Genomic DNA, 144,179 nt, shown 5'->3' with positions numbered 1-144,179 from the left:
GACCTTTCCAGGGGGCAGATTATTTCCACCCCAGATGGCAGCCTCAACTCTCAATAAAAGCTAAACGACCTCACAGGGCATGATTGCTAAGTGGCTGATCCCTTCCTTCTCATTCCAGGAATGGAGACTTCCATTTGTTTAGGTCGAGTTTCCTCTCATATGTGATTCGGGCCAGACATTTTCATAGTTCCAAAGAAAAAAAACTGAACATTTTCATCTCTGTCCTCTTTTATATTAGATTAATAGAATAACTAGACCAAAAGGCTTCCAAGTTCTGGGCCCAAAATAGGGAGGAATTCTGGAAAAGATCCAACTGCCCATTGGACATGGTCACTAGGACATCTCCCAAGGATGTCAATCTCAGTTTGCCTGCAGGTAGATGATTGATTTTATCTCCATGCATATGGCACTGCCACCTTGTTTCACCTCGTGGAGTGGCAACACTATTCTTTTAGTTGCATGAACATTTCCAGTCTCATCGAAGTGTTTCATCAAGTCTTGTTGATTCTAAACGACAAACCTTAAGTTCTTTCCATTCTTCTCTGGGCCAGAGCTACCAACCCTTCTCATGTCTTGGTTGACTCAAATGACTTCATGTTGTATCCCTGGCTTCCAATGTTTCTCCCAATCTGTTTTCCACAGTGAATCCGGAAAGGCATTGTCAAACTGTAAACCCACGGGTGCCACCATCTTATTGACAACCTTTTCCTGGTGTCCGTTTTCCTCAAATAAGGAACAACATTTTGACAGAGCCTGCAGCTCTTCTGTGAACTCACTCACCTCTCTGACTGACGCCATCTTGTTGGGCTCCTTCATCCTCTAGTCGTAAGCAAATTCTTTTCTTTCCTGTCATTTTTCTCTGTCATACCATTGACTCCAGCACTCTCTACCCCTCTCCCCTTCTCCAAATGCTTAGCTAATTTCTGTGCATTCTTTTAGACACAGAGGTTACCTCCCCCAGAAAGGCTTCCTGGACCTCTGAAGTATATAGTGGAGAGGGACATGTGCTGTGTAAACTCTGTCCTTGTCCCATTTTTACCTCTTATTTCTGTGCATTGAGCTATGGACTTGTCCAAATTGAGGGTTTCTACAGGCCACAATCTACCCTAAGGCCTCTTGGAAGCAGCCACCTTTGCTTCTGGGGGATAGTCCCTACTCTACCCCAGCACCTTGTGAGGATACTCACCATTCAGATCTTTCCAGGTGCAATGACTAGCACAAAGGTAAGCTAGATTTGTACAATGAATAAAACCCCCAAATTTGCAATTTATTATTATTATTTTTTAAATTCAAAACCTTCATTCTTATTATCCCATTTTCTCCCCTGAATAATCCTGGGAGGTTGGTTGGGTGTGTATCATAGTGGTTCTCTGCAACACAGGTGTGAAGTTTCTCAGTAATCCCATGGAGAAGCTCTCTGTAGTTAGGGATTTAGAATTCATAGAAATTCCCTTTTCTTGGGGCCAGGTTTTGGAAGTATAACAAAAAATATCGGGAGGGCATCAAGACAACATAGTAAATAAATAGCATCAACATAAATGGCATTTAATAACAATATGTATGATGTGATTTCTCTTTGGATCTGCTTCCTAGAATCTAATGCTGGCCTCTCCTGGCACAACAAACTTGCTATAAATTTTGTTTGCAGCTAGCATCTGTTATAAAGCATTAAAACGAAATCACTCTGATCCTATGACTCAGGGCTTTAAGAGTTCCTTGAATCTCAGAGACTGTTGAGAAATAGACTTTTGAGACACATGAGTGATCGGGAAGTGTTGCTGAAACCACCCTTCCATTACCCAGGGCTTCAAATTCTCATGTCCACTAAGAAGGATTTCTGGCCAAAGTACTTGTAATGGGATGGTGTCTCACATCAAAGCCTCCTCCAGGAAACCCAGGGATCCTCATTCACCTGTTTTAGATGTTCCTCATCTATTATTTCTCATATGCTATCTTTATTTCAAACCCTATAGTTCCCTCTTTTCTTAGAAATGAACAGATATTCGCATATTCCAGACCTGAAATTGCCTACGTCAACTAGACGATCTGCAGAAGTAAATTTGTTTATATAGGATTTTCATGTATGATGAAATTGTGGCTTAGAGAATGGCTGGGTAAACTGGAATTTTTCCATATGATGAATCTAAGTGCTTTTTTGATATAATATTTAAAATGATGTATAATTAATATTTTAATATAACTTCTATAACATTTAACTATATAAATGTGTATATATATTAAACATACTTATGTGTGTATATATATGCACATATATATAAGTGGTGATAATAAACAACAAAAATGAATTGATGTTAGGTGGCTATTTTTTGGTACCAGGGATTGAACTCGGGGACACTCAACGACTGAACCACATCTCCAGCCCAATTTTATATTTTATTAGAGACAGTCGAGTTGCTTAGTGCCTCACTGTTGATGAGGCTGGCTTTGAACACATGTTCCTCCTGTCTCAGCCTCCTGAGCTGATGGGATTACAGGTGTGCGTCACCACTCCTGGTTGAAGTGGCTTTCTTAAGTCACAAAGATAGTGAGTAACAGAGTTCAAGTCAGTTCCTTTATTTACAGCCTGAAAGCCATGACCTTTGGTTTTTCTACCTCCACGTGATGCAGAATTCCACTTGTGCTCCCCTGTAGCCTGACACATCCGATATCGCCCTGAGGGATTTGTTTAAAAAAACCTTCAGGGTCGGGCTCCAAATTCCTCAATAGGACACCCATAGCACAAGAGTTAAAATCAAGAATCAACAAATGGGACTTACTCAAACTAAAAAGATTTTTTCTCACCAAGAGAAACAATAAGAGAGGTAAATAGGGAGCCTACATCCTGGGAACAAATATTTACCCCTCACACTTCAGATAGAGCCCTAATATCCAGAGTATACAAAGAACTCAAAAAATTAAACAAGAAAACAAATAACCCAATCAACAAATGAGCCAAGGACCTGAGCAGACACTTCTCAGAGGAGGACATACAATCAATCAACAAGAACATGAAAAAATGCTCACCATCTCTAGAAGTCAGAGAAATGCAAATCAAAACCACCCTAAGATACCATCTCACTCCAGTAAGATTGGCAGCCATTAGGAAGTCAAACAACAACAAGTGCTGGCGAGGATGTGGGGAAAAGGCTACACTTGTACATTGCTGGTGGGACTGCAAATTGGTGTGGCCAATTTGGAAAGCAGTATGGAGATTCCTTGGAAAGCTGGGAATGGAACCACCGTTTGACCCAGGTATTCCCCTTCTCAGGCTCTACCCAAAAAACTTAAAATAGCATACTGCAGGGACACAGCTACATCAATGTTCATAGCAGCACAATTCACAATAGCTAGACTATGGAACCAACCCAAATGCCCTTCAATAGATGAATGGATTAAAAAAAATGTGGCATTTATACATAATGGAATATTACTCGGCACTATAAAATAACAAAATCATGGCATTTGCAGGGAAATGGATGGCATTAGAGCAGATTATGCTAAGTGAAGCTAGCCAATCCCTAGAAAACAAATGCCAAATGTCTTCTTTGATATAAGGGGGGGGGGACTCAAAACAGAGCAGGGAGGAAGAGCATGAGAAGAAGATTACCATTAAATAGGGATTAGAGGTGCGTGGGAATGAGAGAGAGAAGGGGAATTGCATGTAAGATGGAAGGAGACTCTTATTGTTATGCAAAATTACATATAAGATGGTGTGAGGGGGAAGAAAAAGAAAAGAGAGAAATGTGTCACAATAGATTGGGTAGAGAGAGGTGATGGGAGGGGAGGGGGAATAGGGACGGCAGAAGAATACAACAGACACCAGTATGGCTGTATGTATAAACGTGGCTGTATAACCAATGTGATCCTGCAATCTGTACATGTGGAAAAATAAGAATTCACACCCCATTTGAATCAAATGTATGATATGTCAAGATCATTATAATGTTTTGAGCAACTAATAAAAAAATTAAAAAAAAAATAACCTTCATATTTGAGAATACTTTTGGTTACTAGAAAAATTGCAAAGATAATACAGATTTCTTCACCTGAAATTCTCCCAGTCCCACGAAACCTGTAGAAAGGCTCTATAAGGAGACCATGTCCTAGAATCTCTTATGAGACCACAAAACCACAAGCCCAGGGACAGGCAAGGAAAGGAAAGATGAAAAGGGAAATGGGAAGAAAGTCGAGAAACAAGTTTCAACATTCCATTACTCCTCTGGCTTACGGGGTCAGGGCTCTTGGAGACACAGGGAATTAAAATAGTGATCAAGCAAACGGCACCCAGGAGCTTGAAGGAGGAGACAGCTTGGGGAAGGTCAGGCACCACATTGCCTCTAGAAACATCTGCCTGCTGAAGACAGCATCCCAGGCTTAATTCTCCCCCTTCATTAAACCTCAAGGGTTGACTAGAGACCCTGGCTATTGAGAAAACCCACTGGCACTGTTTTCCTGTTCCCTTCTGATTGTGTTTTGATTGAGGCTGCTGAGGCCGACCCGCTGACATCTCCTGAGGCCCAGGGGGTTGGCAACCATTAAAACATTTTTAGGATTTTGTGGGAGTTTTGTTGTCCAATTTATAGAACAAAATTAGCATTATCTCTAGGGTACTTTGACTTCTTTTTCTGTGATAGGAAATTGAGATAAAAGTAAATTAGCACATGTAGGTAGCTATACTCAAACCCCCGCTCCTACCCCCTAATAATATCATTCTATCCTTTCATCAAAGGGCCAAGGAGATAACACCCCATTTGGCGAGTGGATAATTTATTTCCACTTTTCTCAATCTTTTCTGAGTTTTGCATATGGGGATTTGGTGACGTTTTACATCTCCATTATAATGGTTTCTGTCACATTGCTTCACAGTTACGCAGCCTGCACATACTTCATCGAGGCAACTTTTATTTTCTTTGGAGCATTAGTAAAACAAATGATTGTGCTGTCTAGCCATGCGGATGGGACACTGCTGAGCAGAGTCAGGGAGGGTGCCTTTGAAGGAGGCAGCAGACTTGTGGGTTTTGGAGTCTGAAACGTCGCAGGGTGCACATTGAGAAGAGAAGTAAAGGCAAGTTTGAGCTAAATCTCCCTTCTGCTGTGCTCCTGGGGCACTGAGACTTGTACTGTGATGAAAATATTTACTCTTAACTACGATTTGATGTATCTACAAGATGCCAACCAAACAAATTTCTTGAATTATGGCATGGATTAAATGCCCCCAAGAGACTAAAACCCAGACGGTGTGTATTGTGTATTGGCACCAGGATAGCAAACAGGCAAACGATATACTCCACAGAGGGGGGCAACTGATCTGCATGCACATGGGAACTTGAGACATGACAGATACAGGCTTGCAAGTCAGTGCAGACAGATGGACCACTCAATAAAGTGTTGTGCTCACTGGTAACCCATGTAACAATGGCAACAACAATAGTAAATAGTTTCCACTTCACATCACACACATTCAGTTCCAGGTGCACTAAGGACCTCCCTCCTGGGGAAGGGGAATTTAAAACCAATACAAGAGAATGGTCCTTATGCTTCCAAGACAGGAAGGAACTCTAGAGGTACAGGCATCAAGGATTTAACTAAAGACTAATAGATCTGACTGCATTAAAATTTCTATGCCTTAAACAAGGAAAGACCAGTCACAGATTGGGAGGAGATGCTAGTAACATTATTACATAGATGAATTACCAAAAAAAAAAAAAGTAACAACCCAGGAGAAAAATAGGAAATGATAGGAACAGGTTGCTTATTCAAAATTATTCCCAGCTGTGCTAGTAAACAGGGACATAAAAATTAAAATAATGATGAGATGGTGCCTTGTTACACCATCAGATTGGCCTTCGAAGTCTAATGAAGTTGAGATTCGGCAAAGTGGAGATGCAACAGGAAAATTGTCATGGCGAGTTCTGGAAACCAAGTTAGATTCAAAGGGCACATATCCTGGAGCCAGCTTGTCCACTCCTAGTAGTCACAATGGAGAAACTTGCACATGTGCGCACAAGAAGATCTATTTTGCAGTGTTTATTACAGTATCATTCAGTCAAAGTTAAAAATGGAAATAATGCCTATCCAATGGCAGAATGAAAAATATAAATTTAGCCTATTCATAAAGTGGTAATGTTATATGACCGTTAAGGTTTGAATGGTATTATGAAAAGAGCAAAATAAGAAGTCTCATTAAGGTCTAATTATTATTTTGCTTTGGGTACTACAATAAGCACTTCGCATGTGGTTGTCAACTCATGTGGTTCCCATGAAAATCCTTGATAGCAGTATTATGAGATTCTGCATTTTATAAATGAACACAATAAGGTACAGAAAAGTTTAAATAATTACTCAAAGGTCTCATAGGTGTCAGAGGTAGAGCTAGGCTATGAACTAGGCATTCTAACCACAGGCCTGGTCTTTAAACACCACACTTGCCTCATCAAACAGAATGCTGAGCGACACAGGATAATGTTGGACAAAACATTCAGTTTGGAAGATGATCTGTATAGCATGATTCCACATTATAAGGTTAGGTTTAGCTACAGTTAGTGGCTTACCAGAGATATTTACTTACGAACATAAAACATGTGTAGAAGTAGGTAGTCTAAGGCTGATAGGGAGGTTCCAAGGCCATGAGAGACCCAGATCTGTCTGTTCTGTTATCTTTAGTATTGATTTCCAACATCAAGGCCATGTCATGAATGAAAGGGCTATTGGTACGTTATCCACTGTAGTCATGTTTTAAGCAAGACGAGGAAAAAAGGGAGGAAATGCAAAGGTACACCTGCCGACTGATTTAAGTTTTTCTTTTCTTTTTTCTTTCTTTTTTTTTTTTTAAAGACTGAAGCAAAGGTTTAGTCTCACTTACTTGCTTCAATCTCATTGGCTGCCCCAACAGTTTTAAGAAATTTACAGAATAAACTGTGTACTCTGTAAGAAAAGTACCAAAGGAGCAGGCAACCAGGAGTTTCTGTCAAAAATACCATTTACTTAAGGTTTCCAACAATACTACATTTTGAGTATGCAAAATGATTGTTTTTATACTGCAATAACTATATATAAAGTCTAAAAACTCTCATGGGAATCATTAATACCAAATTTAGGACAGCAGTTATATTTCGAGATGCAGGAAGGAAAGGGAGACACAATAAATTGTGTCCCTCATTTTTAATGTACTTATTGTGTTTAATGTAATGCAAAAATGACAAGATTACATTTGGTAACTTGAATGAAGGGTAAGGGGGGTGGTGGTATATATGTGTCTCTGATTCTCTAGATCCCCAAGAACTTCCCTCATTGAACTCGGGGCAGTTTGTTCTAAAGTGAAGTTTTTTGAAGAATATCTGCTTTACCAGCAATGAACCAGTTGAGAGTTTATCAAATGCCACATAATAAGCCCTTTTACAAGTATTAACTTACGTAATTATTGAGCTAAGGACTTGTTATTTACATAGCACAGAAGAAGAAACTGGGGCTCAGAGAGGTTAAACATCTTCCCCCTGACCCTCCAGCTCACAGGGGGCTATATAATCCACACTGGTCTGACTCCAGAACCCGGCTCAAAACCATATGCTGCACTGAGACACTGGGATAGCTCTTGGTGTTGAGTCACATGCCCACTTTCTAGGAAGGACTCTGGTGTGTCCCTAACACAAGACCCAGGGATAAGGTGGATGTAGGGTCAGGAATGTTGAAACAGGCTGGATTTCCCTTGTGCTCAGTGTGGTCTTAGTTTGAGAGGGGTGCCTAGGGCCAGGGATAAAGGAGAAAGCAAGACAGGGGATGACGGTACCTTTCTAGAAACTGAAGAAATAAAGAAGGATTTGCAACCTTCTGTCATTCACAGTCTTGCCCCTGCAGGGCAGGAAGCAGTGAGGTGCTGGAGGAAGAAAGTGTGGCCAGAGTCTCCATATGCTGATGCTCCTAGTATCCTTTTTCTAAAATCTAAGACAGGGCCTGACACCTGTCACTCTGCCTGCTCCCTTTGTGGCCCCTCTGGAGTACTCCTTGAGGACAGGAACCTTGTCTAGCTCATGATCTCCCCCAGCAGTGACACAGGGTAGGAACTTGAATGTTTATTGAATAAACAGATGGAGAAACAAATGAATAAAAGTAAACTCATAGGACTGAGGATCAGTGGAGTTCTGTGGTCTACGGTTAGTGCTCAGTGCAATAGATAGAAAATTATTCCTGGAGGGCAGAGGCCAATGCATGATGTGTACTTCTATACTTTGCCCCAGCCCTGTACCCACCGTAGTGCTTGCTTAAAACTGCCGAGTTGAACTGAGATGGATTATCAAATAAAAACAAGGATTTCTAATAATAGACTGGAATAGTGTTGGGGCATTCCAGAGAACTGTATGTAAAGAGCTTCCCTTGATTTCTGATTCAAAACTCATCTATAGCAGGGCGCGGTGGTGCATGCCTATAATCCCAGTGGCTCAGGAGGCTGAGGCAGGAGGATCGAGAGTTCAAAGTCAGCCTCAGTAATTTAGTAATTACTAAATTGAGCAACTCAGTGAGAACCTGTCTCTAAATAGAAACAAAAACAGGGCTGGGGATGTGGCTCCGTGGTGAAATGCCCTCAAGTACAATTCCCAGTACCCAAGAAAAAAATAAAAAAAAAAACATGATTATTCTCATTATCAGAAATAAAATAATGATGGTCACCATTTATTTAGCCTATTCTGTGTGCCCGGCACTATTGAGAAGATTCCCCCTAAAACCATTGCACAGTAAGTTTTATTATTGCCACCTTATAGGGAAGTGACTCAGTCCTCAAAGGTTAAATGATTTTCCAAAGATCAAATCCTAAAGGGCCCAGTTAGGACTTAAATGAATTTCTTCTGGGTTCCGAAGACTGATTCTGCCATCCTAAGCAAAACTGACAGAGCTGTTCTGCTGTCTAGACCCTTTTCTTTCCATATCCTGGGTTGCAAACGTCAACAAAGGGCAATAAAGAGATGCATTTATCCAGGAGGAAAGATTGTATAATGCTCTGTGACTCTTCCCAAGACACCGGGAACTCGAACTACTCTGAGCATATCGGAACTCCTAACCTAATTGCTTTCTGCAGGCAAATCTAGTAGTTGTAATATAAGCCGTTATTTCCCATTGGTATGTTATAAGTTCATATCATGCTAATGGAAATTCTTTGTAGGCCACAAAAACACCAACACTAATCATGAAAGTAAATAAAGAAAAAATACCACCTCCCCCAAATGCCTGCTTTTGCAAATATTTTTTAAGGAGAAAAAATTCAAACCCTGCATAGAAAAGCTGCATTGTAATTTTTTTTTTCTTTATAAGAGGCTTTTCTAAAAATCTGTGTGCAACGAAGTTTGAAACGAAAACACTGGCTTCATTTTGTGGAAAAGATCCCTGTAACAAGCTTCTTAAGCACTCTTCCTCACTCCAGGGCCCTCTGAACTGAATTTAAAGTCAATTCTCTTAGAACTTTTCTTATGAGTCCATATGCCTGAAAGCCTTTGCAATCAGGTGTTGACCAAGAAACCTTGGTTCTTGTTTTGTGCTATAAAATGCTCTTTGCAATTACCAGCCTCTTACTCCACCAATTTCAGCTCAGTTCTCTGGATGATCCTTCCCTGACTTTACAGGTCTCTCATTCCGAAGAGTTCAAACCATCCTTTTGCTCATGCTGAACATGCCTTCTTTCAAGTTGCCCATCTGTGATTAGCTTTTCGAAGAAAACTGGTGCTCTGGTCAACATCACAGCTTTGGTGGAAAAGTATGATTTCATGTCTACATGCAAAGCCATGCCATCAAAAATGTGCCATCTCATGACTAGGTCTGTTGCTCCCTTTTTATTATTGGTTATACTGGATTGTTGCCTCTTCACTCAGCGGAGAACTGACATGAGAACAGGTTGCAGGAAGTAGGTCAGTTGCAAATACAAGTTGGGGTTACTGAGATGTGTGTCTGTAATATTTATGATAAAAAAGCTGTTTGAATGTGGAGTTGCCAGGTGGGCCTTTACAGATTAAAGACAGTACACACATGTTACACTGCTTGATTCATGAGTCAGGGTGTCTCAGAACACCCAGAGCAGGGCAGGGCTGGGGATATAGCTTAATGGTGGACCACTTGCCCAACATTCACAAGGCCCTGGGTTTCATTCCCAGCACCACAAACAAAACACAAAGCACACCCAGAGTCATGGGCAGTGATGCTCTGAACTTATGGGATGTTAACAGTTCCTGAATAGTGGACATCCATAGGAAGTCATGGTGACATTGACCTATTTAAAATGCTGATCTTTATCAAAGAGGAAAATAAGGTTTCAAGGTACACAATGGGTTCTTTTAGACTCCACTGTGCCTGGGATACAGCACCCACGCTATAGCCCAGGTTCACTGCCATGGGCTCCACAGTGTCAAGGAAGGAGTGTGGAATGGGGAGTTCTAAACGGGCTGCTGCAGCCCAACTCAAGATTTTCTCCAAAGCTTCTAAAACTAACCCTCTAAATCTCTGCCCATTTACCTTAGTCTTTATTATCTTTAAAGCTGCATTTGACTGGGAGACAGATGAGAGGTGGATGTGAGAGCCAGGTGGTAAAGGCCAAGAGGCTGGGGCTGCTCTGCTCATCAGCACGATGGGCCTCACTCCAGCTGGTGAGCGGGTCCGTGGCTAGTCTTGTGAACTCGAGGGGCTGAGAGACGAGATCGATGGTTTCCAAGACTCCAGAGACTTTCCCTCTCTGAGTGCAGCGCCTTACACAACAGACTGCTGCCTTTCCTCTTGAATTCTGTGAATGCTCCTTTCAGCATACACTCTTTATGAGACGAAAACAAAACAAGTCTCTAATCCAGACCTTTTTTGGAGACCCATCATGCCTTTTTTCATGCAGTTGGATACAGGCCATCTGGCTGCAAATCCTAGCACTGCCGCTTACTAGCTGTGAATTCGGGATCTCAGAGTAGGAATAACACTAATGACATTTCTAAAACATTGGAACAGGGACTGCCCCATGGAGAGTAAGCACTTTTTTTTTTTTTTTAGTAAGTAGTTGTTATCTAAATACACATATTTCAGACAGTCAATTGAGTCTTTTGAGTTTATTATTCTGGGTTAACAATACCCTAATTTGGATTAAAATTTTGTACTCAGAATATCGTTTCCTTGAAAATCGCATTCCATGGAACATTGTGTATAGAGCAACTAACATCAAGGACATGCAGGTGAAATAATAGAATTTTGTTTTCTCCCCCTTCCCTCAGCTAGGATCACGGGAAACGGTCCCTAAGGCTTGACTCTCGCATTCATACATTTATTCTACCATTTGTTTGTGCATTCCCCCATCCCATTGGGTGGATTCGGCACCATGTGTTCTGATCGTCAGTGCCCTTAGGAACCTGTTAGTTGCTACTTCAGCTGCTCCAAAGGATTTGAAATATTCATTCCAGACCAAATGGCCTTTCTGCTGGCAGTAAGCATGTCAAAACGCAGGGAAAAAGACTCAGGGATTTAAAAAAAATAAAATAAAATAACAATAAGGCACAGAGAACAGGACTTGCCATACCAAATGGAGCAAATCTTATTTACAAATGAACTTTAACCCCCGAGATCAGCTCAAATAAAGAAGCATCTGTCATCTTTGAGAACATCCAATACTCCTCACCCTGACAAGCGCCTCCACAGACTAGATTCCATTTCAATTTAATTGGCTCCTTGCCCTTTCCCTTCCTCCTCCAGCCATGCACAGCGAACTAAGTCATCTTGGGACGGAAAGCCAGCCTGGAGATGGGCAACACCCTGACAGCAGGACCAGGGGATAGGCAGGGCAGCAGTTCTGCTAATTAGAGAACAACCAGGTGTGCTGATTTCAGCATCAGAAGGAGCAGGCTACGCTGTTGTACTGCAGTCTCAGAGCCGCTAATGCCTGTGAGTGCCTGGAACTCTCCTTTATCAAAACAGAGCAGAGATTTTTTTTTTTTTTTTTTTTTTTTTGAGTGAACTAGTGGCACTGACAGAATTTTCAAGCCAAAGAAGAGTACATATGTCAAGACAGCTATCGTGGGAAATCCATATTGCCCAAGTGTCAGACTGTTCATGCTTCTACTCCTGAATATGCACCATGCACGTGCTGAGGCTAAAACACTCGTAGAAGTTGATGATGTAGCATGGACTAGATGGGTGAGGTCCTCGCCCTTATAATGCCTAGGCTGATAGAGAAAATGAAGAAAAATAAACCACATTATCCCAGACACTGTTTACCTCTCTGAAGGATTCAAGCAAAAAAAAAAAAAAAAAAAAAAAAAAAAAAGGAGAAAGATGATAGTGATAGCTAACCCAAGGTTTTTATGCACAGGAACAATTCTAAGCATTTTGTTTGGTTCACTTTCATAGCAACTTATCATTTTGTTTATTTTCCCTAGTTGTTAGCCAAAAACTTCTACATCATTCTTTCCCTCTGTATCTCTCTTGTATCTTAAACCCAACTACATATGATGATTCAAGAAATACCACATTCTCAACACACACATTCAGAGTGTGACCGTTTCTCATCTCCTCTGGGGGTAATATCTTGGTCCAAGCCACCATCATTTCTCAACTGGCTTCTTGCAATAACTCCTAGCTGGTTGTTGCATGTCTTGCCTCCTTAGATTCTAAATAGAGATACTATAATTATTCTTAAAAAAAAAAAAAAAAAAAAAGTCAAGTGATTTCTTGACTTTGCTCAAAACCCTCCAATGACTTCCTCTATGTTCAGAATAAAAGCAACTCCATTTTTTTTTTTTTTTTGCATGCCTATCCTTTTGTTACTCTGCAGTTACTACTGAGGGACTGACACATTCTGACCCCTCCTGTCTTCTCTGTTCCTAAGTCCTTCCTCCTGTTCACTCTGCTCCAGGTGATTTCCTTTCCAGTCCGTCTGAGGCCACATTATATATGTGTCACTCAAAGCCCTCCAACCTGTGTTTACTACTATCTCGATGCTCACAAGGCTCCAATCCCTTCCTCTAGTTCTTGCTTTTTTCAACGAGGACTTCCTTTATTACCCTCTTTAAAACTACAAACTTCCTCTGCCCAGTCTTATTGAATGTCCTTCTTTACATTTTTGTCTTCAGCACATTTATCAGTGCCTAATGCATGCTTTTACTCTTTTGTTTCCTATTGCTTGCTTCCTACTACTACTACTAAAAAAAAAAAAAAAAAACTAAATGAGGGCAGGAATTTTTGTCTGTTGTTCATTTCTTTTTCCAAAATGCTCAGACTAACTCCTTAGAAGACACTAAATGAATATCCATTAAATGAATGAATTAAGGAAGAAAATCTATTCCTCTGGCTTGATAATAAAAAAAAAAAAAAGTTTAAGATTGAAAAAGAGGGCATAATTTGGTCCAGAGGAGAAAAAGAAGGAAGAATGATAATAGATGAAGGAAGGGAGGGGATATTTTCAGGGGAAGTGTAATTTGAAAGTGCTTTTGTTCACTCTTGAAAATGCATCATGCACGCGCTGAGGCTAAAACACTGGTAGAAGCTGATGATGTAGCATGGACTGAATGGGTGAGGTCCTAGGCTGTGATGCTGGCACATTTTGACCTTGGAGAAGTACCTCTCTCTCTGTTGACCTTGAAAGTAAAACAGTGCATGAACCTTGAGCTCTCTTTCCCAGTGCGACCACCTGGAGTCCACAGGCTTACTACAGGGTTCTCAGGTAGAAAACATCCAGGCCTGTTGCTAGCATTCTCAATGCCCCATTTGTGAGAGAAGGTGAAGGGAAGAAATGGCAAAATCTGTGATTTGGATTTTTGATTTTAATAATCTGAAAACAGGCTCTGAGCCTGAGATTTTGCTTTTGTTTTTCTTTGTAATTAGGGTTCTGTAAAAGAGAAGGATGCATAGTCAGGGGACGAGCATGGGAGTGGAAGGTAATTTTGGAAAAAGCACACATCAAGCCTCATCTCCATCAAAGACATGGGTCTGGGAAGGTCTACCTTTCCTCAAACTGCAGAGCAATTCCAAGAAAACATCAGGAGAGCCCCTGAGAGATGCATGACCCTAACTTGGGTTGGCGCCTGTCCTGTGGTCTCACCAAGACTGCTTCATAATCCGGCCAATGTTTCTCTAGGGTACTTTAGACTCTTTCTGTGTAGTGAGTTTGCTCCTACCAGGGAGAAGTACTGGGCTTTCTTTTTTTTTTTTTCTGAAAGTTTCCCAACATGCAAGCCCAGTCACTTGAGCCCAGAAGAAGAGCTGACAAGACCATTGCATAACCGAAGGTGAGACAGGACCAGACATCCGCAGCAGCCTGTGTATTTTTGGAAAACACATTTTCATCTTCAATTTACACCAAACCTGGAGTGGAGCTAAGTCATTACAAAGTGTTAGTTCCATTCATCTCAGCCCTGGACAGCTAGCTCTTTTAAACAGATACCGTCAGGGACTGTCTCTAGCCAGTGGCAGATCTCAAGAGTGCAGCGAAAATGTGGATCCCTTGTGTTTGGTATTTCCTTAGTCACAGCAAGTGACTAAGTGAGAATATGGAAGGATATGAGAATATGGAAGGATATGGAAGGAAAAGGAAACAGTAAGACAGTGAGAGCGAGCAAGGAGGAAGAGGAACTTAAGAATACGAAAAGGCTATTAATGTGAGCTCTGGTGTTTTGGGTAACTGTATACCTTAGCATTATATTCAGAACATCAAAAGCATGAACTCCAATCCTTACAAAAATGCAAGGCACAGGCATCTCCATTTCCATTTTCCAAAGGAAAAAACTCAAGAGTCCCGACTGACGGGTTGAATTCACACAGGTGATTAGTGGAGATCCTGCTCCTAAGTACAGCATTCTCCGTATGCTTTGCTCAAATGGGGCCCAAGAAGGTCAAGAAATATATCTGCAATGGGCTGTGTGTAGTAAAGAATTTAATCTTTTCCCCCAGAGGTCTGGCCTTTGTCCTGTGCTTCTGGGAAGTAATTTCTAAGCCTTCAGAATACCACACCTGGGAGTGTCAGGTTATGCTAGAGAGGCTAACAATGTGATTTAGGGTTCAGTCTTTGGGTCAGAGGGACTGGAGTCTGAGATCAGCTATGTGGCATAACCACACTTACGGGATGGACTCTTCTCCCCCCTGAAGAAAAGAACAAAAAACACAACTCAGGACAACAAGGCTCAGGTGCTTCCCTGGTTGGTAATACTCTGTGCCATCTCCTTACACACCTGATGCCAGGAAAGCAATGCTCTCCATGACTCCAGAGAGAGAGGACAGTGAATCTGCATTGAGAATATTTTTGAACTCTGACCCATGCATCTTCTCCCTTGGCTGGTTTTAATCGATCACCTTTTCACATAAAAAAAAAAAAAAAAAAACAAACAAGCAAACTGAACCTAACCATAACAGCTTTCAGTGAATCAGCTAATGAATCACCAAACCCGAGGGACCCCCAGACTTGCACTTGCTGTCAGGAGTGAGACTGGTCTCATGGAACATGCCCTTCTAACTCTGCTGTCTGGCTCTCCTGCTGGCAGCTTTTTTTTTTTTTTTTTTTGGAACATGTTATTCTTTTCTCTCCTTGTCTAAATGACAGGCCTCTGGGATCAGCCACACTCGGCTGGTCCAGCAGAGAACTGGGACATGAGGCTAGGGGTCAAGCTCAAGCAAGGAAAATCAGGCGAAGCCAAGGGCGGTGAATAGGAGCTGAGGGATGCTGTTGGCCGCAGCAGGCATAGAGGTCCCTGATCCTAGTCTCATTTCTGCTGCTTATTTACCGAATGCCTTTTGGGGACAGAGGTTAAATCTGTCGTGGCCTCAGTTTTTATGTCTGTAATATGGATATGCAAAATTAAATGATCACTAGGTCCCTAAGGCTTCAAAGTTTCTGGGATTTCCTGATCTGATAGCATAGAAAGATGAAAACCCCTCTGGAAGCTTAGAATCAAGGAAATAAGTTTATTTTTCCATTTCCGTCTATTCTTGCTGGGCTGGCAGCTTGGTTGGTTAGAACACAGAGTTCACAGTCACAGATCGGGACTCCATGGAGAGCAGTTTATGGTACAAATCCTCCCGCCCTCCTGCCATCCTTCCTTCTTGTTTCCAACGACTATTGCAAAGATGATGAGGGCACAGTCCTATCCTTCAGCTCTATGTGGGTTTTCAAAGGAGCTAGAGGGAAGTGATGCTAGTAAGTAAACAGAATATTGAAATAAAATAAGGGCTGAGTAGGAGTAGAGGCACAGGTAAGGCTTGAAGGAGTGAATGTGTTATTGAGGCAGTGACAATGGCAGCCGTAGTATTAAGGGTCTAGGGGGAGTTTGTTCTGGAATATGAAGGTCTTTCCAAGAACAGACACAGGAACAAAGAAAGACAGAGGTGGGGGATGCCCAGGGATGGTGGGTCTGGGGTATAGTGTGGAGCAGAGGAAGGGCAGAGAAATGAGGCTGGAAAGATAGTGACCTGAGCTCAGGCAGCCTCTGCTGTCCATCAGGGCATTTTAACCACACGAGAAAGAATTAGGGGTCACTTAAAGGAGGAAGAATGAGACCGTGATCTGAGGCTATGGTCTCTTCATTTTTCTTCCTTGCCTGTGGTTCCTTGAATCAGTTGCAACACTAGTTAACAGTCATGGGGACAAGATTCACACAAAAATCCTCGGTGAGCATGCCGCATGCACTTATGGAAAGGTTATTGCCAAATCTCTCCTTTTGTAAAATTCACATGCACTAATTTTAAAAAGTTCAAAGAGGAAAAAGAAACCCCACGGTGTGCATCTGTAGCTATTTTGCATTTTTCAAAACACTGTCTCCTAAAAAATAGTTTTTTAAACTATTTTTTTTTAACAATTGTAAGTCAGGTAACTGTTACTTACTATGCATGGAGATTTATATATAAATGATTCAATGTGGACAAAGCCCATCCTTGTTTACCCTTGTTTTATAGAAATGGAAAGTAGAAGTGAGAGACACCAAGGGTTCCAGAGTTCCAGACCCCAGGACCAGGCTCCATCTCTAAGACTCATCTGCGCTCTTGACTTCTGCCCTCTGCTACCTGCTACCTGTCATACTGCATTGGAAAAATATTAGCCTTCTCATTTTATAGCTGAGGAACCCAACACAAATAGAGATTAATTAATTAGCCCAAGGCTACACGGCCAGGATGGAAATGAATTCTTTGGCATCCTAATGTGCCCCCACCTCTCGCCCTCACTGCAGTTGTTTGTGCACGCCTGAATTCACGTGCTTAAGCCTGAATGAGATGCTGGAATGCTGGGGAGGAAAAAAATCTGGTTTTTTTTTTTTGGTTTTGGACTGGATGACTGAGAATGAAAGGCTTTTTCCTTTTGCAGTTTTACATTGGCCACACAGCTGCTCCTCTGAAATTGCTCTGGTCCCCTAAGGCCCCTCATGCCTCGCACATGTTCTAGGCACTTTTCGGGGTGTAGTCCAGTTGATTCCTCTCTTTTGAAAGGGATTCCCCCACTCCAGAAACTGTCTTTCTGCTCTAGGACCTCCCCTCTTGTGATGGGTTGAACTTCGATGCATCCTCTCATTGAATGGGCCAACTGGATTCTCTCCACACTCAGAGTTAATGGGGAGTCTTTCCAATGGCAGAACACTGGTGTGAGTGTCTTCAATCCCTGCTGCTGAGGCTCTGGGGCACCCTGGCCCCTGATCTCCCTGAATCCTGTGTTTGGCCATGTGTTGGGTTCTAGTTGAGACCCTGCTAACCTTCACATGCATGCCTTTTCCCCAAGTTTGAAGTAAGCAAACCAAAGAAATTGAAAAAAAATAATTTTGATTACACTATATATAGGGGAAATATAGAAGCTGCTTTTTTAAACAACAGACTCTCATTATTTTTGGTTCACATTCAACATCAAAGTCTTAAGCCCCAGGATACCTACCAATCTGAGAAAAGATGGAGAATCAAAATGTTCATAATGTGCTTAAGTTCAGAGCAGCCGCGTGGTCCCAAACCAAACTTCTGTTGTACCTGGGCTAATCTGTGGGAGTTTGCAAAGAGGACACTGTCTGGCAGGTGAGCAGATACCTCCTAACACCTTTGCACGTGTCTGAGTCAGAGGAAGGTTACACTACTGGGGTCTTTCGTGCACAAGATGCAGTGACTTTCTGAACTCTCGATACTTAGTGTTTGAATGAAGAACCTGGTGTCAGTCAGGAGATGAGTTGCGTGGAGGATGGAAGTTGTGTGGACTGTGTTCTCCCTTCTTGCTACTTTGGGCTTGAATTAAATATGGTTGATAGGGATGCTTGTGGAAAAAAAATCTCTGTCTTTGAGGTGTAGATAACAAGAGCCTAATTCTGGGGCAGGCAAACTCTATAGAAAAAAAAGGGGGAATAAGTCTAGAAATGATTCAGCAAGGAGATCCCAAAGTTCTGGCAAATTGAGTGCAAAAACATATCAAAAAGATCATGCACCATGATCAAGTGGGATTCATCCCAGGGATGCAAGTTTGGTTCAACAAAAGGAAATCAATAAATGTAATTCGTCACATCAATAGACTTAAACATAAGAATCATATGATCATCTCAATAGATGCAGAAAAAGCATTTGACAAAATACAGCAACCCTTTATGTTCAAAACACTAGAAAAACTAGGGATAACATGAACATATCTCAACATCATAAAGGCCATCTATGCCAAGCCCCAGGCCAACATCATTCTAAAATGGAGAAAAATTGAAGGCATTCCCTTTAAGAACTGGAACAAGACAGGTTTGCCCTCTTTCCCACTTCTATTTAACATAGTTCTTGAAACACTGGCCAGATAAATTAGATGAAAGAAATTAAAGGGATACAGACAGGAAAAGAAGAATTCAAATTAGCACTACATGACAATGATGATTCTATACCTGGAAGACCCTAAAAGTTCCACCAGAAAACTTCTAGAACTAGTAAATGAATTCAGCAAAGTAGCAGGATATAAAATCAACACCCATAAATCAAAGGCATTTCTGTATGTCAGTGACAAATCCTCAGAAAGGAAAATGAGGAAAACTACCCCATTTTCAGTAGCCTCAAGAAAAACAAACAAACAAACAAAAAAAAAATGTGGGAATCAACTTAACGAAAGAGATGAAAGCTCTATATAATGAAAATTACAGAACCCTAAAGAAAGAAATCAAAGAAGACTTTAGAAGATGGAACGACCTACCTTGCTCTTGGATAGGCAGAATTAATATTATCAAAATGACCATACTTCCAAAAGCACTATACAGATTTAATGCAATTCTGACCAAAATTCCAATGACATTCCTCATAGAAATAGAAAAAGCAATCATGAAATTCATCTGGATAAATGAGACCCAGAAGAGCTAAAGCAATCCTTAGCAGGAAGAGTGAAGCAGGTGGCATCACTATACCAGACCACAGAGCACTAGGAACAAAAATAGCATGGTATTGGCACCAGAACAGACCAGTAGACCAATGGTACAGAATAGAGGACACAGAGACTAACCCACAAAATTACAATTATCTTATATTAGACAAAGGTGCCAAGAACATGCATTGGAGAAAAGATAACCTCTTCAACAAATGGTTCTGGGAAAACTGGAAATCCATATGCAACAAAATGAAGTTAAACCCCTCTCTCTCACCATGCACAAAGCTCAACTCAAAATGGATCAAGGACTTGGGGATACAACCAGAGACCCTGCGTCTCAAAGAAAAAGTAGGCCCTAATCTCCATCATGTGTGATTAGGCCCCAACTTCCTTAATAAGACTCCTGTGGCGCAAGAATTAAAATCAAGAATCAATAAATGGGATGGACTCAAACTAAAAAGTTTCTTCTCAGCAAAAGAAACAATCTGTGAGGTGAATATACAGCCTACATCTTGGGAGCAAATCTCTACCCCATCACCCATCAGACAGAGCACTAATCTCTAGGATATATAAAGAACTCAAAAAGCTAAGCACCAAAATAAAAACAACAACAACAAAAAAACAAGTAACCCAATCAATAAATGGGCCAAGGATCTGAACAGACACTTTTCAGAAGAGGATGCATACAACAAATACATGAAAAAATGTTCCTCATCACCAGCAATTAAAGAAAACTACTCTAAGATTTCATCTCACTCCAGTCAGAATGGCAGCTATTATGGGGACAAATAACAATAAGTGTTGGCGAGGATGTGGGGGAAAAGGCACACTCATACATTGCTGGTGAGACTGCAAATTGGTGTAACCCATATGGAAAGCAGTATGGAGATTTCTTGGAAAATTGGGAATGGAACCACCATTTGATCCAGCTATCCCTTTCCTCCGTCTATACCTAAAGGACCTAAAAATAGCATACTACAGGGACACAGCCACATCAATGTTTATAGCAGCATAATTCATAATACCTCAACTGTGGAACCAACCTAGATGCCCTTCAATAGATGAATGGATAAATAAACTGTGGCATATATACACAATGGAATATTACTCAGCAATAAAAGGGAATAAAATCATGGCATTTGCAGGTAAATGGATGGAGTTAGATAATACTAAGTAGGTTAGCCAATCCAAAAAAACCCCAAATGCCAAATGTTTTCTCTGATATAAGGAGGCTGATTCATAGTGGTAGGGAGCAGGAACATGGGAGGAATAGACGAACTCTAGATAGGACAGAGGGGTTGGAGGGGAAGGGAGGGGGCATGGGGTTATTAATAATGGTGGAATGTGATGATCATTATTATTCCAAAGTACAGGTATGAAGACACGAATTGGTGTGAATATACTGTGAATATACTATGTATACAACCAGAGATATGAAAAATTCTTCTCTGAATGTGTAATAAGAATTATAATATATTCCACTGTCATATATAAATAAAAAATCAAATAAAAATATCAACACAGAATTATATAAAGCAGCAAAAGTAATTCTTCAAGAGTGAAGGTAAAGTAACCATTTTCAGATAAAAGAAAATTGAGAATTTGCTGCCACCAGATTGCACTACAGAAAATATTGAAGGTTCTTCCTCAGGCTAGAGAAAAATGATACCAGATGAAAACTCAAACTCCCAGAAAGAAGAAAAGAGCACAAAAGTGATAAATTTCTGTTTAAATATAAAAAAGAACGTTTATTATTGTTTTCAATACATGTCCCTCTTTTAAAAAAAAATCCCTGGCCTCCTGAAAAGCTTTGTGTAGTCAATGTTCATATAACAATAGCATAAAGGTTGCAAGTAGAATAAATGGGTTTACATGATTGCAAAACTGTGGTGTGTACTCCATACATAGGGCTAGGTATGAACTCTAAGTAGATCACTAAAAGTTAAGGAATTATATTAACTTATAAGATGAACAAACATCTAAAATTTAACATGACATATAGCTAAAAAGGCAAGAGAAAAATTAAATTATAAAAAATATTAACATAAGCCAAAAATTTCAGGAAAAAGAGGAACAATCACCAAACCAAACCCCAAACAAAACAAACACCAAAACAGAGGCTGAAAATTGAAAATAACACAAGAGCAGACTAAACATAACCATATAAAATTACATTATGATTAAACTCTTCTATTAAGAGTCAGAAATTGTCAGAATGGAAAAAAGTCAATGAATTAATAAGTAAATTTTAAAATAAAAAAGTTAGGATGAAATCAAATGAACTGATTAAGAGTATCAAACACTAAGCATAAGAATCCTCAAGTGTCTATATTAATAACAGGAGAAAAGAGTGTAAGAGATTTCATAGTGTTATATATCAATTTAATAATCATGTACATGTATATATCTAATAATAGACCTTCAAAATACTCGAAGCCAGGGCTGGAGTTGTGACTCGGTGGTAGAGCTCTTTTCTAACACGTGTGAGGCACTGGGTTTGATCCTTACTACCACATAAAAATAAATAAAGGTATTGTGTTCATCTACAACTAAAAAAATATATTAAAAAAAAAATACTTGAAGCCAACCATTACAGAATTATAGGGGAAAACAGACAACTCCACAATTATAGTTGGAAATATAATACTTTTCTTTCATCTATTGGTAAAACCAGACAAAATATTGGTAAAGACACAGAAGATCTGAACATTATTACCAACTTTTCCTTGATCGATAGTCACAGAGCTAGAACCTAATAGCTGCAGCAAACACATTCTAAGGACACGTGATAACCAGGATTCAGTAGCCCCCATACTAAACATCAATAAGTCATACAAAGTATGTTTTCTGACCACATGGAATTATGTCAAAGATCAATAATAGGGTATCCATTAAGGTCCCAAGTTTGAAAATTAAACAATGCTCTCATAAATAATTTGTGGGCTAAATAAAAAGTAGAAAAATAAAGTGTTTTGAACTCAATGAAACATTTGTGGGAAACAGCTAAATGAGTTCTTAGAGAAATAGTTGCAGCTTTCAGGGCTTATATTAGAAACAGAAGAAAGTTAAAAATCAAGCATATAGGTTTCTAAGAATTAGAAAAATATTAAATTCAAATTAATAAAGAGAATGTAATAGAGATAAGTATAGAAATTGATAACATAATAGACAAGTAATAATCAATGAAGCCAAAACTGTTTCTTTCAAGGGATTAATGAAATTGATACACTTCTCCTTGATTGCTCAAGAAGACACAAGAAATAAAATTCCAAAATCACCAAGAACTATACATATTATAGTAGTTAATGGGTAATAATGGAAGATTGCAAACAACTTTGCAGGAATAAATGTGGCAACTGGAAATGAACAAATCCTTCAAAAACAAAGGAAAACAAAAATGAAAAATTGTTTCATTAAAAATTTTAAATTAATATTTTATTTATGTATATAATAATCTTAAAAAATAACTAGGTACAGATAGGTTCATTGGTGGGTTCTAATGTGACATTTAAGGTAAAAATAGACTGATCTTATTCAAACTTCTTTAGGTTCTAGAAGAGAAAGGAACCTTCTCAAGCAATTTTATAATTAGAAGCACAGTATTAGACAAAGACATCAAAAGAAAGGAAACGATATATCAATATCCATCTGCTAAAAGTCCTTAATAAGATATTTGCAAATAAAATCTAATAAGAGCATATTATGAACAATTAGGAGGTACTCCAGGAATCAAGGTTGGATTTAACGTTTAAAATATAGACAGATCAATGGAGTAGACTAGAGAATCCTAAAGTGGATCTTTATATGGTGAATTGTTTTTATCAAAGGTGCCAAGGTAATTCAATGGGAAAGCATAGACTTTTCAACAAATGGTAGTGGAACAGCTGGATACCTGTGCGGGGGGAAAAACATGAACCTTAACTCTTACATCATGATATGGAAACAATTTGAAATGAATCATAGAGCAACATGTAAGAGCTAAAACAATAACAAAATTCCACAAGAGAGCATAGGAGACAATCTGTGATTATGGGTTAGTACAGGTTTCGTAGATAAGGACACCAAAAGTACTAACCATTACAGAAAAATAATGCATGAGCTGGATTCTAGCAAAATCAAAATCTTTTGTGTTTAAAGAAAACAAAAAGGTGAGCCATACTATTAAAGGAATTACTGCAAAGCATACAACTGAGAAGAGACAAAGAACTTTAAAACTCAATTACAGTAAGATAATTCACTAATTTAGAAAGTGAACAAACTTTTTTGAATGGCCACTTTGCTAAAAAAGATAAAACATTCAATAATCACATGAAAACCTGGTTGACACCATTCATTAGGTATCAGAAAATTCAAATCAAAGCCACTTTTTGCACAAATTAAGTTGGCTAAGATGAAAAAGAGTGACAAATCCAGTGTGGAGAAGAATTTGGAATAACTGGTACATTCAAATAGTGTGATAATGCTAATGCAAAATAGGACAACTGGGCTGAAAGACAGCTTAGCTTCTCACAAAGTTAAATATACACTTAACACAATCTCACAATCCCACCTCTAGAATGTATCAAAGAGGAAAGAAAACATATGTTCACACAAAGATTTGAATGTACATATTTATAGTAACATTCATCATAGTAAAAAAAAATGGAGACAATTGAAATGTCCATCGAATAGATGAACATTTGAATAGAAAAAAAAATGGTCATATTTTTATGCTGCAGACTATTACTCAGCAATGAAAAGGAATGCACTTGATAAACTCAGCAAGGTGAATCCATCTGACAAACATCATGCAGAGTAACAGAAGTCAAATGTAGAAAGCTTATAAACTCTGTTTAGAGGTAGTTCTAAAAAGGCAGATCTCTAGTGACAGAAAGCAGATCAGTGGTTTCCGGGATCCAAGAGTTAGAGGAGAATATTACCGGCACAGGGATCCAGACACAAGGGACTTTTAGTGGTGAGGGAAATGTTCTGTGTCTTGCTTGTGTTGATGGTCACAGAACCATACACAGTTCCCAAAACTCAGATGGGATTTTAGGAACCATGGATGGTAAGTTTTAGGAATTTATTATTATGGGTTAGTACAGGTTTCTTAGATAAGGACACCAAAAGTACTAACTATAAAAGGAAATAATCCATTAGCTGGATTATAGAAAAATCAAAATCTTCTGTGTTTAAAAGAAAATCTAAAGGTGAGTCATATTATTAAGGAGTTACTGCAAAGCATACATCTCAGAAAATTTTATAAGAGAAAGGAACCCTTCTCAGGTAATTTTGTAACTGTAAGCACAGTATTAGCAAGAAAATGGCAACAAAGGAAAGGAAACTATATATCAATATCTCTCATGAACATAAGCTAAAAGTCCTTAATAAGATACTAGCAAATCAAATATAATAATTTATGGTAATGGAATATATATTAATATAATAATTTATAGTAATTATAAAATTATTTGAGAAGGGTTCCTAAAAAATACAGTTCCTAAAACTTAGATGTAAAATGGCAATTTTTATTATATAATTATATCCTCAATAAACCTTAACCCTAATGTGTGAGAAAAAGGAATCTGAAATTTTAGCAAAGATGGAAGAGTTGAGGTTTTTATCCCTGCTCTCAACCCACAAACCAGATGTGCATCTATTTTAAATTAGTACATATTATAGTTTAGATGTGAGATGTCCCCCTGAAGCTCATGTGTGAGACAATGCAAAATTTTTCAGAGATGAAATGACTGTATCATAAGCGGTGTAAGCGAATCATTGGGTTAAGCCACTTATATGGATTAACTAGCTGGTAACTGCAGGCAGGTAGAGTGTAACTGGAAGAAGTAGATCAATGGGACCTGTCTTTGGGGCTTATGTTTTGCATCTGGTGAGCAGAGCTCTCTCTGCTTCCTGACTGTCATGTGGAACTGCTTTCTTCTGTCACACCCATCTCTTAGGAGGATCTGCATTACTTTGGGTCCCGACCAATGGAGTTGACCATCTATGGAGTGAGACCGCTGAAACCATGAGTCTCCAAATAAGCTTTTCCTCCTCTAAGATTTTCTTGTTGTGTATTTTGGTCACAGTGACATAAAACTGACTAAAATACTACATTTAAACTTATATACTACACACGCACATACCTCTAAATGCATACCTATTTAAATCATATGTTGGCTCATCCTGTCATTCCATTCCCTAGCAGATCCTGTGTCCTGGAGAGATCATGGGTGAAAGACACAAACAGCCAGATTCATTCCTACAATACTGAAGTATCTAACCCCACTGAAAGTAATTCTGGGGTTTGTAGATGGCTATTTTGACAACAGTGTTCCCAGAGGCAATCTAGGCTTAACTGTTCACAGAGTCGTGAAAAAATAGAATCATGCACATATTCTAACATATGGACCACTTAAAGAATCTTCAAAGGTAATTTTAACCAAAAATAATTTTTGATTTTAGGGCTAACTGCCAAAGCTAGTTCCCATCTTGTGACTATATTGAACCTCAGGAGAAGCGGCTTAAGTCTACCCAGAACACAACTGGTGAACTGTTCTGCATCTTGGGCACCTGTAGTAGGAAACTGGTTACTTCACAAAGCATTTCATTCCATTTTAAGCTGCTAGACCATCAATTTTCCAAATGTGAGTTCATCTTGTTATGACCTCTGCTCATTGGCTCTGATTCTGCCCTATGGGGACATGTTGAAAAATTGTCAACTTTTCTCTTTAAAAACCTGAAGGGTTATTAGGTTCACATCTGGTCTTTTATCGTAAAAACAAACAATCCTAGTATGACAGGGATTTTTCTCTTCCCTTCTGTACTCAGCCCAATCAAATGGCCTGTGACCTCCACCCAATCAAATGCTGAGTTAGGCAAGAGTACACTGGTACCACCTGTCCTCGGGTCACTTCACTCCAGCTAGCAAGGTACAGGAAACCTTGGAATACCAGGAGTTCTTATGCTGGTTATATTTTCACTTTTGGGCTCTGTGAGAAGGAATAGCAGTGATGAGAGTCTGTGGACCTTTGATTGATATCTGTTCCCAACCTGTTGTCCATCTGCTTTGGGAGAAACATCTTCCCTTGACAGCTCTGACCGACTAGGCTTCCAGCTCAATGAGACTTTATAAGCTCAAGGAGTAAGCAATTTAGGGAGACCCTTTCTCCAAACAAACAAACAAAAAACAAAAGGCTGGGAGATGCAGCTCAGTTGAGTGCACCTGGGTTCAATCTCTGGTTAAAAAAAAAAAAAAAATAGTCCCCAGTCCTTACTCCAGCTACCTTTAAGGAACTATTCAGTATATGGGAATGATTTTTAAGAATCCACATATTTATTCTGCAGGCAATCTCCGCTGCCTCCAATAGTGGACTGAGCCCTCTCCCAGGCTTGTGCAAACAGCTCTCCTGGAAGCAGTCATGCTTTATGAACTGTTCACAGAGTCAGCACATCACCAGCTGTCAGCCCCAGAACACTCTCTGAAGAACTGGAGAAGGAGAGAGAGCTCCGAAGAAACACTTCTGTACATTTAGCAAACAGAATGGCCACAAGGAAGGGTCTGATGCCTCTCATCTTGTTAATGCCACTGTGGTTATATCTAGTCTCCCCAGGAAGGTGAGCCTGAGGGTGGGTCGCTGTGGGAGCCCTCTCGTTCCCTGAGGGAGAAATAAGCCACTGAGATCAGGGACTTATTTCCTAATCATAACTCTGCCTTGAGTTGCCTTGAGTGACGGGTTTTAGAAGCCCCTCCTTGTTGAGGAATAGTGTTACAAGAGGTTATTGGTAAACCAGTTCATCAACTACCATCTCCAGGAACAAATATAACAACATCAGAGGCAAGGAAAGATGAGAAAACCATTCATTAGTCGAATCTATTTTGCACTTTATTCTATTCAGGGGTCCCTATGACTCAGTTGTACTTTTCACTCTCTTTATCAGCATGTACAGGCAAGGGTTTTGATTTGATTTGATCTTGATAAGATGTTACGCTATGGAAGGTGAGACAGCAGCTCAAGAGAACAATTAAAGACAGAGCTGGTGTCTTAGACCTATTTGGCTCTTCTAATTGCCATCCCAGGGGTCTGTTTTATAGTAGGACGTCATCATGATCTACCACATCATTATCATCCAAATAATTGTTCTTTTCAAAACTACTTATTAAGCACTTATTAAGTGCCAGGCTTTAATTAAATACTTTATAAACACTGCTAGGTACCAAATCATTACAACAATGAAATGCAGAAGAAACACAGAGGCTCCAACAGGTCAGATGACTTTCTGGGTTGTCCTTCTCAATTGATGATGAAGTAATGTGTGATTCTGAGCAAATGACAACCTCTCTGACTCTTGGTTTAATGGGGTTAATGATATTTGCCAGTATCTTAAGAGCTGGTATGGGGGGACCATCTGTGCTAACTGGCAGTAAAATATCTTGAAATGTGTGCAGGGATAATCCCTTTCTCATAGCTCATCAATGGCAGAGCTGGGATTAAAATCCAAGCCTGTGCATTTCCAGAATGAAGATGTAAGCACGATGCTTCCGTGTAGAGTAATGACATCCCCCCAAAGCCATTACCCAGACCTCTCACGACTAGTCGCTTACTTGCAAAAAAGAAACTATTCCATAGTAAAAAAATAATAATAAAAAAAAAAATAGCTGGGGGGACTGGCAGGTCTCAACTCTCATTAAGTCTCACGGGGTTGTTTTCCTCAAATGGGACACAGGAGTTTCATTCGTTGGTGATACTTTAGATTCACCCTTTTCTTGTGGAGTTTTCTTTTACCTGTTGAGCAAATAAATGCCACCAAGAAAATGAGATCTTTTCTCCCTTGTCATTCTGAGTTCAAGTGCAGCCACTTCAAATGGTGGCAGTGCTACTCTTGGAAAGTAAAGAGGAAAGGAGCAGGAGGCGACCCTGTGCAGTGCCTAGGGAAATGCAGCAGTAAGATCTCTGGGGACTCCCTGGCTCTCATGCTGACTGCTTTCCTTGTACCCATTGTGGACATTCTATGGATATCTTGGCTGGTGACCTCAGAGTGGTTGAAGGGTATGGAAGGGTATAGCGAAAAAAGTTTCAATAGCTTTTAACAATATTTATTTCTACAAAAATTCCTAAAGCAATCCTGTGGCTACCCAAAGTCCTCACTTTTAGGTATTTCCAGCTGAAGCAGGAGGAAAGGGAATGAAGTGACAATTAAGAAACAATTGGGAGGGTGATGGTGATTGCATGTACCAGATTACCTACTGGATGAGCAGTTCTTTGCTACAAACTTAAAGTGTTTTATTAAATCTTCATCACATCCTTCCCAGGCTGGCAGGATATTGCCCCTGTTTTCTAGACAGTAAAACTGAAGCTGAGTTCTAGGAACTTTCCAGGATTCAAAGCCAGGCTCTGGTCTGGTTGTGGAATTCCTACTCTTACCCCTGCGCAGACCTAATTCTCTATTACCTTCACGGAGGCAGTAATCACTGGAGAAAGTCAGTGGGAAAAAGACAATCTAAAAGTATAAAGTGAAAACTAAGTAATTCCCCTTGGTAAGAGAAAAGCGGTCTGGGTAAGCTATACCAATTTAACCGAGACACTTGAGATTTCATTTTTCTTCCAGTTTCACAGTTGTGGGAAGAGGAGGGCTGTCAAGAGAAGGAAGCTAGAAGCAGAAAATGTTGTGCAAGAGGTTAATCTCAGGATGATTAAGGTAATGTTTTTAGCAACTGACTTGGGGTCAGGTAGCCAAGAGTGAGTGAACTGACAGCACACCACTATGATCCTGGCCTCAACTTATGAACCAGGCTTCCCAACAAAGGACATGTTTAGCAGAACAAAATAAATAAATAAATAAATAAATAAAGTTGAAATTTTTATTTAAAAGTCACCTAAAATTATCTGAGAAATCATAGGACTATAGCTAACAAACACCTCTGAAATACTCTGAATTAGAGTTCTCAACTGAGATCTATTTGGAGATATGTTTGAATGTCACAGATGAGGAAGTGGGATATGCTAGGGACTTGTATTGAGTAGAGGCCAGGGACATTTTGAATCATCCTACAATGCGCAGAGCAGCCTCCGCTACAAAAAATTATCTAGTTCAAAATGCCAAGGTTGAGAAACCTGTTTTAGTTCAACTCTGGAGCTTAATTTAAGGTCCATATTTTATTTAAAAGTTATATTAGTAAAGCAGAAAAAAATAAACCTCATGCTTAGCATCAAGGGCCCCTGCCTAATCACGCAACTGAAATCTCTTATGCTCAGTCCCAGACAAGCAAGATGCAAGTAGTGCATTCGTAGACCTGAACTGTGCCTTTACCAAATATCTCAGAAGGTTCTGGAAACACCCTCTTGCTGGAGGGTCAGATTTCCAGGGTTGCCGTCTTTCCATTCCCAATCTCTCTTATGCTGACCCCACTTCTCTCATTTTTCCCCAGCCCCAGGACAGAACAATGATCTCCCTTCCTGTCTGTAGACAAGCCCATCTCTACCTGGGTAGACCACAGCTTTGCAAATTCCCAGGGACTAGGTTCCCTGAACACACCTCTTCAGTAGCCAGTAGGTATTGGGCTCTGGATCCTGGCTCCCCTTCTCCTGCTTCTGTCTTAATAAATACACTAGAGTTTGGACCTGTGTTTTCCTTACTTCACTAAAGATCACACAGATTTTCAACAAGTTTGGAGAGTAACAGCTAGAATATCCTAACATAATTCTGGCTTTGATGCAAACATGAATTTCTCTTTACAAGACACTATGAAGCACTTCAATGACCAATTGTTAAAACTGAGATTCAATGACAGGCCTGTGTGACTGTCATCTGGGACAGACATTCTACATGTGTTAAGTCCCTGTAGATTTATATATATAAAAGGGTATTTCAAATATGAGCCCAAATCACAAGCCACACAGTTACTGTTACTGGTTGTCCTTGGTGACCAGCTGCTTCTCCTGCAGGCACTGCACAGGCATCACACTATACTATGGCCAACAGCAGAGCAGTGGGATGGGAAAGCATGGAATAGACCCCCAGGCACCTGCCTGACTCCCACCTGAGCTCTATGACCTTGAGCTCATTCATTAACCCACTGTGCCTCAGTTTCTCTCTAGGCTTATTGCAAGGCTCAGATGAGTGACTCTGGGAAGGTCTTAGAATAAATGGTGCCTGGCATCTGGCAAGTTCTTAGCATGGATTAATGACTTCTGTTGTTGCCATCATCATCATTATTATGGCTTAGCAGCACATAATGGACACCAGCTGATTCTATTTTATATGCTTGCATTCTATGTAAGATTTCTTTTTTTTTTTTAAAGGTTTTCTGCTAAAAATAAATGAGAAACCACTGGGCAGCTTCATTTTCACATCAAGAGTTCTTAAGACTAAATGACACCAATATTAAAGCCTGATTTCTCTTCTTTTGAGGCATGAATTGAAATTGTCACATGAATGTATATTGTCAAGGGAGCTGCATTATGTAATCTTAAGCCAACTGATCCAGGGCTGAGCAGGGACCTTCCTGTCTCTGTTTCACCTTTTTCCTTTGCAGAAGTCCATGCAACTCTTGAAACACTCATTTTCATTTTCACCGACTCATTGGAGTTTATTAAAAATGTAAACTAACACAAGAGAGTCAGTGTTCTGTGTCTCATCTAAATCTGGGTAGCTTAGTTGAAGGATTTTTAGAAAATTATCAGACATACTAAAGACTGCATAATGATTCAACTTAGTGGTGCTGAACAGCCTAGGTTCAAATTCTGGACTTTGCCACATACAAGCTCTGTAACCTTGAGCCTGTTATTGAATATGCCACTCGTGGCCTGGGTATACTTCCTTTTTTTTTTTTTTTTTTTTTTTCAAATGGAGCACAACTGTTTTCATTTCTCTGATTGTATATGATGTCACAACATTTGTGCAGTACCTAGGATAATGATGTCCATTTCATTTCACCATTTTCCTACCCCTATGCCCCCTACCCTTCCTCCCCTTTGCTCAATCCAAAGTTCCTCTATTCTTTCCATGCCCCGCCCCCTGCCATTATGAATCAGCATCTACTTATCAGAGAGAACATTTGGTCTTTAGTTTTTGGGGATTGGCTTACTTCACTAACAAGATATTCTCCAAATCCATCCTGCAAATGGCATAATTTTATTCTTTCAATGCTGAGTAAATTCCATTATATATACACACACACACACATAAAAATACACATACACACATACATACACATACACACACAGCTGTTTTGGGGTATAGACCGAGGAGTGGGATAGCTGGGTCAAATGGGTGGTTCCATTCCAAGTTTTATAAAGAATCTCCATACTGCTTTCCAGAGTGGTTGCACCAGTTTGCAGTCCCACCACCAGGTGTGATTTCATCTAAGGTCACTCAGACAATGGCAAATCTAGGTCTGGAACCCAAGACTCATGATCAAAGGTGCAAGGTGATTGCTTATGGCTAGACCCAATTTGCAGATGGACTTAAATTTAGACTGTGTAATGTTTTGAAAAAAATACTTGATTGAGCTTCCAGAACTTAAAGAAATTAGATTTTACTTGAAACTTTAAAATCCAGCTTCTGTTTCCTCATCAATGCAGTAGGGGCAGTTATAATATCTGCCTTCTATCTATGGGGATTACAGGAGGACCAATTGTGAGTAATCATGCAAGCTCTCAGTATCATGCCTTATGTATAGAACATGCACAGGCACACATTAGTGGCTAGCTGTCACCATTGGTAGTGTTAAAACCAGGACCCAAGTTTTTCTTTCTCTACTCTATTGCATCTTTTTATCCATGAGATTATCACTCCCTTACATCTCTGCATTCAGAATTCATGCTTTTAACTCCCTGTGCTAAACAGCCTTACCCAGAGAGGAGCCCCTGCAAAGGGTTAAACACATGGTGGGGAATTACTGAGCCTGAGGCTGGGGTAGGCATTTTCCAGCAACTTTAAATTGATCCACTTATGTAACACTCAGAACCACCAGGTGATGCTGCTCAATTTCCTAGCACATAAGTCTTATTTCTTCCACTGATTTGCAAGCACCTCCAGAGGGCCTGGCATCCTATACATCTGAACATTCACCACCATACTCTATGGGATGAATAAGTCTGTCTCATCCCCTACTAGGAAACAGTGGCCCAGAGATAGGAGGTGAAGTGCCTAAGGTCACACTGTAAATGACAAGCCTTGGGTTTTTAATCCAAGGCTCTGGGTCATTAGTGGCACTGGTTACCCATAGATCCACATTACTTGCCGATGGGCTTGGTGCGGCTTCCACCATATTTTGAGGGGGGAAGCAAAAGGTTGCCTAAGTTTTAAACAAAACTGAGAATTTCACATTAATCTGGATTCTTGATCCCGCATTAGAACTGGTATCCCTGGGCCTCTGTCCCAGAAGGCAACAATGACTAGTGTTAATTAGCTTTTGCCTCCATTAAGGGCAGGCAGTCCAGCTCACTGCTATTCCCCAGCTACGGGTTAAAGAAAAAACATTTTCTTATTTCAGAGCCTATGATGATACCTGCCTGGACCTCAGCAGACTTTTCAATTTGCGACCTTGGATTCTGGACTAGTACTTTCCCAACCTTCCCAGCACCTTCTATTCTGCCAGGTGGAATGAACCAGGCATCAGTCCCCTAAAGAGCCTGCTTGGGCTGAACAGTGTCCCTGTCCTCCCACTTCCTCACTAAAGAGATGCTGAAATGCTCACCCCTGGTACCTATGAATGTGACCTTATTTGGAAGTTGGACCTTCGCAGATGTAATCAAGATAAAATGAGGTCACTGGATTAGAGTCGACTTTTATACAGAATAGTGTGACCTTATTAACAAAATAAAGACACAGTGGAAAGATGGTCCTGTGAAGACAGGCAGAGACTGGAGTGATAGGACCACAAGCTCCTTGGCAACCCAAAGCCGGAAGCATGGAGGAAGGAGTTGGTACTAGAGGCTTTGGAGGGAAACTGCTCCTGCCCACACCAGATTCCTGGCTTCTGGACTGTAAGGGAATAATACATTTCTATTATTTTAAGGCTTCTAGTTTTGGGTACTTTGTTATAGAAACCCCAGGAAACTAATACACAGCCCACCACAGGTCTCTTTCATTTCCTGCTCTCAGAGCTGTCTATCTCTGTCCTCTCTTCTTCCCCCTTTTTATCCGTCTTCCAGCACATTTCTAAGACCTTTCTTACAGTCCTCTCCAGCCTACTATGGACCTTCAGCCCGATTGATGGCTCCCAGGATGAAAGGGTGACCCAACCCAGTCTCGAGTTCAGCCAATAGGGAGGGAGCAAAGGGGAACACCTATTTGCAGGTGTTGATGTGTCTTACAGCTGGGTGGCGGGGACCAGGCTGCTAGGAGCAGCTATAAGAACCTGACATATGCAGTGTAGATCTCAGCAATTTCATTTCTGGAAGCTGCGAGAACAACAAGCTCACCCAGGATTTCATGTTGAATTGGCCCAGACACCTCCTCTCCCTCCCCAGCATCTTGAAATCGACTTTAGCAGCTTCTTAGCATTCAGCTCAGCCCTGGCTGGTGAAGCTTAGACAGACCGCGCGCTCCCTACAAAGCAGGACGCTGACAGCTTTTTTCTTTTTCCTTCCTCATTGCTTAATCTGTCCACTTCCTGATACTAATGGATTTTTAAATGAGCCTAGGACAATTGATAGCATTTCCCAATTAAAACCAAATACCCTTCATCCACCCTTCACACAGACACTGGGTACAAACAGTGCAGGGAGCCCAGGCCCAGCCAGGCACCCTGTAGCTCTCCCGCCCTCTCTGTCTGCAGAGCAGGCCGCCCACTCTCCCTGGACCTGGCCCCTGCAGAGCTGCTTTGAGAAGCAGGAGCAACTTCTAGATGGCAGCCCAAGCAATGCGGGCTGAGATTTCTGAACAGACTGGAGTCAGAGATGGGATTTTTTCCTCAACCTTCTCTGATGTTGGTTTTATAATCACCGAACTCAGAGGCTTCCCTCAGGACTGTGGAAGATTATTATGCAGACATAGAAATTCACAGCAAATTTGAGAGAGGGCAGGCTAAGGGTCTGGGGAAAAATGTCCTCTCATTGTTTATTGTTATAAAGTATTAGAAATAAAATTATGTAGCTATTGTTGATGAATGCCTACTTTATGCTAGGCCCCACATGTGGCCCCTTGCATAAATTATTTCCAATCATTATAACAACATTGGTGAAAGATTATCTCTGGTTTACAGAGGAGAGAACACATACTCTCAAAAGTCCAATGATCTATCCAAGATGACACATCTAGAAAATCCATGTTCTTCCTGGAGTGACTCATTACTTTCCTGGAGGGAACATAATTTGAGTAACCATATTTGGGGACTGTGTTCTAGGCTAACTTAGAGGGCTGACCAACGGTGAAGATATAAAGGAGCTTTTGTTCTTAATTGTCTGATCCAGATGGGAGAAGAAACACATGGAAGTAGCCCCATTACAAACATAGAATTCTATCTTCTCGGACCTCAATGCCCACTTACAGAAAGTTCAAGGTCACTCAGAGGGCATGCTTCCCAGACAGGTCTAGATATTCGAGGCTGAGCAGTAGCAATAAGAGGTGGGGGTCCTATTCTCTTTCTGCAATCCTGTTGCCATTTCCATACTATGAAAGTAAGCCCCCAACATCTGTTCCAGTTTCCACACCTCCATCCCAGGTCTTGTCTTATTCCTCATTGTCACCTTCTGGGGTGGGACTCAGTATTGGCACCCTTGTCCCTCCACTACAGAGAAAAAAACTGAGAATTTAAGTCACTCGCTTAGGATCAACATGTCAGCTAGTTGTGGTGCTGGGTCTCAAATGCTCTCACTTTAGGTGCATGCCTGGCATTTGAAATGGCATAAACCCAGATCTCACCTGGCTGTGTATATGGGTGAGTTCAGCCTTTGGAACAAGCCTGTGGACCACTAGAGGATGAGGATGATGAGTTCAGCATTGGAGTTCTGGACGAGAATGGAAGGCAAATGAGCACCAGTGAGGATCCCAGGTGAATTCCCTCACCAGGCAGCTTGTTGGCCAGTGTCAGAGGAAGTCATAGAATCCAGTGAGGGTGGGATGTGGCCTATCAGGTGCCACTTGGGAATTCTCACTATCAATTTCTTCAAACCTGAATGAGGCTGTTGAACTTCGCAAGAGTTAAGTTCCCAAACAACAGTGCAAATAGCCAACAGGGGAATTAACTTTCTTTCTTCCAAGGTTAAGGACCACCAACTACCTCCCATCTTTCACGTGCAGGGAATAGTCACAAAAGCTTTGGAAAGTGTGCAGTTTTGATTAAGGACAGATGCTCTGAGTCATTTTGTTGTGGTTGCTGACAGGTTTCCACATGATCTCCTTCTAGAATCCCCTTTGTCACATCCTAAGCTAAACATGTCACTTTGTCATAGCATCCCATGAGACCTGTTAAACTCTGAACACACTCAAGCACAATCTCACACAAAAGCTTCACTGGGGCCATTGCAAAGGCTTCACATGACCCAGACAACTTGGGGTCTTTGTAAACACTGAAAGGGCTTCTGATTCCTCCCTCAATCCTGATACCCATCTAGAGAATGGCGTGCGAACTTGGGCTTCATTTTTTACTTCTTCTCTTTCCTCCCAATAAGGACTGTTGGTTCTAAATTCATAACATTTCTAGAATTCATTCCCATTGCTCCATCCCCCACCATTACTCTTGTCTAATCTGTCATCCACACTCTTGACACTAGAGTAACTCCTTCATTTCCTGCACCATTAATGCTTGGTTCAGAGCCATCCTTCATTCTGTGGTTGGTATGACTCTGTCACAAGTCTGCTTCGAACACTTGCGTGGTTCCTCATTATCTTCTAGACAGATTTCAAACCCCTAAGGACTTCTTACAAGTGACATCACAATTAGCTTCTGCTAACTTTCTCAGCTGAGCTCCTCCTCAGCCTTTCACACTCCCCTCCACTCACAAGGAGCTCAAAACTCCTCCAAATCCCAGGTCTGTCTGTCTCTCTCCCCTACCCCAAAGAATATGCATTTCTATATACCAGGAAAGTCTGGTCTCCCCTATAAATTCTTCAGATACCAGCACAGACATTTCTAGTGGGAAATCTCCCTCCCCACCCCAACACCTGTCAGCATCACCTGCCACCTGCTCCCATTCTGCCCTGTGCTTTTGCCCTGAGGGATCCAGGGATGGGCCCCTTGTATTTTAATTGCTTGTTTACCAGTCTTTCTCTTGCAGACACAGAGCTCATGAGAGACCAAGGGATGTGCATTATTAAAGATTGCGACGGGCATGTGGTAGACACTCAATAAATATTTATTGTTTTCTCTTCTTCCCTTCTCAGTTTTCTTGGTACTGACCACATCAGCCACAGTTAGGTCCTCTTAAACACATCCTCGATGTCCGAAGGCTCATGATTCCCCCTTTATCTCGCTCTCATGCCACCTTCTCTGTTTCACTCTTATAAAGGTGTTTCAGGCTCATGCCATGAAATGTCACTTTGAAATATTTGACAAAAAACAGAAGCTCAGTGATTCCGCCCCCTCTACTCTTCCATAGTGACAGGATGAACTAGGCACGTAGTGGATCTCAGTTGCCATGGTAACTGATATAGCCTACTCCTTTCACTTTCTCTTGTAGAGGGAAAATACGTCTCTTTTTCCATAACTAGCAAAACATGAGAATTTATCCTACTATCTGCAAGATACCTAAGAGCCCAAAAGGACTCGTTCTCCATTACCTAGTGCTTCTGTGCCATTCTGGACACTTTTTTGCTGCTGGTCAAAATGGTCCATCTGAATGGGCGTGTGTCACTGGCACTATCCCCTTGGTTACTCTGGAGCTGCATAAAGTCTTGACAGGAGGAATTGTAAAATTTTTGACACGGGGTCTGGAGGGGTGTGTTGGGTGGGGGGGGGAGGAGGGGGAGGAGGGGGGGAGGAGGAGAGGGGGGAGACGGAGGGGGAGAGGGGGAGAGAATATGCATGCCATGCACGTGTCCACTTGTGAAGAACAGGAAAATAGGGAGACAGGTCTCCCATCTTTGTCTTGGCCGAGCCAGGTCATGAGCTACACTGACTCAGAAGGTCTCTAAACATGAGGTCCTTACTGTAAGAATGAGGAGGGTCTTGGAGGCCCAGGATTAGTCCTCTAACTAGCTGTATATGTGGGAGTTAAAAACAGCTGCTCACAGACATTCTTGACTTGGAGCAGGGAAGACACATATCCAATTATTAAAGGAAAAAAAAGTACTGACACATAGTAAGCCATCTGTGCATGCAAGAAAATAAAGATGAGCTGCAGCTGAACCTCACGCCAGGGTGCATATCTCCCATTACTTATCCAGGAAAAAGGGAAACAAAATATGCTGCCCTTCATCTGTACAGCCATGGATTTCAATGGATAGCACCTCATTGGTGTTTCCAATGCCATGATGCACGTGTGGTGGGTAACCCTAAAGTTCAGAGAGGTTAAATGATCTGCCAAGGGTCACAGGCTCAAGGAATATCCAGGTCTTCAAATTCGCAATCTAGTGACTATTTGCTCTGTCTAAATATGGTTTGTTCCCACAAAAACATGTGCTGAGGTTTAATTCTTCAATGCAGCAGTGTTGGGAGATGGAGCCCAGTGGAAGGTGTTTGGGATACAGAGGCAAAGCCCTCATGAATAGATTAATGCCTTCTTTCAGAAGTGGGTGAGTTCTCACTCTTCTAGGACAGGATTGGTTACAAAAGCAGGTTGTTTAGAGCAAAATAAACCAGGTACAGTAGTTCCCACCTGTACCCAGGAGCTGAGGCAGGAGGATCACAAGTTCAAAACTCAGCAAACAAAAAACCAATAAAATTCTCTCTCTCGCTTCCTCTCATCATGATCTCTCCTCCACATGTCCCTGCTTCCGTTCTATTTTCTACTAGGAGGCTTCTATTTTTGTAAATTACCTGGTCTCAGGTGGTTTGTTAGAGCAATGGACTAAGACACTAATCCACTCATTGTACAAGCACTTCTCAAGAAATAGCTGGGCCTGCTCATCTCACAGTAGCTACCCTTTGCATTCTTCCTTCCCTGCCTATAACAAATACTTCTGACAAAAGTCTCTACCAATAGAAATTTGAGCACAGGATACTAGATAGTGTTCTGGAAGATTCTATATAAACTGTACCCATAGTATGAGTTTGCTGTTATCACTGCTGATGCAACCCCTTTCTCTCCTCACAGAACTGTGTGGTCAGTGCTAATGTAATCCCTGTTTTAAAAACAAAGAAAGAGGCACAGAAAGGCTAACTCCCTTGCCTAAAGTTGAGGAGTTAACAACTTGTGATACAAACAGGAAGAGAGAAGGAAGGGGAGAAAGGAAAAACTCTGACAGTTAAATATTCTATCAACCACGTTTTGGACGTTGCACTAGACATTTTCAAATGCAGTGCTTGATTTAATCTTAAGCTTCTCTGTAAGGGGGCTGTGGAATCCATCCATAAGGAAACAGAGGTTCAGTTGCCTTCAGTAGATTTAAAAAAAAAAATCAAGCAGTAAGGTAGTAATCACAGCCTGATTATGCCTGGTCAGGCAAATCCTGTGTCCTTAACTTTCACAGGCTACCACCTCCTGTCACTCTACCATCAGTGATTTTGAAGGGGAATGGAAACCCTTCAACAGCTTTTGCACTAGAAGAAGGCTTTTGCAAAGATCTTTCCTCCCTGCAGAGAGGATGGGAGTGAGAACACAGGAATTCTCACACAGGGTCTCAGGATTTTTCTAACGTTTTCAGTGTTAAGGGACCTAGAGATGTGTTGGTGAAAGAACATGGTCACTGGCTATCACTTAGATGTGCAATACTGGGGACACTTGCCACCCTGTGGGCCTTTTTTCCCCCATGTGTGAAATATGGTGGCTGGACAATTGGCAGAAAGGCTTCGGTGGCTGATTCATTAATTGGTGGTGTCACCTGGAATGTGATGTGTAGGGCTGACGGGTCACCTGTGCCTTTGTCATGGGCCCTGGAAGCGGGGATGGGAGGACCAGTGTCAGACTCGCCAACCCAGGACTGAATGAGTAAGCCTTGGTAGTTTGATAATCTCTGCTCAGTCTCCTGCAAAATCATCTCTATTTCGATCTCTATTGGGTACAATAATAATAAATTCCCCTACTTTGCATGGATCTTTATTTTCAAGCCATATGGAGGAACATTCCTTTCTAGATCCACTACAAAGAATGGCTGAACAAACTTACCTTCCTTCTCCCCAGCCCCACCAGGAGTTTACGGACTTTTATCATTTCAGTTTTTCTTATATTTTTCCATATAAAAATATCTTGAAAATTTAAGTCTCCCTCCCCAACCCCCTGCACCCCCCACCCCAGTCATTAAAGTGTTCATAGCCGTGGATGGGAGGATGGGAATGGTTTCTTGATTTACACAGAGTCCCCCACTTACAAAGCTTCAACTTATAATTTTGGGACTTTATGACAGTATAAAAGCAATACCCCTTTGCTAGAGACTGTAATTGTGACTTTGATCTTTTTCTGGACTAGTGATGGGGTGTGATGCTGGTCAGAGGCAGCATCAATTGGCCACATGATCTTAAGGGTAAAGAACCAGTACTCTACGGGGTGTTGTCCTGGTAAGGTAAGATAGAGAGTAGATTAGGGGTATCCAATGCACTTCTGGTTTATGATATCTTCAACGTATGGATGGGTTTAATCAGGATGCAAACCAAGCTTAAGTTAAGTTGAAAACTTTGTGATTTTGTTTGGGGCGGGGAGTGGTGATGATATGGAAACCAGAGATTCAGTGTGCTAACCAGATGTTCCTCCACTGAGTTACACTCCACATCCCTGGATTTTTCATTTTGAAAAGTAAGCAGCTTAAAGTCAATAGGGTCAAAATGTATAAAAGCACAACCAGTAAGGCCAAGAGGGATCTAGTCTTTTCATAAAATATGCAAATACAACAATCAAGAGGCTGCTTTGAAAAACTGAAGAGTGTTACTTTAAGGCAAAAGTTTTCCACTTGTGATCTGAAGAGCACTTTGCATTTCTCAGGAGTACTTTAGGCCCAGCTGCAGGGACCAAAAGTGTGTGCCTGTGTGTGGTTGGTGCTTACTGTACTTTTCAACCTGCACCTCTCGGCTTTTGTTTTTCTGCTTTATGAATTACATTTCCCTGCAAGATTTAGTATGAAAAAACACATATGAATATCAGGCATTTAGATAAATAAAACTTTTGCTTTACAAACAGCCAATTAGATTGCTGAACCTATTTTATTAAAGAGCGCTCCCCAGGACTGTTAGGACAAAACTGTCAGTTCAAAAGTCCAGACCATTTTGTGAAGGATGAGTCAAAGGATAAATGACAGAGAAAGTTGCATTCTACCCAAGAGGACAGCGAGGAACACTTTGCCCCTCTGGGATGTGTCTAACCTGGAACTCAGTGTGACCAGTCTGAATTCCTGCCCTTGAATTGCCTTTATAAAGATGGCACTGGGCTGTTTCAAAACACCCCTTTCTAGAAGCACACTTCGTGTTTACACAGAAAATAGCATGCTTGCTCCTGAGCTGGTGGGAAGATTGAAGAAGTGGCAGTACTCAGAATCAATTAGCGTTGATTTACAAAACAGCCTCACTCACATACATGATAATTAAAATCTCACATTAGTTATTATTCTATTTGCTTTGCTGAGTGACACATGCAAACACACACACGTTCATTCACAGAAAAATGTATCATTCTTACTGGGATTCAAAGAACATTTGAAATTTCTTGGAAATACTTACGGGTGACTGTTTGGGACAGAAGTGGTTTTCAAAACCAAACAAGTTTAAATGTAAAATGCCAATCATTTATCCAACATCTATCAAATGAGATAAAAAAAAAACTATAATGATGATGATATCGGTTAACACTGAGTCCCTATCTTGTGCCAGGAACATGTAAATGTTTTACATTTATTGACTAACTTAACCCATATGTTAACCTTAGTGGGTAGATGAGCTTACTATCTCCATCTTATAAGTGAGGAAACTGAGGCACAGGGCTATAAACTCATTGGTAAGGTCTGGATTGAATTAGACTGTCTGGTTGTATATCTTATTGTACAAGGATCTTGAAAGAGAATAGCTAACCAAACCCTTACAACAATTATTCCAAACTGCAGAAGAGAAGACGAGATTTGGGAGAATATCATGCTAAGTGAAATAAGCCAATCCCCCAAATTCAAAGGTTGAATATTTTCACTGATATATGTATGGAAGCTAAACAACAATAAAAGAGGTGGGGAGGGAAGAAGAGAAGTTCAGTAGATTCGTCAAAGGTGAATGAAGGGAAGAGAGAGGGACAGGAATAGGAAAGACAGTAGAGTGAATCTAACATAATTTTCCTATGTACATACATGAAAATACCTAAGTGAATTTCACCATCGTGTACACCCACGAGAATGGGGTGCTAATTAGAATAAGATAACCTTTTACAAGCATGGAATGCATCAAAATGGATTCTACTGGCATGTATAACTAAAAAGAACCAATTTTTTAAAAAAAGAAGTAAAGAAACTTGCTAAAGTTTATACTCTGCTAGGAAATTTATCAAATGAGTTTTGAGATGGGATTTGGATCCAAAGTTTGTGGTAATTTCCACTGTATTGGCACCTCTTGTGTATAATATAAATTGTAGCCACTTCCTATTTGTTATATACAGATATGAAGGAAGCTGATGTTAATAAAAATTTGTCAAAGAGCATTATCATTGTCATCCCAAACACTGTCCATTAAATTCTTAACTCTCAAACATGCTTAACCTGTACCCAAGAAAACAGTTGCTGGAAAAGAAAACAAATCTGTCCTGATGAATTGTAGGCCTTAAGTGACTCAGGATCTCACTGTTTCTTGGTCAGGAATGAGACATTGAAAAGTCAAAACAAATAAGCTTTCCAAGACGTGTCATCAGATATGCAAATAAAGAGGTGAAATGAGAGTGAAGGATGGTGTATGGCAGGGTTCCGTGGAAACGAAGGACATGCTCAGATGACATATTCTGGCAGGTTGGGACTTGGGTGGCCTCCAAGTTGAGCTTTGACTCTAAAATGACTGAAATTCAGTTCTTACATAGTGACAAAGATTCCCCAAGACGAGGTCACCGATGTCATCAATGCAAAATATCCAAGAAATTGCTGCCTTTTTAGCTCTTTGTGGATGGGCAGGGTGAGCACTGAGTAACAACATCTTCCTAGAGGTGACAGGGGTTAGGAGATCACACCCATTGACACTAGAGACAGCAAGTACTGATCACAGCCACCACACTCAGCACTAGAGGGATGGAAAAAAGATGCCACAGCCCTTGAAATGGGGAAAGGGATTCAAAGGTCACATACATATCACCTGTGCCACAGATACTTTTATTTTCTTCTATGTCCTTTCTGTATACTTCTGTTGAAATATATCTGAAGCTCGACATACAACATATACTAAAAGCACACACGTTGATAAATTTTGTGTATGTATAATTCGTGAAATCATTACAAGCAAGGAGCAAAGCTTTTTACGTTTTTTTTCTTTTTGCGTGTTTCTTTTTTTGTTGTTACTATGACCAAAATTCCTGAATAGAACAATTTAGATAAAGAAAAGTTTACTCTGGGTTCACAGTTTTGGAGGTCTGGATCCGAGGTGAAATAGCACATCATGGGAAAGGAGGAAGCAGGGTTGTGGAGCCGGCGGTGAGAGGTTCTATAGAGAAGATGCACCCTTCCCAGGCATGGCCCCGTGACCCACCTTCTCCAGCTACACCTTACCTACCTACAGTTAACTCCCAGTCAGTGCATTCAAACTAGGATGGGCTATATAGGTTGTACCTCTCATAAACCAACCAATTCACCACTGACTACTCCTGCATTGACAGGAGATTTGGGGGGACACCTCCTAACCAAACCACAGCAACACCCATCACCTCCAAGATTTCCTTTTGCTTCTCTAAAACTCCCCAGCCTTCCTCACCTATTTTCCAGGTAAGCACTGATTTACTTTCTATTCTATAGATTATTTGCAATATGTGTGCTCTTTTATTTATGGGGAGGTCTGGCTTCTTTTAATCGGCCATCTTACTTTGAGATTGATATTGTATATATCAGTAGTTCTGTGGATTTAACACATCTTGTTTATCTATTTAACAGTTGATTGACAAATAAGAGTAGCTTTATAAAGAACCCAGGCTAAGTCTGTGTGGATTGTGTTTCTCTTAGATAAATAAGAGTGCAATGGTTTAGTTGGATGGTGGGTATGCATTTAACATTTTAAGAAACTGTCAGACTATTTAGGAAGTCACTTTGCCATTTTGTGCTCCTTACAGCCGTGTCAGAAAGTTACAGTGACTCTACCTTCATGATACTTGATAGCGTGTCTTTCATTTTTAGCCATTTTAAGGAGTAGCAGTAGTATCTCAATGTGATTTTAATTTGCATTTCCTTAGATGTTGCATATTTTTCATGTGTATTTACTACCTGTAATTTTTTTTGGTTGACAAATGTATTCAACTATTTTCCCTTTAAAAAAATCTATTTTTTTATGTGGTGCTGATTATCAAACCTAGTGCCTCACACATGCTAGGCAAGCACTCTTATCACTGAGCCACAGCCCCAACCCATACTTTACATTTCTTAATTTTTTTTCCTTTGTGTAACATTATTCATATGTTTAAGAGAGAGGTCCTTTGTTACATTTATGTTGTGCAAATATTTTCTCCTAGTCTAAAACTTGCTTTGCTTTTTTAACTTTTGCAACAGTGTCTTCTGAAGTATAAAGTTTTTGATTTTATAAGATCTGAATTATTGATTTTTCTCTTTTATACCTCATGCTTTCTTGTTGTATTTAAGCAATCATGGCCAAGTCCAAGGTCACTAAGTTTTTTTTCAAAGTTATAATTTTAGACCTTACATTCAGGTTTATGATCCATTTTGACTCACTGTTTTTATGGTGTAAGGTTCAAGATTATTTTTTTTTAAATGATGATCCATTTGTTGAAAAGATTATCATTTTCCCATTGAATTGCTGTGGCACTTTAGAAAAATCAATTGTGCAGGTCCATTTTTAGACTCCCTATTCTGTTCTATTGATCTGTATACAGAGACTTCTGTTTGACACGAAATTATTCATGTTTTCCTTTGAGAGCCTTGATTCTGGGAATCTTTTTATTGGTTTTAAAAGTAGACATGACCAAATCAAATGACAAGAAGGGAGATAATTCATACGTGGGCAGGGAGCACGTTGGGTTAATGTTCACTGGTGTATAAACTTTGCGGGAGCAGAGACACTGTTTTATTCACCTTTATTCCCAGTGAATAGACTGGAAGACTAGACACAATAAACTTGAAGGACAGCTGAAATGGGAACGAGATAATCTCAGACCCAGCCCTGGCTTTGAAGTTCACTACATTGAACCTGGAGTAATCGTCTGAATTTTTTTCTTTTTTGTCTTTGTTTTTATTTTTAAAGAAAAGGGGAATATTAAAATGGGTAGGTAAAGGAAGACACCAGAGTCCATGTGGTAAGAATGGAGGTGTTTGAAGACCAGGGGGATTTGACATGTCAGCATGGCTCTCTCCAGACATAAAGGCCAAGACAGAATGCAACTTAATTTGCTTTGTGTATCTACAGAGTAGCATTTCTCAGTCTCGAGATTGTTAATATTTAGGCTGAATATTCTTGGCTGTGGGTCTATCCTATGCATTGGAGGATATCTAGCAGGATCCTGAACTCTATCCATTAGCTTCCAGTAGCACCTCCATCCTAAGTGAGGCAGCCCAAAATTTCTTTAGATACTACCAAAAAGTCCACTGGTCAAAATCCCCATGTTTGAAAACCACTTCTATAGAGGGTGCAAATAGTATTCAGTGTAGGGTGAGGGAGAGCGAGGCCATTTTCAACAGCAGGAGGAATCATGGTAAGAATCACCAACGGTAAAACCAAGAGTGGGGGTGGTGAAAGTGAACTACTTTTTTTTTTTTTTTAATCAGCCTAGAGTAGGTGGCTGCCCATCACCACATTAAACACAGAGTTAGTTGAAGTAGATGGAACCGACCTTTCTAAGCCTCAGTTTTCTTATTTGTTAACACGAGTGTAATAATAATACCAGTACCACAGGGTTATGTGGAGATAAAGTGAAATAATGTAACTAAAGCCCTCTGAGCAGCATGTAGCATACAGTATATTCTTCATCCAGAGTAGATGTTGCAGGATTGCACCCTTGACCTTGGTCTTCCTTGTTCTTCTACAAGAGAAGATGCCCTTATCTTCTTCTGTGTGGTGAACAGATGCAGGCAGCCTGGAAACCGGACTGTTAGCATCTTCCTCTTCAGATGCAGTGTGCCCAAGCAGGTGAGTGGACTTGAGTCTTTCTTGGGGCCTAGTCATTGCTCTTTTACCACAGACATGTGTTGGAATACTGGGGTCAAGATTTAAATGGGGGAATACAGAGACAGAGACACAGAGACTGCCCGCATGTGACATGTGTGTAAGACGACCAATTGAGGTCTTAGTGCTGTGATACAATCTAAAATCCACACCAGATCTGTGCGCCTTCCAAGCCATCAGTTCTGTAGCACTTTCCATCTCTTTTCTGCCATTATACATTTGCCATTTTATGGCGGAACCTAAAGTGGTAGGATGATTAGCTGGATTTGGACCTCTGAAGATTCCAGCCTAACATCAATGTAAGCTTCAAAGCAACTACCCAATCCATAATAAATTATCATAGGATCATTAGAATTCCTTTTGGGTCATAAAAATAATTATAATTCAAAAATCTTTAAAAGAAGATTGGACTCCTCAAAGAGTCCTCATAAGCTCTAATTATTTTCTCTGGGTTTGCCTTGTTACTGGACTTTGAATAGAGTTCTAGGCACAGTCATCATTAAGTATTTTGTTCCCTTCATGATCAGGACAGCTTTTCCTGGTATCTATCTAGTGTATCAACTTACATGGTAATCTTTGGAATGATAGAATTTGCACAACACCTCAGTCTTAAGTTGTATTGATAAGTAAACACAGGTAAATTGTCAAGGCTCTAACACACTAAGAGAACAGCTCTGTCACCTATGAACGACGTATCCATAATTATCTTTCATTGAGGGTACAAAAAAAAAAAATCTGCCATATTTTTCCTTCTTAAAAAAAAAGTATCATAGTTTGTCCATGTGTTGTACTGAGCTTAGTAAGGCAGGGTGAATATTTGAGGTCTTCTAAATCTAGTCTTTCCAAATGCAATAGTTTGGATCTTGATTGTCCCCCAAAGACCTGTGTGTTAAAGGCTTGGTCACCAGCCTGTGGTACTCTTGGAGGTGGTGGAACTTTAGGAAGTGGGGCCTAGTGGAAGAGAATTTGGTCATTGGTAGCATGCCTTTGAAGGTGACATTGGGACCCTGGTTCTTCTTCTTCCTCTCTGTTTTCCACCCTCCATGAGGTGAGGAGCTTCTTCTACCATACATTCCTACCATAATGTACTATCTTGCTGCAGACCCCAAAGCAATAGAGCTCAGCAACCAAGGACTGAACCATGAGTTCAAATAAATCTTTCCTTCTTTTACACCAATTATCTCAGGTATTTTGTCACAGTGATGGAAAACTGACTAATATGCCAGATATCAGAGCTTATGTTTTATAGACAATTAAACCAATTTTTAAGAATAGTCAATATATCCACTGACACAAAGGAATACTCATGTGTCTATGCTCCTCCAATGACCTCTTTACATTTTCTCAGTGCAAACACTTCATTCTCATTCTTCACACTGCCTCTTCACCAAACACTAACATGTTTAGAAATATCTTTCCCTGGAGAGGAAATCTGAATATTTTATCTATTTCCTTAAATTTTGTTTCTGTTTGACTGTAGTAACTCATCTCTCATTTTTGATCTGGCTCTACTCCAGGATGAGCTTATGAACAGGAATGCCAGAGTCCTTCCATCACCACGAACACTTCTACCACAGAGCCAGTGTCTTAGCCACACTCAGAAGGCCCAGGGCCCTGTCTAGCACCCCGCCATGTTCTCAGAGTTGTATCTTCAGGCCACAGAGGAAAGTGCCTGTGGTTTTAGAGTATGGCTTCCAGATTCTATCATCAACTGAGTGATCAATTTCAACTCCTATTCTAGGCAAATGAGGCAGTCTGAGCACCTTGCTACCCTCAGAACATAAGGTGACACCCTCAACTTAGTAAGTATTAAAAGATACTTTTTGAACACTTAACAACTGCTGCCTTGGTATTTCAGTGAAGGGAGATGTGACTGGTTTTAAACTATGTACATGCCGCTTGAAATAATCAGTAACCAAGCAGGCTAGAATCCTTTTCCCCAAGACCTTGCTTTCAAGAAATGCTCAAATAAATATACAATATCCAGGGATAAAACCTACTGTGCTTGCTCTTAATCCCCAGACAACAAAACAAGGAAATTCTGTTTTTTTGGACCAAGATCCCCAGGCATTTGCATTATCTGGTGGTGTAAAAATTTCCAAAGACATATTGGATGCTGATCTATGACTGTCAAGTTTTTGCTTTTTCCAGTAAAAGTCATGTAAAATAGCAAAACCCAATTCAACAAGATATTTTCACTCTCTATGGTTTTAGCTAAAACATTCAGCAGCACATGATCTTAGAATAAGTAAAGGCCCTGGAATGAATTAAATTCAACTTTCTGACCCATGTATGACATTGCCTTCATTTTTTATTATTTTTCTGCAGTTTGCCTCAAGGGTAACTATGGTACTACTTCATCCAAGCACATCCACCCAGGTCTTGGTAGAAGGCAGCTGGAGTTTGACACCTCTCCCTGCTCAGGGGCAGGGCATTTTCCAGTCTTAGTGGAGAAGATCTTGACTAATATGCCAGATATCAGAGCTTATGTTTTATAGTCAATTAAAACAATTTTTAAGAATAGTCAATATGTCCACTGACACAAAGGAATACTCATGTGTCTATACTCCTCCAATGACCTATTTACATTTCCTCAATGCAAATACTTCATTCTCATTCTTCCCCCAAAGTGACCCTTTAAGTTTTCATTTTCCCCTAGGCACTTGGGCAGCCTAAAGAAGTCTTGCTTTGCCTAATGCAATAAAATGAGCTGTCTCTACCTCCATTCCAATATGTCGTTCACTGTGCTCAATCCTTACCTATGTGTTAATCCTTACCTATGTGTTAAGGGGAAACAAGAGAGGTCAATTCACCCTGTTTAATAAATGAAGAGGCTGTTTTAGAGAGGTGAAGCAGCTTCTCTGCCCTCACAGTACCATCTTACGGTAATTCTAGAATTTGAACCCAAGTCTGCCTGACTCCAGAGTTCTCAATTTGTAATTAAATATCTGAGGCAATGAAGTGAATCCTAATCCTTGCATCAGTAGAAGCAAAACTTGACACTTTGATTCCACTAGAGGAATCGGGGGCACATCCTCAGGCAAACCCTGATAAATTCTTATCCTCAAAATATTAGAACCTTGATAACATCACATAATCCAACAAAACAATTTTATCTTGGATTCCTGCTATGCTGGTGTCTGTGGACATGGCTTGACCTTTGTGAATATGGTAATCACAGAGGAAAGCTGCTGTTCTTCCAATATGAATAGACAAAAGCAAGCTTGGTACCCTTTATTACCTTATCCAGTTGAGTTTTACGTTTGTGATGCCCAACCTTTTGCAGACCCCCCTCCATTCTAAATTGTATATTATTACCTACTGCTTTCTAGTGTGCACCAGAAGGTATACATTTTATAAATATAAACATTTTATCACAATATGTTGATTATATTATATGTGTGTGTGTGTGTGTGTGTGTGTGTGTGTGTGTGTATATATATATATATATATATATATGTATGTATTGACTCTTTTAATTATTTGTGGAAGTTACGTGGAATCATCATAATTATTTCCATTTTTGTTGTTGTTGTTACTGAGGATTGAACTCAGGGGCACTCAACCACTGAGCCACATCCCCAGCCCTGGTTTATATTTTATTTAGAGACAGGGTCTTGCAGAGTTGCATAGTCCCTCGCTTTTTGCTGAGGCTGGCTTTGAATTTGTAATCCTCCTGCCTCCGTCTCTTGAGCAGCTGGGATTACAGGTGTGTGTCACTGTGCCTGGTGATCATTCCCATTTTTTTTAAAGGAGAAAATTAAGGTTTAGACAGATGATGCTATTCACCTAAATTCCATATGGTTGGAATAATGGTGAAACTAGCAGTGTAAACCAGGAACATCCATAATCCACGTTAACTATCTTACGTTTACATTCCTCTTTTCTGGGAGACTTCCCACAATTATGCCGATGACCCACACACTGAGATCTAAAGCAAAATCTTTCTCACATTCCTGGGCCATAAAGAATTCCTTGTCCTCTCAACATTTCATTAATACTACAACTTTAGGTATTATTATTATTATTTTTTTATCATAGGCTATTATATTACAAGGGCCTTGATCCTCAGGTGAAATGAAAGCAACTGCCTTCCCAAAGGCATGCAAGAGATAATTAGGAAGCAAGATTAAGCCAACTAAGAAAAACTTAGTTCTATAACCAGTGAACACATTGACAGGTAGAATTTTCCAGCAAGTGACCCAGAGTAGGCCCAAAAGACCATCCAGAAGGACTCATACAGGAAGAAATGGGGCTCAGTGGTCTGGCAATACTACTTCTGTCCTCCTATTTGTTCTTTCATTCCATAAATGCTTAATGAGCATATAATCTATGTCAGATACCTTGAGAGGTATTGGGGACATAGTGGTCAATACAGCAGTTATAAGCAGTGAGACTCCCAAAGACGGAAGACTTGAGTAGCACTCCAGGCTTGGGGAAGCAGGGGTCTTTCCACACGACTTGGAGAGAGTGGCACATGCCCGCTCTGCCTGACTCCCCTCCCTCTTGTGCCAGATGTGCACCTCCTGCATGCTGGAAGGCACAGTCTCATTAGATGAGGTTGGAGTCACACTCAGCCCCTTTGTTTAACATTCAGAGGCAAGACGATCACTCAAATCCTTGGCAAATTTCATTATCTCTATAAATCCAGCTCCTTCCCAGGGCCCTCTCTCTTCCCTTTCCTGTGAAAGATTTCAAAGATTGCTCTGTTGCCAAGTTTCTGTTCTGACTGACTGTATTTGTTATGAAGATTGACAGAGGAGGTGAAATGTGCGTTACATAAGGAACAGCGCAGAGTACCTGGAATTGAGTCGAGGCCCACATTTCACAATTGCGGCACATTCGACAAGGCCCACACAATTGCTCTATTAAATTAAACGACTGCAGTCTCCATCTGGGCGCATAATCTTCCCATAGGCTGGGCTCCTTTACAGCCAATAGCCTGCAGGTGTGCAAATAAGCACTCACAGTCCACACCAGATGTCAGGGCCTAATTAAAATATAGAATGAAAATGCTCTTCCCTAGGTACCGAGCAGGCAGTACTGCCGTGCTTCTTGGGACAGGGGAATGGCAAAGCTAGGAAATTTAATTCTCATTGTAGAAGCAAATGGCTGCAAGAAATCCACCTCCCGAGAACCATTTAGCAAGCTATGGAAAGTCAAAAAGAAACCGTCTCATTTTCTTGTTTGACATCATTTGCACTTTGGTATCATAATGCAATTAGTCTTGCTATGTTTTAGATCCAGGGCTGAGACTTGGAGCTAAGGACCCCAGCTTGCTCCTTTAGATGGCAGAGCCATATTGTGCTGCACGGTTCATACTTCTGACTGAGGCGGCAGCTGTGTCACCTAGTTACTGAGTTCTAAAAGACTGAGAGAACGGAATTGGTGAAGAGTTGTCAATCACCTAAATGACATACAAAGTGGACGGATGGGAGGTAACTGCATTGTAAAGCTCATAGAAGCCCAAGAACAGAGTGATAACGAAAGTTTAGACTCACTTGAGTTTACCATATCCTCCTTCACCCTCTTTCCTAAATGTAGATTCTTTCTCTGTCTCTAGGGACTCCTGTTTTCCTCCCTATTCCTCAGCCTTTCTGTCTTCATTCACTCACCCCGTTCTCCCAACCCCCCTGCTTCTTCATTGTACCTATACTTTGTTGGGTTAAACAACAACAACAAACAAACAGCGACATTGACCTTGAAATTAGGACTGTCTGAGCTGTCTGAACATGAGGCCTGACCCTGACATGTTCATTTTGTTTTAACGGAGCACATTTTTCCCCTTGTTCCTAAGACTTATTTTAAAAATCAAATGAATTTAATTCCAAGGCACTCTCTCAAAACCCCAAATTATTTAAAATGTGGTGGCTCAATTTATTTCAGCAGGGGCCCTAAAGCAGACTCTTTATCAATTTCAAGGGGTCTCCTGTCTTCTCACTGGAGCTTTTCCTTGCTTATGGTACAGATGGTAATTTTGGTCATTTTAGTCTTACTTTAATAGCCAAGCATTTATTTCAACATGATCTTAAGGAAAAAAATGGAAGAAGCACATCAAAGCCATGTCATGGGTAAGAAAAAAAAGTTGATTTAAAGAATGTCAAGCCAACTGCAGAGTAGATGGTTTGGAGTTTGGCAAAACTTAAAGTGTTACTTGAGTGTCCCAAGGTTAGAAAGAGCTGGGATTGACACACCATATGCTGTGCAGATACCATACACAAGGTCCACCCTTAGGTTGTCACCTATCCTCTGTGTCCCCACTCTCCAAAGTTACTGAGGCACTGAGGGGTTAATAACGTTCATTGAAGGGGACAGAACTGGGATGGAATCGTAGCTCTGGCTTCACTTCTGAGTTATGCACCTTCAGTTAGCCCACAGTGCTCTCAGAAGTGCCCACAGTGCGCCTCGTAGTCAGCTTTGAAGAAACAGCAGATGTTCGTCAGCACCAGCACTGATGCAAAACATCCTCCTTACGTACAGTGGTACGTGCCTGTCATCCCAGGGATTCCGGAGGCTGAGGCAGGAGGGTCACAAGTTTGAGGTCAGTCTCAGCAACTTAGTGAGACCCCGTCTTAACACAGAAAATAAAAGGGGCTGGGGATGAGCTCAGTGGTAAAGGGCCCTTGGGCTCAATTCCCAGAACAACAACAACAACAAATCTTTTTTCTCTCAAATCATCCCTATGAGGTAAACATTCCATCTCTTCTTTTTTACAGGTAATGAAGTAGACATTACAAAGTCAAGTGACCTGTAGCCAATACTGAGGAGTGTTTGGAATTAGCATCTTTAACCCCCATTTCTAAGTGGAGGCCAAGGGTCTGGTGTGTCCCACATGTGGGGCATGATTATTAAAAAAATGAGAATAATCTTTAAGGTATTATTTTATAATGTGCCCATAAAGTCACTTATTTTACTGTGATATCTTGTTTTGTTAAGCTACATGTACCTTTATTTTTATTTTGCATGGTTAAAGTATATACATGATTTTTTTGTGTGTATTCATAGAGAGAAATGCTTACTAAAACCCAGAAAATTAACATATCCATCATCTCAATAGTTGTGTGTTATAAATCTTAGAAAATTTCCAGTATACAGTATTATTAACTATAGGTCACATGCTGTCAATTAGCTCTATGCCCCATCTTGCTTTAATCTAAGCCAGAGTACATGAGAGAATGAGTCTGTACTGGAAGAATTCTGAGATGATTCCCAAGACTCCTGACCCCCGTCTTACACATACCTTCTCTCATTCACTCAAAGAATACTACTCTAAGTATTGCTAGGAAGGGGTTTGGTGCATATTTAAGGTCCCAACAGAATTAACCTTAAGATAGAAAGATTAACCTGAATGAGACTGGCTAATCCAGAGAGACCCCTCAAGAGCTCTTCTTGGCAAGAGAAATTTGAAACCTGAGCAACATTCTATTGCTGGCTTTTCAGTGGATGGGTAGACAGAGCCACCTGACCTCTGGGAGTTAAGAATAATACCAGCTCTGACAATTAGCGAGGAATGGGAACCCTGCAAGCTATAAATGCAAGGAACCAAACTTGGCCAACAATCTGAATAGGTTTTAAGGAGAGTTCTTCCCTGGAGTCACCAGAAAAGGACAAACTCCCCTGGACACCTTGATTATACTCCTAAAAGACTCTGAGCAGAGAACCCACTATACCCCACCTGATCTTCTGACCCATAGGAAATGTGACATAATAAATAGGTTTCAAGTTGTGATTTCTGGTCATTTCATAGTAATAAAAAAATTAATATCCAAAACCCTAAATATAGCAATAATCATATAATTAGTTTTATTATCTATAAATTCACTCAACTGAATCATTTTTTTACTCTTAAATTGTAAATTTTACTGTTGATAAAAACCAAATCCATAGTCTACTGCAATTATCATAATATAGCTAACATTCATTGAACAATCATGATGTGTTCATTTTCCTAAGTGTTTTATATACATTAAATCATGTTGTCCTCATGACCTAAGAGTGGACACTTATGAATCCCGAGGAAACTAGAATATAGAGGAACACTGATGGCCACAAAAATTCTGTTCCCACAGTGGGGCACTTATTAAAAACAAACTATTCCCTTTGGTAAATGCAGGATTCTTCCATTTGACTTTTTCATATGCCTTTATGCTCCCCACAGACAGGCACTCCCCTTTTCAAGATTACATTCACTTCTCTTTCCAACGTTGATGAGCAAAAATACTAATTAAAAAGCCAGAATAAACACAGGCTTTGTTCTTCTAGAACTGCTGAGACTTATCTCAACATGCGACACATTTCCTGGAACTGTTGCCTCCCAGGGAAAAGTAGCTCCTCTTACTCTAGTGGTGAATTGACAAGTCATATTTGTCTATGTTTATGAGTTACAAAGTGCTGCCATGATCTCTGAATACATGCACAATAATTAGATCAGATTAACATATCCATCACCTCAGATATTATAATTTTTCTGGTAAGAGCATTTGAAATTTACTCTTGGTGATTTTAAAAGGTACAATATGTTGTTAGTAACAGTATTCACCTTGCGATATATCTCAAAGCAAAAAATCCTATTCCTCCTATCTAATTGGGGCTTGGTACCCTGTCACCGTTATCTCCCCATCCCCCACCATCCCAGCCTATATGACCACCATTCTTCTGTCTGCCTCTTGGGGGTTTGATTATTTTGCCTTCCACACTGTGAGAACATGAGGTTTCCTCTTTCTAAGCATAACTTATTTCACATGGCATCACACTTTCTATCCATGTTGTCACACAGGACAAAACCATCTGTTTTAAAAGGCTGAATAGCAAGGCACAGCCCGCCTGCCCATCCTGCACCACCGTGGCCTGGAGTTCTGGGAGAGAGCCACCCTGCACCTGTGCCGGGAGCCACCATACACTGGGGTCCCTTATTCACCAAAGTTGTGGCTCCACAGCCCAACATCAAAATACATACAGGCTTGAGGCTGCCACCACCATTGCCACTTCTATCAAGAGACAACAAGGACTTGGTAAGATGTCACCAAGGTCCCTGTGGTCTGGCTACACCAGAGGTGTAGTAACAGGGAGTCTTGCATGGAGTTGCCTATCTCTTGTTTCTCCTACTTACAGCCAACTTCTTATGATTACCCTCTCACTAGTCATATAATATAATACCTCCATATTCTCACATCCTACCTCATAAACATCTCAGCCAGTCCCCCAGACCCCCTTCCACCATCGGAAACTGTAAACCATTACACAAATCTATTGACTATAAGGTAGAAGATAAGCAAACTCATCATTTCTGAATATAGTGACAAACCATAAATGTAAAAATAGAAGCTAACTGATAATATAATTATACATTGGGTGTACTGAGTGCTATAATATTGATCTCTCCCTTAAAAGTGAGGTATCGGTAACCTGTAGGCACACTGTAAGACAATAGGGCAAAAGCTGTAATACCTCAGATCTACACTGCAAGACACATAGACATAATGAAAAAACAAGGGAGGAGAGTGCCCCAAACAAACCAAGATATTACAACAATAGAATCCATAGATAGTGCAGTAGGTGAAATGTCAGAGAAGTAGTTCAGAATATACATAACTAAAATGATTTGGGAATTAAAATGTAAGTGAGTACATACAGGTAAAAATTAATCACTCCAACAAAGAGATAAGAGAACAAATCCAGGCAACTATTGATTACACCAACAAAAAGATAAGACAACAAATATAGGTTGCAAGAGATTACTTTAAGAAAGAAAGAGAGATACTGAGAAAAACACAAACAGAAATCCTTGAAGTGAAAGAAACAATGAGCTAATTAAAAAACTCAATAGATAGCATCACCAACAGACTAGACCACTTGGAAGACAGAACCTCAGACAATGAAGACAAAATATACAATCTTAAAAATAAAGTTGACCTCACAGTGAAGATGGTAAGAAACCACGAACAGAACGGTATCCAAGAATTATGGGATACTATCAAGAGACCAACTTTAAGATTTATTGGGATAGAGGAAGTTTCAGAGATTCAAACCAAAGGAATGCACAATTTCTTCAATGAAATAATATCAGAAAATTTCCCAAGCATGAAAAATGAATTGGAAAATCAAATATAAGAGACCTATAGGGCACCAAATATACAAAATTACAACAGATCTACCAAGACACATTATAATAAAAATACCCAGCATACAGAATAAGGTAGAGTTTTAAAAGCCACAAGAGAAAAATCAGGTAACCTATAAGAGAAGACTAATTTGGACCTTAGCAAATTTTTCAACCCAAACTCTCAAAGCTAGGAGATCCTGGAACAATGTATACCAAGCTTTAAAAGATAATGGATGCCAACCAAGAATCTTATATCAAGCAAAATTAAGATTCAAATTTGATGGTGAAATAAAGACTTTCCATGATAAACAAAAACTAAAAGAATTTACAGCAAAAAAAGCCTTCATTACAGAACATTTCTTGGCAAAATAGTTCATGAGGAATAAATGAAAAACAAATTTGAAAATTTGCAAAGGGAAGAGCTATAATAAAAGAAAAGTCAACTGAAGGAGAAACCAAGTCAAGCTAATACCAAAAATAAATAAAAATGACCAGTAATACAAATCATATCTCAATAATAAACCTAAATGTTAATGGCTTAAACTCACCAACAAGACAGACTGATAGACTGGATTAAAAAAAAACCCAACAATATGCTGCCTTCAAGAGACTCATAGGAAAAGACATGCACAGACTGAAGATGAAAGGCTGGGATAAAATATACCGTTCACATAGCCTAGGTAAGCAAGCAGGGAGTTCCATCCTCATCTCAAATAAAGTGGACTTCAAGCAAAATTAATCAAAAAAGATAAAGATGGACATTTCATACTGCTTAATGGAATCATACATCAACAAGACATAACGGTTATAAATATATCCCAAACAATGGAGCATCTATGTTCATCAATCCAACTTTTTAAGTTCAAGAGTCAAACAGATCATAACACAATAATTCTGAGTGACTTTAACACACGTCTTTCACCACTAGATAGATCTACCAAACAAAAGCTAAACAAAGAAAACACAGACTCAATTGATAAACCATTAGCCATGCTAATGAAGAGAAGGAGAGAGAAAACTCAAATACTAATATCTGTGATGAAAAAGGAAATATTATGACGGACACTACAGAAATACAGAAGATAATTAGAAATTATTTTGAAAACCTGTACTCTAATAAAATAGAAAATACTGAAGGCATTGGAAAATTTCTAGAGGCATATGATATGCCTAAACTAAATCAGGATGATATACACAATTTAAACAGATCAATTTCAAGCAAGGAAATAGAGGATGTCATCAGAAGGCCAACAAAGAAAAGCCCAGGACCAGGAGGATACACATCTGAGTTCTACAAGACCTTTAAAGAAGAATTAACACAAATACTTCTCAAACTATTTCATAAAATAGAAAAAAAAGGGAACACTTCCAAAAACATTCTATGAGGCCAATATCACCTTTATTCCAAAACCAGACAAAGTCAGATCAAAGAAAACTTCAGACCAAGATGCAAAAATTCTCAATAAAAATATGGCAAATCTAATACAAAAATATGTCAAAAAGATAGTGCACACTGATCAAGTTTAGGGTTCATCGCAGGAATGCAAGGTTGGTTCAACATATGGAAATCAATGTAATTCATCACATCAATAGACTCAAAGATAAAATTCATATGATCATCTCAATAGATGCTGAGAAAGCATTTGACAAAACGTAGCATCCCTTCATGTTCAAAATGCTAAAAAAACTAGGGATATTAGGAACATATCTCAACATTCTAAAGGCTATCTATGCTAAGCCTCAGGCCAACATCATTCTAAATGGAGAAAAAATGAAGACATTCCCTGTAAAAACTGGAACAAGACAGAGATGCCCTCTGTTACCACTTCTATTTAACATAGTTCTTAAAACTCTAGCCAGAGCAATTAGACAGATGAAAGAAATTAAAGGGTATGGATAGGAAAATAACTCAAATTAGCACTATTTGCAGATATGATTCTATACTTAGAAGACCCAAAACATTCTACCAGAAATCTCCTAGAACTAAAAAATGAATTCAGCAAAGTAGCAGGATATAAAATCAATATCCATAAATCAAAGGCATTTCTGTATATCAGTAATAAATCTGCTGAAAGAGAAACTAGAAAAATCACCCCATTTACAATAGCCTAAAAAAATACATGGGAATAAATTTAACAAAAGAGGTGAAATGAAAACTACAGAACACTAAAGAAAGAAATTAAAGAAGACTTTAGAAGATGGAAAGATCTAACTTGCTCTTGGATAGGCAGAATTAATATTGTCAAAATGATCATACTACCAAAAGCATTATACAGATTCAATGCAATCCAAGTCAAAATCCCAATGACATTCCTCATAGAAATAGAAATGGCAATCATGAAATTCATTTGGAAAAATAAGAGACCCAGAATAGCCAAAGAAATCCTTAGCAAGAAGAGTGAAGCTGGTGGCATTACTTCATATACAAAACTATATCACAGAGCAATAGTAACAAAAACAGCATGGTATTGACACCCAAAATAGACCTGTAGACTAATGGTACAGAATAGAAGACAGAATCTAACCCACATAACTACAGTTAATCTTATATTAGCCAAAGGCTCCAAAAACATACATTGGAGAAAAGATAGCCTCTTCAACAAATGGTGCTGGGAAAACTGGAAATCCACATGTAACAAAATGAAAATAAACCTCTATCTCTCATCATGCACAAAACTCAACTCAATGTGTATCAAATACCTAGAAATTAAACCAGAGACCTTGCACCTAATAGAAGAAAAAGTAGTCCCCAAACTCCATCATGTCAAATTAGGGCCCAATTTTCTTAATCAGACTCCTATAGCACAAGAATGAAAACCAAGAATCAATAAATGGGATGGATTCAAACTAAAAAGCTTTTCTCGACAAAAGAAACAATCAGTGAGGTACATAGAGAGCCTACAGAACGGGAGCAGATCTTTACCACAAGCACATCAGATAGAGCACTAAATTCTAGGATATACAAAGCACTCAAAAACCTTAACACCTACCCCCCCTCAAAAAAAATCCAAATAATCCAATCAATAAATGAGCCAAGGAACTGAACAGACACTTCTAAGAGGATATACACTCAATCAACAAACATACGAAAAAATGTTCAGTATCTCTAGCAATTAGAGAAATGGAAATAAAAACTACTCTAAGATTTCATCTCACTCTAGTCAGAATGGCAGCTATTAAGAATACAAACAATAATAAGTGTTGGTGAGGATGTGGGGGAAAAGGCACACTCATACATTGCTGGTGGGACTGCAAATTGGTGAAGCCAATGTGGAAAGCAGTATAGAGATTCCTTGGAAATCTGGGAATGGAACCACCATTTGACCCAGCTGTCCCACTCCTTGGTTTATACCCAAAGGACTTAAAAACAGTATACTACAAGGACACAGCCACATCAATATTTATTCCAGAACAATTCACAATAGCTAAATTATGGAACCAACCTTGATGCCTTTCAGTAGATGAATGGCTAGGGGAATTTTGGAATATATACACAATGGAACATTATTCAGCATTAACAGAGAATAAAATCATGGCATTTGCAGGTAAATTTAAAGTTGGAGAATATAATGCCAAGTGAAGCAAGCCGATCCCCAAAAAACCAAAGGCTGAATGTTTTCTTGGATATGAGGATGCTGACTCATAATGGTGATGGCAGGGAGAATGGGAGGAATGGAGGAACTTTAGATAGGATGAAGGGAAGGGAGGGGGCAAGGGGGTAGGAATGATGGTGGAATGTGTTAGACATCATTACCCCAAGTACATGTATGAAGACACAAATGGGGTGAAAATACTTTGTGTACAACCAGTGACTTGAAAAATTGTGCTCTATGTGTGTAATATGAAATGAATTGCATTCTGCCATCATGTGTAACAAATTAGAATAAATAATTTAATTTAATAAAAAAGGCTGAATAGCATTCCATTGCATATGTATGTACCACATTTTTCTTATTCACTCATCTGTAGGTAGATACCATGTGAATTCAGGACCTTGGCTACTGTGAACAGTGGTGTATGGGGTTCAGATAGCTCTTTGACAAGCTGATTTTAAATCTTTCAGAGAACTACCCAGAGGTAGAATTGTTGTATAGTATCTTTGTTGTTGTTGTTGTTTTGTTTTTTGAGGAAACTCCATGCAATTTTCCATAATGGCTGTATTAATTAACTAACAGTGTGTATGAGGGCTCCCTTCTCTCTTGCCTGCAATGTGTCCTATCCCTTATGGATTTATGTGCCAGGTTTGTTCTTCTAATCTGCTCATTCCCTTCTGGGCGCTATTACGATTCAGGAAGCTAACTAGAGGTGCTATCCATGGGATGTAGCTGTGATAGCTGGGCTATAATCTCAGGTCCTAAAAAGTCAGCCTTGCCTAGGGAAAGTCAGCAATACTTTGAAACACTGAGATCCCAAAATATCACTGGGTCTGCCATTCAAACTGAAATCCACAGGTAAGACCTCAGGTAGAAATCTATTGATGGATTTAAAGTACTGAAACACATGGAAGACTATGGTCATCTGGTCGACCTAAGGCAACAACAAAAACTTACCTGTTTTCTTAATTTTGGTTGTGCTGACTTGGTGAGAAGGTTATTACCTTGGAAATCAGAAAGAGGGAGTTTGTATTTGTCATTCTTATTGCCATTTGCTGTTGAGTGTTATTGTCCTATGACCCGAGAGTTGCTTAGCCTCTTTAGGGGTCAGGTCAGTGGTTCTCCAAAATGACCCTAAGTACTGATATTCATCTGACTGCTTAAGAATTGTCTGAGGCTAGGTATAGTGTAATCCTAGTGGCTCAGGAGGCCGAGACAGGAGGATTGTGAGTTCAAAGCCAGCCTCAGCAATGGTGAGGCACTAAGCAACTCAGTAAGACCCTGTCTCTAAATAAAATACAAAAAAGGGGCTGGGGATGTGGCTCAGTAGTTCAGTGCCCCTGTGTTTAATCCCCAGTACCGGCACAAAAAAAGAAAAAGAATTGTCTGAGAATCTCTAAAAAGTACTGAAGCTTGGTCTCTAGACCCAGGGATTTTGAAAAACACTTGTAGTCTTGGCTAATGGAAGCATTCCATTTGAGCCCTAGACAGATTTTTGTAAATGCTTATCAAAGGAAAGGAAGTCTAGGATGCTGAGGATATGAAATCAGGTTGCACAGTTAACAGGTGTGGGGCCCAGCCATATATAATTTTAGAAAGTATTCCATGTGATGCTGATGTTCAGCCAGGTGTGGGAATCTCTGGGTGAGGATTCTTTTCAGTTATATTAAAATGATACTATTATTACTCCTAATATGAATGGGGATGCTCTTTGATTCAATGAAATACTATTGTTAGGAGAGCTATTTGTTAGGTACGTTAGCAGCTCCATCTTACAGTTGAAGAATTAGTCTTAGAAGTAGTTAATATTTTTTAGGCATCACAATATGGCAGATCTAAGTCTCAAACCTAATTCCAGCTGACCCTTGACCACCCTTCTACAGTTCACTCTTTAGCAATGTAGTGTTAAGTTTCAGGTGAGAGTGGTTTGGGACACCATCTGTATTAGCAGGTGGTCACAGGACAGGAAAACATTCTTTTTCCATGCAGCCTAAGCCCCTCTGATGCACAATTGCAGAATCTGTCTAGGTAAAAGCCTAATGTTTCCATGGACACCACCACAGCTACTTTACAAAAAGCTAGAATGGTGACTCCGAAGGCTGTTGGGCCATCCGCCGTTATAAAAACTGAGCTTTTGTGGAATTATCATAGATATTTCTTCTTCTTGTTATTCATTTATAGACTCCAGATTTACTGTTTCCCTCTATAGGTAGGGAAAATGCAGCAGGCTTTCCTAAGGGCTCTAATTGAGGACAGGGCTCTAATTGAGGACGTGGCTCAGCACAAACTTCACCAATAATAACCCCCGCAGATGCACATACAAAATAGGTGACATTGGTGTCCAGCTCTGCCATGCAGGAAGAGCGACTGGAGGACTCAGCAATGGAATGGCAGCCACTGAGGACTGAGTGCTTCTGAGGTTGCTCTGGCCAGGCCAGCACCCTCCATGCATGATCACATTTCCCCGGAAGTAGCAGCTGAAGTCTAAGTGTATGCAAGGGCAGAGGTATCAGGGATTTGTCTTCCTTCCATCAGATTACTAGATTGGGCAGATCTAGTAGCCTGTCTGGATATTCAGAATTTGTACATGTATAAAATGAGTTTAGAATGTCCCATGTCCCCTCCCTTGGTGCTGTGAGGCTTCAAGGAGACCCCTATGACTCTATTAACTTGCTCCTCTGTAGCCCAGTCCCAGGACCTTCTGTGTGTCTTCCTGAGGTGACTGTCTAACCGGGGAGGCAGGCGTGGAGTTGATCCGAGAAGGATTCTATGCATTAGATTTCTCAATTTCAGATTGGGAACCAGAATACAAATCTAGCCTCTGCTTTCTGCTGGGTGTTCTGTCTTGCAAGCGATGTAGACCTGAGCTCAGGCCCCTGGTGGCCTCTGCCTTTGTCTGGGAAGGGCGAGTCCGCTTTGTTTTCTGCAGGGAGCCTCTCTTCTCTGCCTTGTTTTCACTCCTAGTCAACAATCTCTCAGTGTCTTGGGGCTACGCAGCCCCCACGCCCCCACTGGCAGTAACTGTGAGCCATGAATAAAGCCAGTGAGTAGGGAAAAATCACGGTGGCTCCCTGGACCCACCAGGCACCTGGAGAGATTCAGGTGAATCTTAGAATTCAGGGAGGCAGATCTGAAGTCTGTTTGACTCCTGTGAACACAGTCCTCTCTGTGATTTGCGGTGGCTCTGCAGAAGTCACCAGACCATGGCTGTGTCGGCCAGCCAGACTCCCTGGTTCTGTCTACCCAGGTCATGCCTATCTGCACCTGGCCCAGGCCAACTCCATGACCACGATCCCATGTGGGTGGGCAGTGGCCCCTGGCGGACCTAGCTGAGCTTGATACAGGGGTCTTTAAAAATGCAATTAAGGAGCACTTAGTATAAGTCCTGCTTCCTGGTACTGATTGGAGTATTTTTATATCTGAGGGTAAAACTGCAGGAGCTTGGGGATCAAATATAGGACAGAGCTTATATGTGATTCTATGAAGTCTGCCTCAGAGACAGTCACAAGTCACCCTGAATCCTTTAATTAGCATACTACAGCATGCCAGTCTGCTCCCATTTCATATCCCAGCTCCACCACATTCTATCTGTGAGCTTAACAAGGTGTTTTGTCCTTTTCAAGCCTTAATTACTTAATCTGTAAAATGGGGATGATACTTGTACCTACCTTACAGGGCTGCTGGGGAGAGTAGATGAGCACTTAACAGTACCAAATAAATATCAGTTACTGCAGTTATCGTCAAGAATCTCCAGAGGCATTTCCAATAAGGGTTCTGGAAAGCTTTACAAAGAGAATGAATGAATAGATATGTCAGGGAATCTCCTAGCCTCTCCTCAGGCTGTGAGCTCCGGGGAAGTAGGGGGTGGGGGGATGGTCAGGAGTGTGTCTTGCTCATTTGTTTCCCTATCCCCAGTGCTTATGAGAATAACAATAAATATCTGAACAATTAATGAGGCAGATGGTCCTAAGTTTGAATTCCAGTCCAGCTACTTTTGGTCTTGGGCAAGTTATTTATCTTCTCTGCAACTTGTCAGCTAGCTCGGTGCGCTTGCTCTGTGCCAGGCCCTGGCTAAGGACTTTTTATGGCCTACATCATTTGATCCTTTCAATAGCTCTACCAGGTAGGTGCTGTTACCGTGGTCTTGCAGATGTTATAATTGACGTTCAGAGAGGTTGGGACACGTGCCAGGACAACACGGCTACTGAGGGGTGGAGATGGAGTCCCAACCCTGTTAGACTGGTTCCTTATGCTTAATCACCATGCTCTACACCTCGTACAGACTCTGGGGCAAAACAGGAACTCAAAGGTAGCCCATGCTTTGGTTCCTCTCCCCACCCCCACAACACCAGAAATGAGGGGAAGATTTAGTCTGCCTAGTCAACTCCACTCTTATAACAATATGCCCGCATTTGAAAACCTCACCCAGTCAGAACTCAGGCTGAGGTTTCAGTGTGTGTGTGTTTTGGGCCCAGAATACTATGTGTCTTCAGAAGGCATTTCAGCTTTGCAGCTGTTAATCATGCCCACATCCAGCTAGCCAGAAGGCAAGAGGGTGGATTGCCACATATGGAGAACTCTGTGTCATCTCACAAGATGGGGATTAAAGAAATAAAGGCAGGTGCCTGACTGAGACCTCACGTCCCAATATGTAGTGGCCAACCACAAACCTGGAGAAAGTTCAAAGCATTTAGTGCCTATGAGGAAAGATGACTAGAGAGGCCACAAAGGTCAAAGCCACGTGAGCAATGGTGACTAAGGGTCAACATCCAAAGAGTGTAGGTTTGTGCCGTTCCAGTGTTCACTCCCCCATTTCCTGGTGACAGTGTCTTGATTTGGGAAAACACCCACATGAGTCAATCATGCTGACCTGCAGTGGGTGCTCTCCTGCCACATCATACTACGACTGTTCAGGGACATCTGTGCCACTCTGGATAAGCCTGGCAGCTGGCCCAGGGGAGCAGTCTTACATGCATCTCCCACAATTGTATCGAGAAGTCCAAAGATGGAAGTCTCTTGTCTTCCAGAAAAGCCACAGTGTTCTCTTAGTTGCATTCTGGGACTTGATCAGCTAAGGCACCCAGGACTGGACCAAGGGAATCACTATAGAAGAATTACATTGGAGAAGTACAACAGGGGATCAAACATTCCTGCTATTCAGTGCCACTCCCCCAATCTGGCCCTGGCAATGACTCCGTGGTTCCTACGATATCAGAAAAAAAGCCACTGATACCAACGGTGAAAGTCCAGTGCTTTCCAAAAGCAATTCTTTAAGGGATATATTTATCACAGAATTATTTATAAAAGCAAACAATCAGAATCAATCTAAATATCCATCTATAGGACACTGGTTATATAAACTTGATGCATTCATACTGTAGAACATTATGTGGCCATTGAAAATAATAAGTTAAACATACTAAAGGAACACCATCTCCAAGAAATAATAAAGTGAATAAAAAAAGTGCAGATAGAGGGTGAACCATTTTGGTAACAGGAAAAGGGGGACATCCACATGTGTATTTGTATGGTCATAACTTTTACTGGAAGATTCCACCCATACAGGTGGTTGCCAAAAAATACATATACGTGGTAATATAAATATGCTAGGCACTCACTGTACCTTGGTGAGCAACAATCACCACAGAAAACAGAGCTCATTTCTGCCCACAGTGAGTCTGCAGAGTCTCGACAAAGGGCAGAGAGACATTATTTAATAAACACAAAGACAGATTTGCCTGTCATATCAGCAAATCTCTTATTATTATTGGAGCACTTTGTTCTCATTTTCGTGCTCCTGACATTTAGACTTTTCTGTAGTTACCTGAGCCCTCATGTCCAGAGGACTCAGAGGCCAATGAGGTAGTCCTCAGGCACCTCATTGCTCCAGCCCTAGACCCAGTTGAGTGACCCCACACTGATAGTGATTAACCTTCCAGAAGAAAGCCGTATGTGTGGAGAAAAATCTCTGTGCAGAAGAATGCTTTGGTTTACTTTAAGATAGTCAAAATATAAGCAGAAATGACAGATAATAGGTGAGTAGATAAATGACCATTAATTCCCCAAAAGCAGTACTAATCAACCATAAAAAGATAGACATACGTAATACACATGCATACACAGACTGCAAGAATGTGTTGTCGAACTTAAAAAGCAGGCTATAAAATAACTTGTGTAAAAGGAACACCCTTACGTAACATGGCATATAGATATGTATGAACACAGATGTACCTATCACCCGTATTCATTATCATACACATATATTTTAAATGTGATTTGTAATACAACTCCAGTCTTCTTCTATGTACATCTATATTCTGTATTTTAGCCATTTTTGGTACTAACTGGTGAACTATCATATTGAGAATATTGTCCAGGTAGCGTATTTACACTATAGCAAGGAACTTCAAAGCCCAATCCAGAATTATTGTGGTTATTGAAGCAAATCAATGAGATAGACTTCTGGGGCAGGAAAGTCTTCCTGCATCAATAGAATCACTTCCTATAATTGTCTAAATATATGTCCATTTCACAGGAGGCTTTTAAAACTGAATGGAGACATCCTGAGGAAATATTACCTTCCTTTGGCTGAACAAAGCCATTGCTTGAACGGTGGCAGTCAATGCATAGAAGAATAAATCAGAGTCATTTAATAGAATGAACTCCCACAGGTAATTTTCCAGCATCGACTCACTCTTTAGCTAAAAAACTGGTATTTAGCTTTTCTTTTCCTGTTGACTTCAGACAGGTGGAAGGTTTTATTAAGTACTCAATATCCGTGGAGTTGTACATGTCTTTGTGAAGCTCTCAGACAAATCAGAAAGTCAAATTAGCAATGCATATTTAATACTGCTTTGTAGTTGTTTTTTTTTTTAAGTTGGCAGCAATCAATGTTTACTCTTTGAGGGAGAGTTTATAATTATGCAAATTGGAGAAACAGTCTGCATATGGTATAATGATAATGCCTTGGGTTTTATTTCCAGAGTCAAAAGCATTTCTAAGTATTTCTTTAATTTTACCCATGGCTTGAGGGGAGGTTAGCCAAGGCTGAGTGCTTACTTTTTTCATCAGAGATGGAGTTAGGAGGTCTTAGGACTTGGGGGGTACCCATATAAGCTAAGATTTACACAACATCACCTTGTAGCACATTCTATTGTTTGCTTTCACAACATTCATCTTTTTTATTTCCTTTCTAGACTTAAATTTTATTCAGATATTCACTTTTCTCTATGTAACCATGTGCTTTAGGGGATTGGGGCTCCATTCCTAACCCTAGCAAGAGACTAATGCTTCGTCTAAGCCAATCCTGGTGGCCCAGTACACTTTGATACAAGGGATGTGACCCTCTCTGACAAATGAATGTGAATAGTAATTCCCTGGAGACTTTCTGGAAAGGCAAATGAAGAGAGATCCTTCTGAAGATGTTTAAATCTAGGTATTTCAACAGTGTTGATCTACCCCATTTAGCTCCAAGGAACCTGTCCCTATATTACGACTTCTTGTTGTAAGAGTAACTTTTAAAAATTTACTGAACCACTTGGAATCTGCATCTTCTGTTACTTGCAATGAAGAACACATCTTAAGTGACATGTACCATGACAGTCCCATTAATGCTGTGGAGAACACATATAATTAGAAAAAAAAAAAAAGCTATGATATGCGATATTCCAATGAGGCTGGGTGGGATCTGTTTAAATGCATCAGGGGAAGGAATTGAAGTTTAATGAAGCTCATCTTGGCATTGGAAAGGAGTCTATACCCTACCACTTATGAATAATAAGAAAAACTACTCACTATTCACACTCTTGCTTTCAATGAAATAAGCGTCCTCTGTCACTCTTGATTCTGTCAAAGCAAGCCTGAAAGACACAGGAGAGAAAATATACATAAAATAGACCATCTCATTTGGGCACCAGGCAGTAATTAAGTATCTTGCCCTGTTCTCACCAGCTGGATGACTCTAGTTTTAAATAAACCTCATAGAGCAGGCTGGGCATTTTCCCAGGAAGTTCTTTCAATGGGAATGGCTTATTCCTAGCAGAGCATCAGGTCTACTATTTCATCTGCCACCATCCAGAAGAGAAATCATGTTCCAAGCTAAGTGCCTCATTGCTCCACAGAATGTGTATTGGTCCAGTCGCTCAGCAAATTTCATCTTCTTTGCCACATTGATGGGTTCAGGAATGGGCATGGAACTTGACTGCGGCCAGTAAAAGTCAGTCCTGACACTTGTGTTGACAATTCAAGGGAAGGGAACATCTCTTGCCACTGCAGGTGGCCTGCTGGGGATGAATGAGTTCCTGGAGCAGTGGGGGTGTTGAGACTGCAGTTTCAAACAAAATGTACGTGACCTTGATATTCAGGTCCTGGATTCAGCTATGGTTGGAGTGCTTGAACTTTTCAGTAGAACAAACCCAATATGAACTTTTTTATTTTTCCCCCTTAAGGCAGTTGGGTTTTTGTCTCTTTCTATCAAATATCCTCATCTACCTAGGGAGATAAGACAGGTGTCATAGTTCTCACTCTACAGAGTGAGAAATGAAAGCTCAGAGAGGGGTCAGGATGGGGAGGTCCAGGACCCACATTCAAGATTCCTTCCATTTCATTCTGCTTCCTACTCATTGACTCATTAAAGTAAAATGCAAAGTTGCCATATTTGTTGTCTTTGAGTGCTTCTGACTTTGCATGTTTCTCCTTTAAAGAAAATGAAGATGTCTTTTAGAGTTGCCAAGGGAGATTATCTATTATTTTAGCAAGGAGAAGATTGTATATGTGTGTACACACTCTCACACTCACACTCTCTTACACTCTCAAACGCCACATCTGTTTTTGGATTTGAGCACATCTTCTCCCTGAAGGATCTGTCCAGCTGTAGGCTGGCTTTGGTTGAAGTCCCCTCCTCACAGGGACCTGATGCCCTAAGTTTGGGTCCTGACCAGGTCATCTCCATGCAGGATACAAGTCTCTCACTGCTGATCTGTGACTGCACTGATCACAAGCAAACCCTTCACCCAGCTCCATACGCCCTCAGGGAGCCACTAAGCACAGGTCACAAAGAGGAAGTTCAGAGCCAAAATCTTGCCACTTGGTATCAGTTTTGACTTTTTTTTTTTTTTTAAACATTTGAAGATCATCTGTTACACGATTTAATTATTAGGCTGTTTGAAAATTGGGTTGAAATATTGTTGATAATTTAACACTTGTCTCTCATGAACTGGTATAGATTAGCTTCAGCACAGCATTTCCTTTTTAAAATTTAAATTTGTTACATATGACAGCAGAATGCATTAGAATTCATATGACACATATAGAGCACAATTTTTCATATCTCTGGTTGTACACCAAGTAGAGTCACGCCATTCATGTCTTCACACATGTACTTAGGGTAATGATGTCCATCTCATTCCATCATCTTTCCTTCCCTCCTGCCCCCTCCCTTCCCTACCTTCCCCTTTTCCCTATCTAGAGTTCATTAATCCTCCCAGACCCCTCCCCCAATCTTATGAACCAGCATCCTTAAACCTGAGAAAACATTCAGCATTTGGTTTTATGGGATTGGCTAACTTCACTTAGCATTATAGTCTCCAACTGCATCCATTTACCTGCAAATGCCAAAATTTTATTCTCTTTTAATGCTGAATAACATTCCATTGTGTATATATTCCAGCTTCTTAATCCATTCATCTACTGAAGGGCATTTAGGCTGGTTCTACACTTTAACTATTATGAATTGTGCTGCTATAAACATTGATGTGGCTGTGTCCCTGCAGTATGCGGTTTTTAAGACCTTTGGGTATAGACAGAGGAGTGGGATAGCTGGGTCAAATGGTGTTTCCATTTCCAGTTTTCCAAGGATTCTCCATATTGTTTTCCAGATTGCTGGTGGGACTGCAAATTGGTGCAGCCAATGTATGAATGTGCCTTTCCCCCACATCCTCGTCAACACTTACTGTTGTTTGTATTCTTTTTTTAAAAAAAATATTTTTTAGTTGTAGTTGGACATAATACCATTATTTTACTTATTTATTTTTATGTGGTGCTGAGGACCAAACCTAGGGCCTTGCCCATGCTAGGCAATTGCTCTACTGCTGAGCCACAACCCCAGCCCCTGTTTGTATTCTTTTTTTTTTTTTTAAATTAATTTTTATTGTAGGTTGTTCAAAACATTACATAGTTCTTGATATATCATATTTCACACCCTGTTTGTATTCTTAATAGCTGCCATTCTGACTGAAGTGAGATGAAATCTTAGAGTAGTTTTGATTTGCATTTCTCTAATTGCTAGAGATGTTGAACATTTTTTCATGTATTTATTGATTGATTAGATATCCTATTCTTAGAAACATCTGTTCAGTTCTTTGGCCCATATATTGATTGGGTTATTTGTATTTTTGGTGTTAAGATTTATGAGTTCTTTATATATCCTAGAGATTAGTGCTGTATCTGATTAGGGTGTGGTAAAAATTTGCTCCCCAAATGTTGACTCTCTATTCACTTGATTGTTTCTTTTGCTGAGAAGAATCTTTTTAGTTTTAATCCATCCCATTTATTGATTCTTGATATTAATTCTTGTGCTATAGGAATCTTATTAAGGAAGTAGGGGCCTAATCTGACATGATGGAGATTTGGGCCTACTTTTTCTAATAGGTGCAGTATCTCTGGTTTAACTCTTAGGTCCTGATCCACTTTGAGTTGAATTTTGTGCATGGTGACAGTTAGGGGTTTAATTTTATTTTGTTGCATATGGATTTCCAGTTTTCCCAGTACTATTTCCAATATCACCTTGATTCCAAAACTAGACAAAGACACATCAAAGAAAGAAAACGTCAGACCAATATCTCTAGTGAACATAGATACAAAGATTCTTAATAAAATTCTGACAAATTGAACATAAAACGTATCAAAAATATAGTGCACCTTGACCAAGGTTCATCCTAGGGATGCAAGGTTGATTCAACATACAGAAATCAATAAATGTAATTCATTACAACAGTCACTAGTATGGCAATACGTAATAACATAGATGTGTAACCGATGTGATTCTGCAATCTGTATACGGGGTAAAAATGAGAGTTCATAACCCACTTGAATCAAATGTATGAACTATGATATGTCAAGAGATTTGTAATGTTTTGAACAATCAATAAAAAAAAGAAAAAAAATAAGTAAATAAATGTAATTTACCACATCAATAGACTTAAAGATAAGAATCATATGATCATCTCATTAGATGCAGAAAAAACACTCGACAAAATATAGCACCCCTTCATGTTCAAAGCACTAGAAAAACTAGGGATAACAGGAACCTATCTCAACGTCGTAAAAGCTCTCTCTGCTGAGCCCCAGGCCAACATCATTTTAAATGAAGAAAAATTGAAAGCATTCCCTTTAAAAAACTGGAACAAGACAGGGATGCCCTCTTTTACTACTTCTATTTAACATAATTCTTGAAACACTGGCCAGAGCAATTAGACAAAATAAATAAATAAATAAAATAAAAGTATATGGGTAGGAAAAGAGGAACTCAAGTTGGCACTATTTGCCAACAATATGATTCTATACCTAGAAGATCCAAAAAAATTCTACCAGAAAACTTCTAGAACTAGTACATGAATTCAGCAAAGTAGCAGGATATGAAACCAACACCCATAATTCAAAGGCATTTCTGAACATCAGTGACAAATCCTCTGAAAAAGAAACGAGAAAAACTACCCCATTTACAATAGCCTCAAAAAACAAACAAACAAACAAAAACTTGGGAATCAACGAAAGAAGTGAAAAACTTCTACAATGAAAACTACGGAACACTAAAGAAAGAAATCAAAGATGACCTTAGAAGATGGAAAGATCTACCTTGCTCTTGGATAGGCAGAATTAATATTGTCAAAATGACCGTACTACCAAAAGCACTGTACAGATTTAATGCAATCCCAATCAAAATCCTAATGGCATTCCTTATAGAAATAGTAAAAGCAATCATGAAATTCATCCATTTGACTCTTATTTACCCAAAACTGGGCATTTAAATATTACAAATTTGCACATAAAATATTTGGTATTTCGTATTAAAAAAAAAAACTCAGAAGGGCTGCTAGCTGTGTCTGCATTCCCATATGATGGCACAGGGCGAGTCTGAGCAGCACCTACATCCTGTGAGCAAGGCACATTTTCTTCACTTGCCATATTCTCTGTCTGGTCACCGTTACTTGCTTCTACCACCTAGCATATGTGATTTCAACCTCTGTCCTAATTTCCTACTGCCTGTTTATGTCTAACCTAACAGATGCCACCTTGCCCTCCAGGGACTGTCTGGAAACAGCCTGGGTTCAGCTAGGTTCCCACTCTAGCCTCCAGTCCAGTCCCTCCACCAATAAAATCACCACGTGACTATGATCTACTTTTCTTCATCTATCTTTCAAACCTTCTGCAAAATATTATTTAAATCAGAAAAAAAAATTTATAAATGCTCTGGTGAAAATGAAGCTGCCCTGTTGTATTGCCAGGAGCAAGGACTGAAGGGAAATTGCTATATTAACCAAGCAACAGAAGACATGCCAGAAAATTCAGTTACTTTGTAATCTTTTATACATCAATTTTTTTCTCTTGACCTCAGTTTCTTTTTTTGGGGGGGCGTGGTGGTGGATACTGGGGATTGAACTCAGGGGCACTCAACCACTGAGCCACCTCCCCAGCCCTATTTTGTATTTTGTTTAGAGATAGGGCCTCACTGTTGCTGAGGCTGGCTTTGAACTCTGGATCTCCTGTCTCAGCTTCCCCAGCTGCTGGGATTACAGGTAGGTGCCACTGCACCTGGCTTGACCTCAGTTTTAAACAAGGAGGTTGTGTTAGATTGGAAATTATAAACTGGTGAGCCACAGGCCATATCCAGTCAATAGATGGTACTTTTTTTCTTTTATTAATTAAATGCAAAAAAACACAAATAATAATTCAGTTAATCCAGGTTACAGACTTTTCAGAACTGCCTAGCGTCAACCAACAATGGTCCAGAATTCCCACACAATAATGGTTATGTAGCTCATCCCAGTCTTCATCCACCCCTGGTTCCATTTGTTATGTCAGTTGCTCCTGCCACCTGGGAATGAGATGACCTCTACAGTGTCTCATTCTCTGAGTAAAGGATGACCCTGTGAGCATCAGAGGTGATCTGGAGAATAGGCAAATGTTCTCAGCCACAAGATCACATGGGAGCACTCCAGTGAATCTTCAGGAATTGCTCCTCCTTCCCATGTGACCAAGAGTGGAAGCAGCAAGGTGCCCAGGTCTTTGTGAAGGACCCACTACATGGTTAAACCTGAAAAGGCAACAGCCTGCCTTTGAAAGCAGCAGAAATATTCTTCCGTTGGGGTTGCTAGCTGATTCTCCAAGTAATTTGCAATTCAAGTGTCTCTTTGTTTTGTATGAAAATTTGCTGCTATTTGGAAAGTGGGGAAGAGCTAAATTGCATCCTGCTGGTTTTACTTTGACTGTATCAAAAAATAAACTGTTAATCTGGTTCCATAATTAGCTTTTCTGTTCTAAAAAGGCCCTGGGAGAGAGTCCAGAGAGTGGCTGTCAACTCCCCACTTCTCAACTCAATAACGTCTTTCAACAGGATGCCCTGAAAGGAGAATGATTGCAGGTGGGGATTGGTCTTCATTCTCTCTTTCTGATTTTTCTTCTCCTCCATCCAACACTCAGTGTCTAGCATGTGCAAGAAGCTATGCTTCCTCATCAGGAGTGTAAAGATAAGAAATTACTGTGGAGCTGACAGAGAACGTAAGCGTCTTCCATCCAACCATTCACTCACCCACCCACCCATCCATCCATCCCAAACATGTTGTTTCTAAATCATGTTGGATGCAGTGAGGCCTGGTATGTGATGAATACACAGATGACGTAACTAGCATTCAAAAATTCTAAACTTAAGAGCTGACTTGTGACTAGGGCCACAGTGGTTAGTTTCATGAAGAAGATAACACCTTGCCTTTCTCCTGTTATTGTGTGCCTGCATGTACTCATAGTAATGCATGAAATGCTGGATGGAGAAGCCAACTAATACAAGCAGAGGCACGTGGTGGAAATTAAATTTGAAAATCGAGGGGAGACCCATGTTAGCAGAGCTGAGGATTTTCACTTACACAAGAGCTAGTTTGAGCACTGTGAAGTACTGTGCTGAGCACTTTCTACATACTATCTTAATGAAACTTCACAAAGCAAAGTAGTAATCATTGGCTACAAGTTACAGACAGCAAACAGACTCAAGTAAGTTCTCAGGAAATATGCTGGTAGAGTAGATGACAGGGATAAGACCTAAATCCATGTCTGATTTCAAAGCACAAGTTTTATCTACTGCTAGGTAATTTTGCTTAGTTGTGGGGGTATTAAAGGATGACTTGGGTTCCCATCAACCAACATATTCATTTATTTGCAAATATGTATTTGTTGATTACTCTGAGAAAAATAGTACTCCTAAAGCTAGGGATAAAAGAAACAGCAAGATTCTGGTCTTCTTGAAATTTGTGTTCTAGTAACATTATTGAAATACCTTCCTTCCTGGTACAAAGATCAGAGTTGGTCTTCAAGTTGATTTCCCAAGAGAGGACTATTCGATAGCCATTCCCCAGTTCTGTTCAGATAATTTGGATGGTGTTATGGTTTGGATATGAGGTGGTCTCCCAAAATCTTCTGTTAATGTGGGAATATTCAAAGGCAAAATGATTACATTATGAGAGGTGTGACCTAATCAGTCTATCCTAATCTCAGTGGACTGACTGGATTGTAACTATTGGCAGGTGGGCATGGCTGAAAGAGGTGGGTCACTGGGGCTGTGCCTTGGAAGGGTACAACTCTCCTATGGCCCCTTTCCCCTCTTCCTTCCTGCCCTGAGCTGATCAGCCTTCCTCTGCTGGGCTCTTCTACCATGACATCCAAATGCCGCAGTCTGGCTGGGCACAATTCAGGAGCCACTTGTCAAAAGAAACTAACTTTATTTTTAGAACCACACACGCCAAACAAAACAGCTCCTCAGGAAAAACCCTCAGAGCTTAACTGCCACCATGGGCTTCCCACAAGCCACTCCCCCAACCACCAGCCTCTCCACCTCCCACAATCCTCCTGCTCTTGATGCCGATTGGCTGGGTCGTGTGGGCGGAGCCAAAAAAGTCCCCCAATGAGCAGCTCCGTAGCCTGAAAGGGCAGGGAAACAGTCCAATGAGCATCACCGCAGAGGAGCCAATCAGCTAGATGTTGCTGGGGCCGCTTAGGCTGTGGCTCTCAACATCCCGCTTCCCCTTGGGCCCAGAGAAATGGAGTTGGCCATCTATGGAGTGACACCTCCAATGCTGTGAGCCAAAATAAACTTTCCCTCCTTAGATTTTTCTTTTTGGACATTTTGGTCACAGTGACAAAAACCTGACTAAAACAGGTAATACCCCATCTTCTTATTTTCTTCAGGGGGAATTTGTTAACCTCTATGCTGTTCTCATCTCTCTGAAATTACTGCCTTGGATATGATAGACCCATTTCCAATCTTATCCTCAACTTGAACTTGAAAGAATCTATAAGAACTTTTCACTCTGCAACTCACTCAACAGACAAGAGTGATTTTTTTTTTTTTTTTTTTTTTTTAGTACTAGTTAGTTTAGTTTAGTTTTATGTTTAGACTCAGGAAAGTTTGAGACTCTAATCTTAAACCTACTCAGGACCTACCTGAGAAAACCGCTCCCAATGTGAATTGGCCTGAAATCTGGTCCCTGAAAGCTCCATTAGTGTCTTTTTGGAGAGGGTGCGTCACTTCCGTGGTACATAGAGGTTTGGGAAAAGGCACTGCATTACTCCTGAAAGTTAGACCAGGGCAGGACTCCTGACTGTGTTTGGACTATATGTAAACATCCAGGGAAAGCTGCCTCTTAAGGCACTGTGTCTGTGCATGTGGAGAACAGCTGAAACAAGATCATACATTACAGGGGAATGAGGGTGCTGAGGGAATCTCATGTTCCTCAATGTGGCAGGTACAACAATAGCTTCCTAAAGATGTCCCTGGAACCCATGAATCTGTTACATGAAGGAACTTTGCAGATGGAGTTAAGGTTACAGACCTTACCTTAAGATAGGGAGATCATCCTGGAGGGTCCTCTGTGATCATATGGGCTCTTAAAGGGGGAAGAGGGAGGCAGAAGAGATTATCAGAGATATACTATGATGGAAGAGCAAGAGAGGTTAGAAGCATGAGAGGGACATGATCCAGTGTTGCTGGTTTGAAGATGAGGAAGAAGTCATGAGCCAAGCAATATGGGCAGCCTCTAAAAGAGTCGAGAATAGGCTCACAGTCAGAAAGGAAAGGAGGTACCCCACTGCTATAATGGCAAGGAACTAAATTCAGCCAATAATCTAAAACAGGAAGGAAATGGATTGTCCCCAGCACCTCCAGGAACAAAGCTCTGCCAATATCTTGATTCTAGCCTTGCAAGACCCACATTGGGACTTTTTATGGAACCATAATAAAGTTGTGTTGTTTCGACTGCTATGTTTGTGGCAATTTGTTGTGGTAGAAATAGGAAATGAATATACTGCCTGTTGGGAGAATTTTCATCCCTTGTTAGGTTTGATTTAGAAGATGGTTGAGTTTGAGAAATTCTCATGTCAGGTAGGATTTGGTATGACTGAAAGTGGCAGAAAACCTCAAATAACTGTCTTACGTACCTGAAAAACCTTATTATTTTTAATATTGTTATTTGCTCTTAAAAAAAAAAACTGAGATAGTAAAATCCAGTCTTTCTAGGAATCCTGTGATTCTAGGAATCATTAGGAAAGGCTGATTTCAACTCTCTGCTCTGATCTTTTCAGATTTAATTCTCATTCTTCTGATCCAAAATGGCTCTCAGAGACCTTTCCATCACATATACATAAATTACAGACAGCAAGATGAGGAAGTAAGAAGAAATGTTTAGATAAAAGTATGTCCCAGAAGTTGCATACAATACTTCTGCTTGTACCTCATTGGCCAAAACTTGGTCACATGACCACACACAGAGCTCCATAGAAAGCTTAGAAGGACCATGTGCTCAAGGGAAGGTTAGGACTCTGTCAGACTGGACCCCCATCTCCTACCAGACCTGAAAAAACAAGTCAAAAATCAACTAAGACTAAATGTAACTACTACATAACTAGAAGAAAACTTAAGGGAAATGCTTCATGAGATTGGTCTGGGCAAAGATTTTTCAATGAGACCATAAAAGTACAGGCAACAGAAGCAAAAACAGACAAATGGGATTACTGCAAACTAAAGAGCTTTTGCAGAGCAGCAGAATCAATCAACAGTGAAAAGACAGCCTCCAGAATCGGAGTAAATATTTGCAAACTGACAAGGGGTTAATATATAGAATACATAAGGAGCTTACATAACTCCACAGCAAAAAAACCCCAAAATAACCTTATTAAAATGTGAACAAAGACTCGATAGATCTCTCTCAAAAGAGACATATGAAAATCCAACAGGTAAATTAAAAAATGCTCAATGTCAGTAGCCATTAGGGAAATGCAAATTAAAACTGCATTGCTAGACTACCTGACTCTTGTTAAAATGGCTATTATCTAAAAGATAAGAAAGCAAACATTGTGGAGAAAAGACAACACTTACACCTTTTCCAAGAGAATGTAACTTAGTACAGTCATTATGGAAAATAGTGTGGTTTCTCAAAAATTAAAAGTATAGTGACTGTATGATCCGTCAATCATACTACTGCATATATATTCAAAAGAAATGAAATCAGTATAAGAGATATCTGTACTTGTGTTTATGGCAGCAATTTCTCAATAGCCAAGACTTGGATTTAATCTAAATGCCCAACCTATAGATGAATGGATAAGGGAAATGTGGTACAGATCCACAATGGAATAATATTCAGACATTAAAAATAAAAAACAATCCTCGGGGCTGGGGTTGTGGCTCAGAGGTACAGCACTCGCCTAGCATGCATGAGGCACTGGGTTTGATCCTCAGCACCACATAAATGTAAAATAAAGACATTGTGTCCACCTACAACTAAAAAAATTTAAAAAAACAACAACAATCCTCTCATTTGAGATAGCATGGATGAACCTGGAAGGCATTATATGAAGTGATACAAGCCAGACAGAGGCACTGCAAGATCTCATTCATATGTGGAATATAAAAAAACTAATCTCATGGAAATCGAAGAAAAGTGGGGACCACAAATTGGGGAGGAAATGGGGAAAAGGAGCGTAGACAGAAGGATGTCACAAGAGCATTCACCCCAGAAGAAATTACAGTCAAGTGGGAGGAGTAAGTCCAGGTGCTCTTCTGCATAGAAGGCTGACTATGGTTAACAGCGAGGTATCCTATATTTCAAAACAGCTAGAAGGGAAGCTTTAGAATGTACATACCACCAATAAATGATAAATGCATGAAGTGATAATATGCTAACTACTCTGATTTGATCAATAGATGATGTATACATTTATCAAAACCACATAACTGATGTAATTCTACATGTACAATCAGAAAAATGAGAAATTATACCCCATTTATGTATGCTGTATCAAAGTGCAAAATGCATTCTACTGTCATAACTAATGAAAACAAATTTTAAAAAATTAGAAATTCAAAGAAACCTCAAATCCCATCAATAAAGAGGCACAAAATATCAAAAAATCAGGATTTTTTATCACCGAGGAAATTGGAGAACATGGATTTGGGGAGACAACCAACAATATTAACCTTCCTATGGTCATTTTTGTATCATTACTGGATGGTCTCAAAGGGCTACAGCTATGAAAACTGTTCCAGCTGGGATGCAAGTTATTCCTCCATGAGGACCCAAGGTCTTTGTCTCCATCTTCCTAGCCCTTTATTCTAACTCCAATTTCTAGTCTACCCTAGTCCTATCTAATCTTAAGGCTCCTTTTGAAATCTTACCTCCGTCTACATTTTTTTTTTTCCTAAATTTTACAGAGACACATATCCCTCTCTTCCCTAAATTTTGGGAGTATGGGTTTCTATTTCCTGCTCTCCTCCCACTCCCTGCATGGGAGAGTTATTTCTGGGTGTGCCTGCAGCTCCTGGAATGCAGCAATGCAGGCCAGAGTCTTGTGCAGACTTTGCAGTGTCTGGATCACAGCAGGAACTCCATAGATACCTGACAGCAGGGGCCACTCTTGCCCCTGAGGATCCAAGTCCCCCTTCCTCATGGAAACAGTTCTTCTCCCATGCCTTCAGTGTTATCAGGTTCTACAGCTGCCCGACTACAGACTTCAGAGCTCAGTCTTCCTCATGGTTAGCTGTGGCCTTCTAACTGTGTTAGGGCCAGTGGAACATGCAAAGGAGTGGTGTCAGCAAGTTCTGGCTCTAAGTTCCTTGAAGGTGAACCTACTTGCCTGGATCCTCTCCTACCCTCTTCCTGATGGCTAAGAAGGATGCAGCAGCCCTGTGGGGGTGGGACATGCAGGGGCCCCACATGTTGAGGATGGCAGCACCAGCAACCAGCTTATGAGCTGGGATGATCTTACAAATCTGCCTAACTTCTCCAGACTGCCCTCCCACCTTTGCACTATGAGAGACATAAAAACTTGCTCCTCTAAGTTGCTGTGCTGGGTCTCCATGACAGCAATTTACCTGTGCCTTAACTCATTCACATGATTGATGGAAGTGTTACTTCTTGGTCGGGGATATGGCTTTTTTTCCACATGTCCTTTTCCAGAAAGGTGACATCTAACCTAAAATGATGAGACCTAGAGCAGTCAATGGAATAGATACATGTCATGCCCTATAGGCAGCCAAAGGCTTTTAATGGAGATGTGGTTTCAGGCTCTTGCATGCTGGTTAGCCAGGAGGGTTAAGTAAACATGGTTGGGGCTAGAATTTTATTATTTCTATTGCAGTCACTCTTGAAAATATTTTTAATCAGGAGTATGTTCAGACTTAAGTAATGTTTTGTACCGACACTCATTGCTGATTCATTCTTTTTAAACCTATCATTTTAGAAAATTGTTTTTTTGCTGCCTAAGTATTTCTTGCCATTTAAAACTTTTTCTACAAAGTTCCTTTTTTTTTTGTTTTTTTGTCATACCCCTTTAGGAGTCTATTTAGGCAATTCTGCTGAGCATTCATTTCCTAGCTGACTATTAACAACAAAACACCTTGAATTTATATGTTGCTTAATACTTCTCAAAGCCCTTTCCCAATCTAATAGCATTTAATCAGAGAAGCTTGGTAAGCTAGGTAAAGTATTAATATTCCCAGTCCATAGATCAACAGCTCTCAAGAATTGTGTGGTGTAGCAGCAGTATTTAGCTATACATTATGAAGCATGTGGTTTTAGAACATTTGAAAATCCAGTCTCTACCTCAGAGCAAAGCCTGGCCAAGGAAGGGACATCACCTTTGTCCTTGGAAAAACCCACAGAGCACTCCTAGGCACATTCCCACCCTGCTAAGTTGTTTATCTACAAATAACAGGAGAGATCTGCTGTGCCAGGTGGCCCTGACTCAGTCAGGCTAGGTGGGGACCCATAGCAACCCTCTAGCAGCCACCAATCAGCATGAGACAGGGAAATACCTGGGATGCCAGATGACCCTCTCAGTAGTTTATGGTGGTTGATAACATGTTGGGAAACCATGTAGTTCAGCACGTACACCCCTCTTGGCTTAAACCAATCAGTTCAAATGAATACCCCTTTTGTACTGACCAATCACCCCTACCCAACTTGTTCCCGCCAGTGAATGTGCTAATCATGTTTTAGAGTTGTTATTTGATTTTCCCGTGGTGTGTGATGATTTGCTAAGAGATGCTATGATGTATGTGAAGTCCCTGCCTTCTCCAAAGAATGTATAAAACTGCTGCAAACCCTGGGCTTGGGGCCTCTCAGCGTCACCAGTTGCTGTGTGTGTGCGCGGAGGACCAAGCTAGCTCGCAATAAACACCTCTTTGCTGCTTACATCAATCTCGGCTCTCTGGTGGTCTTTTGGGGGTCCCGAATTCAAGCATAACACATTTATTTCAGGTCATTCTTTTAAATCATTTCATAGATTCAAAGATGAGAACCTATCATTGTGTTCCTCATGCTAAGGATAAGTGAGAGACAATATCCCAGATTGTAAGGGTCTGGTGGGCAATCGATCAATAATCACACTTTGAGAAGGATGATGGCCATCTGCTCACCAGAGTCCTCTGGGCAACTGTTTTCCTGTTGCTCCAACCATGTGATTTTTTTTGATAGGCTTGCTGACCACAGAGGAGAAAGGAAGGTGATTCGGTGATTGGATCAAGTGAAGTCACTCAACCCAAATCTAAGCCAATCAGTCTTTTCTGGGTTGTAGAATTTTGGAAACAAGGAGAAATAGAGGCTCTGATCTGTTACTACTGGGCTGAGATGATGTGATCCTAGAGTAACTGTGGTAGTCTGTTTTGCTGCAATGGAAGGACACTTTTTTGCATCTGGGAAGTGGAGCCCAGAAAAATAGGTAGTGGGGAGACGGAAAGGCAGACATTGAGGGGACCATCAGGCACAGCAATTTGAGAGGAGAGAGGGTAGTTGATCCTGATGCTAGAATAGTGACTGGCACACAAGAAGGGCTCGGTATTGGTTGATAAAAGGTAAATAAATAAAGAGCTGAACACCACTTTGTCCCTATCACCTGGTCCAGAGTGTTGAGCAGAAACGATGCTCGGTTCATACTTATTGAAGGACTACAAGCTGTACAGACTATGTCTTCAGCTGGGTGAAAAGGGGTTTAAAATGGAAACTCCCCTCCATATTATTTTATTGATTCTCATGCCTTTCTCACAGTACTTCCAAGAAAAGTAGTAGTAACAAGAAAAGGCATAGGCACCAGGCAGACCTGTCCGACTTCTAGCTTCAGAAGCAACCAGTTGTATAATATTGAGAGGAGACTCAACGCTGCCTCAAGAGAGTTCTGAAAAGGGCATCATCAGGTAAGTGCACAGCTGACATACAGGCCAAAGCTCTGCTGCCACCTTTATTAACTAAACCAAGTTCTTTCGAGTATCTCCTGTATGTCAGACACTTTCAACCCTGCAGATATTGGGAGATGAGACAGACGAGGCCTTTGTCCACATGTAGCTTCTATTCTACTGGAGGGAGATGAAACAGTAGTTTGAGATAATAAAGTAGGGCTAGTAGTGAGTGGGGCCTCCAGACTGAGGGGTCAGAGAAGACCCATAATGGAAGATGACATGCAATCCAAACTCTGAATCCCAGGAGGACCCAATTACAGGAAGACAAAGAGAACTCCAACCCGGGGGAACTGCACATGAGGCCTTTGAGGTTGGAATGAGCTTGGTTTATTTGAGAAACAGAAAAGGCTGTGTGCAGGAGGGGTCAGCAGGAGGCCAAATTCTATAGCTATTTAGACTGACTTGCTCTATGGGGCAAGGGCTATGTTAAGAGCCAGAAACCCAAACATGAAAAGACAAAGTTACTACAGATTCTCAATTTACCTAGTCTCGCAAAGTTTAGTTAAAGGATGTTTCTGATAAGTTGAATTTTATATATGTATAGTTTGACCATATCTCACACCTACCGCCATCAAATGTCTTTGCCATTGCAGTTGGGTCAGAGGCAGGGAAAGTCCTGAACCAGGCTCCCTCTACTAGCAAAGTAGGAGGTAGTTCAATGGTCAAAGTAAGCTTGCCCACAGGAGAGAAATCAGAGAACTTAATATAATTATACCTCCTCAAGCACAATCTCCATCTGCCTGTACATGAACCCATGTGATGTTTTGGAGAAGTGGCAGTAATGCTCGTCAGAACCCAGAGTGTCTGCTCAAATCCTTCCTATGATAGATTGCCCTCTAAGTGATGTCCAAGGCCTTACGTATTGGTAGTCCTTCACATTTCCTGATTTCTCTTTATAAAGTCCTTTTGGGTAATGTGTTTTATTTGTGAGAAGCAGAGGAAAAATCATCTACAAAATAGAAAATGGTCTGACTTAAATCAGGGCACAGTGAGATGTCAACCTAATTCCTGCAGGAGTGCAGATTCTTCTCTTTGGATGACCATTTCCATTCTCCTAGCTTTATATACCAGCTACAGTCCAATGATTTTTAAATTTTGTCTCCAGTTTACATCATTCTCTTGAGCTTTCAATCATTTGTTCCTACTTGTCCCTCTCCATGTTACTTCCTTATTCTCCACCAACCCTTCATCCATTTGCTCCTGGTTTAGTTTTCCTCTTCATACCCAACATCTAGTGCATCCACCAAGTGTTGTAGGGTCCACTTTCAAAGGACATCTCAGATCCTTTCCCTCATTTCCATATTCACAGTGACTACCCAAGTCCAGAACTGCTCCTTTGCTACAGGATCTATGCTACTGACTACTCCTAGTAGGTTCTCTTTGCTTCACTCTGGCCTGCTTATAATCTGTTCTCCACAGAAAGATCTTGAGAAATGCAAATTTCATCACTCCACCTCCCAGATACACACATACTTAAAGCATGTCCACTGCATTTAAAATTTTATTCACACACTTCCACCTGGATTACAACATAAAAAATGATGCCTGTCTCACTCGCCAGGCTTACACTTTCCATCTTCCTCATCCAAGTCTAAGTTCTGGCCATACCAGCTTCCTGACTCTTCCAAGAACATGCCAAGCTCACTGGCCCCTGAGACATTGTGTTTGAAAAATTATGCCTTCTCTAGCTTCTTTGCATAGTGGGCTCCTTCTATCTTACCTAAGTTTCACAGAAACCTTCTATACCTCCTCTACCTAAAGTAGCAATGATGACTTATGCACTCCCTATATAACATTGTTTATTTCACTTATAGCAATTTTAGAATTTCAGTACAACACTAGTTTTATTGGCTGCTGTCTCTTCACGTTGTATTATGTTCCATACATGCAAGAAACATATTCATCTTGTCAATATATCATCTCTCCAGAACTAAGCCCACCATCTGGCATAGTGCCTTCAGTATTTGTTGAATAAATGAATAAACACAGGAAAAGATGAATGCTGCTCACTGATGGTAAGGATGAAGGTCCATGCTGTATAAAAATCTTTGCCCATCATTTCAACACTGACATGGTTCATCAGCCTTACCATTCCTTTATCTTCTTGCAAGCCATCTTTTTTAAAAAATTATTATCTGAAAAGGATTTCTTGAGTTGAATCTCAGATAGGATATCCCAAAAGCAAAAACTGTTTCTTTAGTGTTCCCAGTTACTTGACAAAAATACCTTCTAAACCCTACAGGAAACTACACATTCAATTAAGGAAAACCACTGAAGACTGCTATAGACACCTGGATTCAGGTTGGGATCTACCAAACCGTCTTGGGTAGTCATTTGCCAACTTTGTTCCTCAGACTTCTGCCCCTGGCTGCTTTGTTTGCTAGAACCTAATCCCTCTGGGCACACAGGAGGCTGAAGAGTGACTCCTAAAAGGACACATGCACAACCTGGTTCCTGGATGGTTCCTTGTTTGGAAAAGGGATGTGACCAAGTCTAGGATCTAGGCATGAGGAGATCATCCTGGATTATTCAGATGAGCTTTAAATGACAGACCCTCTATGAAAGAAAGGCAGAGGGAGATTCGAGACACAGAAAGCAACTCCACCTCAGGAGCAGGGACTAGAGTGACACGGCCACAAGTCAAGGAAAGCCGGGAGCCACCAGAAGCTAGAAGAGGTGCATGATGGGTACTCCCCTCGTGTCCCCAGAGGAAGGATGGCCCTGTATGACTATGGACTTCTGGTCACCAGAACTGTGAAGAAGTACACATAGACCATTGTTCTGAGCCCTTACTTTTGGGGGCAACTTACTATGGCAGCCCTAGGAAAATAACACTGTGTTCATCTATACTGGGGTCACCCAACCTCCTTGTCCCAGAGCCCATTGTGAGGCCATTCTCTAATGTCATGTCAAGAGACTCTACCAGGCCAACTCTAGATGCTTAAACAATTGACTACAGTCTCGGAAAAACAGACATGAAGGATAGTCATTCATATCATTCCCCAATACCTTAATAAAACTGTTAGTATTCCACTCTCCATGGCAGTTCGTACCTATACTCTTTTCTCTGAAACCCTTTTTCCCAGGGATCTTCCTCTCTACCAGTCCTCTTGTCCCTTTAGCCAATAATGACTCTCCAGAGTTTAAGGGGCGTCCTGAGTGCACACGGAGATTTCTACTTCAAGTGATGTAAGAACATTAATCTAACAACAGTCGTAGCAGTAACAGTAGCTAACAGTAACTGGCTGAGAAAAACAAAAAACTGCTAAGCAGTTTTCCACACGTCATCTCTTTCAGCCAACCAAAACAGCACACAAGGCCCACCATTACGTCTTTAGGCCCCATAAGTAGTGCTGTCGTGTTACACATTTACATATTTCTTCCTGAAGGGTCTCCTTCATTTAGGAAGACATTTGATTTCAGCCAGCAAATTGCAGAGAAAAGTCTCTGTCTTTTTTTTTTTTTTTTTTTTTTAATTTATTGCACGTAAGCGATTCCTCTCTGCTCTGCTATATCGCCTGTTGTAGACTCTTGTAGGAAGTGATCATCTCAAGAGTGAGCATTTTACCCAGGTGCCACTCGCCTGCACCTGGACCACCAGAAGGGATTCAGAAGGAGTAGGAAAAATGCAGGAAAGGTGGCTCTTCCAGCCAGATGTCTTTTAGAGCAAAAGTTTGAATATAATTTGTTCCAAGAATGAAAATTTAGTTTAACCAGGAGCTCCAACTTTTTTTTTTTTTTCCAGGATGGGAACTGGAGAGAGAGGCATCAACATAATGAAAGCTTCTGTGTAGAACTTGTCCTATCCTGGAGCACCCCAGGGTAGGCACTGGGAGTGTATCCTGAGTTACCTTTGGGTGTCAGAACTGATTGATCTCACATGGTCTCAAGGCCTCCAGAGGAACTGTGGCGAGGGACCCCTGACGGGGAAAGACATCATGTGCGTATCTTCCCCCTGACTGCCTTGCCTACCACAGCAGCTGGGCTTACACACTCACTGCACATGGATCCACTGAGTCAAGCTCACAGATGTGCCAGATGCCCTGGAGGTTACCCAGGGTTGTATGCAAAATGAATTGCTCTTTTTGCATCAATACCAGCTCCCTTTTGCTCTGAAAGCAACTTTCTAACTTTATCCCCCACCTGTGTCCCTCCACTCCCCTGAGACTTCCAGATTAGCTAAATCATTTGCTTTGGATTGCTGTTGGTGCAATTTTTATTCCCTCTCTGCTTAAACTTAATTCTGATATTATTTGTGTTCTCCTTTGATCTTGCTTCCAACCTAAGTTTCTGGAGGGCAGAGTTTATATTTTGTATCACTCTTGTCCCCAAAGTACAAAGCACTTTGCCTTGCATGTAACAAGTACTCTGTAGTTTTTTTCCCCCACTAAACAATTCATTTAGTACATAATATGTGACAGGAACTTTATAAAATTCTGGCCATGGAAACTAGCAGGGAACAAACTAGTGGAGCAAGCAGACAAGATTACATTTGAGGGAGGAAGACTTGAGAACATGCCTGTGTGTGTACAGGACAGAAAAGGGAGCATTGCATTGACCTAGTGCTAAATGCGAGAAGGAAATAAGCAGTGGAGACTAGGATAATGGGAACAGGTGGCTTGATAGGATAGACCTGGGTTTCTTTGAGGTGGTGACATTTAAATTGTGCCTGGAAGGATGGGAAGGAACCAGCCAGGCCAAGAGCTGAGAGAAGGGAAGGGGCACATTTCTAGACAGAGAGGACTTGCAAGTTCAAATGAGCTAGGGTAGGAAAAGTCGAGGCATATTCAGAGATCCGGAGGGACGCCACCATGGCTAAGGCTCAGCTGGTGAGCCTAGGGAGTTGGAAGGGGAAGTAACTGGAGTGAATCGTGTCCCCTACAATCTAGGACTATCCAGAAACAGAGAATGTGACTGTATTTGGAATAGGGTTTTTGCAAATACAATTTGTTAAAATGAGGCTATACTGAGTTAGGGTGGGACTCCTGCCCCTACAAAACAGACAAGAGAGGCACAGGGAAGAAGCCACTGAAGCCTCTGAAGGCAGAGGCAGACTAGAGCTGGACATGGATGCCCAGGATGGCTGGACAGCACCAGAAGCTCCGAGAGAGAGAATGGCCCTGTCCGCTCTTTGACCCCTTACTTCTAGTCTCCAGAACCATGAGAGAATCATTTTCTTGTTGTTTAATCATTTGCTATGGCAATGCTAGGAACTCATGCAGGGGTAAGGAAAAGGATCTGTTTTATTATCAGTAAAATCAAAAGATGTTGGCCTATAGTAGGAGCTTTTTTCCCCCCCAGACTTATGATTTTATCAAATGACTGAAAAAAGTCCTTGTGCTCAGAACAATTTCCCACTCTCTTCCTAAGGCCAAGTTGCTTCTATCACTGACAGTGTCCTCTGCAATGTAAATGTCCACCTACCAGACACTGAAGATTTGTCATTGGTTTAACCATTAGCCACCTGAGGTCTCAGAAGCATTTTCCTTCCACTTTTAAGCTAACATGAGTCTACTTCTGCATTCTGAATTTAGCTCCTTTTTCCTCAGAGAGTTGGTGATGCTGGATGTCATTCCGTCCTCCCCCTCAAGCCCCTTTCAGATCTAAAGGAAAACATCACACATTCGGAAGTTCACATTAATTAATGCTGATGTTTGCTTTGCTGACATTGCTGCAAAAAAGGGCTTATTTCAGGGATGGAGAGCATGCTTCTTCTAATTCTCAACATGATTTTCAGTATGAGCCTTAAAAAAAAAAAATCAATGGATGACTAGATTCAGGTGCACAATTACTGTCCTAATCAAGCCTTTCATGAATGCTAGCTGTCTAACACTTAGGAAAAAGATGTAACTCAGCAGAAAGAATGGCTGCATGGGGAAATAGGGCAGAAACCAGAAGGTTCTGGAAAATGTGGCTTTATATAGACTGAGAGAATTTGGAGTTCTCAGCTTTTTGGGGTCCTGGAGAAGAGTTTCCCCACTTCCTTACATCTGGGGGATTTGCTGAGAGTACTCATTCACTTAAGTTTCCCGATTAGAAATTTGAACATCACTACAGAATAGAAGACAGAGACAAACCCACACACCGACAGTCATCTGATCCTTGACAGAGGTATCAAAAATATACATTGGAGAAAAGAGCTTTTTAAATAAATGGTACTGGAAAAAACTGATTATTCAGTAGAATGAGACTAGACCTTTATCTTTCACCCCATATAAAATTCAACTCAAAAAGAATCAGAGACCTAGGAATTAGACCAGAAACTATGCACACCCTAAGAGAAAATATTGGATCAACACTCTAGCATATAGGCACAGGCAATGACTTCCTCAATAGCACCCATAAAGCTCAGGAAATAATGCTGGGAGTTAATAAATGGGATGACATCAAATTAGAAAGCTTCTGCCCAGAGAAGAAACAATTAGAATGTGAAGAGAGAACCTACAGAATTGGAGAATATCTTGGCTAGCTACCCTTCTGACAGAGGCTTACTATCTAGAATATATAAAGAACTAAAAAACTTAACACCAAATGTAATGTAGAACCAAATAGCCAATTAAAAAATGGGCAAATGAACTGAACAGACACTTCTCAAAAGAAATACAAATGGCCAACAAATATATTAAAAAATGTTCAACATCATTAGCAATCAGGAAAGTGCAAATCAAAACTATGCTAAGAGTTCATCTCATACCAGTCAGAATGTCAGTCATCAAGAAAACAATAAAAAATGCTAAAGAGGATGTGGAAAAATTAAAGGGATACTTTACACTGTTGGTGGGATTGTAAAATAGTTCAACTATGGAAATCAGCATGGTGAAACCTCAAAAGACTAGGAATGGAACCACTGTATGACTCTAAAATACCATTCCTCAGTATTTATCCTACAGAATTAAAGTCAGCATACTCGTGTTTATAGCAGCACAATTTACAATAGCCAAACCATGGAATCAGCCTAAGTGCCTATCAATAGAAGAATGGATAAAGAAAAGGTAGTTTATATACCACATTCAGCCACTAAGAAAAATGACTTTTTGTCATTTGCAGAAAAATGGAAATAGAGTCCATTATGTTAAGCAAAATAAGCCAAATTTCGAAGGTCAAGGGTTATATGTTTTCTTTTACATGTGGAAGCTAGAGAGGAAAAGGGAAAAGAAAAATGGGACCTTGGGGATCTCATAAAAAGCAAAGTGACCAAGGTTGGAGAGGGGGATGGAGGGGGAAGTGCTGGGGAGTGATACTGGCCAAATAATATTGCTATATTGTGTGCACATATGAATGTGTAACAGAAAATCCCATTGTTATGAGCAACTACAATGCACCAATGAAAATGTGAACAAAGGTAAAAACAGTGCAAAGAAAAACAAAGCAACAACCAAAGGAGTTCGAACCTCCCTCCTCACCAATCATAATATGGACTTTGAATTGAAGCACTGTTGATGAAAGGGTTAATCAACCCAAGGATACATATTCATGGTATCTTTTAAGGAAAATGGGCACCCCTGCTAACTGTGAAAATAGAAATTCTTGTCATTCATTATCCTACTCTTGATTAGTACTTCACATACATTGTAATATATAATAGTCTATTTCTGTCCATTTTTCTGCAGATGGCAAAAATTCATGTTTTCAAGGTGGTCAAGTATGACCTTGGTATCCAAAACACTGTTTAAAATCTGGCTCTGCAACTTCATAGCTAAGCAACATTGGTTAGCCTCCTATCTCTTTAAGCCTTGGTTCCTTCAACTCTAAAATGGAAAAAAAAATAAAAGTGCCAATCATTTAATCCACAAGGATTAAATGAAACCATAAACTAGATTACAAACTATAATAATGGTGATGAAAAAATTATAGTAGTAATTATACTAAGAATTTCACACCATTGACTATATACTAGAAATTCTTCTATACATAGATGTTATTACTTCTGTTTTACAAATGAGAACATTGAAGAGAAGTTAAGAAACATCTTCAACATACAACTAAACTATGGTAGATCTGGGAGATATTTATTGGAAAACAGCAAGCATGGTGGTCCAGATGAGTGTGGGCCAGTGTGGTAGAATCCCATTGCCTGCTTAAAGCTTTCCTCCATGTCAGTGGAGAGGGTGGTAGAGATGGGGAAGGGATTTCTACAGTCCCTGTTTTCTTTAGCTCACTTCTCTGGACAGGTTTCATACCTCCTCACATTAGATACTGAGAAATTATTTGCTAAATATATAGACAGGCCATAGAAAGCCTAAAATAAGGGGAGTGAAATAAGCATCTCATGACCTCCTTCAACCTAGACAAGGGGATAAGTCAAGTATTTTCTGAGTTGCCCCAATTTGCAAAGACAATGGTCTGGGGCTTTTTCCTTAGGTATTGTATATTGTAGGCCTCTAGTTAGATGAAAGCTGTGAATATGCCTAATCGATAATAAGAGTATTATGGGGGCTGTTCCAAGGATTCAACTCAGGGGTGTTTAACCACTGAGTCACATTCTCAGCCCCCTCCAGCCCCCTCCTTTTTTTGAGACAAAATCTAAGTCATTTAGCATGTCACTAAGTTGTTGAGGGTTGCTTTGAACTTGTGATCTTCATGCCTCAGTCTCCAAAGCTGCTAGAATTACAGGTGTGCACCATTGTGCTCGGAAAGCCTATTTTCAAATCAACCTGTTACAGTATTTTTTTTTTTTTTTTTTTTTAACCGCAGGCAATATTGTCCCCTAGAGGACATTTGGAAATGTCTAGGGACATTTTTCATTGTCATTACTAAGAGATCTACTGATAACTAAATGGATATTGCTAAACATCCTGCAATAAATGCACAGCCTACCCACAACAAAAAAAATCAATAGAAATGTGGGTGAGAAACCCTGGCCAGGATAAGCCCAATGCCTGGAATGAAGCAAGCTGCTGAGTTCCCACAAGGAGCTCAGTGCCTGCTGCTCAAGTTCTTCTTTCTCTTTCCACCTGCCCAATGCTGGTCTCTTAATGGCTGCAGCAGGTCTGTACCCCTTGCTGCAGGGGCAGCTTAGACTCAAACTTGCAGACACTAATGGTAGCAGGATCTGGAGCCCCTGGGTGAGGGGAAATGGCTTTTGTCTGACCTTTCATCTTTCTCTTGCGGAGCTTAAGGGAGAGGCACAGGTTTGCATAATTCTGCACCCCATCTCCATTACAGAGAAAGGTAGGAGGGGAAACGGGTCAATGTATGGTATGTTCAGATATTTGCTCCAAAGGAAGGATTTATTTCCACCGACCTCACACGGTCGGTCCCTGAACATCTTTTCCCTTCATGTCTTCTGCATGGCACGTTTCTGCTGTAAGTTTCTGCTGGTTCACCTGGCATGATGGGTTTGTCACACCAGCTGGCCTGTTTGATAGCTGTGTAACCGGAGGCCTCCCAACCTCTGTTTTCCTTTCGAGGAGGAAGAGGATGCTCTGACCAACCAGGTTGTGCCGCATGGCTCAAAAAGCCACTCAACCCCATGCCATTGCCTTTTCCCAGTGGACACTGTCATGAGGATCAGCGTGTGCCAGGGACTGCACTGTCTTTACACATTATCTGGTTTAGTCCTCAGCATAATTCATTTTTTCACAGACTAAACTGAAGCAGAGAGAGAGATTATTTGTTCAAAATCTCACAGCTTGTGGGTGGTAAAATAATTTAAACTTGGTAATCCAGCCATTGAGCTGTACTTAAACCATACAGAGAAAAAGAGTTTGGGTACCTTGAAAACCCTAGATTTCTCTCCATATTATGTATTTTATTCACTTAACAGTGATGGAGCATCTTTTTTTTTTTTTTACTTGCATATTTGCTGTGTACCTCTTGTGTGCTTGAAACTGTCAGAGGAGATCAACACTGTGGTTTCTTCAACATTGTCCCTGTGGAATTCATAAGAAGGCAGTGATCAAATATCCAACACCAAATCTTGAGCCAGTCTACCAAGCCCCAATGGTCTCAAGTTCAAAATCTTAAATTCCTAATAAAAATAAGACCAAAAAACCCCTCACATGTTCTCATCAATGCATACAGATGGGAAGATCTGCTAGGTCAACTACTTCTATAATGGATGAGAGTTACATGTGTTCATCTCCTTATGGAAACTTTTTTTTTTAAATCTTGGTCAAAGTCCCCTTAATATAGTTTCTTATAGCATCGCCTCTCCTTCCCAGCACCCATCAATCTTGAACATTTACTTACTTTGTGTGTGTGTGTGTGTGTGTGTGTGTGTGTGTGAGAGAGAGAGAGAGAGAGAGAGAGAGAGAGAGACAGAGACAAAGAGAGACAGAGAGAGAGAAAGCACAAGTACATTGTACTGTTTTTTTTTTTTTTTTTCCTCATTTGGTCTTATGTTTATCCTGAGGGTATTACATAGAAAGTGCTCTATTAATCCTTGTCCAGCAAAAGAACTTGCATTCCTACTATGGGCTGGTCTTTGAGCAAGACACTATACACCTATTATCTTACCTTGTGAGCATGCATTAGTACAACACTGCACAGAAGAAGCAGGTTTAGCTCACAGTCAGTTTGCAGTCAGGGTTCTGGACCAGGTTTACCTTGACTCAAAGACCCAAGTCCCTTCCATGTTAGAGTTTGAAAATTACACCTTTGCAAATCTGCCATCATCTGATAGAAAGTATGATCAAGAATTAAGCTTTGGGTTCTAGATTTAGTTTCATTAGAGTTCAAATCCTGGCTCCATTACTTCCAAGTTTTTGACCCTTGGAGGATGTGTTGACCCTATGATTCAGTTTCCTTATATAGGAAATAAAAACAAAAACAAATACCTTGTGGTGTTACCATTGGAGATACTTATTTGTAAAGTGATCAGAATAGTGCTTGGCATGTTAGTTGAGTCCTTTGGAGGAAGAAGGGCTTCAAAGACCATATATCCATGTTTACATACTAAATTTAGATTGTGTATATTGAACCTACCAATTTGATAGGAAATATTAAAATTTAAATGATGATTATTAAAATGTTGTAGCAGTAATTAATGCTAATATGCATCTCCTATGTGGCAGTTTTTCACCCTATCCATATTAAACAATCCCTGGTATTTAATAGCATCTTGTTAAATTTAACTGTCTTGTTAAATCTGAATTATGTACATCTTAAATGATTTAGATCATCACTGAGGTTTTAAACTGTCTTCTCACTTTAGAAGTTGAACCAGAGCTGCCTGCAAGGCTGTTGATTTGTGGTTTGGCACACACATATATGGACGTTTCTGGGTGACCACACTAACTGGGTCACCCCTGCCTAGGAGGGCCAGCTGGGACTAACCCAAATTCCAGATCTCCTGAGCCAGAAACCTGTCTCAGTGCCTGCCAGGGCTCCAGGTACAGTGAAATATAAGGCATTTAAGAGCATTTACCCGGTGCTTATGGCAGCCCTGAGGCCCCAGAGAATCTTGCCATCTTGTCTGTGGTTGGCGGCTGTGTGTGGGTAAGCAGATGGGCCTCAGGTTTGGGATAGTGAGTATATTAGAGTTCTCCAGAGAACAGAACCCATAATGAAGTGTTTTGTGTGTGTGTGTGTGTGTGTGTGTGTGTGTGTGTGTGTGTGTGTGTTCGTCCGCCCATGCACGTGCATTACCAGAAACTGGCTCACTTGATGATGGAGACTGAGAGATCCCATGATCATCTGCCTTCTGCAAGCTGAAGACCCCAGAGAGCCAGTGGTATAGTTTTCATCCAAGATCAAAGGTCTGAGAACCTGAAGGACCAAAGGTGTAGGTCCTAGTCCAAGGGCAGGGCAAATCTAGTGTCCAACTCACACAGTTTGGCAGAGTGGCTCTCCCTTTTTCTGCTTTTCAATTCTGTTCAGTCCCTCAACCGATTGGGTGCAGTCCCCTAACAATGGGCAGGGCAATCTGCTTTATTCAGCCCAGTGATTCAAACAATAAACCTCTCTGGAAACACCTTCAGACTTCCCCAGAAACAATGTTAAGCATAGGTATCAGGCAATCCTGTGTCCCCGTGGAACTGCATGTAAAATTAACCATCAGAGCAGGGCAGAGGGGAGTCTGTATGAAGATAGTTTCTTCTGGAATAAAGGTCAACTTCCTAGCTTGTCCCCTAACATAGACAGTCAGGATGGGATCTGAAGAGAGTTTCCTGGCAGATCTTGGAAGGACAGCAAGGTACTGCAAGGTTTCCCTAATAGGAAAACAGACACACAATTATCCCCCAGAGCAGAGGGAATAAGGTAGGGTTCTAGAGGCAGAAAGAAAAGATCAGAGTGGGTTTGCTAGTGATCTTGGTGCATTCCCCAAGAGATCCTGGGAGGATGACCCATTCTCTATGACAGAACAGTGGCAAGAACAACAGTTGGCACTGGCTATATTCTTACCACATGTGAGGCATTTCACTAACGGTCATTAATCAACTCAGCCACCCTGGGCTCATGGGTGCTATTATTCCCATTTTACACTTAAGGAAAATTGAAGAGATAGAATTTAAATAACTTGTCCAAACTCACATAGCTGTGAGTGACAGAGTTCAGAATAGAACTTGGACAATCTGTATTCTTAGCCAATAAGCTACACTGCTTCTAGAATTTACCATGTCTTTTGCAGATATTTATGGCAAAAGAACACTCTGCTACCCTTCTGTAGTATAGGGAGATTTTGCTTATTTTGGGAACGAGTTCAGGAGAGTGCAAGTGGGTAATATTAGCTCCATTTTCAAGGGAAAGAGAAAACAAATTGGAAAAAAAAATTAGAGAGATGCACAGTTCAACTCAGTAAAATAGAAAATCTAGCAACAAATTAGAACCACAAGAGAAAACAATACATACAGCTGGTAAAAAAGAATGAGCAGTTCTCTAACACCAATATGGAAATTCTGAGACAAAAAATAAGGGGCAGAAGTGTGTGTATAGTTACTCATGTTCCAAAAATAAAGTTTACATGTATGTTTACAAATACATGAACTTTGCTGGTTATAGTGGCTGCCTCTGGCAAAGAAACCATTTGGAAAAGGTCAGGGAAGGAGGGAGACTGAATTTTCATTCTAAACCATTGTTTTGCCTTTTGAATGTTGTGTCTGTGGGGCTTTCCATTACCCATTTGAAATGTACTTTATGAGTTATTAGAATGAGCAGTGTTTTGAGGTGGGGGATAGAGAGGGAATACTCAAGTCGGCAGTGAAGCTAGCACATCAGAGTGGTGGAAGGAATACTTTGGGCTTGGAGCCCTATCTGGTAAATCTGATTTTGTGACTCTCATCTCTGAAAGTGGTACTTTAACCACATTCCCACTGAGCACAATGCATAAGTGTGCACAGAAAGGTCATTCTGTCCGAGTTCTCAGTGGTTCTAGGCCATGAAGTTGGCCTCAGTGACTGAAAATACACGCGTAAAAACTTCACTTTGTGTATTCTGACTTGGGCAATTTATCCTTCAAAAGACCTCCAAAAACTACCATTTCCTCCCCCAACCCCAATCACATCCCCTTGAATCAGTTTTAATGAACTTTCCAAACTCAGCAGGATTGGCTCCATTTCCAACTGTTCTTCTCCCTAGGTGCTCTGCCGCAGACTCTTGGCATGTCTAGAGCCTTCTCATCCTCCTGGTGTCACCCTAAACGGTACATTCTCAGGAAGATCTTCCCCAACCATTTCATCAAGAAGGATGGTCTCTAACACATTGCTTCATTTGTTAGCAAACTAACTCACATTACTGTGAAGATAAGAACCACAACATGCTATGGGAAGTCACCTGAAGTCATGTGAAGAGAAGAAATTTACTGTGACTTCTGAGAGCTAGAAGTCTGAGATTAAGGTGTTTGAGGAAGAACTGATTCCTTCTTTTCAAAAATTGAATTACAACTTCTGGTGATACTAGGGATTGAACCTTACACATGACAGGCAAGTACTCTACGGGATTCCTTCAGAGTACCCTGAGGGAGAATCTGTCCCCTGCCTCTCCCCTGGTCTCAGCTGGTTTGCTGGCAACCTCTGGCCTGTAGAACCTCCCCTGACCTTCATCTTCAACATGACAGGGGCTCTAGCTGCGAGCATGTCTCTGCATGCCTCTTTCCCGTTTAAATAAGGATGCCAGAACTACTAGACTAATTGTATAATTTCTCTCTGGATCAGGGATTGATAAGCTTTTTTCTGTAAACGGCTAGATAGTAAATATTCTTAGACTTTGTAGGTATCATTTGGTTTCTATGGTGATGGCAGCTCCTTCTCCTCCTCCTCAAATATATAGAAAAACAACATTCTCAGCTTGTAGACTACTCAAAAGCACGATTTTGTGGCCAGATTGGCTGTGGGCTGTAGTTTGCTGATCCCTGCTCTTAACTGGACAGTTTTAAAGGGCTATTTCAGAATAGCCATATATTCTCATTAGTGAGATGGCCAATAGTTCCCCCACATACACACCTGTGTGGATTTGACTTCAGATTTATATTAGCCTTATATCTGAATTAGAAGTTTCTTTCCTCTTCTACCACAGTCTGTGATATTACCTGTTCCTTGAATACACAGTAATAACTCACCTGAAAAACTGCCGTGGAATGTGCAAAAAAAAAAAAAAACTGGCTGAAGGAAATAGATACATTTTAAACCACTAATTCCATTGGTTTTAATGGGTGTGATGTTTTGTTGGATATTAGGCTTGTTGACTCTATAAGAACACCATCAAAGAGTGATAATATGCCATTAAGAGTGTGGTTTTGTAAGTCTGTAAATTTGTTTAGGCATATTTTGAGGTTAGATACTTAGATGCATGAAAAGGTTTCCTGGTGGCTCCCAATTTTCATCAATGTTGTGAGTTTTTTTTTTGTTTTTTTTTTTGAGGATTTTGTCAATTTTATGTTGATCTTTCAATGACAACTTTTTCTGGTTAGAATCTGTCTGGTAAATCTCTGCCTACCCCTACCTTTTACTTTCAACCACATTGTGTCCTTAATTTAAAAAATAGCTTTAAGTTGGTTGGAGTAATTTTAATCCAATATGCCCATCTCATCTCTGAGAGCAAGCTTAATTTATTCAATTTATTTATTTTTTTTATAGATTTTGATGTTTTCTGTCATTCAATACTTTCTAAATATTTTTTCTATTTTTATTTCTCTATTTATGTCCTCTGCTGGTTTGTACACTATTCAATGTATTCTCTTTTTATTATTTTTAAATTTTACCATGTATATTTAACACAATTAGAGTTGCTCATCTCTTTCTTTTTGGTACCAGGGATTGAACTCAGGGGTACTCAACCACTGAACCACATCCCCAGCCCCATTTTCGTTTTGTATTTTATTAGAGACAGGGTCCCACTGAGTTGCTTAGCACTGAACCACATCCCCAGCCCCATTTTCGTTTTGTATTTTATTAGAGACAGGGTCCCACTGAGTTGCTTAGCACCTCAATGTTGCTGAGGATGGCTTTGAACTCCTGATTTTCCTGTCTAAGCCTCCAAAGCCATTAGGATTACAGGCATGTGCCACCATGCCCGGCTGAATTGCTCATATCTTTACCTCCCTGTGGAACTTAGAATCTTTTTCTAAATCACTGCCCTGCCCTGGCCCCAGCCCTGTCTCCTGAGTTGTTATCCAGGATTTAATTCTACTTTTATTTACATGACCTGTAGGTTAAATGGCATTATTGTTCTCCCATAAAGTCAATACTTGTTTAGATTTTCCCCAAATGTTATAAAAATATTTTGCTCACCATTTTCTTTCATCCTAGTTTTTCCTGCCAGTTTACTTTGGTCACTAAATGTTTTACTACTGGTTGCATAGTAGTGAAGTTCAATTTGTCTTTGAAAACGTCTTTATTGTGTTTTCACTCTAAAAGTTTATCCAGATATATACTTTGAGGTACTTTCCTCTGGAATTATTTTTCCTATCCACCCTTTTGACAATAAGAAGTCTATCCGTTTGAGATTTCTTTACAAATATTCTATATTTTCTGTTGGGGAGTTTTGTCTGTTATTTCGAGTTTAACTCTGTCTAGGTATGACATGGACTTAAATCTCCGAGTTACATTCTGGAGATACCACAACAAGGTCTTTGATTGGTTTCATTCTTGTTTTTCTTCTTTCTCTTCTATTTCTTTCAGACTTTCTTTAATGTAGTTTTTATCTACTTACTTGCCATTCTGTATTTTAGTTTTGGAGGGGTATAATTTCTTTGTAACATGTATTCCATTTCAGGATTTCTCCAGTTTCTATGTCTATCCTGTTGGTCAGTTTGTCAGTTTTAAAAATCATTGATGGGTTTTTGGTTCCAAAAGCTTTCTTTGGTTATTTTTAAATATGCTTAGCCATTTTCAATACTCTCCCCACATTTTCAATTCCTTTTCTTTTGCCTTGCCATCATTCATATTTGATAAGCTGTCTTGTAGTTCTATTTTGTGAAGTTCTTGCTTAATTCTGATATTTGTTGTGTTATATCTCATTCTTGAGCCACTGTTCTCACATTTGGTTTTCAGTCTTAACATTCTGAATGCAGAATATTTTCAAGAAATTCTGTGGCTTTGGCTTTCACACTGAGGTCTGACGTGGGTTCATTAACTTCAATTCATTTTCCATGGTTTATTGTTTTTCCCATATGGATATCCAGTTGTTCTAGCACCATTTGTTGAAAAGATTATTTGCTCTGTTGAAATTATTTGGTTACTGTGTCAAGAAACAATTGATCATGCATGTGTGTCTATTTCTGAGTCTATTCTATTGATGTATGCCCAGATACATGTTCAGACTACATTATCTTGGTGACATTATTTTCATGGTAAGTCTGTGTGAGGCAGTACAGTTGTCCAACTTTGTTACTTATTTTCAATTGATTTTTTTTAAGGGGGGGGACCGTTAGATCTTTGCATTTCCACATAAACTTCAGAATCATTTTAAACTTCTGTAATAAATTCTACTATGAAATTCATTGGGATTATATAAAGTCTACAAAGTTCAATGGAATTGACATCTCAAAAATTTTCCAATGAATTCAGTATATCTCTTTAATTAGCTTTTTACAAGAGACATGTGGGTCTCATTGTGCCTTGTAGGATGGCCTCAAGTTCCTGGACCCAAGTGCTCCTCCTGCCTCAGCCTTTCAAGCAGCTAGAACTGTGGAGCTCACCGCCATGCTTTCTCTTGGCAGAGTTCTGTGGGTAACTGTATAATGGGTTTTTTTTTTTTTTGATACTTGTAAATTGTATTTTAAATTTGGTTTCCTATCATTTTTTTCCCTAATTTGTAAGAATACAAATAATGTTTATATATTTACCTTGTGGTCTTCCTAAACTGAAAATTCTAGTAGTTTTCCTGAAGATTTTTCCATATATGTGATCATATTTTCTGTGAATCATTATAATTCTACCTTTGTTCCTTTCTTAGGTAAGGTTTTTCCTCCTGAATTCTCTCTATCACTGGTTGTTAACAATTTAATTATGTGTCTCAGTGTGGTTTTCCTCACATTTATCCTAGCTGAAGTCTTAATGAACTTGTTGGATTTACCATTTTTCATTTTTCATCAACTGTTAAAAATTTTCAGCCATTACTACTACAGGACTTTTTTGATCCCTGCCCCTCTGGATGCCAGTGATGTGCAGTCAGGGATGTCCCAACCACAGGTCACTGAATCTGTTTCTCCTCCTTTGTCCATCATTTTGTATTTTTGCTTTCATTTGGATAACTGTACTGTCTTTAAGCTCATAATCTGTAATATCTGAATGTCTGCTAAAGTAATTCCAGTAATTTTAGTTTAGATTTGATGTATTTTTCAATTCTAAAAGACCCTTTGCCCTTTCAATTTCTTCTATTTCTCTATGTTCATATTTTCCTTTAAGTCACCAAGAATATTTATAATAGCTCTTTTAAAGTCACTGTCTGCTGATTCCATCCTCTCTCTCATTTCAATTTGTTTCTACTGAGCAATTTTTCTCCTAGATATGAGGAGGAACAAAAATGTTACCCATAAGTCTCTTAGGATTTATATGCTAGTATTGTGAATTTTACACGTTGGGTGTCTGGATTATTTATTTATTTGGTTTTTAAAGAGCATCAAACTTTGTTCTAGTAGGTCAATTGTTTGAAGATAAGATTGATCCTTAAAATCTTGTTTTTTTTTTTTTTTTTAATTATTGTTGTTTTTTGAGTTTTCCGAGTTAACTTTTTATTCAGAGCTAATTTAACTTATCTACTTGGGTGTGTAAAGCACGGTTCTGATGGGGTGGCTACCAAGCATCCTCAGTGTCCATGACTGCTCTTCATTGTCACCTGTCAGGACTTAATGCTCCCCAGCCCTGCATGAGCTTTATGCATTGAGCATCTTATTGTTCCCAAGTTTTTCTTTGGCCTCATGGAGTTTCACACTGCATGTGTGCATGACAGCGTTCAGCAACAAAGTCTAAGACCTTTATGGAGGTTTATGGAGCTCTTTCTCTAAATGATTTTCTTTGGTACCACTGACCTAAACATTTTATCCACCTTAGCCTTTCTAGAAAGGTGTTTCTGTCTCCACAAATCACGGAGTCTTGCTATGCCATGCCTGTCTCCCTCCCCCTGCCTACAAGGGTAATATTAGGGCAATCACAGATCATACCTCATCTGTATGATTTGACTAGAGAACTGTAGGCCTTCTCTTGTAGATCATAGTCCTATGCTATGTTTTATTCAATATTTCAAAATAATTACTACATATATTTTTATTTACATTTTTCTAATCATTCAGGGAGGTATTCCATCATTTCCAGAAGCAGATTATCCCAAGGCCATCTATGCATATGTAGTTTACACCTTAGTAATTCCCAGAACATCCTAAATCAACAGTTCTCAGAAGAAGACAAACAAATGGCCAACAGTATATGAAAAACTGCTCAATGTCCCTAATCACCAGAGAAATGTAAATCAAAACCACAATGAGATATTAGCTCACCCCGGTAAAAATGGCTATTGTCAAAATGATTAAAGATAATAAGTGGTGGGGAGTATGTGGAGAGAAATGATCCCTTCCGCACTGTTGGTGGAAATTTAAATTAGTACAGCCATTGTGGAAAACTTCACAGTGGTTCTTCAAAATTTTTAAACTGGAACTACCATATGACGTCACAATCCACTACTGGGTATATAACCAAAGGAAGCAAAATTAGTATATTGAGGATACCTGCACTCCATGTTTATTGCAGCGCTGTTCACAATAGCCATGAAACAACCTAGATGTCCTCCAAAGGATGAATGGATAAAGAAAGTGTGGTACATATATACACAATGGGATACCATTTAGTCACAAAAAGAATGAAGTTTTATCATTTACAGAAAAATGGATGGAACTGGAGGAGGACATTATGTTAAGCGAAAGAAGTCATACAGAAATGACAAGAAGTCATGTGGGGTTTAAAACGTGATCTCAGAAGAGCAGAATGCTGGTTACCAGAGGCTGGAGAGAGTAGGAGATGGGAGTGGGGGGAGAAGAAGAAAGGTCAATCAGTGAGTACTAAATTAAGTTAGGAGCTAATAGTTCTGGTTTGCTGTTGCACAATAGGATGAGTATAGATGATAATGTACTGCACATTTCAAAAGGCTGGAAGGATTTTGAAAGTTTTCATAAAAAAATGATAAATGTTGGAGGAGACAGATGTATTGACAGCCATATAGATTTCAACAGTGCACAACGTGTACATGTATCAAAACACTGCAAGTCAGGCCTGGGATTGTGGCTCAGTGGTAGAGTACTTGCCTAGCACCTGCTAGGCACTGGTTTGATCCCCTGTACCACATTAGAAACAAAACAAAAACAAAAAACCTAAAGAGAAAAAAAAATAAGGTTGTGTCCCCATCTACAACTAAAAATTTAAAAAATTGCGTGTTACCCTGTAAATATACACAATTTTTATTTGTGTATCAAAGAATTAAAATATTAAAAAGCAAATGTGTGAGACAAGTAGATGGTATAAAAATAAAGCTTTTAAGACAAGCGAATACACTCCATTATGAACTTTTAGGAAAGGTTTCTTTATACTTTTTCTTGTGCTCAGGACATAGTACACACGCTTCTAGTGTCCTTTATTGTCATTCTTTTAAAATTCTAGTTGTTGACTTAAGTTGCATTCATTTGAAGTTCCTGATTTTATATGGGGAACTTAAAATTCCTCAAATATTTGAGGCCCAAATTCTTGGTTCGTACACACTAAATTTGAACACTAAATTTTTAATTTATGAAAATCGGCATCTCTTTTTAGATACTGTCATCAAAACTCACTCAAAGAATGCTTGATATATCTTTATTTAGATGACTAAGAATATCAGGTCAGATTATAACATTTTTAGTTTATCTAAACAGCCACTAATGTCAGAAATGAAAATATGCATTATGTTTAACCAATTTTCATGTGGCTATCCCTTTGTTAATTGGTATTTTACCAGTTAACTTTGTCCACTGTTTGACATTTAATGTGTTTACATAATTTTTGTTATTATAATCAATTCTCTTTAAAAGTATGTTTAAAAGGACAAATCTTTCCTTTGAGGAAACCTCTTAAGATACTTTCTAAGAGGAAGAATCTTCAGGTTGCAGTAACTGAACACATTTAAAATTCCTATTTAGTTTCCAGAAAACTGTCTTGCCTCTATGTCTCAGTAATTTAATAAATAAAACTGAAAGGAGATTCAGATTGAATAGTGGCTGGATATTGGTTTTCCAGTTTTCATTATTTCGTGAATAACAAAGGGGGTTAAACTAATTCCTGAAAAGGATGATAGTTCTTACTAGCCTAGCAATATATCCAACACAAACAAGAGGTACTTTCACAGGCAGTGACATCCTCCAGGTAGTGATATTACAGAAATATAGCAGCTGTTTATTTGCATTTCTGTTATGCCAAGAAGGGGACTTTTCAGTGAACACCAGCGACTCTCTTTGCAGGCGGTTCTAATATAAAATAGTTCATACAGAAGTACCCCCTGCCATACTTTGTAGTGAAAATGTGTATTTCAAACTGTGTGCATTTTCCTCTGGCTTCTGGCAAGTGCTTGGGCATCCTCAGAGATGTTTACCTGTGCAGGAGGGCAAAGTCAGTTGGGAGAAACACTTCCCAGGAAAAAAGTATGGCAGAAAAGGTCATAGGTCTTAGGATCTCTCACGGAGATTCCCAGCTGCATGTAAGAGGGATCTTCTTCCCTTTCTGCCAGTTGCCAACTTCGGTCAAGCCACCCTCTCTCTGTGTATTTTCCTCTTTGGAAGCTCTGGTCTGTGATCCTCCCAAATCTTCTCTAACTTTCCAGAGACTAAATGCAGCTGGCTTTATGCATTTGTATAAAGGTCAGCCAGTTCCCTAGGACTTTCATTCACCTTTTTGTTTATGCCATTATGATATCCCTTAATAAATTGTGTGGTTGTCATCCTTTTCATGTCTTATTTCCCACTCTGCTATGAACTGCTTGAGGTTAGAGACTGTCCTATGAACGCTCACATTCCCCAACCTAGATCTATCCAGTATAAAACAGTTGCTCAGTAAACGCATGAGATTTCCAGTACAAAATTCATTTTACTAATTCCATTTAAATTATTTCTTGCTAATGATTCTCTGAATGCCATAAGTAACACATTTTATAATTTCTTTAATCTTTCATATTTTTGTAATCTTCCCAAAGGCACTCAACTTATTCTTTTCATTCTATGTTTGTGTAGGCACTGTAATAATCAACATGATGCCTTGAAAGTAGTGAAGTGTTCAATGCATGTGTGTTGAATAAGTTTATGTTTTCTTCATGTGACAAAGTACTCATGACACCAGATTAAACAGGCCTCAGGTTTTTGTAAGCTTTGGAAAAAATTTGATCTTTCCTTTCTCAATTGCATCTAGCTGCAAATTAATCTAAGTCTTTCTTTGTACTTGTATTGATTAGTTATCCACAGAGAAAATGCTGCTGATGTCTTCACATAGTCCAAATTCATTAGGAAGCCAAGGTTGTTTTTTATTTTGTTTTTTACTGTATGAAACTCTGGATTGGGTTTTTCTTCTTAGGTTGGAGGTTTCTATATCCCTTTATCAGCAACATAGATTTCTATTGCATATGTTACAATTGATGTCAAAGGATGCTCCAGAGAAGATATGAAGACAACATGGAATGGGATCTAAAGAGATGACCTAAGTAGAAATTTTACTCCAGGTTGGCTGCAACTTCAACTGACATATCTAACCAAGAGCTTTGATTAATTTCATTCTTATTGTACAGCTCTCTCACAAACACACACACTCAACAGAATAATACAGTGATTAAATACAAATTTTGAGACTTGTTGAACAGTTTCAATATTATGTCTGTTACTTTTTTGGGGGGAGGGGCATCTGCTCCGTTATTTTAGTAACTTATTTTTTAGCTTTACTGAGTCCAGGGTTCTATATTGGTCCTGATACTATACTAATAGTATTCCTTAGTCTGTTTTTGACTGAAGTAAATGAGATGATTTGGATAAACTTAACACATTGACTGGCATTTTGTAAGATATCAATTAATGGTGATTCTGCCTCGCATAGATTCTTTCTTGTTTAATTGCAAAGATTACTTTTACTACCTTATAATGAATAATGTTACTAAATTTTCCACTTTTCTTCTTCTGACAGAATATATTCCCCCTACCTAAGCCCTAAATAAACAAGTGAGTTATGTAAGTCAGGAGTTCATGACAGCCAAATACACCATCCTCCACTTATGGGAAAATACAGATGAGAATCTTTAAAGCAAAAAAGTAGGTTCAAAAGAATTCAGGCACTAACTTCAACTACTGACTCATGTGATAGCTTCTCAGACTCTTTTAAAAAGTCTGCTTATTTCTAGTTTATGAACAACTTTCACAAGCATCGATGCTCCCCATCTCTAAGCAAACACTTTGTGGCATGGAGATTTAGAAGTAAAGGAAAACTCATCATGAAAAAGATTAATGCCCAGTCCTCAAGGAAGAGAGATAAGATACAGAAACATTCATTTTCAAAAGAAAAAATACTTAAATGGCATCTCCTACATTCTATTATTCCTACAATACATCAAGAGGTAATAGGTAACCAAGTAATTCCTTGATAGTCAGTGTAGAGAACACTGGTGCAGTAGCTGGCTCTTCATCAAGGCATCAGTATTTAATCTCTAAGGAAGGTGAGGAAGTGAATATAGGGTACTGGGATTCCCAAATGAACTTAACTACAGAATCCTTTCAATGGCACATGGATGGGACCAGAATTCCACAAAACTTACTTTTGGTTACTCTAGTCTCAGGCCTTTGTTCACAGGGTCAAATAACCCAAGATTTATCAACAAGTGATCAAAGCCGTATAGCAATAGTCATGATGCCACTGAGAAATGTGGAAAGATCAGATTGTGTTTAAGTCACCTTTCTAAAGTAGTGAACACTTCCAAACCTTTTAGGAATTGATCCTTAGAAATACTCTTCAAACTCCAAGTCTCTTTATAAGACTGTTTAAACACCTGCTGAAGTCTCTGTGACATTTTTTATAGTATTAAGATACTTAAAAAGTAAATGTCCATCAGTAAGAAATTGCCTGGATAAATGGTGGTTCAGTCACTATAGCAGAATATTGCACAAAGATTAAGAATGAGTCAGCTCTACATGGACCAACAGGAAAATGATCACTCAACAGTTAATAAAACATTCAAGATGTACAAAAATTCAAAATATTTCTTTTCAAAGTCAAGCACAAGTAATTGTGTATACCCATGGAGGCATTAGGGAAACAAGGATGGTGGCTTTCAATTTTACTGTGTGACTTCTATTCTAGAAGGTAGGATGTTGTGAGACCTTTTGCTCCCATCCTCACAATGATATGAAGCTAGATAATCTACAGAGGCAGGCAGGCAGGCATCAGAACACTGAGAACCAAAATAAATAAATAAAAGTAAAAATAAAAATAAAAAAAAATAATAAAAGAACACATCACCGCTTCTCTCATCCTTGAAGCACAGTGGAAGGACCACCAAGTCTGCCATGGATGGGTGTAAGGAGAAACAAAACGAATCTAACAGTTTTTCCTACCCCAAGGGCAGGTATCATCTGGCATAAAAAATTCAAATCCTAAGAAAACTACAGCAAGTCTGAGCTCATTCCCCAATCAATTCACACAACACCTTCATCAAATGCATAGGGTTAATGTGTCCAATTCCGAGATGGAGCAGGAGACCGAGAGATTCTCCCCCAGGAGCATGGGGTCTTCACTAAGTGTAAAGCATCCACCTGCTAAAGGCCGATGGTGGGCTAGCAGAGTGGGGAGGTTCCACCAGGCTCAGAAAATTACAAAGAGAAGAGTATGCAACCTCAAAAGCAAATGGCTATGATATAGAGAATAGAGAAAAAGGTCAATTTCGAAAGGTGGAAGGTGGGTTACAGAATACTGACAAATCTTGAGAGTATCACTAGTAATCAATGAAGCTGAAAATATTCGCTGAAAAATAAAAATTTATCATTGGGGAAAAAACTACCATATTTTTACCTTGTGTGATTTTTGTGTCCATTACATATAGCAGTGAGAAAATATTTTGAATTTTTAAAAAAGACTTCAAAAGCCACAGTTTTAAGTGTTTCATGCACAATGGTAAAAGTACAATTCAACTACTTTAGAAAGAAACCTTGAACATTATGGAAAGCCGTTGGTAAGGGATCTGCCATACTGAGGGACAATCATACAAGCAATGTCAACAAATGGACACCTGGATACTCAAAGTGTGGTTAAACCAGCCAGGCTGCTAAAGCTATGTGTGGGAGGTAGGCTATTTGATCTCAGCCATATGGTTGCAGGTAAAACAATGATCTCTTGGATACAGTAAGAGAATAAGAAATCCTCGCTCTGAGAAAAGATTTCTCCTTTCCATACTTTCAAGGAGCAACAGTCAATTCTTATGTTACTTGAGTAGTGGGCAAGCTGCCAAAGATGATCCAGTGCAGTCTTGGGTTGGTAGGTCAGAAACCAATAAATGTGGATTTTTAAGATAGAGTTGATGGATCTGTATGAAGAACATTTCTCTTCAGGGAAGCCTTCTTCATGAAATACGACTGACGAGGGTCACATGGAGGAAACTGAAAAGGTAGGGCTGGGCCAACAGGGTGAACCATGCTTAAAATTTAAGGAAATAAAACCTTAACCTGGGCTTCAAGTGACTGCATACTGTGTGCGTGTTCAGGCACGTATACTCAACAGGCAGCGGAACTCTTTTGGTTACGTTCCATATGGTACACTTTTACAAATTTTCCCTCACAGGGTTCTAGCCCAAGTATGGACTAGTTATCATGATGGGGTTTTTCCCTTTACCATTCAAGACTTGAAGACCATTGCTCTCAGTTCTTCTCCTTACACGTGCTGGCCAGAACAAGCTTAGTATGTCTCTTGTCACATCCCTTGAACAAAAGTTTGTGGCTGCCTTATCACTACCCCACCATCAGTCTTGTGTAAAAGAACTCACTTTGTGTGCTTCCTAGAAACTGAAAATCAAGGATTTCCTGAAAAAGTAGGGACAGCTGAGATACAGAGTAAGGTTCAAGTTGAAGTTCTTCCTAACACATGCTCAGTGGAAGACTAGCCCAAGCCGGTGTTACAGAAAGGGAATTCCTCAGTAGGATAATTCTGAAGGGTGTGTTCTCACATCCCAGGTTAAAATGCAGCAAGGAGACTCAGGATGGCTGAACAGAGGGGCCCAGCACCCACCTCAAGCTCCATAGAGAACAAAGCTCACAGAGGTCGACAGCTGCAGTTTGAGATGAGCCATCATGAGAAAACATTGGAAACCAGAAGGAGAAAGGCAGGCATCTTGTAAGACTCAAAGACCTGGGATAAGAGCACAGAAAGAAAATACCCTGGCACCTGGTACCCTGGCTCCACAGCTGGGAGGAAATGGTCTCCCTGTTCCAGAGGTAAGGATGAAAAACTCTCAGGAAATGGTCACAGCACAGGTGCTGGCAATCCAAGCTACTGAAAAGTCTAAAAATCCTTGAAGGCTTGCTGCATGCGGAGATAGCCTTTCTTTGTAAAAGGATCTCAAAACCTCGCCAGTGAATCCCTAGGATTTTGTAGCTAGGAGTCATGTTTCAAAGTGAGCTATGCTCTGAATTTTGGCTAACCTAATATAAACTTCTGTATATTCCCATCTTCGGGACCCCAGACACAATTTACTGCACTAATTTGGCGGATAGATAACTGCTTCCTGAACCCAATGTGGCTCAGCAGAATAACTGTGATCCAAGTATGCTAGGTGTCCTGAGCTGTGGGACAGGTGTTGTGACATGGAGAACAGAAGGCACTGCCCTTAGGAACTAAGATCAGGATACTTGTCCTCCGAGATCAAGGTAATGGCTGGCCTAGTGCGGATCCTCACCAGTGCCACGGCAGAAGGCAGGTGCCCACATGGTTCCTGGTGTCAGTCTGTCCTGAACTACAGGTGCCCTGCACTTGTTACAGAGCAAAAATAAGAACTCAGTTCCCAGTGCCGACTTGCCCACAGTGGAGTATTAAAGAGGCCTTGAGCAATTCCATGTCTCCAGTCATTGCCCCACTCCCAGACATGTGGTCAAAGGAGGTCAAGAGGAACTCTGCTCTGCTCCAGCTGCAGGACAGCTCCCAGGTGTGCACTGCTACTGAAGCAGCAGACAGAAGGCTATGAACCTAAGTGGATCTTACCTGTCCTGCCCCTGCACCTTGTCTGACCACCCAGCGCCGTCAGGACTGGGTGTGAGTGCCAAGACAAGTCAAAACTGACAGACTCACGACCACCAGAACCAGACCAGTCTTACAGAAAGATTCAGAAGGGACTCCTACATCCAGAAGTGAAATTTCATGATCACCATTAGGAAAGCCTGTGAAAAGTATGAATCCTGTTAGGGGAGTAGATAAGACAAAAGGGAAATAGAAAAGGACCAAGCATCAGCAACACAGTAAGCAATCAGACAACCAAGATGAACAAGGAAGGAAGGAGGACATGAAGAATATCCAAAACCACCAGAACTACACATTAACAAAATGATGGGATTACGTCCTTATCAATAGTAACCTTGAGTGTAAATGGACCACCTTCTCTAAATGAAAAGATAGACTTGCTGAATGGATTTCAAAACAAGACAACTCTATGCTGCCTACGTGAAACTCACTTCACCAGTAAAGACAGACTGAAAGGAAAATGCTGGAAAACAATATTCCAAATGAAAATCTCAAGAGAGCAGGAGAAGCTAACTTAGTTCTATAAAGATAGACTATGACAAAAACTGAGATTAAAAAAAAAAAAGTCACAATAGGTAGGGCATGGTGATGCATGCCGGTAATACCAGCTGCTCAGGAGGCTGAGGTAGGAGGATCCCAAGTTCAAAGCCAGCCTAGGCAACTTAGTGAGGCCCTAAGCAACTTTGTGAGATCCTGTTGCAAAAAAAGGGCCAGGTATGTAGTTTAGTGGATGAACACCCCTGGGTTGAATCACTAGTACCCCCCCTCAAAAAAAAAGAGTCACTATGATGATCAAGTGATAAATTCAACAAGATATAATGATTATAAATGTATACGTACCTAATGTCAGAGCACACAGTTTTATAAAACAAACACAATTAGTCTTAAAGGGTTACAGGAGCTTCAGTACAACAACAGGGGAAGACTTTAATACCCCACTTTCATCAATGGACTGATCATTCAGGCAAAAGTTCCACAGAGAAATATCGGAGTTAAACCATAGATATAGATCAGACATTTACAGAACATTCCATCCCATAGCTGGAGAACACACATTCTTTGCACCAGTGTATGAATCTTTCTCTAGAAGTGGCCATATGTCAGGCCACAAAGCAAGTCTTAACAAATTGAGAAAAATAAATCAGAATCATGTCAAGTACTTTATGATCACCATGGAGTGGAGCTAGAAGTCAATAAAACATATTTTAGAAATTATACAAATACATTGAGAATTAACACGATTTTGAATGAGAAATGCACCAGCATTGAAATCAAAAGGGAATTAAGAATTTCTGAAAACAAAAAGCACACAAACCCTGTGGGAAACAGTAGAGTTTGCATGAATTGGTGTCAACATACTTTATATACAACCAGAGGTATGAAAAATTGTACTATATACGTGTAATAAGAATTTTAATGCATTCCGCTGTTATTTAAAAAAAAAGAGGGAAGTAGATAACAATGAATGCTACATCAGAAGACAGACTTCAAATAAATCACCTAGCATTGCATCTCAAAGATTTAGAAAGGAAAAATATAATTTAAGATTAGCAGAAGAAATGAAATACCCAAGATCAGAGCAGAAACACATGGAATAGACTAGAACAATACAAGAGATCAGTGAAACCAAGAGTTGGTTCTCTGAAAATAAATTTGACAATCTTTAGCTACACTGATCATGAAAATAAGAGAAAATACCCAAACAAATACAATTAAGGGAGACATTACAACTCATACCTTAGAAATGCAAAGGATTATTCAAGTTTTTTAATAAAAACTATGAGTTAATAAATTGGAAGACCTATAAGAAAGGGGCAAGTTTCTTGACATATGACCCACCAAAATTGAGTCAGGAGGATGTGAAAAACCTGAATAGACCATAACAAGCAATGAGATTCATGAGATTCAGTCAATAGCAGAAATTTCTTTTTAAAAAAAAGGAAGGTTCAGGGTCAAATTACTTCACAGCTGAATTTTACCAAACTGTGGAAGTACTAATGCCAATTCATCTGAAACCATTCTGAAGAACTGAAAAGTAATACTTCCAAACTCATTCTAAGAGGTCAATGCTACCATGTTACCAAAACTAGATAAGGAAACAAGAATAATGCTATAAATCAATAACCCTCTTGAACATAGATGCAAAAAATGCTCAACAAAATACTAGCCAACTGAATCCAACATTACATCAAAAACATGCACCATGATCAAGTCAGTTTCATTCCAGGGATGAAAGCATGGTTCGAGATGCAAATCAATACATTCAATACATCTTATTAACAGAATGAAGGAATCAAATCATATGGTCACAAATAGATGCAGAAAAGGCAGTTGATAAAACATAATCTCATGATTAAAATTCATGAGCAAATTCAGTATAGAAGGATCTGACTGACCTTACCATAATATAAGGCATATACACACAGACCAGATCATACTAAAGACGAAAAGCTGAAAGCACTTTCTCTGAAATCGGGAACAAGACAAGGGTGTCCACTCTCATGGCCCTTATTCAAGCTAGTACTAGAAGTTTCAGCTAGAGCAACTGGGCAAGAGAAAGAAAGGAAAGAGAAATAGAAATTCAAAGTAATCCTGGTTTGAAGATTATAGGATTCTACATATAAAAAGCCCTAAAGGCTTCACCAAAACAATATTGGAATTGAAACACGAATTCAGTAAAGTAGTAGGATATAAAACCAACACGGTAACATCAGCACATCAAATACAAATTTGCTAAGAAATTTTAAAAAAAAAGGACCCTATTCATAATGGAATATCAGCAGCAAAAACAAAAATAAAACCTAGAAATAAACTTAACCAAGGAAGAGAAAAACCTCTAAAATAAAAATTATGAAACACTATTAAAGACATTTAAAGACCTCCTGTGCTCATGGATTGGAAGAATTCATATTGTTAAAATGTCCATACTACCCAAAGCAATGTACAGATTTAACCCAAATCCCATCAAAATACCAATAAAAGTCTTCACGGAACTAGAAAAAATAATACTACAATTCCTTTGGAAGTACAAAGGGCCCTAAATAACCAAAGCCACCTCTAGCTAAGGGAGTAAGTTGGTGTCACCATAAGATCCAGTATCTAGACTTTCTACAGAGCTTTAGTGATACAAACAGCAGACCTGCAGACCAGTGGAACAGAAGAGAGATCCCAGAAAAAAACCCAAATAACTACAACCAACTGGTTTGTGACAGAAGTGCCAAAAACGTACCAAAGGACAGACTCTTCAATCAATGACTCTGGGGAGACTAGTAATTTAGAAGACTAAAACCTGTCCCGTCTCTCATGCTGTGCAGAGAATAACTCAAGGTGATCAAAGTCCTGAATGGAAGACCGGAAACTGCTATAAGAAAACAGGAGAAACACTTCAAGACAACTAGTGCAGGCAATGACTTTCTATATAGGATCCCAAAGCTCATGCAATGAAAGCAAAAATTGACAAGGAGGATTATCTCAAACCAATAAGATTTTGCAAAGCAAAGGAAAAGAAAAAATCAACAGAGTGAAGAAACAGCCTTAAGAATACAAGAAAATATTTTGCTACCTTTTTTTATGTGATAGAGGATTAATATCCAGGGCATAAGAAACTGAACACCGAAAAAGTAATTTAATTAAAAAAAGGGGCAAGTGATCTGAAATAGACACTTCTGAAAAGTAGAAACACAAATATTCAACAAATGTGGAAAAGAAATATTTAACATTCTTAACCATCTGACAAACCAAAACTACAGTGAGATATCATCTCAGTTAGAATAGGTATTATCAAGAAAATAACAACACATGTTGGTACAGATGTGGAGAAACAGCAACTCTTATAAAAGCAACTGTAAGTTACTACAGACATTATGGAGAACAATACATAGTTTCTCCCCAAAACTAAACGAAGATCAAGCCTAGGATCTAACTCTCTCATTTCTTTGTATGTATCCCAAGGAAATGAGAACAGCACACTGAAGAGATACCTATATACCATGTTTATTTGTTGCATTCACCATAGCTGAGATACAGAGTCAGCCTAGGTACCCATAAAGGGATGGATGAGTAAAGAAAATGTGGTCTACATACACAATGGAGTATTATTCTGCCATAAAGAATGAAATCCTGTCATTTACATCAAAATGGATGCAACTAGAAGACCATGTTTTAAGTGAAATAAGTCAAACACAAAGTCAATTACCACATGTTTTCTCATATCCACGAGGAAAAAAAAAAAAAAAAAGAAAAAAGAAAAAGTCAACCTGAGAGTAGAATATGAGAGATTGGGAAGGGTATGTGTGGGGAACGTGGTGGATAAAGGGTGACTAGATTCAAACACTGCACATTCTGCATATATGGAAATATACTGAACTCCATTAATATGTGCAGCTAACATGAATCAATAAAGTTATTTATAAAAAAGAAGATGTGGCAAAAATAATTTGTGACAGTGAGAAAAACTGAAAAAAAAAAGACTTCAAATTCCAAAGCCTGTTTCAGAAATGAATTGTGCTTATTAAAGAACAAGCTGAAATGTATAGACTGTGCTGTTGGTTTTTAAAAATTTTTTAGATTTACTTTTGAGTTTTAGGTGGACACAATATTTTATTTTTATGTGGTTGTGAGGATCAAACCCAATGCCCCATGCATGCTAGGTGAGCACTCTACCACTGAGCCACAACCCCAGCCTGTCCTTTTGTTCTGGAGAAAATGCTTAGTTTTTGCCTGACAGTCACCTACAGCGGACCAGGAAAGTAGAAAATGACAAGAAAATGGGAAGAGGAACATATGGTCCTCCCTACTTGCTGCCCAAGGATTTAGAGGACATGTTGTTCTCTGGGACACCCCACCTGCTCTAGGAATAAGCTCAGGTGCTCCATTTGGATCTTGACCCATTGGCTTGAGTTCAGTTGCTCTCTCCCCTCAGGGGTTAAGTTTTAAGGTGGGTTCCAGGCATACACAGCACTGTAAGGCTAAATAGTCACCACACTACTTGCAACCAGAAAGTCTTTCTCTTCCCGACTCTAACCCCTGTCTATCAGGCAGCTCTTACCTACAGTGAACAAATTTGGATAATGTCTCAAAAGCAAATTGGGCAGGACTTAGGAGGTTTGGCTTCTAGGTAAAGACTTTTCTTGATGCATTTGGAAATATCCAAAAATAACAGGTCCTCCATGGGGTTTCTGTTACCCTCATAGGTAGTCAGATATGACGTTTGATTGAATCATTTGAGATTCCTAGAAATGGTTTTATTCTCTGCAGAAATAGGCCAGTAAGATTAATATAGCAATATAAAAGAAAGCCAAATTTGTTTGTAGTCTATTTTCATGAAACTTGTAATATTTTGTATGGTTCATTCCATGTACCTGACCCTGACTATTAACACTTGGGAGTGAAATGCAGACAATTTACAAATACTTGGTCAAATGAACCTTAGATGACCTTCAAAACCTTGTAAGTTCATGAACAATTGATAAAGATTTCAAGAATCTTGGTACCAACGGGATATCCATTTTTTTCTAACCTCCCCAAATGCTTATATATGGTAGACCTGCTATAATCAGGTGTTAAGTGCGTGAAGTATTTGTGGATTGGTTGCTATATGCCCATCAATGTGCTAATTATTAATAATGAAATGAGATGAAATCTTGTGCTCCTCTCTGGTCTGGCCCACCATCATACGTATTCTACATATCCTTTATACTGCTCAACGACACCTTTCCAACAAACTGATCTCATTGCGTTATCCTTTACATCCTATCTTCTCTTCATTACTTCTGGAATAATACCCTCTGTGAATGGACTGCAAACTATCTTTGCTTTCTCAGATCTTACCAGCCCAAGAGGAAAATCATTTTTCTTCAAGATTCCTAGCAGACTGGGAATTTCATATACTTGCTCACTCTACCTATTCATACCCTTCAAAACTGAGATTAAAATGCCACTTCCTTGAAGGAGCCTTCTTTCAGATTTGATCTCTACCCACGGTTTATTTTTTCCCTTCTTATATACTAGATTGTCATCATTCCTTGCAACTGTCCCCTGATGTATGACAGTGTCGGTGGAGTTTCCCCCCAGAGTGGTCAAAATTGCAAATTCCTGGATAAAGCTGAAAGTAACTTCCTTTGAGGCCTGACTTTTCTTTCTGCTAAGGGTTTTTATACCATAACAATCCTTTGCAAAAATCAATGTTTGATTCTCAGGTTTATGAATTCATTGTCTTACCACATTTCTAAGCAACCAAAGGCATTTCCACCTCATCAGTTCCCTGTTTCTACATGAATGCTGATTACATTTGTCCAATGAATACTACACTACAATCTTCTAGCTGATTGAAGAACAAATTTTGTGGGACTTTCTGTTTCTAAGTACAAAGTTCCCCAAAGCCAATATAAAAGACCAGCTTCTAGAAAGGTGGGCGAGTTGGGTATTTATATATTATTACTGTCTCTAATCAAATAATATATAATATTTAGCTTCTGGTATATTCTTCACAAGATCATAAATGCCTTGAAATTGCATTTTATTCCTATTTATGTTCCCTTAACATCTAGCATAGTGTCATATCATGACTGTACCAAAATCTTTAAATAATTTGTTGAAGAGAATTTCTGAAATGGGTAAACCCATGTTAGCATTTTTCTTCTCAAAACGCATTACTAATTCATTTCATGAGAAAAACATAGCAGAACTCCTAAAATATGACCAAGGTCTCTCTACCAAAATACTTTAGTGAAATTACAGAAAAAGTAATGCTTTTTTTTTTAATGCTAGTCATTAAAATATCATTTGTTGGTAGTTGTCCCCTCTCAAGTTAATAATCCTTAGCAAAGAAGCCATCCTACAGAAAATGCAGGCACTGCCTTTAGAGCAGAAATGTAAATAGCTATAATTTGTTATTTCCCATTTTTCAAATATACAACCATCTGGTTTATTTCTTAACCCTGGAGAACTGTTTGAGTTATTTCCCCATGAACCATTCTCCATCTTATTCTTACCCTGGAGATATTCCTGTGTCTCTTATTAGCTCACCAGGATATAATAACCATTAGTGTTCATAAAGGTATTTTATGTCCCATAGAAACCTGATAAAAGTTGTTAGAACAAAGACTTCTATATTGGAATTCAACAGTGGAGCTACAGATTGTGGTATCATCTGAGACTGAGCTCTCACTCAGACTTCTGTCAGAATTACAAGATTATGCTGGTATTTAAAAGCAACTCCAGTTGCCTTCTTATCTAGCACAAACTTGGAAGCTTTAAGTTACTGAATTTCACTGCAACAATTCATGATGCCTCTCTTCTCTGCTTTATGTAGCATGAAGTTGGGAAACTGCATGGGGCAGTTGGTGCCAGACTTCCCTTCTGTTGGTCTCTAACACCACATATTTTACTCATGGGTTCCGGATGAACCCTTTTCATAGAATCCTGTTAGAGTGGGTTTAGGAATGTAAGAAAACAGACCCATATACACCATCAGAATGAACTGTGGATGCAACTTTCGAAATTGCAATGTGGAAACAGTCTTAAAAAATAGGCAGGACTTGTCATCTGGTTGTCGAGAGGGCCAACAACTTAAATCTTCAAAGCAAAATACCACTCAACTTCTGTTGTGTGAGAGCCTCAACATACTCAACCTGAGCTTTCAAGTTTTAGAATTATAGCTGAACTCTCATCTTAATGCTGCCAAGCAACCATGGTAAATGTATTCTTTAGATGAAGAGACAATTCAACCATTTCTTTGGCCTTCAGAATCCACTAGTGACTTTTTAAAAAATAAGCTTTTATTGATAAAATCATCATATGCCATAATGGGGCAGAGTGATGTTTCAACACATGCCTACAGTAGGCATGATTAAATCAGGGTCATTGGCATTGACCAAATAAATAAAGGAGGACTCTTTGGTCTTTATTTATGTTTGGGGCTTATAATATCCTTTACCTCAAATTCATAAGATATATAATAGGCCATTGTAAACTGTAGTCATATACTGTGCTGGAGAACACCCGAATTAATTTCTTCTAGGTAACTGCATTTTGAAACCTATTATCCAACTTCTATTTATGCCTGCCCCCAAATTTTCCAAGCAAGCAAGGGACTATTAAGCCACAAATAGGATTAAAATTGTATCACTTGCAGCAAAATGGATGAACTGGAGGATATCATGTTAAGTGAAATAAGCCAGACACAAAAAAGCAAAGTACCAAATGTTCTCTCCCATATGTAGAAACAAAGAAAGCTTATTTGAATACAGAAATAGTCTAGAATTACTAGCTGAAATTTATATTAACAGTGGCCAGTAGTGGCACATGCTTGGAAGAAAAATTATCAAGCATTATTCTAGAGACTGATGTTGGTGACCTTTTAAATCAGGAGGTGAGGGACTCTTGATTAGATGACATTTGGACTGAAACCTGAATGAAGTGAAGGATGGAACCAATTAAAACTTTTGGAAAATGATATTGAGAAAGAAACATAGGTGCAAAGACTTGAATATTTAGGGATAACCAAAAAAGTCATGCTGCTGAAGTACAGTGGAATACTAAAGAGGGTGGGGAAAGAGGAGAGAGAAGAGGGGAGAGAGGAGAGAGAAGAGGGGAGAGAGGAGAGAGAAGAGGGGAGAGAGGAGAGAGAAGAGGGGAGAGAGGAGAGAGAGGGGAGAGAGGAGACAGAGGGGAGAGAGGAGACAGAGGGGAGAGGGGAGAGAGGAGGGAGAGACGAGAGAGAGAGGGGAGAGAGGAGAGAGAGAGGGGAGAGAGGGGAGAGAGGGGAGAGAGGAGAGAGAGGAGAGAGAGGGGAGAGAGAGGAGAGAGAGGAGGAGGTGGGGAACTTGGTCATTAAATAGAAACTTGGTCATTAAAGGTCTGAGCCATAGCAAGATAGCAAGAACAGTGGGTTTATTTTGAGATGGGGGAGCCACTGAATGCCTTGAGATAACAAAAGGTTAAGGAAGGCAAAAGAGACTCGGGGTTCTATGAAAGCACAAAGATATACTACAACAAAAATAAACTTCATAAATAGCCACAAGGAAAAAGCAAAGCCAAGCAGACACAGCAGGTGGAGAAAAAAAATACAATGTAAGGCTCACAGCATGCTATGGTTTGGATGTAGCGTCTCCCCAAAATTAATGTGTGAAACAATGCAAGAAGATTCAGAGAAGTGATTGGGTTATGCAAGCCTTAACCCAGTCAGTGAATTAATCACCTAATGGGATTGAGTGGTAATAGAAGGCAGGTGGAGGAGGTGGAGCATTGGGGGCCATGCCAATGTATCTGGCAAGTGGCCATCTCTGTTTTCTGATCATCATGTGATCTGCTTCCCTCACCACACTCTTCCACCATGATGTTCTGCCTCACCTTGCACCCCAAAGAAAGGAGCTTCCTATGAACTGAAACCATGAGCACCTAAATAAACTCTTCCTCCTCTACAATTGTTCTGGTTGGGTCTTTTAGTCAGGGTGTCAAGAAATCTGACTAACATACAGCGATGACAGCATAAGATACAGTCTTGGTGTCAATCACAACAGTCATATCAACAAACATGAGTGAATTTAATTCACCTATTAAAATATAAAGACTCTTAAATTGTCCACTAATACTCAACACTATATTGGATATAAGAGAAATACCTAAAATGTGGTATTCTGAAAATAAAGGAATGAATACAGGTTTATCAGGCAACTAAAAACAATAAGAAAGCCAGAGTTAAAAATCTTTATACCAGCAGCAGAATTTAAGCCAGAAGCACCAAGCGAGACAAAAGACATTTTATAGGCTAAAATTCATATGTGACAATGAAAACATAATACTAATAACATGCATGCACACAGATAATAGTCAGAAGATGTAATGATTAAGAAAATCCTATTTATAATAGCAACCAAACGGTAAAATGTTTAGGAAAAAATGTAACAAAAAATGCCTAAAACTGTGAAAAAAGATGGTATTTGTTCTTATTTTGGCTACCTCATTCAATGGCTTCTTTTTCACTTATGCTAATTTATAGATCTAACGTAATAGCAACAAAAACATTATAAGCTTTGTTATCAAGCTAGATGTAGTGAGTGTAAAGATTATATGAAAAAACAAAAAATTGGTAGGAAAACAGTGAATAGGAAAAGCTATAGGAAAGTATCTAGGCCTATAGATATTAATACTATAAACTAAAACAGTGTGGTACTGGCTTATGAGGAGACAGATCAATGGAATATACTAGGAACTTAGTATATTGTGAAGGTGATATCTCAAAACCACTGAAGAGAGAATGGTCTTTTAATAAGTAACATTAGGAAAACTAGATAATATTTTTTTTATTTTTAACAAATTAAAAAAAGATCTATTCCATGGGTCACAAATATAAAGAAATGCTACATGACTCATCTTTCTAAATGTTAAAAAAAGAATACCTCTGTAATCTGGGTTTAGGGAAAATTTTTAACTAAAATTTATGACTATGTATCAGATACATAGAAAAATAATAATTCTAAAACATTATTACTAGACTAATTTACAGATATTTTGCTTCTTAATTTTACATGTTTCAGATATATAAACAAAATATATAGAATACTCCTGAAGTTATATGTATTATTAATGAAATAACATTTATATTATATTATATACCATAACTATTAGAATAAAATATTTTTAAAATACACATTTGAAAAGGATTAATAAATAGACATCATATGGTAAAAAATACTCACCATAATCAAAGTCAAAAGACAAATAACATTTGGGCATGGTAGCATATACCCATAAGCCCCACTCTTTGGAAGGTTGAGGTAGGAGGATTGTGATTTTGAGGCCAAGCTGGGCAACCTAGCAAGATCCTGTCTCAAAATTTAAAAAAAAAAGGTTTTGCTACAGCTCAGTGTTAGAGCACCTCTACATTCAATCCCCAGTAAATAAACAAACTGGGAGAAAGTATTGTAACATAGCAATGAAGAAATAAGAGCCAATATTCCTAATGTATCAAAATATGTTTTAACACTTGAAGTAAAAATAATAATCTTTTAAGAAAGGGCAAAAAGCACAAATTATAAAATTAAATAAAATTGGGGTTGAATATATGAAAAGATATTCAACTTCCTTCACTGATGAGACCAGCAAGAGTTCAAAGCCAGACAACACACTTTTCTCATATGGGCCAACAGGCACTCATATATACCTAGGAGGGATGCAAAAGCCCTAAGAGGAGTTTGGTCCTAGCTAATAGAACCAAGTATTCATCCTTCAACCCAGCAATCTTACTGATATAAGTTTATTCTGAAGATACAACTCTGCATTGTACAAAAATACATATGCACCAAGTTACTCATTGCAGTAATGCCTACAATGAATGACTGAAATATCTCAGCGTAAGAGGTTGGCTAAATTAATTACAGTTTCATACACTGAATAGAATATTATGCAGCAATAAGCAAAGAATGAAAATCTCTACAAACTGCTGCAGAAACTTCTTTGGGAGATAGTAAATGAAAGAGACAAACCACAAAGAAACTTATGTGCTAATTTGTAAGTGAAACATGAGAGCATATGTACATCTACTTCTCTTTTCAAAGAGAAACATAGGAAGAAGGCAGGAACAACTACATTGGCCACCCATATGGAGTAGGAAGCAGTGACATTTTTCTGAGTATCACTTTTCGTACAGCCTTGGTTTCTAGATGTTAATGTTATATATGTTCAAAAAATTAAAATTAACAAGTATAAGTAGGAGAAAAATTTAAAAGCAGAAGCAAATTGAAAATAAACGAGAACTATAATTTCAAATAAATGAGGGGGAAATTTTTGCACAGAGTATTCGACTATTCACTCAGCCTATGTAGGATTTTACATGCATGCAGAATGTTTGCAAAAATAGACCACAGGCTGCCTATGAAGCCAATCTCACCAAGTGCAGAGGGATTCACAGAGCATACATCTTCAGACCATGATGGGTCTAAGCTAGAAACAATAGGAAGAGAACTGGGCCAAAGAAGAAATCGTATGGAAGTTTAGAAAATATATTGAACCAAATAATGAAAAGATGACCTAACAGAAGGCTGCAGCTATAGTTATGATCATGGCCTGAATGAACAAAGAAAGGCTGAGAGTCAGCTGTCCAAGTGTCCTTCTCAAAAAGCGGGGGAAGTGCAGAGGAAATCTGAAGAATGTAAACAGAAGGCTCATAAAATTTTAAAAACTATAGTAGATAGAATAAAAAAATGCAGAAGTTGGAATTTTGAAAAAAAATGCATAAAACCGTTACAACTGAAGAAAAAGAAGACAAGCTAATAAGGTGAAGGGAGTATGAGGAATAGCATTAAAGATTCAATTGACATTTAAATAACTGGTAGATGTTAGAAGCAACTTTGTATCAGTAAAATTAAACATGTAGTTGAAATGGAGAAATTCCAAGAAAAATAAAATCCCCCGATTTTCCAAAGGAACAGAAAATCTGCATTGTCCTATATCTATTAAAGCCATCAAATTCAGTATTTAAAAATCTTCCCACAGGAAAATTTAAGACCTATATGGCTTCACTATTGATTTCTTTCCAAATCTAAGGAATACATGACACATGTATTCTACAATTTGTTCCCCCTCCAAAAAAATAGGGTACATTCCCCAGTGTATTTTATGAGGCTGGCAGAGTGTCAATACCCAAACCAGATGAGTACCTTGCATGAAATGAAGGCAGGGGGCAATCTTACATGAACACAAAGTATTTTGAAACTAACTACTTCTAAAACATAATTCAAGATTTCTAAAAATAGTAGCAGATCATGACCAGGTGGCATATGCTACAGGAATGGAAGAGTGGTTTCAAGTTAGAAAAGGAAAGAAATGCATTTCAGCACCCACGGGTATAAAAAAGAGAAAGCCACATGATCTCTTGAAAGAAGAGCTGTGACAAGTGGGGCAGCTGGCTGGTGGCAAGGGCAGCTAGAAATCCATTCATTAGTTTCTAGTGGATAGTTTCTGTGGCTGTTGTCAACCCCAGGTACAGCCAGTTGCTGGATAGAAATGACTTCTAGGTACCCTCCTACCTGCTCTGTTGATATAAATAACAGAAAGCAAGAGGAAGATCTAATCAAACACACAAACGGTAACAACAGACACTGATGACAGTTTACAGGTGTTGTTAGCGCTGGGGGTATAGCTCAGTGGTAGAGCGCTTGCCTAGCGTGTCCCAGGCTCCAGTTCAATCCCTGCACTGCAAAAATAAAGTACAATGAAATGTTGCCAATCCCAATACTTAAGAGAACTAAATAACCCATGAGCTAAAGAAATCACATGGAGATTTAGAAAATATCTTTACTTGGAAAATGAAAGAACGTCATATGAAAATTTATAGGCTGCAGCTACAGTTACCATCTTGCCCTGAATGCTTTCGTTAGAAAAGGAAGGTTGAATATTGCCTGTCCAAGGTCTTTCCCAAAAAGACAAGCAGGGGGTGGGTGGTTTGTGGCTCAGTGGTAAAGACTTGTCTAGCATGTGTGAGGCACTGGGTTAGATCCCTGGCACCACATTAAAAAAATAAGTAAAATAAAGGTGTGTGTGTGTGTGTGTGTGTGTGTGTGTGTGTGTGTATGACAAGGGGGAAAAGGTGAAACTTTCTCAGGCCACTAATGTCTCGGGATTTTTCTCACAGGGTCATAATACCAAAAGAATAGCTAATATCTCTGATTACTAAGTAGTAAAGTCCCAACAATGTAGTAAATGTTCATGACTCAACAACTTAGCAGTTATGTGAAAAAATACACATAAATAGGAAAAAACCTATTATTTAATTGATAAATGACCACAAAACTCCACTAATAGGATGTGTGTGCCTGTTGGGCACAACACAGCATCTCAAATTTTGGAATCAGATTGGATTGTTTTTCATTTCCGATTGATTTTTGCATGTACTCCATTTAATTACAAGTACCTTGGAAGCTTGGTGCTCTAGAAACAGGACACCATCAGAAGGAATGTAGCACAATCTAATGTGAAAAATTCTGAACTACTGTGAGCTGTTCACTTCAGTGTCTGAAAAATTATTGAATATTCCTGTATATCCCCGAGTATTTAAAATATCCGTCAGGTTGCTGATTTCATAAACATATTGCAATGCCCAGATATGCTTTGGCAGGGTTGGGAAGCCCTGAGTGTAGAAATGACATTGAGAGGAAAAAGAAAAAAGCCAGACACAAAAAGTCTACATCAGCATGGTGATTCTGTTCACAGATTTCAAGGACAGGCAAATTTAATCCTTGGTGTTATGACCACGGTGACATTTATGGAGAAGAAGAGAACCATGACTGGGAACGAGCACCTCGGGTACTTTCAAGAGGACTGGCAACATTCTATGTCCTGATCAAGTGCTCAAGACACGTGCACCTTGCTGTCACTAATTAGGCTGTATACTCAAGATTAGTCTGTATTGTGCTGGGTGCCATGGCACATGCCTGTAATCCCAGCAGCTCAGGAGGCTGAGACAGGAGGATCCCGAGTTTAAAGCCAGCCTCAGCAAAAAGTGAGGCACTAAACAATTCGTTGAGACTCTGTCTCTAAATACAAAATAGAGCTGGGGATGTGGCTCAGTGGGAGAGTGTCCCTCTGTTTATTTTTAACATCCTCTGATTCTCAACCCCCAGTACCCCTCACAAAAAAAGATTAGTCTATTGTATGTATGTGTACTATATGAATAAAATGTTTTTAATTAAACAAAGCCATTCTAAACAAGAAAATGCAAGAAATTACACCTCATGTGTGAAGCCCCTCTGATATTGAAGCCTAATTAAACACAGTAGTTAGTCCCCATTAATCTGAAGATACATTCCAAGACTCCAGTGGATACCTGAAACCCCAGAGAGCACTGAACCCTGTGTACTCTGTATTTTCCCTATGTATACATACATATAATAAATTAATTTATATGTTAGCTTACATAAAAGTAACATTAGCTAATAATGTAGAATAATTGTAATATATTGCAATTATAATTACTTAAAACTTTTGAATTGTCTCTGGAATTTTTCATTGAATATTTTTGGACTGTGGTTGTGACCAGGGGTAGATAATCAAAGGAAAAGTTAGAACACAAGTAAGGGGTGACAACTGTACTTCCTCTTCCTCAGCACATCATCTACTATTCTATAGTTATATACTTTCCTTCTGGTGTCTCTGGCTGGACCAAGCTTGGGGAAGAGAGGAATCATCTCTCATTTATCTCGACTTCTCCCATGTTTCTGACATGACAACACGAAAGTGGTTAATTATTGTTCAAATTAAAAATAACATTAAATAACACTAACAGACTTTGGTAAACACTGCTTTCTTCTATCTTACCTAAATCCCCTAACATTATTTACAATGTACATCTATGGTCTTCCTTTTAAGAATTTTTTAAAATATTTGTTTCTAATCTCCAAAGATAATACATTTTTAAAGGGAATGGAACACAGACACATATATACACATCCCCTTTTCTTTAGGAACCTATTTATGTAGAGACTTCTAATACTACTTAAAATATAGTCAATAAACCAGTGTCAGTTCCTGAACTACTTATTTCTGGCTTATAACAAGTACAGAAATTGAAAACGTGTTTAGAAACGGAAACACTTTTCAATGGTATCCAATTATTGATTAGTAGATGCTCTGTGTTGAGCAGGTTATGCACAGATTTGCATAGAGTCAAATTTGCATGTAAGTTGTGTACGAGATAACTATGAACTGCTTATTCTTGACAGAAGTACTTATTAGTCCAAGATGAACTGGACCAAAAAAAAAAAAAAAAAAAAAGATCTGCTTTACCACTGACTCTTAGAACTGGAAAAGACTGATACATAAGGGAAACAGATCTAGATTTTAATCAGTTCCTGATGGCCACACTGGTGATCTTTACACAATAATTCCACCTGCATTCCTTTTGTTAATGAGGCTCAAGAATAAATGTTACTGTAGTTAGTAACAGGAGCTGTTGCTACTATTACACATATTTAATGCTTATTAGGCAGCACCACACAAAATCCGTATTTTTTTAAGTCAAATATGGTCAAACATCTGCAATTCCACATGATTCAACTCATGAAAGGCTGAGAACTATGTCAATTTTTTTTTAAGCCTTAAAGTGGAGGCATGTGGAGCTAGACTTCCCGGGTCCCAGTTTGGGCTCTACTTCTTTCTACCATGTCATGTCTGGCTCATTAGTTAAGTTCTCTTGGGGTCTGTTCTCATGCCTCTAACAAGGAGACTGTGCAATACCTCAGGGATTTATTGAGCCTTTAATGATCCTATGCAGATAAAGTTCCTGGATCGGCACCTGGCAGGTGGTGAGTACTCAGTGAATATTAGATGTTTTAACATCCTCTGACTCTCAGTTAAATCTTGTGAGGAAGGCACACTTTATTCTTTGCTTATAGATAAGGAGACTGGAACTGAAAGAGATAGAAATATGAACCACTGTCATTTGATGGCAAGTGTCTTACATAGTAATTTTCAATTAGATGCCTGCTGAATCAAGTCGAATAGCCCCATGGGGCTGTTTCATCGGAATTGATAAGATTTGAAAAGATCCAGCTTCTGGGACTCTTTAACCATTATGGAAGAGACAATGCAGGCTATTTGTTTTTCTGATTAAGAAGCGAGTTTTACCACTTTTACTTACTTTCAGGTCTTCCGATTGACATGTGTGTTGTTAAGCAATAAATTAACTGAGGATTTCATAACAACCTCTAATTTCATAACAGTGCCATCTTGTGGTGACCCCTTAGGTACTGCTTCACCTTTCCAAGGACACCAAACCCTCATCATTGCCCCGCCCTGGGATGCTGACAGAGAAAACTCAACATGGATCTGCCAACTAGACCCCACACTGTTAAACTTGGTTAGTGTTGTTTCCAAGACCAAAGATGCTATCTTTTTTCCTCCTTAAATAAAGAGTCAAGAAATTCCCTTGAGAAGCAACAAGATCTGATTGAATTTTTCAGATTTTTCTATTATTCCATCAAGTTCACTTTGACAGCAAAGGACAAACTGCCTTTCAAATGCTATAAGCGAACGCATCAGCAATTCAGAAGGAAAACGCAGGTTATTAAGTAGGAACAAGTCTCTCTGAATATATTTACACCAACTCTTGGAAACCATTGTCCTCAGAAACCTCTGTGACAATCTATTTTCTAGTCTCAGTATTGCTTTAAGTTTGACAGATGATAATAAAATACAATGAAATTACCTTTGAGCTCTGAAATGTATATCAGCTCCCACATTCCTCATGTCTTGGCTTTTTATTTTTCCAACATAGCCATCTACTTTCAATATTATTCTCAAGAACTCAAGTTTTATGTCAGGGGAATAAAGCTATGTATTCCTGAGCCATACTTACATAAAGGTAGGGAATGCAGAATTTATTGTATATGTAACACACATACAAAATATATATGCATGAATACAGGTTAGTTCGGAGCAGGAAGGGACCTTTCCCAGATCATCAAGTGTCCTTTATTGTCCCATTACAAACAAGGAACTTGAAGCCCAGAGAGAAATGCTATTCAGAAATACAGCAAATTGGTTTCAAAATAAGGTTGGAGGGACAAAGTAGCAAGTACCGACCACCTTCTGAGGATGGGCAGGCATTTTTCATACATAGACCTTCAAACAATTTCTCAATGTTATCAGTGTCTCCATTTGCAATATGAGAAAACTGGGGCTAAGTAGTGTGGCTAACCAGAGGAACAAATGGAAATAAATTGCTGATGTAACCGGGTTCTCTCTAGCCTATCAATATTTCCCTAATAGCACTCACCCCCATGTTACTCACATGTTGAACTGTATTATTTAAACTTTTTACTTTAAAAAGTGTCAACATTTACACAGGAAGCTTTAAATCCACCCTTTAATGTGCCAAAAAAAAAAAAGAATTCTAGTAAAATATCACTCATTTCTAGTAAGGTTTTGCTGCTCTGTTAGGACACTGTATTTGCATCCTGCTCTGTTGTAAAAGGAGATTAGTAATGGTCAGCAAGGTACCACAGATCTAGTAACACCAACAAGAGAATTAAGGATTAAATGATAACTCAGAGAGAAAACTTTCACTTGGTGATTCAGCTATTTGATGTCACCTAAAGTCATCTCTGTCCTACCTAAGATCAATTTGAATGCTGTCTCTGCACCTATCCTTCTGAGAAATACTGCAGCTCATAAAGCGGCTGAAAGCATCTCCAGGTTGTGGGCTTCTAACTCTGGGGACCATCAGCATCACCTGGAGCCTCATTAAAAACAGATTCCTGAGTTATCCCTGGAGTTTCTGCCTCCGTTTCTGGGGGTAAGGCCCGAGACTTGTGTTTCTTACAAGCTGCGGACTTATTCTCATACACCTGGCCCCAGGAGCCACATTTTGAAAACCCCTGATCCACTTTGCACTTGAGTAGGTAGAGAGAAGACAGGGTGGCATTTGTGTGACAATTTCACCATCAAGCCATGAGACAGAGATCTGGAAGTTTCATTGAATTAGGAGGCGAAGCAAAGAAATACTCAGTGTATAATTGCTTTCCAGCACTGTTTAACCTGTGATACTGTACCACACTACCAGAGCAGCCTGCAAAATCTTTGCCTAAGAGATAAAAGTACCTGCTTCCAAATAACTGAGGTTATTTGCAGGCTTCTATCTGCAAAGTTTCCTGCATTGCCACAGCAGTCAGGGACCCCAATAGAAAAAAACAGAAAATTAGGGCCCTATTTCCTCTAGATATTGAAATATTCTATAACATTTTAAAATGCCACAGCATTTAACATCTCCCCTTCTCTGGTTTTAATGAACAGTATTAATAATTATTAAGGCCATCTCTGATGAGCCAGTCATTGCATTGACGTTGGTGTTGATTTTTTTCTGAGAATTTGACAGGCTGAGTCACTCGCCCAAGGTCACACAATGGCTAGACAGTAGAACTGTTTCAAATCCAAGTGTGATTTCCATGCCCATGTTTTCTTTGCTAAGCCACACCACTGTTGTCATCAATACTCATTTGCTCAAAGTCTTAACAAAAGTGTGTTTTATGGAGAACTACAAGTGAGGTCAAACAGCTCTAGAAGCTTTAACATTTTAGAAGAAAAATTAAAAATATTACTGATAAAGGAGATATTAGTAATATTTAGACAATCAAGATACCTATCCCTAGGTTCAAACCAAGCTGTAATAATGTCTGGGTAAGCTTTACTTTTAGAAAAGTGATGCTGGGGGAAGAACCAGTCTCAGAAATCCAACTTGGATTAGTTCACTCAAGTCTGATATGTCAGGGCTTGGTTGGAGAATGACCAGGTAGGAGAACCGATCATGAGCTCTGGGTTCCAGGGTTGTTTTTTCCTCAGTAACAGAGATGTCATTTCTTTAGGTCTGGACTTCACCGTCTACAAGCCAGGCAGCTAGACTGAGCTTCCTTCCTTCTTTCCTTTCTTCAAAGCTTGAGAACAGCAGCTTCCTTTGAATGGACTTATTAGCACCACATGTCTTAAAAGATTACTCCCTTCTTTTAGCATAAGGGGAATATGATTTGATTGCAAACTCAGCATATGAGTTTCAACCTTTTCCCTGAGGGGCCTATTAACCCACCCATGTGTAAGGTTAGCCTGTGGCACTCCTTCAGGAAATGCTTGGTGAAAACCTGAGGGGAGACCCTGGACCCTCCAAGGTAGATTGAAGTCCATATAAGTCAAGTTGAAGAAATGAATTATTTGATATGTTTTTTTTAAAAGTCATCAATGGCAAAGAAATGACTAACCCGGTAGGTGTTATTAAGAGTAATTTTAGTAACATCTAGAAAGAAAACAACATCTGCGATCCGCCTGATTAATGGCTTAATGGAATAACACTCCTGGTACTCTCTACTGTATGTTTGCAAGATCTGGAAACACAGAAGAGGCCATGGGAGAAGAAAGGAACAAGGTGCCAGGGTCATTATAGGATGTCAAGCTCCCCCCATGCTGTTTCAGTTCCCCTCTGGCTCCCTTAGAACACTAAGTTGTGCAGCAAATTCATAGGAGAAACAGATTCCAGCATGTATGTGCATTCCTGTAGGCTGAACAACTGGTTGTTCAGTGATTTTTTTTTAAAAAAAACTTACCTTTCATCTTGTAGTTGGAAATGTTGGTACCCCAGCCTTATCAGTGTACTCAAAAGAATACTTTAGCAGCAAACATGTCTGTCCTAGATCTGCCTGCCATGCATGCATGAAGCTTTCCCTAAAGGGAGTAGCTAATACCCCAAAACAAACAAACAAAACAAAAACCCCAAACACATTTTTCTCTACGCAACAGTTTCCTCCCTTGAACTCTAAGGAAAGCCAAAGTTCCCACCTATTCCCACGGAAATGTGCCAGTTTCAGAGTTTATCCAGATGAAATTAGGAGCCATATAGCAACCCCATTCTCTCCCTCAAAGCTGTGGTTCCTTTCTACTTTAAGAACAAGGTGCCAACTCCATCTGTTTCCTTGGGCAGTACTGGATGAATGCAGGATATGTAATTTATCCTAAAGCATGTTCAAGTGCATTTAGGCTGCATGCTCTGTTGGGTAAAGAAGCAGCATTTGCCACCAGGTTATCATAATGAAATCAATTGAAGAAAAAACACAACATTCGGTTAGAAAAGTAATGTGGATCTAGTATCCAGCTCAATGAAATTTTGAAAGCTATATAAAGTAAGATAGTTACATTCTGGGCCCGATTTGGAACTTGGCATCAATGATCGTAAGAGGCAATTATTCTCCAGGGTGCTTTTACTTACCCCAGCAAGGCGAGCGTCCCTACGGCGCAGGCTCCATCAGAGGCCACAGAACACAGTGGTTCAAAGCGGCAGTGTTTCTCTTGTCCTGTAAGGGTAAAAAATTCTTTTCTATGACATTTTCTCTGATTATGTCAAGTCGAGGCCTGAAGCTAATACTCCCACCGAAGCGCAGAGACACTGGAAAGAAACAACTGTAACCAATGAAAGAAAAGGGGGAAATAAGCGGCCTCACTCGGCCCCAGCAGTGAAGGAGAAGAATACAAAGTCTGTGAGTGTGGGGCCCAGTCCCAGAACAGTGAGGCAGTGTTCTTGGGCTTGGCTGTGCATTTACACAGCAGTGCCACTGTTACATGTGGCCCTTGCATTAATTTCTACTTTCTACGGATCAATGAGCCAGCAATACCCAAATTAAAAGGGATTTTTTTCCCCCTCCATGCACCATACAACAATGACTTTGTCCATTTACCTTTTGCAATGCATGTAATTAAGTGTGAGATAATTATAACCTTATCGCTCTCTTTGGGGGTCTGGAATATAATTCCGTTGCTGAGTTTCAAGGGCACTTAAGAAAGAGTAAACTCTCTGCAGTGACTTTTATGTGTGTGTTGCTGATGAATTCACTCTCAAAGTTTCAGAAGTCTCATTTTGCAGTAGTCATCATTCTTACTGATTACTGTTGGATTATACAAAATAAGAAAAGTGGGACCAATATTTTATACTTATAGGTTATACGACTTCTTCAAAGATACAAAAAAAAATCAGAATTATTTATGGGTTTATTGATAGCTATGATTCTCCTATAATTCTTTTACTGGGTTGCCTGTACAACTAATTGGGGTATCATAAGCTTGTGATTTTATTGATGGATAAGTTATTGGTGGGTCCATAAATAAAAAAGAAGGTATAACAAGTGACAAACGTATTTTGAGGGTAACATAGGGGAAAATGATCAAACCTGGGAATAAAAAGATGTGAAAATAAATGAACATAATATCTAACTTCATGAATTTTTTTTTCCCTAAAATCTTGATCTGGTTGCTAGGGTAATTGTGAACTTTATAAGTACTTGTGGATTGGATCAGACTACTAAGAAGAAACATGGAAAAAGAAAACACTATAAAAAGGAAGAAACACCCATAACATCTAAAATCTGAATAGCCATGGTTGTAAGATACAAGCTAGGAATTTCTAAAAACATGAAATTTGCCTAACATTTGGGACAGGCTAGAATTCTTAAGAAATTTAAAAACAAATGTGACTAGTTAAATCCCTTTTGAAATTTCAAGTGAATTTTGCTTAACTGCTTCTGTGTCATAAAGTGGTCACTAAGGTTATCACATCTGTAAAGAATCCCTCCACCTGGTGGTGTTAACTAGGCCAAGAGGCCGTAAACTCCCTCTGATCTGCATTGAGCAAAAACATAACAAAAGCCCACATGACCTTATGGTACTCTCTCAAGGAGAGATGCCTGGTGAGCGTTGATTCTTGCCCCTAGTCCAATGGATGATCTGCAAAGGAGAGCTTTAAATAATTTTTTCAAGGTATTCCCCGTACGGCTTCTGTGTTGTTCTAGGTCTACTTCAGATCCTTTTGTCTTTGTATTTCATTTCATTCAACAAGTATGTACTTCATCTATAGTAAGAGGAAATGAAGTTTAGACATGTGGTTATATGTTTATGCTTGGGGTCTCTCTGATCAATTCAATCTGCTTCCCTAAGTGAAACTAACTCTTAAATTCATGCAAAGCTTAAGAGCAGAGCAGATGGATAAGTAGAGCTATGTAGTCGTTTTGCCCATTTGTGATCAATGTCAGCTTTTGACCCCCACCGACACCTTTTTAAGATTTCAAATTATTTTCAGAAAATACCATCACTTATAGAACTTATGGTGAGATTTCATTGCTAGATCATTGCATCAGTATTTTTTTTTAATAAAACATGTTTAAAAGTTAAAGAAAAAAAAAAATTGACCTTTCACAGATCTCCATCTGCTGAAAAGGAGTGTTTTTGAGCCCCTGTTCCTTTTCTCAGAATCCTCTGGTTTTCTTGGAACAAAGGTGATCTAGAATCACAGATTCAGCTAATTGCCGGATATTAGCACCAAGAGGTACCTGGAGGTCATTTAGAGCTGTTCCCTGTCATGCTGAGCACATGGGATTCTGGGACAAGTACATCCTTGGGCTGTTTGATGACCAGTGGGTACAAAGTCCAGGAACCTTCCATTGCTCATTTTCCACACTACTTAGAAATTACCAATATTAGTGGGCTTGTGCAAACTATCTGTACCACGAAGATGGAATTAAATGCTAGTGTATCACTAATTAAAATCCCAGTAACAAATAATAGCTAAGAAATGCTAGGCTCAGTTTTTTTTTTTTTTTTTTTTTTTTTTTTTTTTTTTTTTTTTTAAGATGGGTAGTCTTTTATGGGATTGGGGGGGCTGCTGGAATTCTTCAATGAATGACATTGAAAGACTGCACTTCACACTTTTCCCATTTCCATTCAGCAACTCTTCCGCACTTAAATAAATCTAGCATTTTGCAAGTGTTTGCATTTCTCATTGTCTAAAACTCAGGAATGCCTGATGGAAAGTGTTTTGTTGTTGTTTTTTAAGCTTTTATATTCTTGCTACCCCAACTTGCTTATTAAAGCAGAAATTGCTGACAGAGCCTTTTTCCTGTTGCCTATGACCAATATCATACAACCAGGATGAACTTCATAAGCTTAAGACTAATTATTTTCTATAAGTTATGCCAATTTTACTGGTGGTGATTTCTATAACTCTACTGAGCACTTTGTGTCAGGAATGTGTTAGAATACTCTGAATACTATGACTCATTCAATTCTAATGACCTTGATAGGTGACATTATTATTATTATTACTTTTTTTTAAACAGGAGAGAAAATGGAGACAAAAGAATGAAAAATATATATAAATAAACATGACTTTCTAGAAAGTAGCTGGAACTTAAAACACAGTTTACTTAACCATTCAACTTTAAAGACATCTGGATTGTTTTCTGATTTGTTTATGGGTTCCAGATTCATTATGGGGCAGACCACTCAGAAAACATACCAAGTCCATTTTGTCTGAATTTGAGAGTCTTTATTTAGCTGACTGGCAACTGCTCCCTGCCGGACCCATAACTGTCTCTGCAAGGAATGGCCCCCAAGTCTGAGTGTTTCAAAGTATTTAAAGGCAAAAACTGCAAAACCACATCCGGGTTGATGTAGCTGCAAGCAAGCAGGGATACAGACGCTGAATTGAGCAGTCAACAAGGCAATGCAATGCCCATAATCATATTTTCATTCTGGGTACATTCAGTATTTCCCATGGGACTTTCCATAATCATAAGCAGAAGGGAAGTAGGTCAAAATGACCCTAGTTGAGTACAAGTTAAAGAATGGTTACTGACATCTAGATAATCAATCTCTGACAGGGTACATTGCCCAAGAAAAATGGGAACCAAAGAGAACAATTTTACATTGTATAAGAATTGCTATTTTGTGTTGCCAAACATGCTATGCTAAGCAACTATTGATAGGTACAGAGGCGGGCTGTTCCCGTGGGAGAAGCATTTCTTATATGACGTGGAATCTCAGGGTAAAATGAAGTCATTGTCCATACAGCCTGGCCTATAACACTATGAATAATGTTGTCTGTGAACAAACTAGAAGCAACACAGCAAGAATGAACTTCATAAATTTAAGACTAATTATTTTCTATGAGATGTGTAAATTTTTTAGTGCTTTTAAGAATTATTAAGCACTTTGTTCTAGACTCTAAACTTAAATTGGTGAAATATATGTGAATCACCTCAATAAAGGTGTTTTTTTTTTAAAGTGAATAAAGTTGCTATAAACATCTGCACAGTTTTGTGTAAAAACAAATCTTCATTACTCTGAACTAAATGTACAGAAGTTTAATTCCTGAATTATATAGTATTTGATGTTTAGGATTTTTTTGTTTTTTTTTTTTTTAAGTGTTTAGTATTAAAAAAAAAAAAAGACATTGAACTGCTTTCCACAGTGACTGTAATATTTAACATTCCTGCCAGTAGTTGTGAAGGACCTAGTCTTATTACATCCTTACCAATTGGGTGGTGTCCTACTTTTTATTTTAGTTGTTCTAATTGGATATGTGGTGATGTCTCTTGAAGGTTTTAAATTGCATCTTTCTAATGGTTATTGATTTTTGAACTTTCATGTGCTTATTTCCGTGTTATATACCTTATTTAGTGAAATGTATTTGAATGTCTTTTAGCTATGTTGTAGTTGGATTATTTGCTTTTTGGACTTTTTAAAAATTTTTGAATTTATGCATTCTAGAATATTTTTTTTCTTTTGGTACCAGGAATTGAACTCAAATGTACTTAACCCACTGAGCTATATCCCCAGCCCTTTTTATTTTTAATTTTGAGGCAGGCTTTACTAAGTTGTTTAGGGTCTTGCTAGGTTGCAGAGGTTGGCTTTGAACTTGTGATCCTCCTGCCTCATCCTCCTGAGTTGCTGTGCCACCATGTTTGGCTGTATAGGGTCTGCAAATAATTCTCAGTTTAACTTGTCTTTTCATGTTCTTAACAGGGAACTTCAAAGAGCAAACAATTTTTTTTTTCTGATTTTTTAAAAATTTATTTATTTCTTACATACATGTCAATAGTGGAATGCATTACATAAGTATCCATTCACAGCACAGTTTTTCGTAACTCTGTATACAAAGTATGTTCACGCCAAATTATGCCATTATACATGAGCTCTTTTTTTCATTTCAATTCTTAATATACCTTTATAACACGATTTGTCATATCTGTTTGTATATAAGGTATGTTGACACAAAAGATTTTTTAAAAATCAAGTTTCTAAAACTGTTTTAATCAATTTTTCAGTTTATGAACTGTGGTTTTGGTATTAAGTCTAAGAACTCTTTGCCTATCTCTAGATCTTGGAGATTTCTCCTATGCTCTCTTTAAGATGTTTTTACTTAAAAAATTAAGTCTGTTATTCATTTTGAGTTAACTGTTTTAAGAAGTATAAAGTTTAAGTCATGGTTTACATAGCTGTTTATTTGGATGTCCAATTGCATTAGTATCACATGTACAGCCATACTTTCTCCATTAATTTTTATAATTTTGACCTATTTTTGGATTCTCTAATTTTTCTATTGTCTACTTCTCCATAAATATGAATAATCCTGATTATTATAGTTATATAAGTCTTGAAGTAGAAGGATTCCTTCTATTTTATTATTTAAAAAAAAATTTGGTATTCCAAATTACTTGCATTTTCAGTTTAATTGTGTAGTAATCATGTCTGTATCTACACAATATCTTCCTTGATTTTTATAGTAATTGTAGTAAATATATTTATTAACTTGGGAAAAAATGACATCTTGTTAAATCTTTCATTCCATGAACATGGTACACATTTTTATCATTTAGGTCCTTTTTATTTCTTTCATCTGCATATGTAGTTTTCAGCATAGAAATCCTACAAACATGTTTTATTTGGTGTACTAATGTTCCTTTGTTAATAGATTTGATTTTGTGATCTTATATTTCACAACTGTGGTGAACTTCTTTATTAGTTCTGGGAATATATACACACATTGACATCCCCCCACATACAAATAATTTACAAATATATATACATGTATATGTGTGTATTTTCTACATAGATAATCAGGTCATCATCGATAAGGATGGCCTTATTTCTTTTCTGAAAAAAATGCCTTTTATTTCTATTTTCTTGCCCCGTTACACAATCAGAACTTTCAAGATTATATTAAGAGTGATGAGAGTCAATACACATGCCTTATTCTTATAATAAAGTTGAGTAAAATCCCTCATACTTCTAAAGATTTGTTTTCTTTCTTTCTCTTTTTTTTAAATAAATTGTTCATTATAGTTATATATAATATATAACTATATTTTGTGGTTCATTTTGACAGTCATAAATGCTTATAATTTGTTCCACTTCAATTTCCACTATTATTCCCTCTCTTGCCTCTCTCAACACCCTTCCTGTACTTTATTAATCTTTTATTATTTTTAATTGGGTGCATTATAGTTATACACAAAAGTGGAACTCATTATGACATGTTTATACATACCTATAGCATAGTTTGGTCAATCTCTTTCTGTGGTTGCCACAATTTCCATTCCCTCCTCCCTTCTACTACTCTGTTCTCCCTTTTTTCACGAGAGCATTGTTTCCCCCCAAAGAAATTTTCTTATTTCTACCATCTGCATATGACACAAACCTTTTTGGGTCTGGCTTATTTCACTTAGCATGATGTTCTGTAGTTCCATCCATTTTCCAGAATGGAAGAAAATGAAAGCATTTTCTTTAAAATCAGGATCAAGATAAGGATGTCCTATCTCACTACTCCTATTCAATTATGGTGCTGAAAGTTTTAGCTAGAGAAAATATCCAAGAGGGGAAAAAAAATAAAGGAATACAAATAGAAGAAGCCAAATTATCTGATTGCTGATGACATGCTTCTATATCTAAAACCCCAAAAAACTCAACCAGAAGACTACTAGAGCATAGAATTCAGCAAAGTAGCAGGATATGAGGTCAGCATACAAAACCCAATAGCTTTTCTGTACTCCAATAATGAATCTGCTGAGAAAAAATAATTCTATCCACAATAACCTAAAAAATATTACTTGGGAACAAGTCTATCAAAGGTAGTGAAAGACCTTCAGAATGGAAATTATAGAACCTGGAAGAAAGAAATTGAAGGCCTCAGGAGACTTTTCATGTTTTTGGATAGAAAAAAATTAATGTTGTCAAAACGGCTATGTTACCAAAAGCAGTACACAGATTCAATGTGTCCTCCATGAAAATACCAATGACATTCTTCACCGAACTTGGAAAAATGGTCCTAAAATTGGTGTGGAAAGTTAAAAAAGACCCAGAATAATAACTGACGCTGGTGATATCACAACACATGATCTCAAATTATACTACAGAACTAGAGTAACAAAGCAGCATGATATTGACATTAAAACAGATATGAAGAACAGCATAATAAATATAGAGACAAATCCACATAGTCATCGGATCCTTTTTACAAAGGTGCCAAAAATATACACTGGAGAAAATACAGCCTTTTTAATAAATGGTGCTGGGAAAACTAGATATTCATATGTGAAACAATGAAACTAGATCTCTATCCCTATCCCTGCACAAAACTCAAAGTGGATCAAAGACCTAGGAATTAAATCAGAAACATCCAAACTGCTGACAAGAGTCAGCACTCCATTATGTTGGCACAGGCACCAATTTCATAAATAAGAACACAAAAAGCTCAATAAATAAATCTAAGAATAAATGGAATGGGTTGAAATTAAAAAGGTTCCGCACAGTGAAGGAAATAATTAAGAGTGTAGTCAGCCGAGTTGGGGATATTGATCAGTTGGTAGAGGGCTTGCCTCACATGCAGAAGGCCTTGGGTTCAATCCCCAGCACCACAAAGGAAAAAAAAAAAAAAAAAAAAAAAAGATCGTAAACAGCCTATAGAATGGGAGAAAAATTTTGCCAGCTACTCTTCCTATAGGAGTTTAACATTCAGAATATAAAAATTAAAAAAACTTAATACACACACAAAAACAATAAATGGGCAAATGAACTAAACAGACATTTATAAAATGAAGAAATGCAAACAGCCAAAAAAATATAAAAATTGTTTAATATTTTTTGGCAACCATGGAAATGCAAATCAAAACTACACTGAGATTTTATCTCACTCCAGTTAGAATGTCAATCAAAATAAAACAATAACAGCAACAACAAAAAAACCAACCCCAAATAATAAATATTAATGAGGATGTTGGGGAAAAGATATACTCATACACTGTTGACCTGCAAATTAGTACAGCTACTTTGGAAAGCAGTAAAGGAGTATGGAAATTCTTTGAGATGAAAATGGACTGACTGTATGACCCAGCTATTCTATTCCTTGGTATTTATCCCAAAGAGCTAAAATCAGCATACAATAGTGATACATGCATACCAACATTTATAGAAGCACCATCCACAATAGCCAAGTTAGGGAACTAGCTTAGGTATCCCTCAATAAATAAATGGATAAAGAATATGTGATATATGTACACAATTGAATGTTACTTGATCATAATAAAATCATTTTCCTAGGTATAAAAAAATATGAATGGGTAATTATCTAAACTGATTTTTCTACATTAGTTGATATAATCATGGTTTTCTGTTATTTATGATTGCTTTGGGATTGTTTGGCTTTTTTTGTATGTTCCTGAAGTGGGAGGTTTCCTCTTTTCTGAGGTATCTAGTGATATAAATTTCCATCTCAGTACTGCTTTAGCTATGCTCTACAAATTCTGATGTGTTATATTTTCACTTTTATTCAATGTGTTTCTAAAATTCACCTTATGGTTATGGGTTATCTTGATGTGTATTGCTGTTTTCAAATGTTTGGAAAGTTTTCCATTATCTTTCTGCTACTGTTTGATTTCATTGTCCTCAGGAAAACACTGTACAATTTTAATTCTTTGGGTTTGTTTGTAGCCCAGGATATGTTTTATGCTGGTATTTGTTCCATGGCACTAGAAAAAAATCAAACATTCCTAAGATCAGCAGAATATTCATAAGTATTGATTGGAGTATATTGCTTCACTTGTTGTGCTGTCTCTACTAATTTTTTTTTTTTTTCTCTGAAAATAAAGAATAAAAGTCCCTTTTCTCTCCTTGGATTCCACTGGTGTTCCATGTCTTTTCAAATAAATTGTTAAAATTTTATTCCTCAAGTCACTGTTTTCCAAACTGCTCCTTGGTGTCCCCTGTGAGCCCCACTGGCTAGGGGGCCTATAGTTAGGGGAAGAAGGTGGGCTGTATGGTGGTGTTCCAGCCATCAAGTCTTTTAATAAACATATTTAAGCATTTATATTTAATATAATTATTGCCATTTTAGGGATTGAGATTACTATTTTATTTTTCGAGTTACTTTTTTTTTGTTCTTTTTTCCTCACTTCCCTACAGTTTTTTTTTTTTTTTTTTTAAGAATTACATTTTATCTTTTTGGGTTTTGAATCTTTTTGTGTAACTTTTTTAGTGGTTACTTTGGGTATTAAGTTATATATGCATAACTCTTTACAATTTACCCTTTTCATCATTTCACCAGTTTGAGTGAAATGCAGAAAACTGACCTCTTTAATCTTCCAATTTATGATTTTCTTAAATATTTCCTTTACATCTATTTAGAAGCATATCAGATAGTCAATTTTTGCTTTGATAGTGAAGCATAATTTAGAAAGTTTAAGAAAGCCAATTGTACTTGCCTATATTTTTTCTTATTATATTATTCCTTCCTTCCTTATGTTTCAAGATTATTTCTTTTATTTTTTATGTTTGAAGAACCTCCCTTCATTATTCTTTTAGGGAAATTCTCATTATTTCACCAGTAGTAGTATTCTTGGTTGGAAGGTTTCCCACCCACCCGCCTTTTTTAAAAACAGTTTTTATATTCGTTGATGGACAGGATGCCTTTATTTTATTTGTTTATTTTTATGATGCTAAGGATCAAACTCAGTGCCTCACATATGTGAGGCAAGTGCTGTCACTGCCCCAGCTCTTGTTTTTAAGCACTTAAATATTTTCTTGTGATCTCCATGACTTTTGATAAGAGGGGTGTTTTCTGAGTAATTCTTCCTCTACAGATATGCTGTCATTGTTTATGGCAGGTTTCAAAAATTTTTATCTTCAGTTTTTTAAGATTTTAATTTTGACATGTCTTAGTGTAGATTTCTTCCAGTTTATCCTGCTTGGGGTTTAAGTTTCTGAAATCTGTAGATTTGAGGTCTCCCTCAGGGTCTTCTACATGCTGGAAAAGTCTGTTCTTATCCCAAATTTCTATACGTAAAATTAATATTTTATCTTACTCCTTGGTTCTCTTGCAACATCCACTCTCCCCACCACTTTCTCTCTCACGCACACAGCAAACAAGCTCTGGATTCTATTAATATATAGGCCACGTCCCACTTTTTGCATTAAAAAAACATTCAACAGAAATGGCTTGCATATAAAACCAGACAACTCACACCATATGATGGAATGTTGTTCAAACAAATACTAAAAAGAAATCAGGTATACTTATTAGCTTGGAGGCATTTGGGAGCATGTTCGAGGTAAGGAAAGTAAGTTGTATGTAGCATTTTCATTTTGAAAATAATGACTTTTGAAGGACCAGATATATGCATTATCACAGTGACAGTGTCTGCTGCATTCTGATGTCACCTGTGCCTTTACAGAAGGAGAATAGCTTCTTAACTCACTCATATCTAGTTCAATCAATTTACTCATTATAATAAAAGGAAACTACTTTTTTCCTTTCTAAAAGATTAATTTTTTTAAAAAACAAACATATATCTCATTTGCCTCATCAAGAGAATTAGAAACAAGATTGTGTTTGGGGTTGGAGATGTTTTTTCACAGGTATTCAATTGTCTGTCTGCTCAGGGTCCTTGACTATTATACATTTAAAAATGATTTGGCTAAAGATATAAAAGTGTCCTCTTGATTAAGGGGGACAATTTAAATGGACTATGTTTATCTAAACGAATGCATAAATTAGTGAAAACGTTAAAATCTCAGTGAGTTAAAATACATCCCAATGAGAAGATAGCTGGTTTTTAGAATGAGAACAGACAGATGGCTCATTGTGTGTGTTATTTTGTCTGGCCTTTCTGTCAATATTCAGGAAAAATGTGAACATTTATGTATTAATAGAGAAAAATGAATAAAAACTTAGAAATCCAAATGACAAGTAACGAAAGAGAAAATGGTGAATATTTTTTGAAAAGGAAAGTGGTAGCATTTTTAAGAAAATTTCTATTGCAGAGAATGAGAAAACAAATGGTTCATGTCTAATAAAAAGAGTTTCTTAAAAAGCAGGGTCATTGAATACTTCAAACCTATGTGTGATAAAATTATGGGGAAAATTCTTATGCTCACTTTGAAAAGTCAGTGATGAGTTGGCTTAATTACTTTTAGTCATTGGAAAGGCAAAAGTTTAGATTAATCACTGAATCGGTAAACTAATTTTTAATAATTAGAATGCAAAGTAACTTGAAGTCCTTTAGCTGGTTAAGCAGATGCGAACACTGGCATATGATTAATGAGCAGGGGTTAGGAGCAGCACTCAACAAATGATGAAAACATGAAGAGGAGTTGGTAATTTGAAAGATCAGCCATAAAACTAGTTCCTCGGGGTCAAAAGGGATGGATGGCGGGCAGTTACCCAGGGCATCAGGCATCTCTGAAAGTGTAATAAGAATAAATTTCATTTATCACAGCTCCTATTAGGAGGGAGAAGACAATATAAGCTGCCAGAGAAGAGGTGAACAAGCCTCAAGGTAAATTCCCCTATATTAGTCATTCTCAGCAAGACGCGATTTTGCCCCTTGGGGGACATGTGGTGATATTCACATTAATTTTTGGCCATCACAACTGGCTTAGGGGTACCATCAGCATCTAGTAGGTAGAGGCCAGGGTTGCTGCCGACTCATCTACAGTACACAAGACAGCCTCCTACAACAAGGAATCACCTGGTCCAAAACCTCAACAGTGCTTGGGGCAGGAGACCTGCCTAAAATGTTTCTTAAATTCTTAAGCTGATGGGTTAGGACAACTGCAAAATTATTGAGTAAATGAGGCAAGTTTGATGGGTCTTATTTATCCCCCCCCCCCCCCCAGATGAGGCTTGGCTCTTTCTCTAGATAGATGTTGAGCAAACTTAAACAATTTGAAATAGTAAGAAATCTCCACCAATGAGTTTGATTTCTAAAATAGTTTTAGAAAGCAATGATGAAATAACAATGGTGTGCCTTTATACTATAAAGTGTTGAAGGGGAGTGGACAGAGTCAGCTGAAAACACAGCAACAACTGGAGTACCCTCCAGTAGACAGTAACTTCTTGGTCCTTTGCCATTCATTTATATGGTATCTAATGTTCTTAAACCAGATATCCCACAATGGTAATGACCTGTAGACTTTTTTTCCTAAACATGTACAACTTCAATTTTCAATTAACTGGTAGTATTTAACATCAAGGGATTTCATATGAAAACAGATTTTTCTGTTGAAAGAAGCAAAACAGAACCAAAACAACCTGGCGATAATGGGTACACGTTTCCGTAAGTCAAAGGGTGGGCATTGCCTACTACTGACCACTAACTTTGGATAGAGCACAAGTAACCCCCATTCCACCACAGCTGGACTAGTTTAGGAGGCTGCATTACCTGCCTGGACTCTGTAGAAAAAGTTCGAAACTTCTGTCCTTCAAGATTATACTCCTCCTTCCTTTACTTTATTCATTAGGATAACACCAACCAGTTTCAGAATGTGACATGCAATTTTTGCCTATATTAATTCTCATCAAGTCAATTCTGTGCCAGCTTTTGGCTACTTTTGCTTTATTTGCAATTCTGGTTTTTCCATGACTTTCTTTTCTTCAGTTAATCAAAAGGTTCCTGAATACTGGGCCATGGAGGTTCCTCTTTCACCGGTTGGGGTAGACAGCCACAGCAATCTCCTTTGCTATCCATTTCATCAGCTGATTTTTAGAATATAAAACGTGAATAAAATCATCCCCCAAATAAATATTTTGACCATTGTGTAAGTAAATTAGAAGGAATAACTTACTGAAATCTGCAGAAAATAAGTTTCAGAATAAAAATACTGATGTTCAAATTATTTATAGACAAAATCCTGATGTTTTAGAGCATCAGATCAAGTCATTAGGAGGTCACAAAAAGAGCTTGTAATTAATTATTTGAATAATTTGTTCAAATCAACGCATGAGGGGAAATGGATTCTTTTTCATATTCATAAAGCATGGGCAAGTTTTTGCATTGTCTATGCTGTGTGATAGAAGACATCTGTAATGATTTATTTCAAATATATGGAGAACTAATGAGCTGTTTGAAATATAATCATTCCATTTGTGTAAGATAATGGTTCTCACATATTCTAGAATCAAGGCTCCTTTACACTCTTCAAAATGATTTAGGATTCTAATGGGTTTTTGTTTATGAGGATTAAATCTGTACTTACTATATTAGAGATTTAAAATTAGAAATTTTTGAAATTATGATTTTCAGTAAGAATTTTTAAAAATCTAATATTTGGATTAATAGACAATAGCTGCTAGATGTGGCGGTACATGCCTATAACTCCAGCAACTTGATCCTCCTGCCTCAACTTGGGAGGCTGAGGCAGGAGGATCACAAGTTCAAAGCCAGCCTCAGCAACTTAGCAAGGCCATAGGTAATTTAATGATAGCCTGTCTGAAAATAAAAACTAAAAAGAGCTGGGGAGATGACTCAGTATTTAAGTATCCCCAAGTTCAATCTCTGGTACCTACTCTCCACCCCCAAAATGATAGCTCGTTTCTCATAGCTGCTTATGAATTGAATCTATTGTGCTGTTATTCTGGTTTAAGAAAGGAAAAAAAAAAAGTCTAACTTCATCCATAGTTGGAAATGGGATGATTTATGGACTCTTTGAAAGGGTTTGGGGGATGATGGTGGCCAGTTTTGTATTCAATTTGGCTAGGTGACAGTCCCAAGTTATTCAACTGAACATTAATCTATGTGGTTGCCCTAAAGGTATTTTTTAGGTATGATTAAATTCCTCAAAGGTAGGTTAAATATTAGTTGACTTTAAATAGAAGGGGTTATCCTAGATAATCTAATGGACCTGATTCAGTCAGTTCAAAGGCCATAAAAGCAGATGTGTTCTCTGAAGAAGAAATTCCATTGTGGAGAGTGTCTTTAGCTCATGCTTGGGAATCCCAGCCTGCCTTCCTGATGGCCTGCTCTCTGCACTTCACACTTGCCTAGCATCCCCCACAATCATGTAAGCAACTCCTTAAAACTAATGTCTTAGTATCTCCTGCTGGTTCTATTTTTCTGATTGAACTCTCATGGATATGGGAACTCCTCGGAGACCTCAGAGCTCAATTTGAAAATCCCTGTCATAAAATGTATATTATAAAGTCTGTCTTGTCATTTACCCAATTGACATAACAATATTCTATGATTCCAATTAAGCAAAAATTTTCCTTTCTATTCTAAGAAAGGATATTTTTCAAATAACATGCATGGGTCAGCAGCTCAATCTTGATCCTTAAATTCCTGGTTCCTATTCTGGTCCTCTACCAATCTTTAGCCTCTACCACAATGACCTTATAATCTATTTGGAAACATACTTGCAGATATAGATATTCATATAACTCAACATACACATGCCCACCAAAATGTTCCTTGGAAACAGAAGGATGAAAACATATTGTGTACACACATACTTTATATACAGAAATATTAACATATATTTATAGGTATATATAATAACATCTATATATTGATATCTATATATATCAAGAATAGGAACATATCATACATTTATTACATCTCTACTTCTATCAGTGAGAAGCAATACAAAGGAAAATAAGGCTTTGTTTAAGCTCAAGCCCCTTATAATTTATCTGAGAAAGATTATTACTCCTGAAGATATGAGATTCAATAAATCAACTAGGAATTAGGGTCACCTCCATTCATTTCAGCTACTTCTATTATAGGATGGCCTTTCCTCCCCATATCTGGATGAGTCTGGATGACAAGGATGAGGACTCATTAACAGGTGCTTATGACATGTTGATTGTTGGCTTTTTGGGTATGCATAGAATGAGTACAGAGAAAGGTAAACAAGAAGAGAATAATATGGAAAAATCAGAAGAAATGATAAGACCAAGAAATTGAGAGATGAAATGCAACTTTGTAAAGACAATTAAAAAAAAACTGAACTAGGTAAGAAGGAATGTGTTAAAGAATAACAATGGTTTATGTTAACCAATGAAAGATTTCCATTTCTTGAAAGACTGGCCAAGTTGCCTGTATAAGCAAGGGGTGCATAGTGTGATGGCTGAGAATGAACACAGGTAAGACAGATCTCAGTTTGTATCCCAGTGCCTTCATGGAGGAGCTATGGGGTCTTGTGTATTTTACCAAATCTCTTTGAACTGCAGTTTCTATATCTGAACTTCTAGGGAAGTATTTGTGAAAATTAGTTGTATAAATGGATGTGAAAGCATCTACAGAGCTCAGAAATGGTGGCTCTTACCACTGGATTCACTGGAGATCTGTTAATATCTGGATTCACTGGAGATCAATGCAATTGGTGGCAGGTAGTTATCATCAGAGCCAAAATGGAAAATTTACCTGACTTTAGTATTAGTTTTGTTTATATCTATGTTCATAAGTAATAATCACATGGTTTAAGTTTCAAGCAAGCTTTCTACTGGAGCAAAAGGCTTAATTTCATTTTTACAACACATTGCCAGAACTATTCCTGAGCAAAATGTCACATGACAAAGTGTCCATAGGATGCATCTTAGGTTTTACCCCA

Source organism: Callospermophilus lateralis, chromosome 5 (assembly GCF_048772815.1).
Source record: "Callospermophilus lateralis isolate mCalLat2 chromosome 5, mCalLat2.hap1, whole genome shotgun sequence".
NCBI lineage: Eukaryota > Metazoa > Chordata > Mammalia > Rodentia > Sciuridae > Callospermophilus > Callospermophilus lateralis.
This window is presented reverse-complemented; position numbering follows the sequence as displayed.